Genomic DNA, 118,695 nt, shown 5'->3' with positions numbered 1-118,695 from the left:
GTTTATTAATTTAAATCAAAATGGTACATGAAGGGAGGTTTGGACCTTGGTCTGACCTCTAGAATACAATAAGAAACTAAGAAAGGGCCGAGGTTTGGACCTTGGTCTGACCTCCAGAATACAATAAAAATGTACAATTATAAAAAATTAAGAAATCTTACTAATCATCAGTGATTCAGTGAATCAGTATTCACTCTTCAGTCTTCAGTAGTGTTTGTATCATCATCATCATAGGATGTTGTATTATGTCCACCTTTATCTTGAAGTCTTGCCTCAGCATCCAGCCAATCCTTGAAGCAGAGAAGCATCTCCACCGTTTCGCCCGTCATCCTACTTCTCTTTTCGTCAAGAACACGCCGACCTGCACTAAAAGCGGATTCCGATGCTACCGTGGACATCGGCACAGCTAAAATATCGCGTGCAATTGCAGACATAACAGGATATTGATTTCTAACACTCTTCCACCAAGATAATACATCTAGATTCTCTATTTGATTTTCATCATATGCAGAATGAAGATCATTTCGTAAATAAAATTCTAGTTCACTACTTAAAGATGAAGAAGATGAAGAGGAACTTGAAGCATGTGTGTGTCTTCTCTGTGCAATGAATGAAAAAATAGATGACGAACGAGAACTACTAGAAGGAGAAATAGAGGTTTGTATTTGTGTTCTAGATCCACAAATTTTTTCATCATATATAGCATAAATATCATAAAGAAGTTTTTTTACCTCATCTTTAGCAGATTCAGCATCTTGATTCATATTTTCAGAGTATGCATCAAGTAAAATTAGCACGCCATTTAATTTAACTCTAGGATCAAATACAGCAGCTAAGTTATGCATAGGACATATCCTGTCCCAATACTCATTCCATTTAGATTCCATTAGGTCAATAATAGGCATTAAAACATCATCATATCTATGTTCTGCAAATTTTTGACTAATTATATATGCTTGTTGTAAAAATGAACATGAAGTAGGGTAATAAATACCAGAAAGAACATTGGTAGCATTATAAAAACTAAGCAAAAAATCTTCCAAAATTTTTCCTTTATTCCAATCAGTTTCAGTCAATGTAAATCCTAATCCACGATCATTAATATATGCACTTAATAAATTTTTATATGGGTATGCATCATGTATCATGCTATATGTGGAGTTCCAACGAGTAATTACATCAAGTTTAAATTTTTTAAAACGTTTACCATGATTTATGCATAATTCCTTAAATTCTTGAAGTCTTGATCTAGAAGTATGAATAAAAGAAACTGCATTTCTAATTTTTGAAATCACATCTTGAATCATGCCCATGCCAGCTTGAACAGAAAGATTTAAGATATGACATGCACATCTAATATGCAGTAAATTTCCATCTAATATGGGATGCAATGAGTCTTTTAATAATACAACAGCAGAATTATTATTAGATGCATTATCAAAAGTAATAGACATAATTTTATCATTAATATTATATGAACATGCAGTTTGATAAATTATATTTGAAATTTGTTGCCCAGAATGTGGAAAATCAAAAGCACGAAAAGCAAGAATACGTTTATTTAATTGCCAATCATTATCAATATAATGAGCAGTAATGGCAATAAAACAATTACTACCTACAGATGCTGACCAAATATCAGAAGTTAATGAAATTTTTACATTTAAAGTAGAAAGTGTTTCAATTAAATTTTGTTTCATTGCTAAAAAATTGGTCATAGCTACTCTTCTAAATGTACGCCTACTAGTTCTTTTGTAAGCAGGTTGTAGGTTTAATTGAACATATTCTTCAAAATTAAAAGATTCACATAAACTAAAAGGTAATTCATCCTTAACTATCCATTTTACAAGTGCTTTTCTTTGATTTTCATGATTATATGCAAAATTACCTACAAGTAATCCCCCTTGTATATTAAGGGTACTTTGAGTTTGAGCATGAGAATCATGCATCCTATGACTCTCTTGATGTCTTTTTAAATGCCCTGTTCCCCCACTACTACTACAACTATAAAGTTTGGCACATTTTTTACATTTAGCTTTCCAGACTCCCTCAACCATAACTCTATCAAATTCATTCCATACAGTACTAGTCCTCTTACGAGAAGAGGTTTGACCTTCACTCGGTTCACCAGTTCTAGAGGAACTAGGAACAGGGGGTTGGGGATTAGTTTCTTCTCCCTCAGAAACAGGAATGCCAAACTGACTTTCCTCAAAAGATGACATATCTATGATTAATTCAAAAAATAAAAACTAACCGCAAGGAGGAATTGAGTAGAGGGTCGGAGGGCAGAGGCAGAGCCGAGATTCCGAGCTTCCTCTTGTGCTCTCAACAGAAGCGACCTTCTCTTCTCAACAGGAACATCCTCTTGTGTAGCACTTGAACAAACTAAAAATTAAATTGCTAGAAGAGCACTTTGAAGAGAGAAATAATAGCAGTAGAGAAGGAGAGAATGAGAGGTTTGGTGTGGTGAGAATGAGGGAGGAATGGGCTATTTATAGAAGCCCAAAAAAATTTTTTCCCAAAATACCCCTCAATTCAGCCGTTATTGGACTGTTGGGAGGGGTAAAAGGGTCATTTTCACGAAAATAGCCGTTGGAAACGGCTATTTTCCTCCCCTCTATTGGTGGGTCGGGCCGGGCACGACACGCCACGGGCCGTGCCTGCTGGAGACGTTGCGGGCCGTGCCTGGCACGGCCCGTTTGCGCCCGTTACGGGCCGTGCCTGGCACGGCCCGTGGCGTGTCGTGCCCGGCCCGGCCCACCAATAGAGGGGCCTGGGGCCGGGCCGGGCTGGCCTTCCGTGCTGGACGGGCCGTGCCAGGCACGGCCCGTTTAGTCTTTGGGCCCGAGGGGCCTGGGCCGGGCCGGCCCGGCACGGCCCGTTGCCCACCTCTACCTCCAATACATAAAACCTTGGCTCAAAAAATTGGGAAGGCTCTTTCTAATGAACAAATGCGCAACCATATCTACATTTAATTAAAAATCATGTATAATACCCCCATTTTCTATAGAAACGCGTTCTTTTACGTACACGAGTATGTATATATATATGTGTGTGTGTGTGTGTGTGTTGCGCCATATAGCTCATGTGAAAGCTAGAGTGAATCCAACAAGGTTTTGTTAACAAATGTTACATAAAAATTATTTGTGCATGCCCTAAAGTTTTGTTTGATAGCTCAGCCTCCCAACCAAACGACGATACGTGTCTCGCAATATTAATAGTCAATCAAATTTCCAAATAATCAGCTCAATCGGTTACAACTAGGGGTGATCTTAACATGCACCAAAAAGAAATATCATAACCAACCATATCAACAAATAAAGAAAGTGTCTCATCTCACCCTCAACTACTCGTCTACAAATCGCATGATCTTAACTATGCATATTCACACCCTTTCCTCTATAAATATCAGGCACGGGGACCCTTTAAGCATGAGAAAATATAAACACCACACTATAATACTTCAATATCTCTTTTATCTTTTCTATTTTCTCCCAAAACTCTGTGCATCTGGGGATTTCCAACCGAATATATCCTAAGGGCCCTCTAATTGTTTTCTATAACTGTAGGCCAACTCTAGCATTGTATTATGCTCTTCCATCCTAATCGAGCATAGCAGCGCTACTTGTCTGCTCGTCCATCGTCGAGTCAGGTTTGGAGCGGCAATATATATATATATATATATATATATATATATATATATATATATATATATATATATATATATATATATATATATATAGATATATAGATATATATATATATACACATATATATATATATATATATATATATATATATATATGTATGTATACACATATATATATGTATATATATATGTATGTATACACATATATATATGTATATATATATATGTATGTATACACATATATATATGTATATATATATATGTATGTATACACATATATATATGTATATATATATATGTATGTATACACATATATATATGTATATATATATATGTATGTATACACATATATATATGTATATATATATATGTATGTATACACATATATATATGTATATATATATATGTATGTATACACATATATATATGTATGTATATATGTATGTATACACATATATATGTATATATATATGTATGTATACACATATATATGTATATATATATGTATGTATGTATGTGTTATGGGGGAATTGAGCCGCCATGCCCCACGTGATCGGCACGCGTATCCAGGAAAGCTACTGTCACTCCGACCCCGAGTCGGACCTCCTCGGCTCCGCAGCCCGACCCCGGGTCGGCTGCCCTATGATCCAGCACTCCGACCCCGAGTCGGACCTCCTCGGCTCCGCAGCCCGACCCCGGGTCGGCTGCCCTATGATCCAGCACTCCGACCCCGAGTCGGACCTCCCCGGCTTCGCAGCCCGACCCCGGGTCGGCTGCCCTATGATCCAGCATTCCGACCCCGAGTCGGAGATCTTTTGATAACGACAGGCTATTCTCCAGAGGCACGCCGCGGCCTCCTGCTCCACTACTCCCTGCAACGGCTGTACCCGATGCTGCCCACGATCTCCTGTATCGACCGTACAAAGCGGAGCTCCACTACGCCCTGCCATGACCGTACCCGGCGCTGCTCCACGACGCCCCGTAACGGCCATGTCAGTGGCCATTCTATCGTGCCCCACGACGACAAACCCCCCTGAGAGACCTCCCAGCCAGGTATATATGCGACTGGGGGGAGAAGGGGGGGGGTAAGCAATACCTCCCAGAGCACTCTCTCCCACTTGGGATTATCATCTCTCCTCCTCCAATCTCCTCTGACTTGACCGTCGGAGGGCCATCACCACCCTGGTGGTGGTGCAAGGCTTGTTTGCAGGTTCCTTGGCGGAAGGTGGAGCGCAACCAGCACCAACCAAGACAACTCAGGCGGAACCCCGTTCACACCGTCGTGTCAATCGTTCTCGGTTTGGACCACCAGCAACAGTTGGCGCTAGAGGAAGGGCACCGAATCTCAGAACGATCGTAATGGCACGGCGAGGTGGTCGCGGAGCTTCCAATGCTTCCGGTCGCGGAGCCTCTCGCGCCTCTGGCCGGGAGGCTGCTGCGTCCCCAACACACTCTCAGCAGCATTCCACCGCTTCTCCTCCCATTCAGACGGTCGAACCTGCTCAGTTCGACCAGCTAGCCCAGCAGGTTCGCACCCTCGCGGAGGCAGTGCAGAATCTGCAGGGTGTGATCTCTCGGGTGCCGCAGCGGGCTCAGGAGCCGCTGCTCCCCGAGCACTCGCCTCTTCCTCACAACCCGCGCTCCTTCCTCTCCCATGGAGAGGAGCGCCGGCGCGGGGAGGATTCTCGAGTGCGGTCCATTCTGCCAGGACCTTCTCATCGGAGCTGCGCGGGGTACGAGAGGCGGACCCGGGCGCGTTCTCAGACACCCCAGTCCTCGAGGGGCCCGCACTCCAGTCGGTCCCCCTCGCGCCGCTCCTTGTCTCCCACCCACCGGTCGCGCTCCCTGGACCGGCGGGTGGACGATCTCCACAGACAGCTCCAGGTCCTGAAGGGCCACTCCAAAGATCCCTTCGCCGACTTGGAAATCTCCTCCCAGCCGGCGCTTGCCTCAAGGATCCTGCGAACCCTAAACCCGCCGGGGTTCAAAATGCCGGCGATCGAACCCTACGACGGGGCGGCGGACCCACGGGACCACGTGGAGAGTTTCAGGACTCTTATGCTCCTCCATGGAGCATCGGATCCTCTCCTCTGCAAGGCCTTCCCGGCGACCCTCCGCGGCCCGGCAAGGGCGTGGTTCGCCGGCCTGGAGGCTAATTCCATCCAGTCCTTCCACCAGTTCACCCGTCTCTTCATCAGCCATTTCGCCGTCAGTAGCCGGCGAAGACTGGTCTCCGACTCCCTCTTCGATGTCCGGCAGAACGAGGGAGAGAGCCTGCGGGATTATCTCACCCGCTTCAACAAGGCAACACTGGAGGTCCGGAATTTGAGCCAGGAGGTGGCTCTCTCAGCCCTGAAGCGAGGCTTCCGGAAGGGCAGACTCACCTTCTCCCTGGACAAACGTCTGCCGCGGAGCTTCCCGGAGCTGTTGTCTCGGGCAAACCAGTATGCAGACGCCGAGGAGGCAGCCTCCCACCGGAACAAGGAGGCCGCCGAAGCCCCTCTAAAGCCCGGGAAGAAAAGGCGAAAAGAGGCACCCCAGAGGAGGAGCCCGACGCCTCAACGCCGGCGCAGAAGCCCGTCACCAGCAAGGAACCACGGCGCCACACGCCCTCGTTCTCCGCACCGACGCTTCAACCGGTACACCCCACTCCTGGCCCCCCGGGCCCAGATCCTCATGGAGGTCAAGGGGCGGGAGGACCTCCCGGTCCCGAGGCAGATGAAGAAGATCCCTGGGAGGAAGCCTTCTCGGGCGTACTGTGAGTACCACCGAGACCACGGCCACGATACCGAAGACTGCTTCCAGCTTCGGGACGAGATCGAGGCTCTCATTCGCCGAGGACGTCTCGGTCGATATGTAAACGACCGACGTCCCCCCGCAGACCCGCGTCCAGCCGACCCGGCCCCTCAGGAGCCTCGGGAGCAGAATCGACCCGTTGCGGGAGTGATCCACACCATCACTGGGGGCTGCTCTCGGCCCGTGAGGAACGCAGGGGGCTCGGCGGAAGTATCAGGAGTGGCCGTCGCAAAGAGGCAGCGGGTCGGAAATGTAATCACTTTTTGTGATGAAGATGTAAAGGGGGTTCAGACTCCCCACGATGACGCCATGGTGATCTCTCTCACTATGGCGGACTATGATGTAAGGCGCGTTCTTGTGGATAGTGGAAGCTCAGCTGATATTTTGTATTACGAGGCCTTCCAAAAGATGGGCTTTTCCCGACAATTGTTACACAAAACATCCACCCCCCTCATAGGATTCACTGGAGACGCTATCTCGGCCGAAGGTGTCATCGAGCTGCCTGTGACTGCGGGCATTGCACCCGCAGAAGCCACGGTGCGGCTCGGGTTCTTGGTCGTCCGTGTCCCCTCGGCCTACAACGCTATCCTCGGACGACCCGGACTGAACGCCCTTCGCGCGGTGGTTTCTACCTACCATTTGCTCATGCGGTTCCCCACAGCGGCCGGGATTGGAGAGGTCCGAGGTGACCAGCCGACCGCACGGCAGTGTTTCCTAGCAACTCTCAAAGGGAAGAAGCCCATGGAGGCCCTAAGCGTCGAGTCACTTGACGCCAGAGACGAAGTGGCCTTGCGGCACGGGGAGCCGGCCGAGGGCGTAATCGAAGTTCCCCTCGAAGAAGGCCGCCCGGACCGCACGGTCCGGGTCGGTGCCAACCTCGACTTGGAAGCTCGGCTCCGGTTAGTGGAATTCCTCCGAGCCAATGCAGATGTGTTTGCCTGGTCGGCGGCCGATGTACCTGGGATCGACCCGGAGGTCGTTTCTCACGCCCTCAACGTCGACCCGACCCACCGACCGGTAAAGCAAAAGAAGAGACACTGTGCCCCGGATTGGATCAGGGTGGTCGACCAGGAGGTAGACAAACTCTTGGAGGCAGGTTTCATAAGAGAGGTGAGCTACCCCGAGTGGCTGGCAAACGTCGTACTTGTCCGGAAGGCGAGCGGGAAGTGGAGGATGTGCGTCGACTACACCGACCTGAACAAGGCGTGCCCCAAGGATAGCTTTCCGCTTCCACGGATAGACCAACTGGTCGACGCGACTTCCGGATATCAGCTACTGTCTTTTATGGACGCCTTCTCCGGCTACAACCAAATAATGATGGCTCCACAGGACGAGGAGAAAACTGCCTTCATAACAGACCGGGGGCTGTACTGTTACAAGGTAATGCCCTTCGGTCTGAAGAACGCTGGCGCCACTTACCAGCGCCTCGTCAATAAAATCTTCAAGGAGCAGATCGGCCGGAATATGGAGGTGTACGTGGACGATATGCTGGTAAAAAGCCGCCATGCAGACCAGCACATTGCAGATCTGGAGGAGACTTTCACCACCTTGCGAAAGTTTCGCATGAAGCTAAACCCAGCGAAGTGCGCTTTTGGTGCTTCGGCCGGGAGGTTCCTCGGTTTCATTGTCAACCAGCGCGGGATCGAGGCCAACCCGGACAAGATCAAAGCCATCCAAGATATGTCCCCTCCGACCAAAGTGAAGGAGGTTCAGGAGCTCGCTGGAAGGGTCGCCGCGCTCGGACGATTTGTGGCAAAGTCGGCCGAACGCTGCCAACCATTCTTCAAGGTGTTGAAGCGCCCAAAAGACTTCCTCTGGACGGCCGAATGCCATGCGGCGTTCGACCAGCTCAAGGAGTACATGGCGTCTCCTCCCCTGCTGTCCAAGCCGCAAGAAGGGGAGATGCTCTACCTTTACCTGGCGGTCTCCCCAACCGCAGTCAGCGCAGTACTGGTTCGGGAAGAGGCAAGACTTCAGAAGCCTGTATACTACATCAGCCGAGTCCTCCGGGATGCCGAGACGCGGTACACGAAGGCTGAGAAGATCGCCTTCGCGCTGCTGACTGCGACCAGGAGGCTTCGCCCCTATTTTCAGGCTCATTCTGTCACTCTTTTGACCGATCAACCACTGCGGCAGATTCTCAGCAATCCAGAGAATGCGGGACGGCTGGTGAAGTGGGCAGTAGAACTTGGTGAGTTCGACATCCGCTACCAGCCCCGACCAGCCATCAAGGCCCAGGTACTCGCGGACTTTCTCGCTGAGTGCACTGTGCAGGAGGCGGAACCTAAGCCGCCGGAGACACCCAGCCTCGATCTCCCGATCTGGACGCTCCACATTGACGGGTCGTCGAACCCTGAAGGTGGAGGGGCTGGGCTGGTCCTCACCAATCCCGATGGAGTGATAGCCGAGTATGCCTTGAGGTTCGGATTTCCAGTGACCGACAATGAGGCGGAGTACGAGGCCCTAGTCGCGGGACTCAAACTCGCCAAGGAGCTCGGCATCCGGCGTCTGAAAGTCTTCACCGACTCCCAGCTGGTGGTCGGGCAGGTTCGAGGGGAGTTCGAGGCGCGGAGCCCGACCATGCAGAGCTACGTCCGGAAGGTGCAAACACTCATTCCCGACCTCGGCAGTGTTGACATTCAGCAGGTCCCGAGGAGCGAAAATGCCAGGGCCGACAGGTTGTCCCGCCTAGTGGACGCAGACGCGCACAACTTGTCGAGGGCAATCTACCTGGAGACCCTGGATGCCCCGAGCATTGACGGGGCTGGAGCGGTGATGGCAATTGATCCGGAGCCGTCTTGGATGGACCCGCTCGTCGCCTACCTCGCCGAAGGAATCCTCCCTGAAGACGAAGATCAGGCCCGGCGGCTTGTAAAGAAGTCCGCCCACTACGTACTTTATGAAGGGAGGCTGTATCGGACCTCGTTTACCGCCCCCCTCTTAAGGTGCCTCCGCCCCGCGGAAGCGGCCTACGCCCTCGGCGAAGTCCACGAAGGCATCTGCGGATCGCACTTGGGGGCTAGGTCCTTGGCGCATAAGATCATGAGGCAAGGCTACTATTGGCCGACCTTGATGGAGGACTCGAAGGACCACGTGCGGAAATGCGACGCCTGCCAGCACCACGCCAACGTCCAGAGAGTCCCCTCTGTCCCCTTGGCGCCAATCACCGCGCCCTGGCCCTTCGCACAATGGGGAATGGATATCCTCGGACCATTCCCCGTCGCTTCGGCCCAGCGGAAATTTTTGATTGTCGCCATCGACTACTTCACCAAGTGGGTGGAGGCAGAGCCACTGGCCACCATCACGGAGGCACAAGTCCGGAAGTTCGTGAAGAAGAACATCATTGTCCGATTTGGAGTACCTCGGGTCCTCATCTCGGATAACGGTCGACAGTTTGATAACAAGCACTTCCGGGACTTCTGCGAGGAATTTGGGATCGAGCATCGGTTCACATCCGTGTCGCATCCCCAAACCAACGGCGAGGCCGAGGTCACAAATCGGACAATCCTCCAAGGTATCAAAGCGCGGATCGGCCGGACGGGGCAAGCTTGGGTCGAGGAACTCGAGAATGTCCTTTGGGCGTATCGGACCACACAACGGACTCCTACTGGAGAGACGCCTTTCAGCCTAACCTATGGCACGGAAGCCGTTGCCCCCGTGGAGCTCGGACTCCCCTCGCCTCGGGTGGCCGCGCACCGACCCGAGGCCAATTCAGAGCAACTCCGAGGGAACTTGGATCTCTTGGAAGAGGCAAGGAAAATGGCTCAGGTACGGATGGCAATGTATCAGCAGAGGGTGGCCCGATATTACAACTCCAAAGTCCGACCGAAGCTTTTCAGAATTGGAGATCTGGTGCTGAGGCGAGCTAAGGCATCTCAACCTACGGAAGGTGGGAAGCTAGCGCCAAATTGGGAAGGCCCGTATAAAGTTCGTTGGGTAAACCGACCTGGCTCCTACCAGTTGGAAGCCCTAGATGGCCGAGAAATTCCAAGGGGCTGGAATTCCGCTAACCTGCGGATGTATTACCAGTAGAACAACAAGGCCAGAAAGACAATTTAAAAAGGTGCAATACTTTTCATTTCAATAATTTCTGGTTACAGTGGCGTGCTCGTGTGATTACAAGGAATTCCCAGAGGGGAATTAGGGAGTAAAGAAAGTAAAGAAGAGGTGGGGACCCAAACCCTCAACCCAGGGCGGCTGCAGTCCCACCAAAAGTGGGTGCTTCTAACCGGAGGCGCCATCCAGCACCTCACCAAAAAGAGGAGGAGCCGCCGCAGAAGAAGCTCCCGCTGCCCCCAGGGGAACGCCGCCTCCAAAGGATATTCCCATCTTCCCCAGTGGTAGGGAAGAGAAGGGATTCGAGGGGGAAGAGTATATGGAGGCGCGGTCCCGGATTGAGCGTCCGGCGCAGAGCTCAACCGGGAGGCTGAACTTCAAGGAGGGGAGATGTGATCCCGGATGAAACGCCTAGAGCGGAGTTCCGCCGGGGAGACCCTCCTTGTTGATCCCAGATGAAACGGCTAGTTGGCTGAAGTTGTAAGGGGAGCGCCTCCCCTTTCCTTCGACAGGAGTCTCTCAGTCATATGCCAAGGAGGAGGTCCGCGATCCATGGCAACCTGCAGCTCCGGCTTAGCAAATTCCATCGTACCTGCACCTGTATTTGTAGCCAAGCTGCGGCCCCCTGGTAGTTCCGATACGGGTGGCTCCAATAAATGCAGGCGCACTGAATCCGGAGCCGTACCGGCTCCCGAGGCGTATCTCCCCGCGATTTCCTAAGCGTCATTCTCCTTGAATCGCATTCTTTGTGCAGGACGATCCGGGTGACGTATACCCCTAGGTCCACGTGTCTCCGCTCGCGCCCAGGCCGCATCCTCCTCGAAGAACCCGCGTATCGCGGCCGCTCAACTAACACTCCTCACCAGCAGCAACTGGCGATCCGATTTCCCAGGTAACGTATTAATTAGCGTTTAATACCCTTCTCGTGTTCCCCCCAGGCAACGCTTGGAGGAGAGGAGAAACACGGTCGCGGCTGGGCACAGAGAAACCCCGATGGGCGGCGAGCGACAAGTGGCCGACCAACGAGTGGAATGTCCCGAGGCTCGGCCCTCGGATGCCTGGCTAACCCGATGATCATCCCGGGAGCAGACTAGCCGGAAGCCCCGACCGGTCGCCTCGGCTTGCGCCAGCCTAGGCCGACCAACGAGTGGAATCTCCCGAGGCTCGGCCCTCGGATGCCTGGCTAACCCGATGATCATCCCGGGAGCAGACTAGCCGGAAGCCCCGACCGGTCGCCTCGGCTTGCGCCAGCCTAGGCCGACCAACGAGTGGAATCTCCCGAGGCTCGGCCCTCGGATGCCTGGCTAACCCGATGATCATCCCGGGAGCAGACTAGCCGGAAGCCCCGACCGGTCGCCTCGGCTTGCGCCAGCCTTGGCCGACCAACGAGCGGAATTTCCCTGAGGCTTGACAACCCTCAGATGCCTGGCTAACCCGATGATCATCCCGGGAGCAGACTAGCCGGAAGCCCCGACCGGTCGCCTCGGCTTGCGCCAGCCTAGGCCGACCAACGAGTGGAATCTCCCGAGGCTCGGCCCTCGGATGCCTGGCTAACCCGATGATCATCCCGGGAGCAGACTAGCCGGAAGCCCCGACCGGTCGCCTCGGCTTGCGCCAGCCTTGGCCGACCAACGAGCGGAATTTCCCTGAGGCTTGACAACCCTCAGATGCCTGGCTAACCCGATGATCATCCCGGGAGCAGACTAGCCGGAAGCCCCGACCGGTCGCCTCGGCTTGCGCCAGCCTTGGCCGACCAACGAGCGGAATTTTCCTGAGGCTTGACAACCCTCAGATGCCTGGCTAACCCGATGATCATCCCGGGAGCAGACTAGCCGGAAGCCCCGACCGGTCGCCTCGGCTTGCGCCAGCCTTGGCCGACCAACGAGCGGAATTTCCCTGAGGCTTGACAACCCTCAGATGCCTGGCTAACCCGATGATCATCCCGGGAGCAGACTAGCCGGAAGCCCCGACCGGTCGCCTCGGCTTGCGCCAGCCTAGGCCGACCAACGAGTGGAATCTCCCGAGGCTCGGCCCTCGGATGCCTGGCTAACCCGATGATCATCCCGGGAGCAGACTAGCCGGAAGCCCCGACCGGTCGCCTCGGCTTGCGCCAGCCTTGGCCGACCAACGAGCGGAATTTCCCTGAGGCTTGACGACCCTCAGATGCCTGGCTAACCCGATGATCATCCCGGGAGCAGACTAGCCGGAAGCCCCGACCGGTCGCCTCGGCTTGCGCCAGCCTAGGCCGACCAACGAGTGGAATCTCCCGAGGCTCGGGCCTCGGATGCCTGGCTCAGCGCCGGAAGAGTTTCCTGAGGCCTAACCCTCGGATGCCTGGCTTAGCGCCGGAAGAGTTTCCTGAGGCCTAACCCTCGGATGCCTGGCTCAGCGCCGGAAGAGTTTCCTGAGGCCTAACCCTCGGATGCCTGGCTTAGCGCCGGAAGAGTTTCCTGAGGCCTAACCCTCGGATGCCTGGCTCAGCGCCGGAAGAGTTTCCTGAGGCCTAACCCTCGGATGCCTGGCTTAGCGCCGGAAGAATTTCCTGAGGCCTAACCCTCGGATGCCTGGCTCAGCGCCGGAAGAGTTTCCTGAGGCCTAACCCTCGGATGCCTGGCTCAGCGCCGGAAGAGTTTCCTGAGGCCTAACCCTCGGATGCCTGGCTGAGCGCCGGAAGAGTTTCCTGAGGCCTAACCCTCGGATGCCTGGCTCAGCGCCGGAAGAGTTTCCTGAGGCCTAACCCTCGGATGCCTGGCTCAGCGCCGGAAGAGTTTTCTGAGGCCTAACCCTCGGATGCCTGGCTTAGCGCCGGAAGAATTTCCTGAGGCCTAACCCTCGGATGCCTGGCTTAGCGCCGGAAGAATTTCCTGAGGCCTAACCCTCGGATGCCTGGCTTAGCGCCGGAAGAATTTCCTGAGGCCTAACCCTCGGATGCCTGGCTTAGCGCCGGAAGAATTTCCTGAGGCCTAACCCTCGGATGCCTGGCTTAACGCCGGAAGAGTTTCCTGAGGTTTAACCCTCGGATGCCTGGCCTAGCGCCGGAAGAACTTCGGGAATCAAAAGTCAGCAAGAAGCAACCAAGAGCTAAAAAAAAAAAAAAAAGAGGACGAGGGCGAGATGAAGAAATATTCAACGTGCATTAATTTTCAGGGCCGAGGCCCATACAATTGGGCAAAACGCCGACATACAAAAATAAAAAAGACAATGGAAGGTACAAGAGGTCAGCTTGGAGGAACTCCCGGGTCGGGAACGCCGGGCTCGTCCGCGGGAGGTAGGGAAGCAGCAGGAGAACCAGCAGGCGATGGCGCCGGAGAGGAGTCCAGGAGGGAGATCTCGCTCAGGTCAACTTCGGGATACTTAGCCGACACCCTTGCCAGGCCCTCCTCGAAGCCCAAGGTGAAGGCTTCGGCCCCCGCGTCCGACGCGTCATGGACAAACTCGTCAGACTGGCGATAGGTCCGCACTGCCTCCGACATATCATGGGCGAACTCGGCGGACTGGCGATAAGCCTCTACCGCCTGACGCCCGATTTCCGCCCTCTTCTCGGCCAGCTCCGCCTCAGCTCGCTCCATAATCTGAGCCTTGGCCTCCAAGACCTTCGCCACAATCCGGCCTTCGGCCTCAGAGGAGACCCTCAGCAGATCAGCCTGAGCCTCTTTATGCTTCGCCTCGGTAGCAACCCGAGCGGCCTCGGCTTCCTTCAGGCGCGAACGGAGCTCTTGGACGTCCGTGCATGACTTCTCCAGGGCCGACTCCAGTTCGCCTAGTTTGGCTTCAAAAGAGCGGATTCGGTCGCAGGCGTTGTCGGCAGACCGCTGGGCCTTCTCCCACCGCTCTCGATAGTCCGCGATCTTCCGGGACTGCTTTTCAGCCCGTTCCTCCGCCTTCTTGACCCTGCTTTCGAGGCCCGAGGCGGCTTTGAGTTGCTCCCGAGCCTCTGACAGTTGCTCCTCCAGGGCGGCGAAGCCGAGTGCCCGCTCTTCGGCCTCCCGGAGCCTCGCCTCGAGGTCCCCGGTCGTCCTGCCTGCCGCAGCCCGGCCTCCCTCTTCCATTGCTTTCAGCCGGTCCTCGGCCTTCGCCAAAAGCCCCGCCTGTTCCTTGTAGCACTCCTCCAGACGGATCATGTACTGGGCGAGCTAAGAAATAGGAAAAATAAGGGAGTCAGGCGGAGAACAACAGAGCCAATAAATGGTGAAAGACGGCCAGAAGAACACTCACCGACATGAGACAGACGCAGCTGGCGGCCCCGACGTCAGAGACATCCAACTCCCGGACCCGCCGACGGTCCTTCTCCAGCAACACTGTTTCGATGAGATTTCGGGCGCCATCGGTAGTGAAGGCAGACCCCGATTTCTCCCCGGAGCCGGATGGTGGTTCTGCAGCCTTACCCTTATCCATCGCCTGGGGAAGAGTCCGGCTGATCACGCTCGGGGCGGGGGTCGCCCCAGGAATTGATAGGGTCCCGCTCGGCCGGGGCCTCGGCGCGTCCCTCCTCGAGTCATCAGGAGCCGACCGAGTCGAAGGCCGGGTTGGGGACCGATCACGTCCGACCCGTCCGTCTTGAGCAGGCTCAGGTGGCACCTCCGGAGTAGCGGCAACCTTACCACCGGAGGGCTGGTACAGCGTCAGCTGCCGGTCGGTGCCCACGACATCTCCCTGACCGGTGGGCCCGGACTCGTCGGTCGGCATCGGAGGTATCTCCTTACGGGACTTCTTCGCCGGTGGGGCCCCGCTCGGAAGAGCTCGTTTCCTCCTCCGGACTGCTTCCAGCAGGGACGCCCTACCAACAGCCTTCGACTTCACCGACCGCATGACGTCGTCGACCTCTGCAAGAAGGACGGGATGGTCAGGGACTGAGAAACCGAAAGGAAGAAGGAACGAAAGAGAAGAAAAGAGCTAAAGAAACGATGGCGGACTCACGGTCGGTGGGGACCGAGCTCAAACCGACGTTCACCAAGGTATCCTCAGAAATAAGGCGGCCCACCGGGGGAAGCTGGCCCTCGGCGACCAACCCCTTCAAGGCGGCGACGCCCTCGGATTCCTCCCTCGACAACTTCGACAGGCCAATTGGGGACTTCACCGGCGTCCCCCAGATTGCCCTGATTTCCCAGGAGGGGTCTGCATCAACGAAAAAGAAGCGCTCCTTCCAGTGGTGAATGGAGGTAGGACCCTCCTTGACAAGGCCGCACCCTCGCCGCGCTGCGAAGCACCACCACCCTTTGTCCTGGGGGTGGCCGCTCAGGCCGTAGAGCTCCCAGAAAACGTTCAAGGTGGCGGGAATCGCATGCAAGCGACAGAGAACCTGGAAGACCGTCAGAGCACGCCACGAGTTCGGCACCAGTTGCGTCGGTGCCATTCCTAAACCCCGGAGCACCTGTAAGACTAGGTCTGAAGGGGGAAAGCGGAACCCGGCTTGGAGGATGCCCTCATTGATGGCGATCTTCCCTCGGGGAGGATGAGACATCCTCTCCTCAGGCCCTGGGAGCGTGACATTGCAGGCCTCGGGAAGGTGGTACCGAGCCACAAATCCGTCTAAGTCCTCGGCGACCAGTTTTGACTTGATGCTATCTGCTCCCACTTCGCCCATCCCTAATGGCCAATCTACGGTCAGGACGGGGTCAAGAAGGAGGGAAAGGCCGGAACGACTGGGGTGCACTAGTACAAAAAGAAAAAGTATGAAGAGCTCAAAGTAGAAGAGTGGGAAACTCACTTGAAGAGGAGGAAGAACGGCTCCGAGAGCGTCAAAGGAAAAGCAAGCGAACGTTTCGGCGGCAACAATGGTAGCGCAAAGGAGAAACTCAAAAATGTCCGTAAAGAAGAAGACGGACGGGGGAGGGCCCCCGATTAAATAGGCGAAAGGGCAAGTGACACCTCGATGACGCCAGAAGACGCCTGGCCGCCGAAGGGTCGCTCGCACCCCAAAGGCGAATCGACACCATTAAGGAAGGATGTCCGCCGAAATCCTCAGGTTGCCAGGTCAGCAGCAACCGCCATACGCCATAAAGAAGGCGGGAAGCTTGAAGCGCGCGCGCCTCTCCGAAGGATGGCGGCAATCTCGAAACATCACTCCCTTCACCTGTTCCCCTTCTGGTTCCAGGCTCGGAAGCGGGGGGCTACTGTTATGGGGGAATTGAGCCGCCATGCCCCACGTGATCGGCACGCGTATCCAGGAAAGCTACTGTCACTCCGACCCCGAGTCGGACCTCCTCGGCTCCGCAGCCCGACCCCGGGTCGGCTGCCCTATGATCCAGCACTCCGACCCCGAGTCGGACCTCCTCGGCTCCGCAGCCCGACCCCGGGTCGGCTGCCCTATGATCCAGCACTCCGACCCCGAGTCGGACCTCCCCGGCTTCGCAGCCCGACCCCGGGTCGGCTGCCCTATGATCCAGCATTCCGACCCCGAGTCGGAGATCTTTTGATAACGACAGGCTATTCTCCAGAGGCACGCCGCGGCCTCCTGCTCCACTACTCCCTGCAACGGCTGTACCCGATGCTGCCCACGATCTCCTGTATCGACCGTACAAAGCGGAGCTCCACTACGCCCTGCCATGACCGTACCCGGCGCTGCTCCACGACGCCCCGTAACGGCCATGTCAGTGGCCATTCTATCGTGCCCCACGACGACAAACCCCCCTGAGAGACCTCCCAGCCAGGTATATATGCGACTGGGGGGAGAAGGGGGGGGGTAAGCAATACCTCCCAGAGCACTCTCTCCCACTTGGGATTATCATCTCTCCTCCTCCAATCTCTTCTGACTTGACCGTCGGAGGGCCATCACCACCCTGGTGGTGGTGCAAGGCTTGTTTGCAGGTTCCTTGGCGGAAGGTGGAGCGCAACCAGCACCAACCAAGACAACTCAGGCGGAACCCCGTTCACACCGTCGTGTCAATCGTTCTCGGTTTGGACCACCAGCAACAGTATGTATATTTGTTTCCTTCTAATTCTGATTAATATGTAGATGCTTGAAGTTCAAAGATCATAAGCAGTTTTTTCAGTCAACTCCATGACTAATTTGATATGCCTTGCATAATAATCATAAATTGGACGAGAGGGAAGTATTTATGGATCCTTATATTGTTTTACCCTCCAATCTATTATTTTTCATGACAAAAAACCTTTTCTTTTAAACTTATAAGTAAACGTTGACCTTTGCGTGCACCTTGCACTTTCCAAAATTCCTATTGCATTAGCAGAAACAGAACGGTTTGATTAAATGGAGTAAAAGACGAATTAATAAATGGATGAGGATTCAAGATGTGCATTGCCTGCTATCCTCAAGTAAAATTAACTTACACCAACATCCGTACATAGACTTCAATTCTTGCAATACGTGATATAAAATGTTAGTAGAGTATTAGATGCTCAAGCATATACATGAGTGCTTGTAATCTTATGATCCTATACAATTTAGTTAAGCACAAAGCAACAGAACGGATAATGAAACACTTTCATGTTAAAATTTAAGATACATGACAATACTAAATTGCTAGCAAACTATTTTGTGCACACTCATGTACATTTAGCACTCTTTACAATAGAGGACCTAGGTTGAAGTGGGTACATTGCGTATTTAAAATGGAGACTCAACTTGTGTTGCATTCTCCATTTTCCATTTGGATACTAATAATGAAATCGGTACTAATATTCTTGGCCTTTATTAAAGACTATTGTCTAATATGCAACATATATTAATAATACCAATACTAATATGCTCGGATATTATTAAAGTTTGCTGCTCAATATGCAACAAAATTTTGGCTGTTCAAACTTTTTTTTATTATAATTTGTTACGTCGTCATATTGTATTGAAAGAGCAGTTAGAAAAATGCGAAAAAGATTGTACTCATGCATCAAGTATTAATAATGCTGGTATTGCCGGTGAAAATTTCTGATTGAGGCTCTTGAAACTCTTGTACAGAATTTTCTATTAGCTATGCGGATGCTAGTATTAATGACATCACAAGAGTTTCTACTTAGTATTAAAAATCATTACTTAATATGCAACATAAACTTAGCTAGCCTTATATATATTATAATTTATTACATTCTTATATTGTATTTCAAAAATATCTAAAAATGAAAAAAAAACTATACACCACCAATCATGAAAGGCTAGTATTAATGACATTATTATTAATGATAGGAGCATGGGAGGTTTAGCTTATACATTTATCTATTTTCCATGTGGATGCCAGTATGTTTGATTAGTTAAAATTTATCCTTTAATGTGCAGCAAAAAATTAGGTTTAAATTTTTTTATTTATTATAATTATTACATTGCTATATTATATATCAATAATATAAAGAGAAAAGACTATCTCACAAGCATCACATAGGTTTTGTGCTAGTTATATCTCCAACCTTGAACATAGTTTGGATGGTAGAGACTCCAGGGACATAAGCAAGTAGCAATATATTTTTGTTGTATCTTTTTAAACTGGATGAACAACACATGACAGGCCTGATGAGAAGGTCACATGTCACTAAACTAGAAGGTGACATGACAGGCCTGATGAGAAGGTCACATGGCCACAAGGTAAAATTCACTGAGAGAAAGAAATTCCGTATTACAGCTGTCCTGAAAAAAAAGGTTTAACTCGCCCAGCGTGTGGTTTAACCCAAACCCATTTGAAGGGGAGCGGGCAGTGCCGCTAGTGCGCTATGCTCAATGATATATTATTTTTTTTACATAAATCTTTTTTTAAATATTAAATTTTATATAATATTTTTTAAAATAGATATTTATATGTATATTTTCATAAAATACTTATTTTATTATTCTATTTTTTTAATCCTTATTGTTGTATATGTATACACGTCATCTAATGCTGTTAAAAAAATTAACGGTTTCAAATTAAAATAACCAAAATATTGTTAATGGGTAGATATATGAAAAACAAAAAATAATTTAAAAATTCTATTTAATTTTTAATTAAAATAAATATGGTTTTATAAATGGTACTAAAACGGCTATATTAAAGGTATTTATGTAAAAACAATATTTTATGAAGATCAAAAAATAAATATAAATTTTTAATAAAAATTATGTAAATTTAAATTTTTAGAAGGATGGTGATGAAAAAAAATCCTATAATAAATTTATCCAGTGCATTAATAAATAGCATCATACCACCGTTGATAGATCAACGGACGATATACATTTAATTTAAAACCTATAACGCCGTGCAATCACACTCCTCCTAAATCCGAATCCATTTTTTTCCTTGGCAACCATCGCATAATCGTCGTGCTTTTGCGTCAAGACTGCCAACCAAGAGACCAACGCGGTTATTTCTCGGCTGTTCGTCTTCCCTGAGATTTTGAAATGGACGGTTAGAATCCATGGACCATCGGTGTTCCCATGTGAGTGTTTTAATAACTTCTTCCGAGCAAAGCCCCATGGCTGCTACGTGGCTCCTGGACTTCCTATTTCCCGCTCTCGCTCTCTCTCACTCTAGCCAGTTTTAGAAGCCAAGGAGTCTCTCTCGTCGTTTTTCTGAAAATCCAGGCAAGGCCTAGAGTTTTTACTCTCTTTCCCACTTTGGAGAAACCCCGATCTTTCGCTGGTATTTCGTAGCTCGATCTTTGTTAGGTTGCACTTTTGATACCCTTTAGGGATTTAGGTACCGGATCCTGCTCCTCGGACGGTTATTGTGGTTTTTTTTTTTCTTGAGGCGCCGCATTTCTAGTCTAACGCCATTGTTCTTCTTGAACTTTTTTTTTTGTACTCGATTTAAATCACTTTTTACATGTTTTATCTTGCGTTTATGGGACTTTTTTAGGTTTTTCTTTTCTTTTTCCCTTCGAGCTATCGTAGTTTCCGGACATTTTTTTGGTGCCTTTTCTCCTCGTTTCCTATGAGATTTAAGAACTAGAAGCTGAGCTTCTTTCTGAAATTTTCTTGAAAATTCTATCAATTTTAGTTTCTCTGCAGTAGTTATGGTTTATCTACTCCAAATCCATATTTTTGAAACATGACCACGGTTCTCTCCAAAAGAAGGCGAAAAAAAAAGAAACAAGAGTTTGATTGACGAAGATTTGTTTTACGAAAGTCGGAGTATAATCATGTTGAAGTTATTTAGAGGTTTGATTCTTGTTGCATTCCTCGATCATCTTTTCTGATTTCTTGTTTATCCACGTTAGGTTTTCCGGGTAATCATGTCATTTTCAGAAGTTGAAGATGAGATCGTGCCACAGTTCATCAGAGACTATCGCTTTGTCGATGAAAACAAGACGCCGATCTCGTTCTCGGTTCTGCCTTCCTGGTGGCATGGAGCAGAGAGACCCAACACCAGTAGAGGTCGAGTTTTCTTGCGTGGCATTGCCGACGGCCACCAGGTGGTCTATAAACAAGTGACTTCCTGGAAGCTTGGGCTTGAAGGGGGTAAGCCTGAGATTTCGGTGCTGACGAAGGAAAATGAGTGGATAAGGCTTCTCAAACCAAGGGAGAGCTACTTGGAGACTGCGAGGACGATAATGATCACTATACATTGGCTTCACTTTTTAAGAAGGAATCCGGGAGCTTGTGCAAAGAGTGTTTGGGAACATCTATCCAAACTTTTCCGGTGGGGTACAATTTGAGGGTTCTTTTTTTTAGTATTAATTTATTTTAGTGCTCTTCTCTGAGATTGTTGATGGATGGCTTGGAATATGCAGTTCGTTTGAGGTCAGACCTTCTGAGAATGACCTCAGGGATCACACCTCGTTGATCAAGCTGGTTGCAGAGAGAGACAACATATTATCAAACTCTCAGGTTTGGATTCCAGTTGCAACATATGTATGATTTTATATATGGGATGAAACTACTGCGTTATATTGTATCAACAGTTTATTATGAGGAAAATTAGGCTGTTAGTCATGCCAATGGTGACTAATGAGTGGCTATTAATTTCTAGCATCTTGTCAAAATGGCCAGGTTTTGAATTGGATCTCGGATTAGTGAGAGTTAATAGCTCTTTTAAACACATGTAAAATGTGATACCGAGTAAATAAATTCATATGAGGTCCAAATCATCTTGACAGGCTTGTCTTTCTGATGTTTTTTTAGGAAATTGAGACCAGTGAGTTGTTTATAATCAGAGCTTTAGTTATCTGGGATGTTATTGCTTATACAGAACCAGCAAATGGGTTACACAATCTGATATTATAAATCTATATGCTATTCAGTGGTATCTGCGTTGAATTTGTAAGTTATAAGCACAATTTTGTTTCTCTGCGGAAATAGTATATAGGTGATAGAACTGGAATGCTCAACAAGCATGAGGAGTGAGACGAGTTAAGTGAATGGGCTAGTTCTCAATCACGCTTCTTACACTTGAAGTTTATTCAGATTTATCTGCAAAAGGTTAGATATATCTTGCTCAACATGCTTTCACTGTTGCAAAGATCGCCCTCTATTTTCTTAAAGAATGCCAAGAAAAGTTGACGATGAAAACCTTTTGCCAGTGAACACCACTTTGTCCTGACACACACCTCTGTCTGTCTCTTGACTGTCTCTCTTCTTGTTTTATAAATTTTATACTGCTCAACAAGCATGAGGAGTGAGACGAATTAAGTGAATGGGCTAGTTATCGATCACACTTCTTACCCTTGAAGTTAATTCAGATTTTATCTGGAAAAGGTTAGATATATCTTGCTCAACATGCTTTCACTGTTGAGAACATCGCCCTCTATTTTTCAAAGAATGCCAAGAAATGTTGACGGTGAAAACCTTTTGGATGTATCCACCAGTTAACACCACTTTGTCCTGACAAACACCTCTGTCTCTCTTGACTGACTCTCTTCTCGTTTTATAAATTTTATATTGCAGTTTCTGATGTGCTAAACGCATGAAATCATCTCGTTGATCATGTTTTAGGTTGTGTCAGACACATGAGGACTGACTTATATTTAGAAAATATGCACTTTTAAGCTTTCGAGTTTCTTGAATTTTAAAATGCATGCAGCCAAGCACACTGCTGAGGTTTATTCTAGTCATGTACCTGGATGTAACTACTGCACCTTCCTAATTTGACTTTTGCTAATAGAATTAGTTTTCTTGACACTATATGATATGTATTAATTGCTATGATTCATGCTTATGTAATCATTACATTGTCATATGTATTTCTAATGAAGATTTTTTTTGGATAGCTAGTGGTGGCTCTGAAGGAGAAGCTAGGGAAGAGACTAATTTCTGCTGTGGTCAGTTATTTTATTTAGTTTTTCCATGTCACCTTAATTATTTCTTCTAACATCCTTCTAAGATATTGCATAAAAAAAATGATGATATCATATTTATAGTATAAAATTGGACATGAACATGACTGAAGTGCTGTTTTAATAGGCTGTTCAAAGCGATCTAGATGACAAAAAAGAATTTATTGCCAATGATGTTGAAGTGGACGAGGGCATAGGAGATGCTGATAGCGAGGAATCCAATGAACAGAGAGGGTTATTTGATTCAATATGTGCCATTTGTGACAATGGTGGCGAAATTTTGTGGTTTGTATTTTCTTACTGCTCTAGCAAGTTAAGACTCGTGCCTAATAAGGCATATCTTTATGTTCATTTATAAAATTCTTTTTCATCTTGTGTTGGTTCTTCTACTCTGGTGAAAGAAATATCTATGAGATTTAACACATACATATTTTACAATAAAATGTAAAAGAAAAAAATCTTGAAAGGATCCTAAAAGAAGAAAGGCAATGTATACTAGAAAAACAAGTGAATGAGAAATATTTCCACATTTTCCATACAAATCTGCTCTCTCAAGATCGTATTACCAATGACTGCATCCTATGAAAGAATGTCCATGCCTTCTTTGTGCCCCTAAATGCAGAAAATCCATACCATGACCATAGACATGAAGTCAGTTTGAATGTCCTGCTCCGTAAATCCTTATCATTGCATTCTTACCAAATCTGCATCTTACATTATTGGAAGCCTTTTCAGATTTCTTTTCATGCTTTCCAAGTTCCATCCTTGCCTTTATATAGTACTTTTTGTTATCATTCAACAATAATTTGATCACAACCCTCTCTTCAAGCTTATATGCTGATCTTTCTTTCCCATCATACCATCAAAAGTGGTTTTCCCATTATAAACTCTTTTATTCCTGTCATTTCCTGATTTCTAAATCCATAATAGAATAAATTTATCACATTAAACTCATCATTTTTTTCCTGGGCGTCCATTGTATTTACTTGGTCTTTCTTTGTTTTCCAGCACTATTATGATCCATTTTGCAAAAAATTACATGGTTGTAACTCTTTTAGGTTATCTCTCTTCTTTGCAAAAATTATTTCTAGGTCCTTGACTGTGACTGCACTTTAGCAATTAGTCGCTAGCCATGTTGTGTTTGCTTCTTAGTCCCTGGTGTATACATGCCTATATTATACATATTAATGCCTACTTGTGCCTGTTTTGTATGACTTGTTTCGCACATATGCTAGGAAATAAAAGTTAAATGGCAGTCAAAACAAGGGACTAGGGAGTAAAGTTTTGAACAATATGCTCTATTTGTCAAATTGCAATTGAAGTAGGGGCAACAATGTAATTTCCCCATTTTCTTATCAGCGTCCTTTGTCTCCTTTGTATTTCCAATCAAATTGTTTTCTGGATATTTTGTTTTATTCAAATTGAATTTTTGATTCTTTACATATTTCCTTTATAACTCCAATTCCACCCAGCCTTTAGTTGTTTTTTGCTGCATCAATTAAAATGAGTGCCATTGGCAATAAATATATACTGTGGCTCAAACAACTAAAAGTTAGCAAGCAATAAGATATATGGTCTCAGGATTAATACTTGGTGATCGTTGACTATTAGAAAACCCTTGCCACAAGTACTTAAACACAAGTCACAGCCAATGGTTAAAGAATCTCATATCATGTTTGTGTTGGTTAAAGGATGGCATACTACATGTGCTGTGCTGCATTGCACGGATGCTTGCTACGTACTATCATGGAAGGAAATGCAAGTTGTTGAAGAGATTTGCAATTGGCATGCTTAGTTATGCTATTCTGATAGTTTTTGAATATTGATTATTTTCAAATGCCTATGGAATGTTAAGCATAAAGACAGGTTTTAGTTCAGCGTACAGAAATCTGGGATCATAAGCCTGTGCTAACTATTGTTTACTATTTGCGTATCCCTTTGTTTCAGGTAACCTCTTATATAGGCAATATGATGTAATTATGTTTTAAATAGCAAAACAATGTTAAAATTCATGATTAAACTGCATGGAGATTTGTAACTGTGCTTAGAAAACTGTCATGGTATTCTGAACATACTGCAAGTATTTGGGAAACTGATTTAAGGAAGTATTATCAGAGAAGTTTCAAACCATATTGAGTTGGAAGAGAATTATTTAAGATGGCCAGGAGGAGATGAGCATTTGCTGCTTCTTACAGGTCTATACCCTTGAGTACAGGCTTGATAGGCCTTGATACGTGTCAATATGTAATGATGTGGCCTGATTAGGACGGTACATAGGTATGCATTCCTCTATTGTGGCAATGACCTGCTGGCACAATAAAATACTGTTAAAACAGTATATTGTGGATAAGGATTTGATTTCCTGATCATCACAAGTACACAGTATAGAGATGGCCATCAAGGTTATGCAAATTTTAAATATTTGCTTGTTTTATCATTGTATAACATTCTCTTTAACTAAACTTTCAAGCATTATTAAACGTATAAGCTGCTTAATTTTCTGCTTCTGTTTGATGCTGGGCATGATCACTGTGGAATTGATGCGTGGTTATTTACTAATACTTATTGATGCTCTCCCTTCTATTTTCTGTAATATAAGAGAAATTTGTGATATACCTATTGCAGCTGTGAAGGCAGGTGCCTGAGGTCCTTTCATGCCACTAGAGATGCAGGCATTGATACAGATTGTAGATCCCTTGGCTACTCCAGGGCTCAAGTAGAGGTACCTCTTCATGAAATGTGCAATTTTACTCCTGTTTTAAGCTTCTTCTGAGGTTACTGGTTTGCTTGCCCAAATATGCACTTATCTTTTTAATAATCTTTGGTCCTGTGCAGGCAATGCAGATATTTCTATGCAAGAATTGCCAGTATAAGCAACATCAATGCTTTGCCTGTGGAAAGTTGGGTTCCTCGGATGAAACAGCTGGTGCTAAGGTTTGAAATCTTCAACTGGAAATTAGTCCCCTTACACCTCATTATTGTATTTCAGGTGATAGATTTGTTAAAATTGATCTGTCAGAATTTTTGGAAAATCCAATTGTGCACTTTACATTTATTAGTTTATGCATAAAGTTGTTCTCTTTTGTAGTTTCAAAGATGGTTCAGGTCAATAGCATAACCTTTTAAGTGTACATGTTTTAACCATTTAGGCTTCTCTTACTCAACAAAACACCAGGCATGTTTTGGTCTTGCATTAGATTCTTGTACTGTGATGAATAGTATTTGTTACAGCACTGCACTAAAGGCCATGCAAGCATGTCATAATAGTTTTCATTTACATGCCTTTCTTATCTATGTTTGCATTTGTGTTCATATGTGTGTGCTACTGAAGATAATATCACCACGATCACAACCGCCAAGCATTAACCCATTTATCTGGTCTTTACTTCAAGAATCATATATCAATACTTTATCTTTCTGTGCCACTTCCTTCCTGGTTGGACCTTTGTGAATTTTCCCTGAAATGCCTGTTTAGGTTAAGCCTTAACTTTTCTACTGTTGGAGCATCATCACATATCAGGGCCCTTCAGCATATCATGGCTTTTTTTGAGTTTTGACTTCCAATTTACAATTTTACATAGACAAAAGCCTTAACCATCTCTAAAAGCTATGAATGCATGAAATTTGTGTTTGTTCTGATTTTTATTTTAGTGATCACAGCATATGCTTTATGTTTTTTGAACTTACTCTATTTGAGCTGATTACTCTGTCTTCTTTTGGTTCTGATTGGCTTAGTAACTTATGGCTAGGCTTAGCTGGACATTGAGATATTAACTCATGCATCAAGGGCGAGTCATGAATTCTATGACTTGTGATGCAAAAGACCAATGACTGTTATAGTGAATTTTGAAATATCACTTGCATAAACTTTTGCATTATTAAGCATGGTTGACTCTTTGTTACCTTGGTTCTCTATTTTAAGCTGTCTGGGAGTGTGGACACTTTTTGGACACTTGGATATGGCACAACTTGGTTGGACATTCCACTTTGAAATGACCAATGCTTGGTGCTTTTTTTGGAGTGTCATGTAGGGGACTTTTAGTTTTTATTGATGGACATTTTAAGTGAAATGCTCTTATGTTTTAGTATTAAATTATCAAGGTTTTGTTGGCTTATCGAGTGAAATGTCCTTATAGTTTTAATATAAAATTATCAAGATACATAAGCACATTGTGTGTTTAATATAAAGTTCTTATGATTATATGGATGCTTTAAGCAAAATGTCATAATGTTTCAAATATAAATGTACCATGATAAATGATGAATATAACTATCTTACCACATCTTTAGTAACTTTGAAGGAACCTAGCGAATAAATGAAACAACTTGCAAACTCATGACTATGCTATTAATTTATTTGTTAGATTTCATTTATAACTATACTTTTCTTTTTAACTTTGAAGTTTCTTTTCTTTTCTTTTTCTGAATAAGCATCAAAACAGACGAACATGTGTGCGAGGTGTCAAATACTAGTGGACCTCATATCAGTTTTTCGCTGAAATTGTATGATACCGAATGCTGGCAGATGGTGTGGGATTGCATCCCGTACTGCCTCACTATGCACAGTTGCTGGAAACCTACTAGAATGGTATAGTATTGTTGTATCATCTCATTTTGGTGGTATTCGAAACATTTTTGACATTCTAGTAGGCTTTTTGACATTTTTGACATTCGCGTGTGTATATTGTGTCCCTGTGCCTGGATTTTTGTAGGCTGCCATTTTTGACACCCGAGGACATTTAGATACTTGTGATATGGCTGCTTTCATGATTAGTTTATCTCCTACTGTTACTATCACTTGTATTATTGTTGCATGAATGGGGTGAATTGATCGGGGTTAGAGCACTTAGGTAGTCAATTATTGGACTAGTGGTGGTAATATTGCAATTATTGTTTATGTCACATATTTAAAATGAGTTGCCTTGTTTAATACATTCCTTAAAACATTTTTCAGCTATTTTGAGCTTCAATGCTTTTCACTGTTTGATGTTTAAACATTATTCAGAAGTTGAAAATTGTTGTCATGAGCTTGGGGAGATGCATATATTTTATCTTCTGCTGTGGTTGCGGGAAACTAACAATATGATGGATGATAAAGTGGAGTAAGAAAATCAAAGGTGGTTAATATTAATGGCTTTATAGGCTTTGCATTGCAGAGAATGATATTTTGTGGGCAGATAATCGGGTATTGGATCATATGCCTGTTCTGCAACTTTCAATTTTCAAAGATTTAGAGTGAGCAAAAAAGACTGCTAGATAATGGATTTATTTGTTATGTGGCGAGTTCTCCTTTTTGAGTTTCTTTCCATGAATGGCACTTATGGCATCTAAGCAACTTCAAAGAGAAGTTGGTGGTCACCTTTTTGAGGAAAGAGTGGAGTAAATATGCAAGTTTGTTTTATGAGGTAAGACGATACTTTGTGGAGAGTGGACTGAAGGTCAACAGAAATGAGACTCACATTTTGCATTTTTTTCCTTTTCCTTCTGTTCTTCTGATGGTCCTGAGGACCTCGATTGTGTTGCATAGGTCGAATATTTATGGTGTCTCTGAAAAACATAATTAGCTTGGACCAATTGCAAGTCAGAGTTCCACTCTTGAATAATATGTGTGCTGTATGCTTGAAAACTGGGTAGCATAAGTTAGACATTTGCTGAGATCTTACAAATGAAATGGGGTGTGCCTCCATGCTACTTCTCCAATTTTTCATTTTATTCGTGTTGCTTAAAAAGATAAATGGTTTCTAGTCTCTACTAGTTTGCATTCCATTCTAAAAATAAGGTTTTGCTCTGACTTATGGTTGCCTTTTTTTGTGTAGTTCTCTTAATCTGAATTGCAGACATTCTCCTCTTCATTTGTCATATTTAAAACTGTTTTAGTTTTTGAAATGTAGGACTCAACACACGGGAGTAAAAACAAGTCCCCTTTTATTGCTTAAGGATGCCTCTTGTTGTTTACACTGACAAAATCCATAAAAAGAAACATGTGAAATTAAATTACCTTACAACAATGTATTTGTCATCCTGATTTTATTTTTGATCTTGTCTTATTCTTACTGTTTATTTTAAGAAATTTACTTCTTGAAAAACATTGAATAGCAATCACTACATTCTTGTCCAACCATAGAATATTTGCTGACTAATATTTATGTAGATCTCAGTTTCTATTAAGGTTCATGTCACAATAATATTTGTCATCGTCATCATCATCATCTTCTTCTTCTTTTTGTTTCCCCATTTCCAAAATACTATCTAGTGTACATTCAAATCACTGTATTATGTAGCTTTCTTCTTCTTTCCCATTCCAAAATACTGCTTGGTGTGCACTCAAATTTCAACCCTTCACTGTGGTTCTAACATATTATGGATTTGTAGCTCAACCTTCTTTGTCAATTTTCTGCTTTATATTTGTTATAAAATGTGTGCTTTCTGTCTGTTTTTAGGTGTTTCAATGTGTTTCTGCAACTTGTGGTCACTTCTACCATCCAAAATGTGTTGCGCGATTACTTTTTCCTGAAAATCAAGAAGAAGCAACCGAATGTGAAAGAAAAGTTGCGAACAGGGAATCCTTTACATGCCCTATTCATAAGTGCATCGTTTGTAAACAAGCAGAAAACAAAGAGATCTGGGAGCTGCAGTTTGCACTGTGTAGACGCTGTCCGAAGTCATACCATAGAAAGTGTTTGCCAAGGTACTCACAAATTCTTCTCCAATTTTCAATTGTTCTGTAGCCGTGAAGCATTTGATAAGTAAAACTGTTATGTTCTTCTGTTGATCATATTCTTACTGCATTAATCAGGAAAATTTCTTTTGAAGGTTCAGAGAAAAAAGGTGTCATGCTGAGGGCTTGGGATGGTCTTCTCCCAAATCGTATCTTGATTTACTGCCTGTATGTTCTCATTTCTGGGGTTGCTTGTTGCTTTTGTGCTTGTGCATTGCAAATGTTATTGTTGTTTGGGATCTTATACATGCTACAATCAGGTACTATTGTTTCTCACTGGTTTTGTATGAACGTTTGAATGCTAATACTACTGTTATCTTTGTTTTGGCCAGGAGGCATGAGCTTGATAAAGATCTTGGAACACCCATACGAGACCATATCATATTTCCTGAAGTCATGGAAAAGAGAAAAACAGCGGATGAACCAAAAAAACTTGAGATTTCGTTGAAGAAAAGGAAGCTCTCTGATGACTTGCCTGAAAAGCTGCCTTCTGAAAATTCAGTGAAATTATTTGAAAAGCTTTCTTGTGCAGAAGATAGTTATGCTGCAGGTAAAGCTGGGAGAATTGATGCAAAGCAAATGGTAGGCCACAAGAAAAAAGTTGATATTTTTAGAAACACAGAATTGGACTCAAGTAAGGCATTGAAAGTGAAGGGGAAAGCTCCAGCGTCAGATATTTCTCCAATCTTGACTGGAGAGAAGTTTCATAGCTCATTTCCTGTGATAGATGGTGTAACGAAAAGAAAGTAAGGTTCTACCATATTAAATTGTAACTTTTGTACCTTGTGAATTTCCTAGCCCCATATAGGGATGACTTAAAATAGTCTTCAACTTGATATTAAGTGAATTTTATGCTTGAATTCAACAACTTGGTGAATTTGTTGCTTGATAGTACTTCAGTCTGTAGTATCTAGTCAGGTTGCAATGAAATTGGGTAAACTTTTTCATTTGATAAATATAATTTGATCATCCCGTGTTTGCAGCCCTTTACCCTGTTTCAGAAGGCTATAAACTTTCATAGAAGTATATTTATTGAAAAATGAACTATATGTAGAAAAATGAACTATATGGCTATGTACATCATTAGTTTGTTAAGTATTTCCATCAGTTGTAATTGGAGAAAAAAATTTGTATATACTTTGGATTTATCTTCTAAATCTACCTTCTTACTAGGCCGCTAAATCAAGCCATGAGCAAGCAGTGCTGTTGCTGCTTTCCAACAGTTCAGTTATGTGATGTTCTTTCTTAATGCTAAATTTGATTCCTTATTTTATTTTTAGAGCATGTGTCTTTCAATTTAAGCTCCTGGTGTATTTCATCACATATGTTCAAATGCAGGCTTGTTTCTTTAATGGAGGAGGTATCATCCACATTAACACTTGAAGATGTTGTAAAAAAGCACTTGACACCATCAACTCATTCATACTCTGCAAGGCACATTGACAAGAGCATTACTCTGGGAAAGGTGGAGGGTTCTGTTGTGGTAATCATCCATTACAAATCTGAAAAATTGATATTTGAACTTTTCAACCTGGTGCTTCATGATTGTGACTATCTTTTAGTTGCTTTATTTTCAGGCTATTCGAACAGCTTTACAAAAACTAGAAGATGGTGCGAGCATGGAAGATGCCAAAGCTGTATGTGAACCTGATGTAGTCAGTCAGATAATTAAGTGGAGGGTATGTGTAGATATTTCTCGGCAAACCTTGTTTTTGAAGCATTATTGCTACTGAACTTCACAATTAGCTCTTTGTTTATTCTTAGAAAAGCTCTTGTTGAGCCTTTTTGTTGTCAACAACTATACAATTATTTCCACATTGTGTTGGAAAAAGCTCTTGTTTTTGCATCACCACCTGTTGCTTAATAAATTAAGCAACTTCTTTGTTAACAATTCAAAACCATTAGGCTCTCTGTACCCCAGTTGCATTTACATCTTTCATGTTTGTTGCCAAATTTGTTTCTCTATTTAAAGCTGGTGTATGCACAACAACCATATGGTGGAGATTTGTGTATGGGATCATCACTCAGAATCCTTTTATGGTAGAAAACTATATGTACTTAATTTCAAATTATTATTTTTCCTGCTGTTGAAGTTTGAAACAGGATCACTATTAATGGGAGCTTTATATTGATTCTAAGAATCTAATATTTACTTCTCAGTCTCTGCTATGGGTGGTACAATAAGAGGATTTCAGTGAAGAACATGTGAATGTGTCAGTAAGCCACAGATTAGAAGGAAGGCTTGCAAAATTCTGCTTGAGCAATTGGGGTTGAATGTTTTGATGCCAACCTTTCTGAGGTTAAGGTCAGTATGTGAGCACGACACTTGGAATTTTGCTAGATGACATTTCTGAGGTTAAAGTTTGGGCAGGGCCTGAAGTGTCCTCAGTAATCCTCTTGATGTGGAAGGTGATATTCTTTTCATTGAGGATGCCATATATCGCAGGAGAGTTTAGTTTTGTTGGCTAGGATGTGGCATGCATCTGGAGGTAAATGACCAAGTAGCTGAGTGATCTTGCATGAGCTGACCTGCATGTTGCTCTTCATCCTACAAGCGCAAAAGATTTAACAAGTTGACGAATGAACTTTTTCGTAACAGGTAATGCATTGCAGGCCATGGAGCTGTTGGGGTTTAGTGTTAACTCATAAGGTTTCATGGTTAACTGACAAGAGAATTCTGCTTTCAGCATTTTAAGGAAGCACTTATTAATGGCAAACTATGGGAGAAGAATTTTTACTTGGAGGCACACTTTCCATGGTTGATTTGAGAAGCACGCTCTTAGATGTCATTAGCCCCATTTGTTAGGCCCAAATAAGTGTATGGGGGTTTTATGGATGCTTCTTTAAATTTTGATAGAATGGCTTAATTAATTGGGTTGGGGTCATGCTTGGGAATTTACCATGTTCCTAATAGACTTGGAAAACTTTTACATGGGATGTTTTCCTCAAAAAGTGATGTTACTTATTATGTATGTCTTCCACATATTTAGATGAGCAGTTATCAAAAAGTGATGTTCCTAAATATGTATCTCTTCCACATATTTAGATGAGCCATTTTCTTCAAAAAGCGATGTTATGTATTAGGTATCTCTTCCGAATATCATTATGTAGCCTTCTCTAATGGTGGTAGTAAAATAGTGTTTTTATGAATTCTTTTCATTTTTTTTTGGTTTGCTTAGTGTGTCTGATGCCCATGGCTCAAACACTCATCATATCCATGTACGTGTTTGCACAGAAAAGGTAAGAGAAAAATGCAAGTAAATCATTTTCTTGTTTTTGAAATTAAAATGGAAAAAGTTAAAGAACTGCGAGAAATATATGCGTCATCATACTTCATGTTTATCCAAGGCTTGGCAGATCGGCTTTTGATTCCTGTTTAGGCTATGCCCACCAAGTTTTGGTTTCAGCAGTTCAATATATCTAGCTCAAGTATGAAAAATTAGAAATATTAGATAATATGAAACAAGAGGAAAATAGAATACTTGCTGTCAGTAACCATTTATTGTTCAACTTCAACTTCTTTGCTTTTTTTGGTTAATTAACTCTGTGCTTTGATTTATGCACCGTGGAAGACTTTAAGGCATATTTAGGTGTCATAATTCACTTAATCAATGCAATCTCGGGCTTAAATTTGCCTTACATTTGCTCTTTGTTTTTGATTTTTATACTTTTTTTTCATGTCTATTCTTCTCGTGAGATTCCTTTGTTGACTCAAACTTTGATTCCTAGTTTTGTCCTATTGTGGTTGGAACCATCATCAAAGAAACAAGTAAAATAGTTCACCTTTGGGAGTGTGTCTCTTGGCAAGTAGTTCAGTAATGAAATTTCATGCATTTTCTGTCTTACTTGGCGTTGATTGTATTTTTAAGAGTTTTGCTGGTTAGATCTCCAAAGCCCTTCCAGATAGTCCAATTTCAGCTTTTTGGTTAGTAGTTTTCTATTTCTGCATTTCTTGCTCTTCAATCTTTTTTCCCTATTCCATGCTTTTACATCTCTTTCTATCCAGAATGTGGTAATAATTTCAGGATGTGGCATTTTTGGGTGTACGTGTAATTACCATATCTGCAAAATAATTTTTGATATGTTTTATATTGGAAATTGTTGTTTCCCTGTAGAATCACCTCGGAGTTTATCTCGCACCATTTCTCCATGGTATGCGCTACACGTCTTTCGGACGCCATTTCACAAAAGTGGAGAAACTTAAGGAGGTCTGTGCACAAATTATAAATAAGCAACCAGCTAGTTAATCTTTTTTTTTTCTGTCTGAAAATATTCACTTTAAGTAAGGTGGTCTATGCATTTACTTTGGGTACTGATACTGGCTGCTTTTGAAGTTATATTTCGTTTTATCTGGTTTTTCTATGCTAAACAAGGGTACCTCCTCTTTCCCAAAATTTAATATAATTCCTGAGGACCTTTCTTGTTGAAAAAACTCTTCATTCTATCATGTCGGTCAATTTTTCTAGAGATATTCTTAAAACTTATGTTTAGTTTGGGAGGTGTCATTTCATTGTATCATTGGATTAGAGACCACATATTTCTTCTTGCAATTTTTCTTTGCCAACTAGCTTGACTAGAAGATTTATTATAGTTTTTTGGAATTTGGAACAGCGTTATAGATTTTTTATAGTTTTCTTATAGATTTATTATTTTCTAGAGTTATTATTGTTCTCATTTCATCTGACATTCTAATGAGGAATGATGTTGTTTCTGGCAAATAAAATATTTTTTACCTTGTTAGGTTTTGCATTCACTCTTTAAAGAGCAGATTGTGTTTTTATTGTTTTTAAGAGTCCAATTAAATTATAAAAAATGAATCTTCCTGGATCAGTACATACTGCCCCATTTAGTACTTACATATTCATGCTGCATGCTCTCAAGTTAGATGCTTTGTGCAATTTGCATAATTTGTAGGCATTCTAATCAATGAAAAGTGCTGATATCTATATACTGTTGTTCTACCTGTTACATTTCATGATTCGGGGACTACTTGTGTAATCATGATTACTGACACTGATAGGATATGTGCTGATATGCAGATTGTGGATATGCTTCAGTGGTACGTAGAAAGCGGTGACATGGTAATAATTTTATTCGATTCTTGCGATCTTGTTTTTGTTCTCAGGTGATAGGACCTGGCTTTGAATTGCCATTGATTTTGAATGCAAAATGTGTAACCGATTAATAACTTTTGGGGTATCAATGCAGGAGAAGAATCTTTCTTGTTGCTATCTTGATATTATTTTATTTGCAGCGCCTAGTTATATTGTTTGATGTTTATTGTTGCATAAATTGGTTGATTCAGAGGGTTATGACTTCTGGTTTTTGTTTACATTTCAGTCTGTAGGAGCCTAAAAAATATCATAGGAAGTTTTTGCAGGAACAGGCTGAAACTGAAGAAAGAATAGAAGGATGTGCGAATTAAATGACAATGAATCCCAAATGCTAAATAGAAAGCATGATTTCCATTTACAGAAAATAGATTTAGGAAGATAGTTTATGGCACCTGTTGAATGTAACTTTGTAATGATCTTTTACATTATGGCCACATAATATCTATATTACTGGTGTTCATTTTGTGGCTTGATCTTCTTTTTTCTAGTGGCTCTCCCATTTTAATTTGCACTTGGGACTTGAATTGGGTGAGCATGGTTGTATGGTGGCATAACACTGTACTTGTAAATGGCAATGACATGCTTAAGCACTGTAATTGCTAATCTAACAATCAATAATTTTGTACCTAACAATGTTGAATTGTTAAAATTATATGCCACTATTTTTTGGATGAAATTAAGCTTGCTTGATTTGAAGACCCTATATTGGCGAAGTGTCAATGCTTTTGCAATCAATCGTTGCTGTAGGTTGACCTGCCAAATATTGGATGTTAGCCTATATTCAATTTGAATCCAATCCAGTTAAGCTATATTGCATCAACAATATCAAATGGAGCAGTTAGATGATGACTTGAACTGATGACCTGGTATGGTCCACGGATTAAGCCTAATAGTTGAAAAAGGTTCAGTCTAGTACTAAACGAACCTTGTGTGTTGTATAAATTATTTTGCTCGTTAAATACATTTATGCTTTATATTATCAATATAATATTACTTGTTATTTTTATCTTTAAACCCCATCCTCTGCCTTTTCCTCTTATCTACTTGTTTCTTTGCTCTCTCCTCTTTGCATTTCCTCGAGCACAGCCTTTATGCTACTTTGTTTGAGACCATCACCTACCAGCAGTCTTAAACTAGGACGGTGCTTCTCTTCCTCCCTTTTGCTGACACTTTGCTTCGCTTGCCAGCTTCTCTCCCATTAGCCCTCTCTTTGCCCTCACCACTTTCCTTTAACTTGTGCCATCACCCTTACTGGAACACCAACCATCTCTGCCCTTTCTTTGCCCTTGCTGCTAGCTTCACCCAAGCTGTGCCTACTGCCATTACTCCTCTTCATTGACGTCTGCTGCCTCCTTTGTCTCATCTTTATCCTAACTTTATCTCAACTTTAACATATTTGGGATGGAATTAGATATCAATCTCGTTCGAGGTGAGCTCTGGATTAAAATGGTGGCTTATTCGATCAGGTAGGTAAGGCCTAAAATATTTTGTATTGAGTTTGACTTGGCCATGATCAAATCTGAACCAACATGTTGACATTTTTAGCAAGAAGGTTTTAAGTCCTGATGAAATGGAGGCCATCCTGGCTGTCAAGAATGGGATAGGGATGAGGTTGGGACTCCGAAACCTATCCACACAGGGAGAGAGGGAAAAAAAGGAAAGGAATGAATGCATGAAATGTGAAGCAAATGAAAAAGTGAAAGAAAAGAAGAAGAAGAAAAAGGAAAGAAAGTCAAGTAGGAAGAAATGAAAGAGAAAGAAGATGATAAATGAAAAAAGAAAGGAAGGGATAAGAAAAAAAAGAAGAAGAAAAAAGAAAGAGAGGAAGGCCGAAGAAAAAGAAAGAAAGGAAGGAATGAAAGATGAAAAGGAAAGCGAGAGAAAGAATAGGGGAAGAGAGATGGAGGGTATCTACCAAGATGTTTGATCGGGACAAGCCCGTCTCATAGTATTTAAAACCTTGCCTAGTGGGAGGGATGAAAATGAATTTTTTTTTCTCGTAAGTATGCTGAATTTGGAAAGGAGAGAGAGAATATATTTCATTGTGAGACAAGGAAGTGACATAGAACATGTATAAGCACAAGTTAGTGCTAAACAACATATTTGGGATTGAGTTTTCTATGCAAATGAATTCAATATTTACTACAATTATAATTAAATAGGATGATTGAATAATTGAGTGGTGTAAATGTTAAATATCTCATGAAAAATGGAGACTAAGGCTTCATTTGGCATTGATACAGGTAGTAGAGCTTTTTTCTATAGAGCTTTCATTAATAGAGTTTTTAATAAAAGCTAACTGCTATTTGTTAACGTTGTTTCTGAAGTCTGTGGAAGATTAATGTATGTCTGGTAACCACTGAGAAAATGCTTTTAGGCCTTGTTCGAGCTTACTTTTTGGAGGGGCCAAAAGTGCTTTTTGGAGCCGAAATACTTCTGGGCGTTATATAGGTGTTTGGTAAAGAACTTAAAATAGCTTTCTAGCTCTTAGAAGTTGAAAAATCTCATTTGGCAAAAGCTCCAATTTGGAGCTTCTCTCCAAGAGCACTTTCTGAAGCCCATTGGAAAGCTATGTATTGTCAAAATATCCCTAAACTTTACATTATATTATATTAATATGCAAATAATATTGTAATATAATTCTATTCTAATATTATACTAAATAATACATCACATTCATATATTATAATAATATTATACTATGTAATAATAATTGTGATACTTTATATCAATATATTATGTCATAATTATATAGATATGTTACATTGCATTATATTATATTATTGCAATATATTATTATATTATGTGATGTTAGATTAATATAAAGTTCGGCCACTACTAGTTGCTTACCCTTTTTGAAGTGTCCAATCAACTCCTAGATTCAGTTGGAAGAAAATAAATACTCAGACTAGAATAAATGCTAAGCCGTTAAACAACTATGGGGAACCAAGTTTCTCCTTCAATGTGCCAGTAGGGTAGATGTGAATGAAGTGCACTATCATACATTGAGGGTATTCTGATTTTATCCCTACATTGCTTTGCTTAACATTTCCTCCTTTGGTGCACGCTGAGTGATCTTCAACAATTGCTCCATTGGGAATATAAAGCCATAGTTGTAGATTAAAGCTAATATTTGGGCACTTTTAAAGATGTAGGAGTACTATAGGGAGGTAATGAAGCCAGTGTTGTGTCTTCTGGTAATTTTTACATCAAGCTAGATAGAAAATATGGTCAGAAATGATTTTTATTAAATAGATTTATTGGAATAAGAGAGGTTGGGCTTGGTATTTTAAAGAATGACGACTTGTGGATGATAACTGATATTAGGGAAAGATGGAAGGGATTCGTTGAAACATGAGATGTGATGCACACATCTGGTTAGAGATTACATGATTGAAACATCATATCATTAGAAAGAACTTGCAAGAAGGAATCTCTTGGCCTTCATATGAATATGCAGGACATGGTCGAAGAGCGACATCATATCATATGCTTATTGGCCTTCCCAGTATCATGGCATATCTGCATTAAATGGGAACATATATTTGTACTGTTTTTTGGTAATTCTTGTAGATGTGATGGTCTAGGGTTAGAAAAGTTGAGGAATTTAAATTTTAAGCTTATATTTTTGTGTTAGTTTTTCACTTTTCTGTCTTAGTGATGCTTGTAATAGTCCTAAGGGTCATTTTTTTTTTTTAAAAAAAAAATTCCTTTGCTTTCTGGTTCAGTTTAAGTTGTTAGGGGTTTTTTTCCCATTTGTTGAGATAATGAATAGATTATGGTCTGTTTTGGTAGAGATGGTCCAAGCTCTGAGATGATCGGGCACGACTTATCCATTTTGGCCATATAGGCAACAGATGTGGTTGCAGAGCTAAAATATCAAGTAAAAATATGAGCCCTTTGACCTCCGGCTCACTTTGTGGCCATAGGGGAGGCTACACAGGAAGCTATGGGAACAATGGAAGAAAAGAGAAGAAACAATAAAATAAAGAAGAAAAGGAAGAAAGAAATGCAAAAAGGATAAGGAAGAAGAGAAACAGATGCGATGTTGACTAACCCTGCCTCTCAGTTTTTCACTACTTCCTTTCTCATCATCAAAACACAGCTGTACTGCATTATACAGTTTCTGTGATCTGTTGAACTTATAATACAACTTGCTTAGTAATAAGAGGGTGTGTTAAAATGATGCATTGGAAATGTTTTGAGAAATTGATTTGTTGGTTTTTTTTTCCTTCTTTTCTTCTGTTTCGGGCTTGAGGAGTCGCCCTTGGATGGAGGATTTAATTCCATGCACAGATTTTGTTTCAAAATTTGGAACATAAATTAAAATTTACCAATTACTTCATGTATGAGTTGATCTTGAGATCATAACCTTCTGTGGGTACAGTTAATCAAAATTGGATCTACATGTATAAAACTAGGGACGAGTGAATGCCAAATTGGACTATGAAAGAAAGCATTGGCAAGTAGATGGGGATTCTGGTTTTCAAGACAAACTGCTTGGATGACGTTTGATTACGTGACAAAATGATTCAGGTAGATGAGGATGTTCCTGTAAGATAGAGTGAATGAAATAAATATGTAGCCTTTGCATTTTAATATTGTTATTGAATACCATTTGGAAAAAGTAAACAATTATATGACAGATTATTGATATAGGTAAATTTTTGAGTAGTGAGATGGGCCATGAGGTCCAAGACATACGGTGAAGATTGTGCACGTGTAATATTAAGGTAATTGTATGGAAAAAGTGAGAGGCTGAGGGTTTTAAGAGTTAGCGCCAATTTAAATGTGGTGCTGTGTTTGAGATGGTTGCAATTCTGAACAAGTGGAGCTTTGGATAATTTAGGCCTCGGTGAGGTGGGGTTCTAGAGTGCAGCTTGAAGCATGGGAAAGAAATAGAGAGGACCATAAGATTTGTATGAAGTTTGCTAGAAATAGTTGAAGATAGTCTGTGATTTGGTGGATTGGCTTTGGATGCAAGTCATCAAGGAAGTAGGTCCATAGCTGACTTTGGTGGATAACTCTTGTTGTTTGTTCGTTTGCTTGCTTTTGTTCCTTTTAGTGGTAACATTAGAAAACTCCTGAGACTGCATGTTAACACTGCTGATGCTCAGTTGAATATGTTTCATCAGAACTCATGTAAATATTATTTCTTTGTTTGGAATATTTATTTATTCTTTAGGAAATAAGGTAAAGTCAATGTTAATAATTTCTTCATTGAATTTTGATGTGCGCATTTTCAATCTATGAGCTTTTTGTGGATACTGTGCACAGCCCTCTGTATTGATTGACTAGTTTTCCGGCATTTTGGTTCTCTTTCGTTTTTGTAGTACAACTCAGCGGTCGTGTGGTGGATGGGCAACTTAATGATTAACAAATACAATTTGCATGCGAGATCTGATGCAACTCTGTTCATAGAGAGCATTAGTGCAATTCATATTATTTTCTTTCTTGTTTGATTCTTGATTTTCTTATTTTTCTTTCACTGCAGATAGTTGACTTCTGCTGTGGTGCCAATGACTTTAGTATACTAATGAAAGACAAGCTGGATGCTGTTGGGAAGAAATGCTCATTTAAAAATTATGATATCATGTCACCAAAGGTAGTGAATGCCTTTTGTTCAAGCTGCTTTACTTCAAATATTCTTCTGTGGATCAATTATTTCATGTAACTTAAAGATAGAATATATTTAGGTGTTTATTTGCTTATACTATTGATTTTGTACTTGGTGCTTGTGCACTTGTGCTAATGTATGAATGCAAATACTAAGTGCGTATCGAAGATCAGGAGCAACTCAGTACGAAAAAATTGTTTATGGAACTCTTTGCACTTGAAGGTACTCTTGTCTGAGTGCAAAATGAATTTGCTTGTAAGACTACTAGTTATGGAAAATGTGGTTTTATGGGACATTATGGTTGCAATTTGATCCGTGCCTTACTGAAGATCTATCTATTTTTTTGAGGACCTTGTAAGGAACAAATGGCAATGTAGGGTCCCTACAGCTTAATCCAAATTGATCGGACAACCTTGGAATTGACAGTGAAAAGTAATCCATGTAGCCAGCCCCCAAATTGATAGAGTTTCCATGATCTTGTCTACTATTAAATTAGATTGATGGCTATGGTAGATATAACACTCTTAGTGTAAGTATGCTGGACATAGTATGCTCATCTTTGTAGTAATATGTACATTATAAGGCTTGTTCAATGACCTGTTGCTGCTGGCGCTAAACCTACATATTTTTCATCTGTCTCATCTCCAATGTTCAGATGTTTCTGTGCCTTTATTTTTTTCTATATACTTCAAAAATTTCATACCTTTTCTTTCTGCTTGAAAGTTGTCAAAGGGCTGGGCAGGTCCAATCAGCTTAAACAGCTTGCCTGAAAAAAAAATAAAGTGCTCAGAACTCAACCAACTGGCTGGATCCATAAGTCGAAGTTTTAAGCTCTAGTTAATTCTAGTTATGCCAAGTGATATTAATGGACAATTGCTTGACCTGTTTCTGAGCCCAGCCCAGAAACAAAGAGCGAATGTCTTGGTTGGGTTTGGTCCTGGTATGTTTAGGCTGATTCAGACAATGCTGAGCTTAGTGCTTTCATCCCAGAAAAAGGCTTGGGGAATCCTTGGCCTGGGCCTTGCTGGTGCAGAGTGCAGACTTTTGACACCGACTCCTGCATTTGTCTGTTGAGTTTTCTTTTTCTTCTTTCGCCTTGTATTTCTAGTAGGATATGGTGATATTTATTCTTCGAGACTAGAAAGGGGATAAATGGACTGTTGTTTCTCTAGAACTTTTCTTTTTACAATTTCCCCCTTTAGCATGTTGTACTAAAATTTGTTTGAATTATTTTTTTAGGTTGTTCTTTCACGTGGTAGTGTCAGACACTTCCTTATACCATATGCAGGAAGTTTTACGTTCTTCTGTGGTATATCAGATGCAGGAACAACATTTTTTACATGTTACCTTAGTTACATTGCATATTGTTGAGTTGAAGTCATTTTTAATGGTTTATGTTCCCTGTCTGCTCGTCATTTCATTGATATATGGAATGTAGATAGTTGAAAAGAATTGGTTGTTTACATTACCTTAGTTACATTGCATAGTATTGAGTTGAAGTCAACTTGAATGGTTTATGTTCCATCTGGTCGTCATTTCATTGATATATGGTGTTGTGGTTCAAATTTGGCCTGAGGGTGACTATGCCGGAGGAGTCGAGGGAGCAGCTGGTTGTTGGAAGAAGAAGATGGAGGCCACCTTCTGCACGACGGCGGCGGACCTACACAAAGCCTCATTGGTGTTTCCGGTGAGAGCCCTCCGACGATCAAGTTAGAGGGGTAAATTTGGTCTAGCCAAAAGTTCCTTAGAAGTTACCTGACCGAGCTATTTATAGTCCCCGTGGAGAGGCTCAGGTGGCAGAGGTACTGCTCGCCCTCATCATGAGGGGGCGTCTCTGAGCCGAACGGCGCGCAACTTAGACTGGTTGGTGGCGTGTGGTGCTGTCCGTTCTCGAGAACGGTAAGATGTTGGCAGTCACAACAGGATATGGCCGGAGTAGTCATGGTGCCGTCCTTTGACTGTCGAGGGCTAGCTATCGAAGCGTGGTACGGTGGTTCTGTAATGTACGGCCCCGTAGAAGGGTGTAGGCGCGCACATGGGTACGGTTGTTGGCGAGGCCGAGCCCATTGAGAGGTCGCATCATGCATTTGGTGAGGTCGGCCAGACAGGTGCTGGGGGTTGCTCGGCTCCCCGGGTTCGGAGGTGTGTTTGGTGGAGCGCCCCGAGCTCGAGGGTCGAGGCGCACTGTTGAAGTAGGCGCCCCGAGCTTGGTCGGGGCGGGTTGGCGAATATTGGAGGCATCCCGAACTTAGTCGGGGGAGTTGGCGAATATCTGAAGCCAATGGAGCTTTCAGCAGAGTTCGAAGCCGAGCTGGCTCTGGGCCGGACCAAGGATTCAATCGGTAGGTGTTGGCATTTATTGGGCCAAGACTAGGCGGCCTTTTAGCCGTGGGCTGGACGATCCATTTCGCCCCCCATCATTTGCCCTCCACTTTTGAGGTCGAGTAACCCTTCAGCTCGGCTGTACTTTGAGGTGGTGGGCCATCACCTCGGGGTCTATTCCTGGCATGTCGGTAGACGACCAGGCGAACATGTCCGTGTTGGCCTGGAGAAACTCAATCATATGGGCTCGAGTCTCCAGGCTTAAGCCAGATCCGATCTACACAGTCTGCTCGGGTCTGTCATCCCTCAAGGGGATGCGAAGGAGAGGCTCGCCCGGCTCGCACTTTCAGCCCCTCAATGGGCAGTGCTTGAGAAGGGAGCTCGGCTGGCCGCTTGCCTTTGAGCGCAGTCATATAACATTGTTTTGCAGCTGCTTGATCCCCCCGGACCTCGCCGACCCCTTGGCTTGTGGAAAATCGCATCAAGAGGTGATAGGTTGATACCACCGCTCGGAAGGCATTCAGCCTTGGTCGACCGAGGATGGCATTGTAGGTCGAAGCGATCTGGACCACAAGAAAGTTTAACTTCACAGTACTTTCGCGGGGCGCACTTCCAACCGTGACTGGTAAGCTGATAACCCCTTCGAAGGGTACAGAGTCTCCTATAAACCCAACCAGGAGAGTGTTCATTTTTTCAAGCTGCTCTCTGGCCATTCCCATCCTTCGAAAGGCATCATAAAATAAGACATCTGCAGAGCTTCCATTATCTACCAGAACTCTTTTTTACATCATAGTTCGCGATGGTAAGGAAAATCACTACAGCGTCATCATAGGGGATTTCGACACCCTTTAGGTCCTTGTCGGAGAAGGAGATAACCTCCGTGGTGCGCTGATGTTTTGAAGGGGTTCCTTCTCTTCGGCCCGACACCTTAGGCACTTTGGATTATCCTCCGCCAATGGTGTGAATAACACCTGCAACAAGGCATCTATTTCTTTGCCCCTCGGGTGGTTTGCGGTTCTGCTCCTCGGGTGCCCTTCTTTCAGGTTGGCCGATAACAAAACGACTCAGCCGTCCCCGGCGGATGAGCGCTTCAATTTCGTCACGGAGCTGGTAACAGTCCTCCGTGTCATGGCCATAGTCTTTATGGAAGCGGCAGTACTTGGCTGAGCGCTTCCGCGGTGCTGAAGACCACATCTTCGGTGGGGGTCGGAGGTAGCCTCGACCCTCAATCTCCAGGAGGATCTCAACTCGGGTGGAAGTAAGGAGGGTGTACCTCCCGAACTTCGGAAGGAGAGCATACTTGTTAAACTTTTGAGCAGGAGACCTCGGGTTAACCAGGCTCTTGGACCGAAGAGGATTCATCTCATGCCGAGGAGATCGGCTCCTTGGGCGGGAGCGCTCCTCGAGGCACTTTTTCTGCATTTTGGCTGGCTGCTCGGCCGCCTTATGCCGAGAGGCCATGGCTTCTTCAGCCTTGGCATACTTTCGGGCTCGGGCCAACATTTCTGCAAAGTTGGCATGGAATTTTTTCTCGATGGAGAAGACATGGCGATAGACTGATTAAGATCGCGAACCTCCCATGTAGCTGAGGTTAAGTGATCGATGTAGTCTTTCAGAGGCTCCCCTTCCCTCTACTTGATAGCAAAAAGGGAGTCTGAGGTCCGGCGCTGATGCCGGCTGGCAGTAAAGTGGGTAGCGAGTTGCCTTCCCAATTGTTCGAAGGAGAGAATCGAGCTGAGTTTCAACCCGGAGAACTAGAGGCGAGCTACTTTGCGGAAGGTTGCTGGAAAGGCCCTGCAAAGCAGGGTATCTGTGGCTCCTTGGAGAGCCATGAGAGCCTTGTAGCTCTCCAGGTGGTCCAAAGAATCGGACGAACCGTCATATGGCTCCATTTGTGGCATCTTGAATCTCTGGGGGATCGGCTCGTCTGCGACCGATCGAGGGAATGGAGACTCGGTCGTGAAGTCGACGTCCGCGTCGCGCCTGGGAGCCTGGTCTTGGAACGTTTGGATCTGTCGCTCTAGCTCCTCGACTTTTCTGTTGAGTCCCGACGTGGATACCATCGCCTGTGGTCGGCGGGGCCTCTTCGGCTCTTGGTCAACGTTGCAGGCGCCTCGACATGGGGCAGACCCTGCCTCCAACGATTGCTCCCGCGACCGGAGGGTTAGACTTCGGCGCTGGCTTCTAGGATGATGACGGCGCGGGGAGCTCTCCCGGCTTGGGGACCGAGCTCGATGGAGGCTTCAATGACGGCGGGGCTCCCTTTCGCCCGTCGTACGCTGCCTAGTAGGGGAGCGAAGCCGCGGGTGGCATCCCGTGGACTCACACCCACGAAGAGGGGGCGCAGATTGGGCCCCACTTCGTTGTAGACCCTGGACGGCTGCGGTTAGTGTTTGAACTTGCTGAAAGAGCAGGTCAAATCGCTCTGGCTGGACTTGTGGGACCTGGTCCGCTGCTGCAGGTACTGCGGGGAGTGGATTTTGACGAGAGCGGCCAGGTGGCGAGATCCGGCTGCTCGATGCACTCGGAGCTCCGTGACTCCTTAGCCTCATGATCACGACTTAGATCCTTCCTCTAGCGCCAGAAATGTTGTGGTTCAAATTTGGCTTGAGGGTGACCACGCCGGAGGAGTCAAGGGAGCTGCTGGTTGTTGGAAGAAGAAAATGGGGGGCCACCTCCTGCACGACGGCGACGGACCTGCACAAAGCCTCACCGGTGTTTCCGGTGAGGGCTCTTCGACGATCAAGTTAGAGTGGGATAAATTTGGTCCAGCCAAAAGTTTCTTAGAAGTTACCAGACCGGACTATTTATAGTCCCGATGGAGAGGCCCAGGTGGCAGAGGCACTGTTCGCACTCATTATGAGGGGGCGTAGCTCTGAGCCGAATGGCGCGCAGCCTAGGCTGGTTGATGGCGTGTGGTGCTGTCCGTTCTCGAGAACGGTAAGGTGTTGACAGTCACAGCAGGGTATGGCCGAAGTAGTCATGGTGCCGTCCTTTGACTATCGAGGGCCAGCTATCGAAGCGTGGCACGGTGGTGCTGTAATGTACGGCTACGTATAAGGGTGTAGGCGCGCATATGAGTGCGGTTATTGGCGAGGCCGAGCCCGTTGAGAGGTCGCATCATGCATTTGGCGAGGTCGGCCAGACAGGTGCTGGGGGTAGCTCGGCTCTCCGGGTTCCGAGGTGTGCTTGGTGGAGCGCCTCAAGCTCGAGGGTCGAGGCACACTTTTGAAGTAGGTGCCCCAAGCTTGGTCGGGGCGGATCGGCGAATATTGGAGGCACCCCGAACTTGGTCGGGAGAGTGGGCGAATATCTGAAGCCGATGGAGCTTTCGGCGGAGTTCGAAGCCGAGCTGGCTTTGAGCTGGACCAAGGATTCAATTAGTCGGTGTTGGCATTTATTGGGCCAAGACTGGGCGGCCTTTTAGCTGTGGGCTGGACGATCCATTTCGCCCCCCATCATATGGAATGTAGGGAATTGAAAAGAATTGGTTGTTTACTTGTTAGGCATACAGTGAAGCTAGACTTTACATGATTTAAATGTTCAGTTCAGACTGGTTAACTGCATTGAATATTGAGTCAAATTCCTGCAAAATTAGCAATTTTACTCTCTTTCATCATTGAGCTGGTTTGAGGTGATTACTGTAGTATTATTTTTGCTTTCGAGTATTTGTGTAAATTGAATAAATATGAAGTGGACGAGTTTATGCCGCTTTAATATTTTCTCATAGTGAAAATTGAAATTGAGACTTATAAATGTTATCTGCAGAATGATTTCAATTTTGAGAAGAGGGATTGGTTTACAGTGCAGCTAAATGAGTTACCTGCTGGGTCTAAATTGGTATGAAAATATAAGCTTTTCATGTATGTTGTTATTTAACTTTTTTAGTGAACTGCCTATGTAATTAAATAGTTTTATAACCAAAGATTTTATATTCTCATTTCATTTATTTCTGACAGATCATGGGGCTCAATCCTCCCTTTGGGGTCAAAGCATCACTTGCCAACAAGTTCATTGACAAAGCCCTGACATTCAGACCAAAGCTCCTCATTCTGATTGTCCCCAGGGAGACTAGAAGGTATTCAACTTCTGGCTGCCTTCTGTCCTGCTTTTACTAGTTGGAATGACAATAAATGGTCAAGTCTGTGGTTGATATGAAATACTTTGATGCTTTTTAATCTGGACAGAGTCGATAAGAGAGATCCAAGATATGACCTAATCTGGGAGGACTCTTTTAAACTTTCAGGGAAGGTACACTCGAAATCAGTAGTTGATCCTGTATACTCATTTAAGTTTACCTGGGTCTTCTGGGAAGAGCCTCCATTGGCGAGTAACTTGTATTTTCTGTTGCGCAGTCCTTCTACCTACCTGGTTCTGTTGATGACGATGAACAACAGATTGAACAGTGGAACTTGAGACCACCTCCCCTCTATCTATGGAGCCGCAGTGGCTGGACAGAGAGGCACAGGGATATAGCTATAAGGCATGGCCACATGTCCAAGGAACATGCTGGGTCTTCTGATGAAGAAAGTCAAAAAGATAGACCAGTAGATGCTCCTCCCGCAGAGCAAAATGAAGAGAGAGATTCTGCTCCAAAAGAGAGAGAGCATGAGGTTAAGAAAGATTGCGATAGTTCTTCAATAAACCCCGTGGATAGGTCCCAAAGAAGAGAATCAAACTGTAATGACGAGGTATTGAAGGGAATAGAGAAAGATGATCTGTCAGATATGGGCATTTCACCTCCTGATAGGAATGATTACCCATTCCCATTTGAAAACCAACTTCCATCCATTTCTTCTGGAACTCTTTTAGATAGGGCGCCTTCTGGCTTGTTCGACTTCGCACTTTGTCCAGAACCCCCGTCATTCGACCAGCGTTCTTGTGGTTGGCTTGATGACTGATGGTACATTTAGATCGTTTTTTGTAGACTCGGCATGAATTATAACCATCTATGGTCACACGGTTTTGGAGTTTGTTACACATTGCACAAACACTTGTAAATTCTTAATGAACTTCTTTTTTGATATTGTTATAGTTATGAGGCTTATTTGCAGGTTGGTTTGTTGTAATGCGTTCGTGCTGTCGGTTGGGACTGCAATGCTAATTTTGTGATGGCGCAAAAGTCTGGCACGCTGGGTGTCGATCATCTATAATCCCCAAGACCCCAAGGATATATTTTTCTTTTCTTTTTTTTCTTTCCAAATCTTAAAACCAGTGTTACGCACCAAAAAGAAAACCACATCCTTCGGAAGGTTTTTTTTCTGTTCATATTTTTCCTTTTTTTTTAAAAAAAAAATTGTGGTTTACTAGCTGGTTGCCAGTTGTTGCAGCACTGGCGTTTCAGGTATCCATGGCTGAGATGGCATCCTTCGAGAAAAGTCTTTTGGGCAGATTTCTGGACTATGAAAGGTCAAATAGATCAGGCTGATGGCAGGTATGGTCCATAATTTGCTACGGTTCCTGTCTTGTTAGTATGTGCTATGTCTACTTATGCCTGACTAAATTCTGATTTATATCTACACTTGGGTTTAAAAGACCACTTAAATTTTTTCATGTTTTCGTATTCATCTTCTTCCAAAAGACCAGATGAAAAAAAGAGAACCAAGTTCAGATGAATGAGGATATAGATATCGAAAGTTGTTGGCAAAAGCCAGCTTCAAGAATGATATAGACGACGTTATTCTACGCATCCTGATAATATCCATATGGTGCCTCGCGTTCCATGTTATGTCTGCTTCTTCAGGTACTTCATCAAGTAGTCACCTGATGTTTTATCAGACGGTCCCCATATACGTATTCAAGTATATTATCAGTAAACCGTAAGCATTGAGCAACATTTGAGTGTATGATTGGAAAGGAATTTTCCTCTTGTATTTTCTTAGAACAATAAAGAAAAAAAGGATTATAATTCTCTTCCGTCTTTCAAAACTTGCCACACCATCACTTCTAGAAGCTTGGAAGTATTATCTCTAAGGATGCAAATGGGTTGGGTCGGATCCTGGGTGACCCTGATCCGATCCGATTTTTTGTTCGGATCTTAATTTTGGACCTAGATCCGACCCGGTTGAAGATTGGATCGGGTCGGGCCAATTTTTTTATGCTCTTGGGAAAGTATTTGGACAAATCTAATTTGGTCATATCATAATTATGAGGTGCTGGGCGACCCATGACTCGAAAGACTTGCAATTGACCTCCAGCCAGAACAGATGACCCCTGACTTACTAAGTAAGTCGGTCTGCAAGCCAAATTTCATATCACACTAATTTTTGTCCATATGACTGATCGGACAGAACTTGGTGTCTCCCAGCTCCCCTCTCACGAGGACTAAAAAAAATCCCAGACCTTCCAAAATCCAATTCCATTGCAGAAAACTGGCACATGACCCATATTCAGTTGAGTGTTCCCTCACTTCCTCCCTTCAAAAGTTAAAAAAAAAACAAAAACAAAAAAACAAAAAAAAAAAAAGCCAGCTACCGAGACACCAGAGGTATTAACAGTGTAATTGATCGAGAGAGGATCCTGACGGACCAATAGTGCCATGACCCACAAAAAAAAGAAAAAAAAAACTCTCTTTTGCTTTTTCCCCCTCCTTTTCTCTCTTCGGGTCTATTCGAGTCGGGGCGGATCCTTTCGGTAAACCCAGACCCGACCCATAAAATGATTCGGATCCAATTTTAGGACCCGATCCGGACCCGCGGGTCCTAAAATTCGGATCGAGTCGGGTCTATGCGGGTCGGGCCGAGTCGGGTCTCGGGTTGACCCGACCCATTTGTAGCCTTAATTATCTCTATCCTGTCATACATTCGTATTCCTTCTTCTCTGCAGTTTCGGGTAAGCTTGATAGTAACGAGACAACATGCATGATGCTTATGTACTAATGCGCGCAACTTTGTAGGAGGGTGAAAATAGTAGAAGTTCTATACTTATATGTGTCAATTTAAACTCAAACAACTCTTATGCAGGAAGACCCTTCAAATTGGCAATAGATGCTCTCTCCTTTTTTTTTTTCAAGACTAAAATTGGATACTAGTATATCCATATCTATATTTATTTTATTTAACAAATATAGATATAAATATAAATATTAGTTGGATGTCAAATTTTATATCCATATTTGTTTTAAATGAACAAAGATATAAATTAGATAGTGGAAGCATGAATATAAATACAGATATAATTAGAATAATTAATTTTATGATCACATAATCAAAAATATTATTAAGTAGGTTATCAAGTTAATAGTATATTAATATGACCACTTATTTCTCTTAACAATTTATAAGTGCTAGATAAAAATATTTAGGATTACAAATAGAATCGAATATTCGAATTTGGATCAGATAGTTGTCTATCTATATCTATAACTATTTTTTTTGACGGATATGAATATGGATATAGTTATTAGTTGGGTGTTCGAAATTTTATCCATATTCAGATAGATTCAAATACATAATTAGATCCGGATAAATATTATTCCATTCACTTTCACTCCTATTTCCTTTTCAATTATATTCTTAACTTTTCACAATTGATTTCAGTTTTTAGCTAAATTGCAATATGGTAATTCATATTTAAATAAAAGGAATGATCCATGTAAATGTGGGATGAGAATCATGGAGGTAAATTGAGTTCCAATACTCTTCTAAAAGCGCTTTTCTCCATCTCTAGCTCAAAGGGTCCCTAGATGATGGTGCACAATTAACAAAAGCCATTTCGAGGTACTCCTAGTACCCATATGTACTGTCGACAGCTCAACAGGCAGGCCCGTCTTAGCCCGGGATCCCATTTAGTTTAGTCAGGCCCAGGCCTGGCTCGGCCTTTGGGCCTACTTTCGCCTCGGGCTCCCTCTCCTCTGATGCCCTCCGTCTCCTCCCCGCATGCCACCGAGCCCTCCAAATTATCCCCATCAAAGAAGAAGAAGAAGCCAAAAGATCCGACCATTCTGCCACCACCATCCATCTTTGGACCCTCCCAATGTTCCCCGCAAAAAGGCTGGAGCTTACCTAGGGGGTATCGCTGCTGCCGGCGGCACCAACATCTGCCTCTGCCGTTTCGTCGCCGCCGCAATCTATGCGGCCCTCGCTGCCCATCACGTCCCCGAGTGTGCGACGTCCCCATCATCCTCCATGTTGGACTCCGCAAGAAAACGGCTCCTCGGTCCAATCCAAATCCTCGCATTCGGCGCGCCCAAGGGGTGGTAGATGATGGACGGGTGCTCGCTCACCTATGATAGCCGACGCGGGAGACAAAGATGCCATCGGAGCCAAGGGTTTGGAAGGGAAAACCCTAGGATTCGAGGAGATGATGGACAGAATGGAGCAAGCCTCGGTGACGAAGCTCTTTCTAACCTCTACTTGCTTGCTCCTCCTCTCGCTCTGCCTTTGGCTCTGGGTATGTGGATAAGAGAGCAAAGGAGCGAAGCGAACCGAGTTGCCACAAGGTTCTGACTTGATGAGCACCGCCGGGGAAGGATTTGGAGAGGGTAAGGAGGCAGGGAGGGAAGGATTGGGGAGAAGATGGGAGTGATGAGCGGGCAGGGCATAAGGAGGAGATAGCCATTGGCTTGGCCAGGGCCCAGGCTGATGCAAACCCAAGTTCGGTCTGTTTGACGGGCGGGCAAATAGTTTAGGCCCGAGTCAGTCCACAAGGCTTCAAATCCAAGCCCGGGCTTGCTTGAAACTTTTTGGGCTTGAACGGACCAGGCGGGCTATCCAGTATTGGAACAGAGCCATGTATTGAAAAGTTACTTAAATCAATTTTTGAAGTCATCAGTCACAAATTTGACATATAGAATTAAATAGATCAGGAATATAGATTTGTGAGTGAAAAATAAAAAAAACAAAGATTGCTAAAATTTGGGAAAGGATTCATTTAACTATAAATTACAAAAAAGAAAGAAAATAGTTTTCTTAAAATTTTTAATATTTGTTCATATGAGAATACTCGTAGGAGGCACCAAAGCTATAGAGTATAACACTTTAGCAACTAAAACAATTAAATAATTTAGAGAATTGTTTGACCTTGGGAGAACATGTTGAATAGTTCAAGAAGTTTTCTGCCATTTCTTTTCTTTAGTCGACACGTGATGTGCTGGATTAAAGTAAGTAAGCCGAATTCGTCAAATAATTGGACGATTTCTTAATCACTCTGATGTCGGCGTTCGCCTTGATCGCATGAGTCGCAAAGCCGAGTTCTACCGAAATCTATAAAATCACAGCCGACCATCAGGTACATCGTCGCATCGCCCAGTCACGTCGAAAGCACGTGCAGGACGCCGGTATATTAAAAAACACGGCAAAATAGAGTGCCGAGTTATCGTTGACACCTCCCTCCCTCTCTCCCCACCCCGCCCCCCTTCCATCCCTCGCTTCGCTCTCCCTCTCAAATCTCCCTCCAATCTCCCTCATCTCTTGCGGGCGCTCTCCTTCTCTCTCTCGCACTTAGAGAGACTCAGCTGCCGACCCTCGCTACTTTTTCCCGCCTTCGATATTGCCATCAGCAACTTCCTAACCCTAGCCTTTCTCTTGTCTCAAGAATCAACTATTTTTCGCTTAAGATTTGCATCACGAGGTATGATCGCTTTCTATCATCCTTTGTTTCTCTTTTTTCCATTCAATTTTTACTTCTAATTGACTGATACGCGATTTAAATCACACTGTGTATGTCCTTTTTTTTGAAGGTTGAAATACTGTGTTCTTGCTCTGTTGTCAATAGTTGCTGATGTCTGGTGACGGGATTTAGTTGTTTGGTTGCTTTTATTTGTTACTTGGTTTCAGGACATTATAAATAGTGTTCTATTACGGGTTCTTGCTTATGGGTTCCTTGTGGGTTCTTGCCCTGTTGTTTTCTTCCTTGTGGGTTCTTGCTCTGTTATTGGTGCTGCCACATGTCTGCTGATGAGATCTATTTGTTTGTTTGTTTGTGTCCTTATTACATTCCAGGACACTAGAAACTTGTTACATGTAATCTGGCAGTGCAAGTTGTGAGATAGCTGTTGTTCAAGAACTTGTCTTGACGTGCTAATTTCAAAAAAAAAATTAAATGCGTGCATACAGATACATACACCTATGCATGCTTGCAGTTTATTTTAAAAAGATAGGCGGATTTCATTATCGTTTTGGTGATTATTAATTTCCTTTGCTTGAAGATGTGCCCACATATGTATTTCTCTTGGCTTTGGCAGTGTTTTGATGTTTGTTTATTAGATGATAGTGTTTATTAGTCAAAGTTTTAGTTTTGGATTTATTGATGAGGCTAATAACTTATTATCTGAAAGAAGCCACGGAGGAATTCGGAAAACACGAGAGATTAAACAAAGAAAAGGAATATACAGTAGAATGCTGGAGATATCTTCATATGAGATCAAGATATAAGGAAATATTTTTGAAGCTTGCACAATTTGTTTTGCATTCTTCAAAAGATATGTTAATTAAGGAAAATTTTTTCTTTGGATCATTTTAGTTAGGGAGGGGTTTGTTATCCTCATTTGCACGTTCTTATTTGATCATAGATATTGTAGAGTCATTGTTCATTTTGTGTGTTAGGTATTTATGATATATATTTAACATTCCATGTTTATAAATTTTGTAATATGCCTATAATATTATAATTTCTGCACCGATGTATGTTGTATTTTCAACATTACCTTCTAAGTTTTCTATTCCCAATTTAAGATTTTTTATATTCCTATTTTCCAGATGGCAAATCGTTTACAGCCTGGTCCAGTTGATAAATCTGTACTCACGGATCAGGCGCGCCACAGATCAACAATTATTGAATCTGGACAGGTAAAATCTGATCTATGGAGTTATTTTTTGTTATTTCATTTATTTATATCATATTTTGATACATATACTGTCTTGCAGGCTTTGAAACCTATTAGATTTGTTGAGCATGGTCGCAAATTGAATATGTGGAATGTGGAGCATGAAGGAGTTCTAGAACTCCTTAAGAGAGCTGGCTTTTATTACTTATCCCGCTTAAAGCGGATACACTTGGATCATGCACTACTGAATGCATTGATTGAGAGATGGCGGAGGGAAACACAGACCTTCCATCTGCGACATGGAGAGATGACTATATTATTGAAAGATGTGGCTATACTGACAGGCCTCCTTGTAGATGGACTTCCAGTCACTGGCAAGACCAGCTATGACTGGGAGCAGCTTTGCATGGAATTATTAGGTCAAGCCCCTGATCAGGTAAAGGGTGGATGTGTCAAAATTGACTGGCTTTATCAACAATTCCATGCAATACCAATTGATGCAGAGCAAGCTCAGATTGAGTTTACTGCTCGAGCATACATCATGTATCAGATAGGATGCAGTTTATTCCCAGACCCTAGTGGGAACCGAGTGCACCTAAAATATTTGGCATTACTTAGAGATTTTGACATGTGTGGTCAAATGGCATGGGGTGCTGCAGCACTTGCATATCTATATAGAGAGTTGGGGAAGGCCAGTTTGGTTGGAAAGGCTGAGTGCTGTGGTTTTTTGACACTGCTTCAGGTAACATAGATTTCTTTCGATAATTATATGAAATAATATATATGCTGCCTCATATTTTGTGACATTTCGTGCATGAATTATTTTTAGATATGGGCATGGGAGCACCTTCATGTAGGTTGCCCTCTACGCTTAGAGCATTCACAGGGTGATGGCAACCTAGATGACAAACCACTGGGATCTAGGTAATAATCTCTTATGTTTTATTGAATCAATAGGTTCTCTAGATGTTTACTAACAAATGAATGTATTTAGGTGGAATGTCCCATTACGATGCTTTGAGAATGTTAGAACCTCAGATATTAAGTTTTATCGCAAGGAGCTTGATACCCAGATGGAGTCTCAGGTATACTTGAGCTATATTATGATGCATTTCAGATCACATCTACATGTGAAAATCAGGCAAGTAATGCTAATATATTGAGTGCTCAAACATTTGTCACTGTAGGTCATATGGGATCCGTATACACCAGAATTGATGGCAAGGGTACCAGCTCATTGCATTGCTGGATCAGAGGTGTGGTGCTCTAGAATACCTTTGATCTGTTATGAGATTGTGGAGATGCATGTTCCAGACCGTGTGTTAAGACAATTTGGGATGCTACAACACATCCCAGAGACTGTGGAGGCTGTGGACCGATTGACGAGGCAGGGTAGATCTGATGAGGATTGGTCTGTGTATCATGAGCAGTATATTACGCGATGGACTGACAGGTTATCTTCTGTGGTAACAGAACATGAGTTTGCAGATCCAGACCCCGTCAAAGTATTAGAGAGTTACGTGCAATGGTATTGGAGCATTACTCGTCGGTGGATCTCTACACCTGTTGATCGTCCAACTATATCTGACCAGCCACGAGTGAACATTGAGAAAGTATTGGTATGTTATCTTTACATGGAAGCATATGCTTAATTTATATTATATAGCTGCCTTATTTTTACTTCTCTGAATCATCTTGTAGGTCGATCTAGTAATTGATGTACGAGAACAAATAAGAAAGATGTCAGCCAATAAGGCAGTGGTTAAGAGTGTCGCTGAGGCTCTTACTCAGATTGAGAACCGCATCACCACAGTCCTAGATACCCTCCCGTTTGATGTTCCTCTTCCAGCACAACAACATGATGATGTCCACCCTACTGCTTCCCACCGCCGTCCTGCCATACGACGTCGTATGCATCATCATAGTCAGCCATCTGCTTCCACAGATACTGCCACAGACACAGAGCTTGTGCCATCTACTACAGCATCCACTGAGCCTGTGCTACCAATCTGCGTTGCTGTCGCCACTGAGCTAGCTTCATCCAGTCCTGTCTCCTCCACTCTGGAGTTGTTGCCATCAACTTCAACTTCCACTGAGCCTTTGCAGCAGATCCCCACTCCTGTTGTTGTAGAGCCTGCTTCATCCTCTCTTGCTCCCCACAATATGGAGTTGACTCCATCCACTCCAACCTGCACTGGTCATGCACCACCCACCATCACTTCCATTGAGCCTATTTCATCCAGTCCTGCCCCAGCCCTTCTGGAGATGGAGCCATCCATTTCAACCTCCATTGAGCATGCCATGCTCATACATGCTCCTGCCACTGCAGAGACTACTTTGCCTGCTCCTGCGCCAACCATTATAGAGCTGGAGCCATCAGTCTCAGCCTCCGTTGAGCATGTTGCACCTGCCCTTTCTCTAGCTGCTGCAGAGGCTGCTTCATCCACTCCTGCCTCTGTCATTACTGAGACAGCAACTTCCACTCTACACTCTGCCGGGCCTGTGCCACCCAACCCTACTTCTTCTCCAGAGACTTCTTCATCCACTCCTACCACTGTCATTATTGAGCCAGCACCATCTACTCTGGCCTCAGCTGAGCCTGTGCCACCCGCTCCTGCTCCTGTTGTTATGGAGCCTGCGTCATCCCCTTTTGCCCCCGCCGTCACTACTCAACCTATTTCCACCCCAATTATCACATATTCTACTTCACCCACTCCTGACCGTGTTATCAAGGAGCCAGCACCATCCACACTTGCCACCTCTATGATGGACGCAGCACCATCAGTCCCCGCCCATATTGAGGCTCCAAGTGCTTTTTCTATCCTTACTCAGGCTGTTCAGTCCCTTATCCAGCAGGATTCTCAGAATGGTGAGGCTTCTATGACTGCTAAATGCATGGAGGAGACCCATGAAGTTAAGGCTATTATTGACCCTGTGAAAACAGAGGCTCATGAAGCTAATGCTCATATAGAGGGAGCGGAGGTGCAAAAGACAATGGATGTTAAGGTGCAGGAGGTTACAGATATCAAGTTCCAAGAGGCTCATCATCACATGGAGGCCAATGTGCAAGGAACCAAAGAGGGTCGTGAGGCTATCCATGGCCATGGTCGTGTTAGAAGTTTTGTGAGGAAGAGGAAGAGGAGGGTCTATCAACAAACCTCTTCTGCCCCAAACTGAATTCCTGACCTTCGAACGGTTTCATCTCTTGGATGCCTCTGGTGGGTTCTTTAGGAACCTCTGGCCCTTTAATCTGCCCCTCATCATTTTGGTCCTCGTCCTCCAGCACCCTGTATATTTGCCTCCGAAGTTCTTCATGAGGAGTCCAGCCACAATCTTACTGGAGGATGTCAGGTTTCCTTTGGAATGCAGGCTATGTTTAGTGGTTTGAATTATTCTTGTAGGCTAATGAAAAAAAAGTTTAATGCAATGGTTGCATTAAACTTCGGAGGAAGACCACTCAGCCGAAGGAAGACCGTGCCGTTAATAATGTTGGTTGCTGAACTACATATTCAACTCTGGTGGAGTTATATGATAGAATTTAAAACTATAATAAGTTTAAGAGGTCCACTTATGTTATTAATTTTGTGTATCCATAGTGTATGAACGCTACAAAGGTAGTTGAAGATCAAAGGTGCACAGAATGTTGCCTCCTTCTAAGGTAAATATGACAATTCTACTAATTGTTCAATTTATCTTGTATGGAATGTGGATGACTAGCAATTTACTAGTAAAAAATATTTGTGAAGTTTCCATTGTAGCTACAATTAAATCTGGTCTGAGTATAATACATCCAGCTTAAATTTTTTTATGAAAAACTTTGGACTGTGGAGTTCAGGATAATTGCTATAATTAATGGCATGCAGTTTGATCTGTGTTTATCTGAAGCTCTGCCTACCTAAGCATGCTTGGCCTTAAATAGGTCTAGTGACTATATAGGATCCTATCACTTGCCACAAATTGATCAGGTGGCCTTGGATAGGACCTACACTGAATTTGAGTCTGCATGACCATTGCAAAACTAGTTGAAATAAGCCTTTTCCATGTTTACTTTTTCTTTGTTGCTGTAGATTGATGCCTGCAGTAGATATATCACTATTTGGATTAGCATGTTACATGTGCATACGTAACCATCGTATCTGTGAAATATATTCTGCCAGAAAATTTTATTGCCTGACATCTCTTGTTTGTAAATGATATCCTGGTAGCAAGGAAACAGATTGATGTCAATATGTTGAGATAATTCTACATTTGGACTTCAAGATGATTTAGATATTATGTGCTTTGTTGGTATCACAATACAATCAATTTAGCAGCTTTTCTGTGGGATCGCCCTCGTGTTCTGATATCCTTTCGATTTGCATGACTGCTTTCCGATTAAGGTATTTCTTGAGTTGTGCACATGTTTTGTACTTAATCGAACCTATTAATACAATATGAACATTGACTATATCAATGTTTTGAGTCTCAGTACCAGAATCCGTCAGTAACTTATTGATATCGGTCAGATCGGTGCAGTGTGCCTCCCTTACCAACATGTGGTATGCTGCCGAAGTTGGCACAACAGCTGTACTATGTGTCGGTCCAGCTGCGTACTGAGTCCTTGTACGTACTGATGGCATTCCAGGTCAGTTTGTTACACCTTGAACTGGCCGATACAAGTTGGTACTTAAAACCATGGGATTTATATTTTCCAATTTTGGCAGGTTAGGATTGATTTCCTTTTTTCCCACTTCAACCAATGCATTTTCAGTGCATGCCTATTGTAAATGCTACCACCTTGCATGAATATGGTAGTTATGACTTATGATTGGAATCTTTGAATTGAGAAGTTGAATTTGACAGTTACGTGCCAGCAGATTCTCCTAGGATTATGTCCAATTTTTTAGAAGACAAGATCAAAGAAAGGTTTGGGCTACATAGAATATGAGTATGATTTATATGCTTGCCTATTAAAATTTTTTAGCAGTTGATTTTGAGACTGACATGATCTCCACAAAAAGCAAAGATCAAATCACAGATTTTGTTTATTGAAGAGCAAGACAACTGGGTAATCAGATCAATTTTTTCTTGTTATGGCAAATATGATTGCTTGCTTGACTTTTACCTGTTGATGCCAAACGCACATAGGATCTTGCATCTGCTTGCAGCCCAGCATCTAGATGTTTATATATCTTCTTTTGCTTCTATGATATTTTTGAAATCTCACACATGCTTCTGTGAGCTTTCCTTTTCTCTCATCACAATGTATCATCATGGTACATTGACATATTCATTCTTCATATAGATATGAAAAGAATAAATACAATTCAAGTCTTTATGATCTGGGCTGGAAAATGATTGCTTGCTAATAGTCCCTTTGATTTTTTAAAGGAAAACTTTAGTGATTTACTTGATTCTTCCCCCTTACATGTGTATGTATGGAATGGTCTAGTCAGCTGTGGGGCTAAAAAGAGATTGCTTGCTAATAGTCTCTTTGATTTTTTTTTTTAAGGAAATCTTCAGTGATTTGCTTGATTCTTGTCCTTACAGATTTAGGATAATTAAAACATTAATTATATTAGTGACAACTTAGGGCCTATTCGGATAATCCTGTGGGATTGGGAATAGGATTTCTGATGCTAAAGTTAGCAAGCCCGGCCCATATCGACATGAAGATCACATAGCAAATATTCAATGGACTAGTTCGAGATTGACCAAGACAGTGATCTAATTTCTTCTCGCTAGATGTCTAAATTAGACACCAAAGGTACAATTAAACCAGAAAACTTAACTTCAAATTCCTGTCCTATTTTATTCTAGAATTTGTAAATTTTGAAATTTAAATAGTTCTTTCTGTTATCACAGCATACACATGTTGGGCACCTAGGCAGCCCCCACCTAGGTGCTTGGGCGACCTGGATGCTAAGGTTTTGGCTATTGCATAGGTGCTTACGCTGACACATAAAGACTGTTTGGTGCTCTGGCCAGTTTTTAACATATATATTTATGACTTAGTAGCTTAATCAGTAAGTTTGCTTGTAGTTTAATTTATGTTAGTCCGCGACTTTTGCTGTAATATTAGTGTTGTATTTTTTTAATAGTCAACCTGAAATAGTTGGGAGAAGGTTTCATTAAGGTTATATCTTTCAATAAGTTTAGAGAAACTATAAGTGCATTCTCCTATTTGAACAAATGAACTTACCTTAATCATGGCATGTACAAAACTTAAAACATGTAGCTTCTGTACCTTTATCAATGTATGATGCTTTTAATAAGTTTACCTTATCTGTATTAAACATACATTCATGTTCTTAAAATATCTACGTATATGTGAAACTATAAGTTATAATATACAAATTTAAAGAATTATTAGGTTTATCTACTTCCAGTTACCCACTTGACAACATGGCATCCTGCTCAAGTGGTTTGCCAATTTAATGCATTATAATTGCTATTGTGTGAAAACCTTCTAGTGTTGTTTTATGGCCACAAGTTGCTGCAGATGTCATGTGCTGAATAATTATGTTCGCTGCATGTGCCAGTATCCGGTTATTGTAACCACCAAGCCTAATCACAACTATTTGTATTTATCTGTTTAAAAATATCACAACCTTTGTGGTGTAATTTTTTCAACTTCCGTTTTCCCCTTTGGTGAGCAATTGGCCATATTATAATAGATAGTTCTCAGAAGCCTCACTTAGGAATTAGGACACAAGTTGGGGTAATGTCGATCTGAGCTGTGGACATAGCCCCACTTGTATTGGTTTACATCCACATTTGGTGTGACAAGTGGAGGAATTGCCATGTCAGATATGTATTCATGTGTATACAGCATTGCTTGTGACTGGGAAGTAGATGACTTTGTTCTACTATTGGCAATTGCAATCAGTTTCTTCATGTAAGATTTGATGATTACCAAAGCTTTACAGATTCAATGCCAGATTTGCGTAATATACTGACACAGTAGGAAAGGATGAAAGGGCGATTTGATCGTCGAGATTAATAACACACAAATAGAAGCATACTAGAGTGAAGAATCCTTCATTTGGTGAAGGAAATTCTTCCAAAGAAATTTTACTATAGTGTATTAGACGCATATATAGGACATGACCTCTAACCCTAATTCGGGCATTAAATTCGGTACATAATCATACTCGACATAGGAGTCAAAAATAAGGAAATATGTCGGAACTATTCTACTACAAATATAGAAGCCCGACTAAAATTCGATATCCAATGAAAAATTTATAGGAAATAAATTAAATGGTTGCTTGTTAAAGCCTTCGCCCATGAATCTGTTGGTTCCTGTGAAGGTTGGCATGGTCCCGTTGGTCATAGTACCTATTGGCTGCATCTAGTGCTACATCATATATTGATTGGATTATAATTAAAATGGAGCTAATCTGTTTATACGATTTAGTTGTTTGTGATGAAACGTTGATTTTCTGCCTCAGATATTAAACTGCATAACTGTAATGGAAGTTGTGAGATTAGACCTTTTAAAATAGTCATTTACTGAGAATCATAGCTGCATGCTTAAAAATGCTGGTTGCTGAATGTTTCAATTTTGAAAAGGGAGACTAGATTAAAGTGCAGCTGAAGGGATTACCTACTGGGTCTCAATTGAATGAAAGCTAAACCTTCTCATGCATGTTATTTATTTTACTGACTTACCATGAAATCACGATACATACCTATATCATCATAGCTTTTAAGTTTCTTATTTTATTTTTCTGTCAGACCAGTTCTCATTTTATTTATCTCGGACATTATAATGGGGATCAAGACTCCTTTTGGGATGAGGGCATCTTTTGCCAAGAAGTTCATCCCCATAACTTTAAGCCAATGCACTTATTCTTATCAATATGAAGAAGAGATGGTGTTGACTTTTGGCTGCCTCCTGTTAACATAGTTTGAAAGGCACCACTGAGGATTCATGTGTTATTGATCTGAAACAAGTTATTGTGATTGTGCTTTTAAGTTCATTTTGTAGTTTTCTTTAGACTAGTTGCAAAGATCCACCATATGAGCTAGTCTCTAGAACTGCTGAAAACTTTCAGCAGATGCATGTTAAGAAGTTAGATAATGTTCCTACAGGATCTGCAACTTTTGCATTCTGTCGAACAGTTCTGTTCCCTGGATTTGTTGATGTCAGTGATAAACAAATGAAGACTGGAATTTTGAATTTGAAAGCAGCGTCGCTATCTGGAACCTTCACAACTGGACAGCAAGGGACAGTTAGCATGAGGCATGATCACGAGTCCTAGGAGCATGCAGAGTCTTCTGATGAAGGAACTAAAAAGATGGATCTACAGATGCTCCTCCAGCAAAATAATATTTTGATGATGAATATGAAAGGGTTAGGTAAGAGGGACACGAGATCTTCAAAAACTTTCCTATGTAATTCTTTTGAGGAGAATCAAAGTGTAGGGATGATGCACCCAAAAATAGAGAGAATGGTGGTCAGACATAAGCATTTCATCTCCTCATAGAAGTGAGTACTAAAACAGCTCTGAAAGTTTTTTAAGTCCAGCAGGTCGCATTGGAGCTCCCCTGGAGAAATTTGTTAAGGTGGTGTGCTAGTTCATGATTTGAGTTTGGAGATAGCGCCTAAAGTATCAGAAATCTGACCGACAGTATTGACCTGGTACTCATAGTGCTAATGGTACTCTTCAAACAAGAAGAGCTCGCTGATGGAACCGGCAGGCAGTGCTCGATATGGTATCCAAACTCTGTAGTTCTTATGGTGTACAACAAAAGGCAGAACCATCAATGGATCATAATCTGCATGGAAGACGATCATAATCGGATGCATGCTGCTGGTATTGCACAGAACAGAAGGCCAAGATGAGCCAGTCGGTGAGGAGCAGCTGCATAGATGATAAATGAAGCATTTGATTGTTTCATGATGCAGCTAAAACTGCGTATCCCTTTTGCCGCATATGCTACCTGGTGAGCTGTAGTCATCTGGACTAGCTTGGATTCCTGAAGGACTCTTCTACTGGTTCACTGTGATCTTGCTTTTGGTTGACAGCCCTCATTCAGGCATGCTTTTATGGTCAGCTTAAAAACTGCGATTGCACTATATGTTTATTATCTTTGCAGTTGAATCAAAGAAGCTGTTATTACGTACATGTAACTCAAAGAAGCTGACATTCTGTGGGAAAAGTTGGCTCTATTGTTCAGTAGCCTTGAAGGCTGAAGCTGTAGGTTTCTGTTGAACTTATCTAGATTTATACCCCGTTATGCCTCAGACCATTTTTCAGCATATTTCGAGGCCCTACATCTTCACTTGTATCTTGTGCCAAATGCTTTGATGCTTTCACATTCATCTTGGAAATTTTGAAACCTCTCTGCCGGCAGAAGGGCCGAGGAGAGAAGGTGCCAATTGGAACCTCTTCTGTGTGTTGGATATTTCTGCTGCAGTCAATTTGGATCGGACGATGCTAATTTGGTGCTGGTTTCAGTAGCCATACACTTGACTTGCTAGAATCTGTAGCATCTGTGAAGCTTTTTCTCGTATCTTAATATGAATTAGTTCTGCAGGGGAGAAGAGCCTGCTATCTAATGCAGCATTATGAATAAATGCTTGCCCTAGACTGTAAATATGGAGCACATGAAACAATATACATAAGAGTAATACATAGTACACCTACTCTTACTTGATTTATGCAACACCAGCCTACATTTACCCAAGTCGTCACCTTAGCTTTATGAGTTTGACTACGAAAGGGTGTTGAATTGGAGGTTTTGTAAAGAACGGTATTACTAATACCAACACTAACAAGCATCGATCCTAGTTAAGCATTTTGATTCCATGAATTGGGGTTCTCTAAGTATTTTCTTAGGTGTAATTGTGCATATCCACTTTTTTTTCGGTAAATACGAATACAAATGTATTTATATTTATTTTTGTACCACTTGATTTGGAGAGTTATAGTATTTGTTTGTTATCGACTGCAATACAATAAAATTTTGTTTGTGAGAATAAGGGAAAAGACTACCAGATGCTTGCTTGGATTATATCGCCTCTTGCATGGCAAGGGGATGGGGATTTGATTTTGGTTTCGTGTTATGTCCCCATAGATGGGGTCGATATAAAGTTGGGCCGGCCCCTCTTAGTCTCACATGAGAGAGAGAGATCCAAGGTAAATTATTTCAATCTATAGATATTTGGGGATGTACTATATCTAAGACTAGAACTGAGAACCTCCTCCAAAAGATAGCTAATGAGGCACAGCTCAATTAGCATAGAGTTTGTTTTCTTATAAAATCAATATAATTTGTCATGTATTTAGTGAATGCCCCACCTATTGTCATTAATATAATTTGAGCTACAAAATATCAATGTCATTATGGTCTCCTCATAGGAATGTTAGACTCTTGTTTTTATTTTTTATTTTTTCCATTTTGTGCATAAGAGACTAGTAGACAATAGACTATCCAATCAAGGTAGCCCTCTCCCCAGTATTCTTAAACTTTCCAATAATAGTGAGAGCAAGATTTAAGCCTAGAAGTAGCTTACCAGCAAGATAAATTAACATTGTTATGCAATCATGATTTACGTTCCTCTCACTCTATATAATTTTGTATTTGTTAGTTGTAATGATATCATGTTTTGGCAATCTTATTACTATATTTAAACGTGAGACACAAGACCTATTCACCGGCTAAACTTTTTAATCATGTGAGATCACAACCATCTAAACTACTTCCTTGCTTTCGTCGGATGCAAAGAATGGAGGCTACTAACCTAATTCGAAACTGATCCAAGTATATTGCTTGGATATAAAAATAAACCAAATAAATCATGAGGCATGGATTTAGGTGGATCTATACCCAAAAATTCAAAACATGACTCGACTATATAAATATATATAGATATACGCTTATATGCATATATATTCTGGAACAAATAAATAAATGAGTATATATATATTAAAAGGGAAAAACAAATCAAGTGGAGAGTAGTAAAACTATAACCCATCTTGCTCTGCAAATTTTTGTCCATCTTATTTGCGGTAGTCCCCTTACGATTTATTTTTTATGATTTAATATTTGTAGCCAGGTTAATTATTGTAGGATATTTTTTATATTTTTAATATGCAGACATTTTGGTAACAAAGCAATAGTTGAACAGATATCTTCTTTTAAATATGATTTTTTTTTTATATCATTACTTTTTGTGTTTCACTATTCATGAGGTTGCACTGTGGATGCATCAAATAATTGAAAACATAGTCTGAAAATATAACAAATAATTTGTTAAAATATTCAATTTCCACTCCAAACTTTTTTGTCTATCCAATATTGAATATGGGCATAGAGTTTTAATTGGATTTGGATATGGATAATAGCCAAATGCTACCCAAACCCGACCCGTTAACAGCCATCATTTCCCATGTGCCAAGTCATCGACTATGTGCGCTGGGGATCGAAAGGGGGAAGGTTCTGGTTTCGCACACCGATCCGGTTGGGACTTTGCCTTCCACGGCGACATTTCTAGGGCTTTGAGATCGAAACTTGAGGTCCGAGAGGATGGAGACACCGAGGAAGAGAAGACCCGGAGGAGAAGGAGAAGAAGGTATCATCTCGGACCCGAAGAGGCAACGGCTCTCATCCGAGAATGAAGTAGAAGAAAGGGTTGGAGTGGATTCTGCGAGCAACAATGGCTCTCTCCTCGTTCTCGCCGATTACCCAGACGACGACGATGAAGAGGAGGACGAGGAGAGGGGGAAGGCCCGAGTGAACGGGCGTACGGAAGAGGGACAGGAGGAGGAGGAGGAGGAGGAGGAGGAGGAGGAGGTGCGACGGCCGGTGCCTGGGAAACGGCAGCGGCAGGTGGAGGTCCGGAGAGACTGCCCTTATCTTGATACTGTCAACCGCCAGGTGATCCCAGTGGTCCAATTTCTTTTATTCCATGCCAAAGCTGTCGTCTTTTCCGTAATATATTGGTTTGTGAGCTTGCGATGTTGTTTTAGTTCCAAATTTGATGTTTTGAAGTAGGTTAATGTTATTTCTTTAACTCATGATGGAGTCTTTTAATTGACAATTGGGGAATATTGTGCTAAATTTTGTATACTTTATTTCTGATTGCTTCGATTTGATTTGGGTGCTTTTGATTTATTCATCCAAAACGTCTTGAATTTTTCACTTTGTATACTGCTTTTCCAACTGACGTGACTCACGTTGGAGCTTAATGTTCAGCATTCTTTACTGGATGGTCTGTAGGTGAGTTCGGAAGTGATTCAGTGGTGGTTGTTTAAATCTACTTTTTGTTTCACGTTTTTATTGATTAGTTTTTTTTTTATGGTTTTTTATTTTCATGGTTCATTGTTGAACTTGGCGGACTTGGCGAGTGATGATATTGGATGCTTACTTAGGATTATTGAGAAAGGGATGCCATGCTATAGATGTGAGATTGCCATGCAGCATGTATGTATGCTTTCTGGTGTATCTAAGTTGGGAAAATTCTTGGTGCTCCTTACTGCTTTCTTTTATGATTTTGTTGCATTGATATGGCTTTAAGCAATTATTGGATTACTCGACTCCAATTTCTGGACATTGTATAGCCTAGTAGATTATCTATGACCAAAGTTATTTGGTTCAAAATCACAAGTTAATCTTATGTTGATGGTAGAACCTTCTCTGCCGTTGGAGTTGCATATAATTTATGACTTAATACACAACAATCTCAATAAGGAGATAGAAAGAGATAAATTGATATGCCATGATCTTCTATGCTGGATCATGGTTTGGTCAAGTAATGGAAGGAAAAGTGAAACCAGTGAATGCAGTTACTAGAATCCTTTTTCCTATCTCAATTGCCCCACCATGACAGCATTTTCTTTGCCATTGCAATTACCTTTTCAATTGCTTTCTTTTTTACAACATAACATTGGATATTTCTTCTTAATGACTTGCAGAGCTACAATATCACTTTCCCATTCATAGCACTTGTTGACTCTGCCAAAAAACAGAATGACTACTAACATGACATATACTAATCTGTGCATTCACGTTAGGCAGTGATTGTACCGATCGTCAGAACATGAAATGCAGATACTGAGCATAACAGGACATTAGTGGTCATTTTCTTCCTGACATGCTTGAAATGCAACATGCTTGTAATATGCAATTGTTGGTTGTCAAGCATGACAATCCTGATTGTAAGTCAATCGTAGTTTGTGTTTGGATTCCCCTCATTATGTTTCCTTTTTATCTGTTTGGGTCAGTATCAGCATAAGCTTTATCATCAGCCGAACCTGGCACATGCCTAGAACATGTCTTTTAAAAATTTATGAAGAATTATTTTCTATAAATTAGCAGATGTCAACATTTTGGAAGGATTTGGAGCATATGTTTTCTGAGTAATGATTACTATGTCAGTCATGTGTTCAACCTTTGTGATTTCCATAGTCACGTGCCACAGTTAGCTGAGTACATTTGATATATGTCAAGAGGAGTGATTTCTATTGACCACTTCCTTGTTAACCAGTCAGCCAGCAGCATGCTTACTTTTTTCTCTGGTGTAGTTATTCTCTTCAATATCATTTGAAAAACATTTGTCCATGCTAATAGAAAATTTAGTTCAAGTCTGTCCAGTGCTAAGTATAGTAATTTTCTTGTGAATGCCAGATTGATGTGAAGTGTGACTTCCAAGCATGGGCATTCATTTGACATATCAGCAGATCAGTTGTGGGTTTTACCTTCATTTTAAATATCAGACATTTATATCCATATTGGTGTTATCCTTTTAATTTTTTTTTATAGATATCGCCATTGTTGAACTGAGCTGCTAAACCATTCTGTTTCCTTTGTTTGGTTGATGTTTGATATGAACACTATGTACTTTCATAAGATGAGTTCAACTGGCCTTGTATATTTGCATTCTATAAATTATTATTGGAAAATCAATGATGCAAGGAAATGATTGTTTTTCATAAAAATGAAAAAAAAGCAAGATTTAGCATCTGATTATGAATCTCTAAAATCATGTTCACGGGCTGCTAAACTGATGGTTGGTTGCAGTTTACTGATTTCTCTCATCTGCTTGTGCAGGTTTTGGACTTTGATTTTGAAAAGGCGTGCTCTATTTCTCTGTCAAATTTGAATGTATATGCATGCTTGGTCTGTGGGAAGTATTACCAAGGAAGAGGTCTGAATTCTCATGCATATACTCACAGTCTTGAAGCTGGGCACCATGTGTATATCAATCTTCAAACAGAAAAAGTTTATTGCCTTCCTGATGGTTATGAAATAAATGATCCATCGTTGGATGACATCCGGCATGTTCTAAACCCAAGGTATCATTGTTCAGTAGTTTATTGCTTTCCATGCATCTTTTCTTTGCTTTGTAATTACATACATGAATTGCTATGTGAAGTATACCAGATTGTTACTAGTCCTTCATCCACCAAATACATGTTATGATATCTCACAGATGGTTGATGCATATGCATGCTTTTTCTTATTTTTCTTCTACTTAGCTTTGCGGTGGGCCCTTCTTTTTTTCTTGCCTTTTCTGGGGTAAGAGGAGGGGGGGGGGGTGTTTGTCTGCTGGGCATCACACATATTAGGAGAAGAGACAGAAACAAACCTATTTTCAAGCCATATTGGATGTGTGCAGTTCTAATACATGGAGAACAGATTAATAGCATGGATGTGGCTAAATATGTGTAGTCGTCTATGATTCTTTTTCGAACAGCACTCTCAAACTCAAGATGGAATATATACTAGAACTTACCATGGTAGTTTTGATGGTCGTACAAGTTAAAGTAATTTTATTGATGTGGAATGTGTCTAAGAGAGAGCATAACCACATTTGTATGACCACAATTGGATATGGATCAGCTGAAATTTTGAGTTTGTAGAATGAGCCAAGATAGAGCTAGGGGCCAATGTAGTTAATGAGTTGAAGCCATGGAGGTCTATGCTAGTGTCTAGTGACACGGCAAATGTGCTAACATGCTTACATGATGACTTAAATGAAGCTGGAATAGCAAGTGTAGATGCACAAAGAATTGGAGATAAGTTCATAGATATGCGGAGGACAGAAGACTCGGTCTAATCTTTGTAAAAAAAAGCTCAAGATTTAGTTTCCGAAGGATGAGAAAACTTGGAATGGTTGCTAGTGTAAACTGACAAATTTCTGACGATGGTAAGGCAAAGTAGGCTGATTACTGAAATCAACTAGGAAAAATGTAGCTGGCTAGTTGAAGTATGGAGTGGCAGTGTAATGCTGCTGGAGCCTGGCAGATGATTCCAAGTGTACGAGGATGCAAAGCGAAGGAGATCTCTGCTCCAGTAGAGTCCAAGCATAGCAAGGATGGCAAATTGAGGATTAGACCAAGAATATAGAGATTGTATGGCGGCACAATGTAGCATGGATACAAATAATTATGACGATTCTGGTACAATAAGAAGAAAAATAAAAGGACATGGAGACATGGTTAAAATTCCATATTGCTTTATATTAATATATTTTATTATAGTTATAAGTTAGTATAAGTTAGTAAGAGGGCATCAATAGTTTATAAGAATATGTTTTATTGTTCAAATAAGATCATGTAGGACTCATATATTTACAAGTGTATAACCTTTTTCTGAAGGTTCATCTTAATGACTTTGGAGGATCGTAACGACAATATAATCATTAACCTTGGCGTGTTCATGTTTAGTTGAATGGTCAATTGCTTAGCTTAAGATGTTCTAACCAATTTTTATGGATTATGATTAACCATAAGAATAAAAGAAGGGAAGAAAAGTAGAAGTGAAAGCAACAACAAGTACACATTTTGTCACCTCTGGTGCTGCAAGTCAGGAGTAGAAAGAACCTGCATGGTTTGTTATATGGATTATCTCACTAAAGATGATTGTATGGGATCACTAGTCTAAGTATCTGATAGAAATTTGCTTCAAACGAGGATTATGATCAGGGAGTTTTAAATTAAGTTTTACTGAAGGCAATGAAGGAAGCAGCCAATTTGTGGTTTGCTGTGTTTTTCTACGAATCTGAATCTGGTTGGAGAATGACTATGGTCCTAAAGATGGAGGTAACCTAGATCGTTAGATTCCAGGGATAGATACTAGGTTTTCTGTAAAGTTTTGAAGGGACTAATGAGTATATCGAATTGATAGTGATAGGGCAACTAAGATCAAGTCCTCGCCACTATGCAAATCTTGGGAATCCACATCTGGGATTTCAGAGGCATCATCACCTTGAGGCACGAGGTCATTGTCATGGAAGATTATGCAAATTTTTTTAAAAAGATTGAACTTTAAAGTAGACTGACTATCATTTTATAGCAAGGTTTTTCACTGCTTTAAGATCATAAAACAACAAAAAGTAAAGAAATTACTCCTCTTTAGGAATTGAAATAAATGTTTATAGAAGAAGAACAAACATAGATCTTGAAGTTAGGATCTATATGAAGCATTAAATATAAATATGTTTGTGCCACTCTAACTCACAACTAATGGTAATAGGACTTCCTGAATCCTTCTTACAAGCAAAATGGACCTTTAGGCAATAATCCTATATCAATTGGTTTTCCAAATGAAATATTTAGTTGCACTGCAAATTGCTGAGGTTCTAATAGGCACTTGAGGGACGCCTCATTTGTTCACTTATTCTACCTTTTGGTATTTTTTTTAAAAAATTAGGCAGGTTTTAACTTGTTCTGGATTAATAGATTCTAGTTTTTCTGGGGCTATAATCCTAGTTGAGCCTCCCGTCCATTTCAGTTCCCATTTAATTATTTTACTTGGATCAACTTGACAATTACTTTTTATTTGCCTCTATAGGTTTGCGAGGGAACAAGTTCAACATCTTGATGAAAATAGGCAATGGTCCAGGGCCCTCGATGGTTCCAACTATCTTCCTGGAATGGTAAGTTCACATTTATAACATTCATTATGTGTGTGAGAAAGAGAGAGAGAGTATTATCAATTTTATGGTTTGAAAGTGTGCTTATCCTTTATTGACATCACAAAGTCTGCCCTGTTGAACCATACTGGTAAGGTACCGATGTTCTATTCGGTATATGAGCAGCTGGTCCAAACCGCTCCAACCAAGTGGAACTTCCCCATACCGCTCGTCTCTATGTTCTGCTGACCTGTACTGCGGGTTTTAGACTGTACCATGGCCAGGCATGGGAAAATACTGTGTTGGCATAGTATGTACCAATTGTACCATACAAGTACTATCATGGTGGCCAGTATTGGTACAGCAAACCTTGCCTCTCTGTTTGCCAGTATATATAATGTGAATTTAGGAACAATTTCTGTGACAAGAAATAGAAACTGGATGCTTACATACTTCTTCAATGTCATAAATACTGCTGTCGCTACAATTTCACCCAACCACTCAGACTTTCACTCAAATAGTTTGATTAGCTTTAGATATTAAAATTCAGATATTTGTTACTAATTGTTACTTTGTGCCTTTTTGCAGGTGGGTCTCAATAACATTAAGGAGACTGATTTTGTTAATGTCACAATTCAGTCATTGATGCGGGTGACTCCTTTGAGGAATTTCTTTCTTATTCCTGAAAATTATCAACACAGCAAGTCTCCACTTGTTCATAGGTTTGGTGAACTTACACGAAAAATTTGGCATGCACGGAACTTCAAGGGACAGGTGGGCTTCTTAGTGAATCATCTGTTAAAATTTTGCTATAATGCATTGTGTAGTATTTCTCAAACTTCATTTCTTCTCAGGTTAGCCCACATGAGTTTCTACAGGCAGTTATGAAAGCTAGTAATAAGCGGTTCCAAATAGGTGTACAATCAGATCCTGTTGAATTTATGTCCTGGCTATTGAATACACTGCATGCAGAACTTAAATCAAAGAAAACAAAAAGGAGCATTATTCATGATTGCTTTCAGGTTTTTAACTTTATCATAAACACTATATTTCTTTTATTTTTTTGTCATGTTGTTTTATTCATTTTCTGTGGGTGGCAGGGGGAATTGGAGGTTGTGAAGGAGATCCATAAGAAGGTTCTTACGGAAAAGAAAGAAAACAGTGATGAACACAACAATGCAGTTGTTGCAGAGGGTGGAGCAGCAAATGACGATGTTGTGAGAGAAACATCTAAAGTGAAATTCTTAATGCTTGGTCTTGACTTGCCTCCTCCCCCTCTTTTTAAAGATGCAATGGAGAAAAATATTATACCTCAGGTTCGTCTATTTGTTATGTTGGACTGTTTAGCATCTGCTAAATAAATGCTATTATATGATTGTATAAAGTGAAAGTATCTTTCCCTAGTCTTAAGTTATGAGTAAGATTTTATTGATACTGTAGTTATAGTATGGTCCAATTCATCTCTACTGTCACGATGCATATTTTGCTAAGCCTTTCAGCTTTGCTTGTTTATCTCGTAGCCAGGAGTTTCAAATTCTGCTTGTACCTACCAGAAGCCGCAAGGGCAGTGGTGGTTTAAGGGTTTTAGTGCTTGTTCTCGACTATTTCAAGTTGAGAACAAGCTTAGGGAGAAGCCTACAGTTCTTTAAATGCAATTTCCATGCTACTGAAGAAAAAAACATCGAATTTTGGTCTAGAAAAGCTTTCTAGCTTGCTAAATCACTCTCTCCACCCTTCTTTTTATTATTTTGAAAAGATTGAGAATTATTTAAACATTAATTGAAAAAATAATGTGGGTATTTTTTGTTGATGGATAGCATAAATGCAGGATCAAATTGGACGAAAATTGATATTAGGTTACAAGTTATGTTCCAGATGTGTCTTGGATGTGTTTTCGGATTTGATGAATTTATAGAAAATTAATCCTATAAAATCAGTGCAATTGTTAATGTTATTCAATGATTTCCATGAAATATAAACTAGCATGGTTCATCAAATTGTGAACAGTCATAATTCAATGAGTGTTATGTGTTCCTAACAATGATTTCTTGTGGTTGATAAAACACAGCATCAATCAATTTAATGATTGCTATGTGTTCCAGGAAAGTAATTTCCTATTATTTGTTAATTGAAAACACAAATTCACTAATTCAATCATTTCTATTAAGTTAATTGTATTTCAATGGTTAATCCAAACACATGCTTTCAATATATTTAAATATCAAGATATATGATGTCACGCTGTAAACTGAAAATGCAGAATTCAGGGTACATGACAAACCATGACTAGAAAACTTAGAGCGATCCTCCTACCAATGATATAACATTAAGGAAATAAAACATAAAATAAATGTAAAAAAAAAAACTGGAAGCCAATATAGTCTGTACCAGGGATGTATCGGGCATCTCAAATTGTATGATTCTTACCCTCTGTCAACATGGCATGCAGTAGAGTGCATACTGTACCCAACCTTAGTTGCGATGGGGTTGGTAAGTGGTATTTTGAACCTTGTCCATAGGCACTTCACTACCTCTAAAGGATTATATTGATCAACAAAATGCCATGTCCAAGTGGTCTGAACTCCCAAATGATCTCCTATTCTGTATCCAAGTGGCTCTCCACCATCAGTTACATCAATTTCTGCTTGTTTTGCAGACACCATTGGTAATTTGTTTCCGCAGTCTTCTTCCATGTATCAATCTTGCTGCTAATTGCTCTCTCTACCTCTGAAAGCAGGCTCTGGGAAAGTAGCGCTGCAGAATATATTACTGATGGATGATTATTGTTGTTCTTTTTTTAAGTGGAGATTTTATTTTTTTCTGCCAAGTTTGTATCCTCTCTGTTGGGTTTCAGATATTCTTATTATAACACTATTTTACCTGACACATTAATTTCGTCTAGAATTTTTGAGGACTTGAGATATGAGTTTTGACATATTGAAGTTCTGCCTTAGTTCATAAGTTGTTTCCTCATCCTTGGTCATACTCCCAATTATTTTAGTTCAGCACTTGTGATATGTCTTGTAAACCATTTCGATGTGTAAGAAAGGAGCTGAGGTCAGTGCCACTTGTGGCAACACTAATCAATGTAGTGAGGACTTTAGAACCAACTAAAAGAATGATTACTCAATCAAAGTAGTGAGGACTCTAGAAGCAACTAAAAGAATGATTACTCAATATACAGGTGATGATTATCATTTTCAGTTCTTTTGTAGGTTGACAGTTGTTTCATGTGATTCATAATTATGGTGCTGCCTGTTTATATTGTTACGTGACGCCGACTTTCCTATGTTAAAGATTCAGTTCTGAGATGCCTTGCTTTTTTTTCCAGTGGTTTATTTTTGAAATTCAATATTTTGTTCTTTTCTTTAGGTTCCACTTTTTAATATATTGAAGAAATTTGATGGTGAGACTGTCACTGAGGTTGTGCGGCCTTGCATAGCAAGGATGAGATATCGTGTTACTAGACTACCTAAGTACCTGATTCTCCACATGCGGCGTTTTACGAAAAATAACTTCTTCATTGAGAAGAATCCTACTCTTGGTATTGACACTGTTACATGAGTCAGTTGTGCTACATCTTATTCTATGGTATATTAAATTGTGTGTATTTTTCTTTACCAGTTAACTTTCCGGTGAAGAATCTCGAGTTGAAGGATTATATTCCATTACCTACACCAAGGGAGAATAAGAAACTGCGGTCAAAGTATGATCTTATTGCTAACATCGTTCATGATGGCAAGCCAGGCGAAGGATGTTATAGAGTTTTCGTGCAGCGTAAATCAGAAGAGCTATGGTATTCTATCGGCTAGTCTGAAACTTGAGATGTTATTTTTATATTGAAAAATTTGATAGCGTTCTGAACTTTCTGTACTGTCAGGTATGAGATGCAGGACCTTCATGTAACTGAAACTCTTCCACAAATGGTTGCTCTCTCAGAGGCTTATATGCAGATTTATGAGCAGCAAGGGTGACTGAAAGATGCTAGTTCTTGCTTTAGCTGCTAGAAATGTGTAATCCCCAATATAGAATGGTAAGTCACCGTAAAAGAAACTCCTATAAAGTTCCCTAAAAATTTTCAAGCTACCAAATTGTCCATTTTTCTTCTCAGTTATGTTATATGTGTATTTTTTTTTAAGGATTACGGATTTTACTAATTTGGTTACACACCTGAAAAAACTAATTGTTGATGATAATTTCTGAAGTATTGAATTTTTGTCTATCACTCCTCAGGACTGTGATCTACTGCATCGTTGTTTCAATAAAGACTGAACCCTTATTTCTTTGTTAAATTTTTCTATTAACTTGATCGCAGTGATCAAACCATGATGTATACTTGTATTCATAAAAGTCATGATAAAGATTATTAAATCCGTGTTGATTAGATCACATTGAAAACCTTTTCTAGTTGTCAGTTCTGAGTGCAGCATCCAGCTGATCGGACCAAAAGCTCTTCTACTTGCAGTAAGACTTAAAATGAGATTGTTTCTCGCAGTTTGTATAAGCTGATTGGGAAGCTGATGGAGTAGGTAACTGAAGGGCAATATGCAGCTTCTTGCCAAAAAAGGGGTAATATGTAGCTAACTTTGACCCCTTGTACTCTGAAGCCTGTGATAGAACTGCAGGCGGATCCTCTCAAGTTCAACATTGTGTTTGCTCTGTGGCCTTTGGGATGATAAACTGTAAGCGAACTTCTCAATTTTTGATGTTATATTCAATCCTGTAATATGCTATCTTTCTGTGGTTGTAGTTTTAAACAAGTGTTTGGTGGTTTTTAAAAGGTTCTGCACCACGTGAAGGTAAAATATCAGTTGTTTTTGCTATGGCACACGCAGTGATGAATCTATTTTAATATCTGATGCATCTTTAATGACCAAATATATTTTTATGCCCGTCCTACCTGGGAATGGTTTTTTTCCTGCTTTCTAAGAGGATGTGCAACTCTTCTTAATTTTCTTCTATTAAAACTATGGCTCCAGGGGACTGGAGTTCATCACATTTCTAGATCCAATGTAGCTACTTTCCTTTTGGAGTTGAGTTGGGGTTTTGTTCTTAGCATGGTACGCTGAACTGGCCCGTACCGGTCCATTTAGCACGTATCGGTCTGGTCTGGTCTCTAACTGATGTGGCATGGAAGTGAAAAATGGTATAGGGCCTGTATCGGGAAAACCCAGTTGAAGCTAGGGAAGAAGAAGAGAAGGAGAAAGCAACCGGGGGTGTGAGGAAAAAAGATTGGCCTTCGTTGCCTGTGGAGGGTTATTTTTCTTTTGACTTTAGAGTACAAAGGAGACGCGGCCTCGGCCTTCACCAGGCCTCTACGACGCACATCCCCTGCCCGCCTAGCCCTCTGTGGGTGGCGGCGGAGGTCTCTCCTTTTTTCTCGTTTCTTCGCTCGCTTTCTCTCTTCTTTTCTTCTTCCTCGACTTCGGTTGGGTTCTTTTGGTACGGGCTTGGTACCGAGCATGCTAAATTTGTACCATACCGGTTCGGCAAGCGATTGGTATGTCTACCGTCATCGGTACAGCAGGCGATCTGTATGCCTACTGGTATGGCATATCTTGGTTCTTAGTGATCTAAACTAATTCTTAAACTGCATTTGACTTAGGTATAAGCTAGTTATAAAAGTCTAGATTAAGCTTTATAAAACCAAGGTATGGTTTACAAGTCAAAACCTGTTTCACCACGGGCATGACTATTTTAAAGTGAAAGATATATGTTATCTTTTGTTAGAGAGGAAAACATTTGAACTAATTTTAGTAGAATATGATCGGCTCATTGGTTTCATCGGGGGTGGATTCAAATATGCGGGACCTCCACGTCACGCAAATGGAGTTCAGATTGTACGTACTTTTAAATAGCTGATGCCAATCTGGCCTTCTTTAATTGGTCTACTTCAGTCTTCCTCAGCGGTTCACCCGCCTGAACTGCTGCTTTCAAGAGCAACCATTGCGTCAGCCACAACTACTCGTAAATTAGAAACAGCAATATCAAGTACTTTGTTATGGCTCGCTTAACCAAGGAAATGGGAAACATGGGTTTCTGGCTGTTTCTAAAGAGCTGGGATCGTCCCAAATCTGTCTTCAAGTTTACCAAGAAGACGACAGAGAAAAACAAAAACAAAAACAACTCAAATCTAATAGCATATTGGTTAAAACATATATAGGTTGAACAAATAGGTTTCTGGGTTTTGTTTTAGATATAGGTTTTCGTTTTTGACTACAATCAAGCTAAAAACATATAGGTTTTAGCTTGATTAAACTCAAATCTAGACCATATTACCTCGTTGGCCGGGATGTACATGTGGCTAAATTTTAGATGATCTTAAAAGAACCAAATAAAAACAAAAATTTATAGTCAAATATGCCGTACTGGCCCAAACAGGTCCAGTATGGTAGTATGCTAAAAAATTTCGTACTGTACCAACACTGTGCTAGTATGACGGCAGTATATAGTCTGATACCGAGACGACGAATCTTGCTTATGGTAATTTTTGGTTTATAGAATCTAGTTCATATACAATGTCTATTTTTTTTCCCCCTCAACTATAAATTTGAAAATGCTCAATGCCGTGCCCTTTTGGTAGATAGATTAAATATAGATGTAAACCCGACACTAGAAGCCATGTCAAGTATAAAAACTTCCAGTTAGACCTTCAGCTGCCTCTTGAGTTGGGATTCCTAGAGCCACCCTCTTAATTGCAATATATAATGCACACTATTATATATTTTTTTTAAGGACGGTGATTTTTAAGTGTCATTATTTTATATTGTCGAAGATGATGGGAGAGGGTTGCGGCGTTTTGCCCAACAACTCCTTCAAACCGGCGTTGGCCCACTGCTGTCGGGTTGCATTCCAAAATCTCCAACCGCAGCTTCCAGATTCGAGACCTGTACGTGGGATGCAAAAAAAAATCACCCAATTGATTGACTATGTTAACCCTACCTCCATGTTATTTAATATCCTGATTCCTGACCTTGGTGGGATGGTTAAGTGTGCACAAGTTTCAAATTCTATATTTTAGGACGGTAAGATTTGTAAAATGGCACGATCGGGTCGGATTAAGATTTAGAACAAACATCAAAGACAAAAAAATATTTACAGGGAATTGCAAAAAAAAAAAAAATAGTAGTAGAAAAAAATTGGTAGAGAGAATAAATTTATTCAAAACTAAACTTACATCAATTAAATGAACTGCAACTAGATTAGGTGGCAAAACTGCAATAGAAGATATAGTGTCACTAGGCATAATGGAGGGCTTACTAGTCTTATAGACCTTTATCATGGGGTTAGTAGTGTTATATATTGCTGTTGCTGACTTGTCCAGTATTGTGATTTTTATACAAATGCTCTCAGCCTTCCCAAAAATCACCTTCAATACTTTTTAGTTGCTAAGGGTTATTTTTATTGTATTTTATATCATTTCTGGTGAGTATTAAACATTGTGTCCAACAAACCCTCAGGTTGGGGGGGGGGGGGAGGTGGTGGCGAACAAGCCATGCCAAGCTCTATATGGAAGGGTTGATTGAGTATGAGTCGAGCTCGAGCTAGGCTTAATGGAAGGTGTTCAAACTCTAATCCAAGCTCTGCACCAAGCTTTCATATGTTTTGTAAGCCTTTAATATCCGGGCTTTGCAGATTTATGAGCCAAGCTTTTGGAATATGTTTGAGCTCAACTCATTTTCTAGCAATCTACAGCCAAATGAGCTAATTATCAAGCGAACACCGAGCTAGTTTCATCAGCTTTAAGTCTTTGTAGCTGCACCCTAAAGACTTGTTGGACAGGCTTCTAATGTTTTATGCTGGCATATGTTATAAGTAGTTACAATTTATCAAAAAAGCGAACTTTAAATTTTGTTGAATTAATATAGAAAAGATTCCATCCTCCCCGTCTACATGTTGATCAGAATATAAGAATTCCATTGTCAGATTTGAACTCAAGAACCTCTTCCTAATTAGACAGATATCTGCCAACTTGAAAACGTTGCCCATTCACTATTTGCATTAAAATTGACTATATTATAATATTAAAATTTATAATATATAATTAGTTTGTAAACAATTATTAGTTTAGCTGTGATGGGAGGCAAAATGGATCATCCTACCTCAGTATGGAACCACCCAATTTCAGCCAAATAGACCTCAGCACCGAGCAGGCTAGACCTCGGTCTTGCTGAGCGTTAGTTCGACCCCGGACCTCGCCAAAGGCCAAGTATCTCCGCTGCCATGAGCCTGCATGATCGGCTAAGAGCCGAAGAGGCTCCGTCGACTGCCTGTAATATAATGACGTTCGGGGCCCAAACTCGGGGCGCCCTGTAGGATCGACCAAGAGCTGAAGAGGTCCCATCAACCGCAGGTATCCACAATGATGCTTCGGCCCGAGCACGGGGTGCCCTACTGAGTTGACCTCTGAACCGAGAAGGCTAGGCTGACCTCTGAGTCTGCCGAGCCGACCTCACCGAATATATGTTGCGACTTCCAAGTTGGCTCGACCTCAATGCTCACAACGCTGACTTCACCAAGTGAGCCCAATCTCGCCCACAGCCACGTCCACGTGCGCACCTACGCGCGTCCCTACGCTCGCATACGTGGCCATACATTACAACCTTACCGTGCCATGCTTTGCTTGCTAGCCACTTCACGACATGACGACCAAGGGTCATACCCTATCAACACCCTCAATTCCATACTATGTGCAGGGATAGTTCGAAACCATGTGTCCCAAGCAAGCCATGGCCACGCACCACTTGGCCTACGCCATTTCCTCCAATGATGAGGACAGGCCATACCTCTGCCACCTGGGCACCTTCGCGTGGACTATGAATAGCCCCATCTGGTAACGCCTAAGAACCTTTTAGGGAAGGCTGAACCAGCTAAGATCCACTCTAACTTAATCATTGGAGGGTTCTCACCGAAACTCTACTGGTAAGACTTTGTGCAGGTCCGCCAGCGCGCAGCAAACGATGTCCTTTCTCCACCCCGACCGGTAGCTCCCTCGGCTCCTCCGTCGTGGTCACTCTCGGGCCAAATTTGAACCACAACAAGTTGGTTGGCAACGCCCAAGGCTGGTTGATTAGATTTGAGCCAGATCATTAAACATTCGCACTAAGACGTTATGCACAAATAATTAAAACTGCAAGGGGCAAAGTAGAAAGCCCACATTTTTCTTATCGATCTGAGAGCAAAGTAGCCATGCGAGTGGTAGTAAAAATTGTTTCACCGCGTGAAGGCGAAGAGGCCAACAAGAAAACACACGAAGCCGGAAACAAAAGGGCCTGCTTTTCTTTTGGGAGCCTCCTTGTCCGGCAAAAACAAAAATCAAACTCTCGTCATCTTCTTGGGAACAACCTTCTTCCCTTCTCTCTCCAACTTCTTTGTTTAATAGTTAATACTGCCATAATTTTTTTTTTTGTCAATGTGTCTGCTATCTTTATTTATATATATATAAACAACAACAATCTCATTTATATCGAGTGCCATAGATGTCTCTCCTTGTCTTCCTTCCTCCTCTTCCCTCTCTTTTCACCTTGCATTGTCTTCCAAAACAACATGAAGGTGGAGGTGGACGCCATAGCTTGCAAGAGACTTCCCCTTGAGGTGTCATTTTGGCTTCAGCAGTTTGCTCGAGGGCTTCGATGGACCCTTTCGGCGATCTCTCTTCAGCTCTCCACAAGAAATTCACCTTCAAGAAGTATGGGTTTTAGGTGAGGAATTCTTCAGTCAATGGCGTACATGGGAAAGCCAGGCAATTTTCTTCTGCTCCTGCTCCAACTTGTTTCATCTTTCTTCTTACTTGCTTTTGTTAAGAGATAAAGGTCAGAAAGAAATTAATGTTACAGAGCAATATCTATATATGATCCTGCCCATAGGAGATTAAAGACAGACGGAAAGAAATGTAACAAGATTTGACTGGTTTCCTTTGTCTCTCTTTGATCTTTTGTTTCCTTCTGGCTATGCGTCGTAGTTGGTGGAGTTGCAAGTAGGCTTATACAGTCTTCTTCACAAGTAACATTTCAAGAACTGAGACAAAACAAAAGCTTGAATATTGAGAATATTATAAAAACTTTCTACCTGGATATTCTACTTTGTTAAGACACTAATGAGATAATAATTTATTTGAAATAATTTGGCAGTTATTACCTCTTCTCTTTGCTTGGACTTCATCATTTTAACTTGATAATAGTTTATAGTATATATTTTTGCTCAAAAGATAATGTATTGCAAGCCTCTCCAATTCATCTACAATGTTTTCCTTGTACCAATTGATGTATAAAGTTGCTATTCTGGAGGCCCAATCACCATGATGTCACAAAATTATTCTTAATATCTTTTCCTTGTTTGTGTAACATGATAAATATGATTTTTTTTTTTTTTTTGAGAAAAGATAATATGATTCAAACCTCCTACCAAACTGGCATGTCATCTCCTTAAACCCTCCAGTCGCATTCAGATGTGTGTCGAGATGGTGAAGCCACATCGTCCAAGCAACGTTGTAGCTTGTGATGAGGCCGGCGGCAAACATTGAATCAGTCCCTCGTTATACAAGTCTTGCCACTTAAAAAATTCTCACACTAGATATCACAGTACTCGGTTATTGTTAAAAACTATAACTATGTTTTTGAGCTGTTGGTTTTGACTTCAGGAAATCTCAAAGAGCTGCATTTAGATGCCTTGGAATCGGTATATATACATCCTAGGGTTTGAAAATGGTAGGTGAGCTTTGTAAACTTTAGGGTTTGGTGGTTGTGTTTACATCTATTTTTTGTTTAGTTTTATATGATCTTGTGTGCTAATAACGAGTTGTTGTTTTTTAAATCCATCTTTCAAAACTATGCGGCTTGCATTGCGCCCAAGGAGTGGGGCTCGGAAATGTCACCTGTTGACTTTGTGGGGCTCTTGGTCTAAAAATGCATATGCCTCATTACTAAAAAGCCACCAGTCCTTTTTACTATTGCAACAAAGTCCTCGACTTCGATGAATGATGGATCCTATACCTAGGTAGCAAAAAAATCCTAAAGAACATGGTAGGAGGCCCAACCAAATAAAGAATAAAAAAAAATAAGCATGCCACATGGCACAAGAGCATTGGTGCATACGCTATAAACCTCTCAAGAGTCATGCCAATCCTATGAATTGCACCAATTTATATGTAGCATTACTCGCTGCGAAGTCTCTTTCTTGTAAGTAAATATTGGTCGACTAATAGGTTGAACACAAGCAATCATATGGCCATGGACAAACCTATTAGAGTTAACTTGCTAAGACAATGAAATATGGTATGATGATATATGGGCGTCATGCTCACAAAACATTGACTTTTGTTCAACACTTCAATATTAAAATGAAACAAAATTTACAAACATACCATGATTAGTAAGTATATGAGGATGAAAACTAAAGAACAATGGTGGCTTGATTGATGGTTTGCCGTGTCAAGGTAAGGCATTTTATTGGATTATAGTAGTTGATTTTAGTAGAGGTGATGAGGATGACATATTTTAGAAGTCATTGAGCTAAGGCAGCAGATGAGTCGAGCCAGTTTATGCTTTGTCTTACGTGTTAACCTTGTTTGACTTGAAAACTCGGTTCAAGGCCGGATATGAGATTTATCATTAGAATCATTATTAGTGTATTGGTTGAAATTAAGGATGTGATTTAGGTCTGCTGCTTAGCTGAATAAAGAGAAAATTAGAGGTCTATTTTGGGTTTACAGTAGAGAGTTAACCAACCCAACAACCATAGATCTAGCTTGCATTAGAGAACTTTGGATGCATATTTATTTTGTATCTTTAAATAAAACCAATCATATAAGATCAACAGAAACATTTAGTTCAAGCTTACTTCAACCAAAAAGAAATTACACGTGTGCTAGATTTTTTGAGCATGCGGATTTTTGTAAAATTTATGCAGGATACCACTTGCCAAATATTCCTGGTCACGTGATTGACATGTTTGTAGGCTTGGAGCCATTGAATGCTTATTTAATACAAGGAAAGCTTTAAATATCTCATTAAATGAGTCATAATTACAGTTATTACTGGTGAGCTGGACCTCATTATGAACCTCGTAATCTCACCCTCAGCATTAATGAAGTCCCAGTTTAGCTTAATTAGTTAGAGGCCTTTGTGCCTCACCAATTACCCACTTCAACAATAAATGTCTTTAGGGCAAAAGTGTTTTGATCAATGGGCAAAAGCACCGTATAGAATTTCTTAACATATATTAAAGTTCTTTTGGTATAGCTTTTAGTTAGCTAGCAAGTACTTTTTAACTCTTCAAAAATATTTTTTGGATAGTATAATAACATTTAGTAAAAATTCGGAAAGCTATTTTGACTTTAAGCTGAAAATGTCTAGTTGGAAAAAACTCTATTTTGGAGCTTTTTTTCCAAGTACTTTTTGGCCGATATCGAAAAGCTGTTTTGATTTCAATAAAATTTTTCTAATGACTAAAATGCCCACCAACAATTCTGATGATTATGTCTTATATTATATCATATCATATCACAATATATTATTATACTACAAATATAATATAATATAATAATAAATTAATAAAGATATTGTATTACATTATATTTTTTTACTACATTATAATATAATAATATATTATATTATTGTAGTAATACATAATTATAACATAATATATTCTTATATTACAAGCATAATATAACATATTATTGCAATGATAATATAATATTATTCTAATAATAATAGTTATATTATGATAATATAATATAATATTATTATAATATAATATTAATAATATAACAAGATAATATATTATATAACATTATATTACATGATTATATTATAATAATGTTATATTATTACAATATAAACATATAGTATAATATAATATTGTTATATTACAATAATGCAATCTAATAGAATAATATTTAATAATAATATAATATTGTTATGCTATAATATAATATAATTTCTTATATTATAATCTATTATTAAATTAAATTCTAATCCATTATATTATATTGTTATATTATATCATAATAATATTATATAATCTAATATTATATTATGTCATTATAATAATAATATCATATTACATTATATTACATTATAGTAATATTGTACTATTAATAATATATTATTATATCATATCATATCATATTATGTTAAATTGTTATACTATAGTATTCAATATTATATTATACTATATTATAATAATATTATACAAAATAATCATATTTTATTATGTAATAATATGTAATATTATATTGTCTTTTTTTGGTACAACGAGGATCACACACTACATGTGTAGGTATAGCCCATGAAATCAAAAAAAAAGTATAGAATGCAAGGAAGAAGGAACAGATACGTGGTTCTTCCATACAAAACTGTCGAAGTGATGGGCCGCATAAGATGTCATCCAGTCCGCAACACTATTTACCTCTCTGTAGATGTATGTAGCCCGATAGAAAGCGCACTCGCTCAGAATACGATAGATGTTGTGGAGCAGCCGCATCCTACTAGCTGCATGCCCCCAACCCTGAATCCACCCAATCACCGTGGCAGAGTCTTCCTCAAGCAGAATGCGGTCCGCACCCAATATCCGTTTCGCATATGTGAGACCCTTCCATGCTGCTCTGAGCTCAGCGCCCACGACCAACTGATCAAATTCCACCGACCGCCGGCCGCCACGAATCTGGCCTTCTGGTCCAGGATGACAAACCCCGCACCTCTGCTACTCCCTCCCATGCCAACACTGCCATCAAAGTTTACCTTAAGAAAGTCAGGGGTGGGGGCTTCCAGAAGACGAACACTATCTTGGGTGCTACAGGAGCTAAATGAGAACCCCAAATTTCTCCGGTTGCCTCAAGGGACTACGATGCAGTACTTCCAATGGCCTCCGTCGCATGAAGCATAGCTTGGTCCACCACCACCTTCAACTGTGTTGCTCTATCCTCAAAGATCTGGGCATTCCTATCAAGCTAACAATGATAAGCGAGGTAGGCCCCCTTGATCCCCAGCTCCACGAAGTCGGGCCCTCTAAGTAGGCCCAACAGCCTTGGGGAATGCACACCCCATGTCTAGCTAGTATGCCCCTAGTAGGTAAGCAATCCCTTGCCACCTTCTAGACAAACATGGCCACTCAGGAGTGGACACGCAGCCTTCAAATCCACCACCCTCAATCCGCCATGCCGAAGCCCTCTCAACCAATTCGAGCAAGTCCCTGGCCCTCACCTCTGGCCTGCCAGTCCCGCTCTAGACACTCCTGTCCTCCAGTGCCCCAATGGGGATCGATAATGCCATAACCCGTTCTGCCAACTGCTCGCCAAAGGCTTGCCTGACAAGGTCCACATCCCATCCCCGTCTACCAAGTGCAAACAAGTCGCAAACCCTATGCCCCTGCAGCCAGCTGGGGTCAACCAAGATGGGCCATCTATATAGTGGCAACTCGGCCAACCAACTATCCCCCAAGATATTAATGGCCCGCCCGTTGCCAATCTCCCATCCGATCCCCGGAACTACCAGAGGGGCACGGTCACAGATCCCCCTCCAGATAAAGGAGCTGCACTTGCCCACCCAAAAAATAGCTGGGTCTACCAAATCTCCGTACTTGGCCCTCATCAGGAAGTTCCAAAGGCTGCTTGGCTCCAGTAGAAACTGGACTGCCAGCCTGATCGTGAGGACCTCCCACCGCTCGATTAGAGAGTGGATCCCCAGCCCGCCGCTACTGGTCGGCTGGAAAATCATGTCCCATGCTAGCAAATGGACGCCATTGCTGCTCCCATGATGACCCCACATAAAACTCTTGAATTGGCTCTCCAAACACCGTAACACTGCAATGGGCACCAAGGTGTTGGATAAAAGATAAATAGGGATCGATCTTAGAACTGACCGTGCTAGTTTAACCTTGCCCGCTATAGACAGGGCACTCGCTTGCCAGCCCTCTAGCCTCCACCTGACCCCCAACTCCAAAGATGAGCAGTCCCTTCTGCGAAGATGCCGGCCTGTAATCGACACCCCGAGGTAACTCAAGGTACCCACCTAGTCCCCGATCCCCAAGATCCCAATAATAGACGCCTTCACATCAGAATGTACTTTCGGATTGAAGTAGATGGCTGACTTTGTCAAATTGACATGATGTCCAGAAGCTGCACAATAATCCCCCAGAAGCCTCCGAAGTACCAAGGTCGACTTACTCATCGCCCGTGCCAATAGCATGCAGTCATCTGCGAAAAGTAGGTGAAAAATCTGAGCTGAGTCCTGTGCTGGCCTGTAGACCTTCACCTACTGCCCCACCACAGTAGACCGGAGCGCTCTAGATAGGGCATCTGCACAGATGATGAACAGGAGTGGAGGCAAAGGGCAACCCTGTCTCAGTCCCATTGTGACACGAAAAACTACGATAGGGAGCCATTCACCAGTAAAGCAAAGGACGAGGCCTGAACACAACCCTAAATCCACTTGACCGTAGCGAGTGAAACCCAAACCCCTTTAGAGACTGGACCACAAAGTCCCACCTTATCTTGTCGTAGGCTCTCTCGATATCTAACTTGATGCCCATCAGGCTCCCCCACAAAAATGCCCAAAAGAAAAACCGCCTGGAAGTCCGAGGACCCCACCTCGACGTCCTTTGAAAGTCGGACATAAATTTCTGAGCAATGAGAACATTATCGAAGATAGACCAGCCTTCGATAAATGCCCCCTGCTTAGGGCAGATCAGTCTAGGCAGGATGCCTCTCATCCTCCAGACCAAAATCTTCACCACCACCTTGTAGAGAGTACACAGGATGATAGGTCGAAAGTGGGCCGCCTCCGTGGGATTCTGCTTTTTCAGGATCAGAGTGATGAAGATCCGCTTCCAATCATCGGGCATCGTCTCCGATAAGGAGAAAGCCTAGATTTGATCAATTAACTCAATTAGTCCATGAATGATTCTAATTTTAGGTCTAACCCAATTATAGAACTTGACTTGAACTAACCTAAAACCCAAGGCTGCATGCATTTATTTTCAAAAAATTACAGCAGAAGCATTTAAAAATTAAACTATTTAATTTTTTTGCATGCTAGAGATCAGATCTCTATTACAAAAATAAGAACCATGATTTAAATGTTTATGTAAAGCATAAAATAATGATTATATATCTAACATACAATTCTGAAATTTTAGCAACCCTGAAATTTCAGCAACCATGTTTAAGATCTAATCTTAACATTAATGAGATCAAATCTCATACCTGATTCCTTGGAGGTCCTGGATGACTCCTTGATCACGCTTTGCAGCCGCACACGTATTCGGCCTCGATAGATTATCAATTTGAAGCCCTAGGTAGATCGTCTTCCGTAGGAGTGCAAGCTTGCGCAGGAACGCTGCAATGGCTAAAGCTTTCTCCTTCGAAATACTCGACCTTTGATTGTTCTTCAAGAAGATGGAGAATGGATGTGAGGAAGAAGGAGAAGAAGGGATGGCGGCCTTCAAAAAAAATTTTCAGAATTTTTTGAAATCTCTAAATATTGTATATATTGAACCCTAGGCATAGGGGTCTTTTACAGCTAAAAGACTCCCATGCCTCATACCTAATTTAACTAATTAATTTGGCTGATAAAATCTCCAAAATATTCTGGTGGTTCGGCAGCTAAGTGGAGATAAACATATCTTAATTTTGTGCATTTTGGATTCTTAAAAGATAGGAATTCATGCGTCCAAAGTTCAGACGCAGACTACCCTATTTCATGCGCCATGCAATCCCTACAAATTAGAAATTTCATTTTAATCATTTTAGGAAGATTTGAGGTGCCATTTTTATAGAAAATATAGCGCCACTCCTCCTCTTTTCTCATGCCAATTTTTGGCCAAAAATAAAGAGGATAGGCATGGAAAATTTTGAGGATAAATCAAGGTATCATTCTTCTCCAAGAAAGATAAGGATAGGTTCCCTAAAATTTAGGAATTCTTCTTCTTATCCAATTCTGATTATTTGGACTCATAATCCTCATCAAATAAGGTCTTCTAATTAATTTGGGTCAAGCCCAATCCAATTGGATCAAGTCCCATCCATTGGGTCAAGCTCAATCTACTTAGGTTGAACCCAATCCAATTAGGTCAAATCCTGATATAGCCGATTCAATTTGGCTCAACCTAAATCCAATTACTCAATCAAATTGAGTTTATTAGCAATCTAATTGCTAATTAATTCTCTAATAATTCAATAATTATTTTACTGCAACTTTCGCTTAGGATAATTTATCAATCGAATTGACCAAATTACCTCTGAATGATTCTTAATCATCAATCAGCCATTTGATCAATCTAGAAACTTCTATGCATGTGACCCCATAGGTTCGAACCTAAGCTGGTAGCACAAGAATAACTTTCTGTACTAATCGAAATGATCATCTAGCAATGATACCCGACGTTCGGATAGGCCGAATGATTGCAAAGTAACATTCAAGAACCCTTGGACTATGGTTACCGGATAATTCATCCCTATGATTCCAAATGCTCAGGACGACTTCAGATTTCACTGTCAACTCTTTAATCAGTTCATCCATAATATGTTTCAACTTTACAAATCCTGTGACTTCTCACAAGGATTATCCTGCCCAAGATTTTGCTAAATTGAACACAAAGGCATTATCTCCTATCACCAGGAGGGGTCAATTCTATCTTGACTCACACACCGACTTCGCAAGTACTTGACTGCACCCAGTAACCTTTCGTCACTGAATTAGAAACTCAGATAGTCCGATACCAAAGTACAGTGAGTTGCTTGCTGGTCACCGTGGTGATCTCAGATCAGAGGGACACATATATCCATATCCACTCGGAACATCTCTTGACAGCAGAGCATTCCAAAACTGGTCACATTCAGCGAAATGTACTACTACACTTCACCTATGTGGCATATCAGTGTCTCTACACTTCTTGGTTAAGAGGACAACCAACGATATGACACACCACGATCTATTCTTGATAATGCTATTGTCCGAGTAATAGCATGTCGTTTGGTCGCGAACTGGTTTAAGGACTCATATACAAATCTTTTTTTATCTCTTAAAAGAGTTCTAAGGACTTCATCACATCTCAAGAGTTCAAAAAGATATACAGAATATATGCGATGAATAATGCCAAATAATCTTTTATTAATTCATTAATTCATATACAATTCAAACATCAACAAGCCGACGATTGACTTTTAGGACACAATTCCCAACAACTTTCACTTGGACTAAAGCCAATGGGTACAATATCGTATACCCATCTTCGACTTATAATCATAGAACTCCTTGATACCGAGGACTTTAGTAAATGGATCAGCCAGATTTTGCTTTCCGTTGATCTTCTGAAGATCTATGTTACCTCGTTCTACTATCTTACGAACCAGGTGATATCAACGCAGAATGTGCTTGGTCCGCTGATGTGCTCTTGGTTTCTTCGCTTGAGCTATGACTTCACTATTATCACAGAATAATGGAACTGGACCATCAATGGAGGGTGATGTTCCTAGCTCGGTGATGAACTTTCGCATCCATACAGCTTTTTTGGCGGCATCGGATGCAGCAATATACTCTGCCTCGCACACTGAATCAGCCACAGTATGCTGTTTGGAACTTTTCCGACAGACAACACCACCTTTTAGCGTAAAGACATAACCCGACACACTTTTGCTGTCATCCTGATCTGATTGAAAACTGGAATCTGGAATCAGTATATCCAACTAATTTCAAGTCAGTATCTCCATAGACAAGCCACTAGTCCTTAGTATTTCTTAAATATTTGGAGCGATTGATTATAACCCTATTTGATTTTGATGAGCTCAAAGCATTTGAGTATATCTTATGTTATACTAATAAATTCAATCTAATGTTTCAGCCAAATATTTGTGAATTTATGTTTAATTATCTCTAGCCTTGGTTCAATACATTTTGGCTAAGTATGGAACTCAGTTTGAACCAAAGTCTGGAACGCGAGTCGACTCCGGAAGATTACGAGTCGACTCCAAGTGTTTCAGAAGCTCTGGCACAGACTCGAGTCGACTCCGACACACTACGAGTCGACTCCGACTGAGAACTGACAACAAGACAGAAGGATGAATCTCAGACCCTGTCACCGAGTCGACTCCTGAAGAATTTGAGTCGACTCCGATGCTTGCCGAGTCGACCCCCGATAGTTCCGAGTCGACTCCAAGGAGTAACAGATAGAAAGACAGAGAAGTTGTTTTTGGACTCTGAGAACCGAGTCGACTCCAGAAGAACTCGAGTCGACTCCAACTGTTGGCGAGTCGACTCCAAAGAAAGCAAGAGTCGACTCTCAAAGGAATGCAAGACTAAAAGTCAGAGAGCCAACTTCGGTCTCTGAGAGCCGAGTCGACTCCCGCAAAGTCCGAGTCGACTCCGAGGCAGTTCAACTCCAAAGACAGAAGACCAGTTTTCAGGCTCTGAGAGCCGAGTCGACTCCAAGAGAATCCGAGTCGACTCGAGGAAGTAAACCCGAAAGAAAGATCTTTGGATCCCTGAAAACGAGTCGTCTCCAGAAGGCAGAGTCGTCTCCGAATATTGGCGAGTCGACTCCAAGTTTGGCCGAGTCAACTCCAGAACGGGACGACACTTTAATTCAAATCCTGAACAGTGGGCGAGTCGTCTCCAGTAAAGCATGAGTCGACTCCAGCAACAGCCGAGTCGACTCCAGATCGAGCGAGTCGACTCCGATCCCAACGGACACTGTGTCAGGAGTTGCAGATTGTGCAGAACGGCCCTAAAAGTGAGTCTAATGGCTAGTTTTCAATGGGGATTGCTTAAATAGCCAGATTGAACAGTAATAGACACTAAGAAAGCTATTCCATTCAAACAAAAAGGGATTTTCACCTACCAAAGGCTCTCAAGAGTAAATACAAGAGAAAGAAGAAAAAAGCGCATTCAACTCCATCCAACCAACGTTCTCCTTCGCATTCAAAGCTCCCCTTCTGACAGCAAATCTTGAGCACATTCAAGAGGAGTTGAAGAGTTTGAGAAGCCCCTTTCTCTACCTCCAAAAATCTGTTTGAGGGCTTCTAACTCTTCTTTGTTTATATTGTTTAAATACGCTTTTCAAGAAGCTATCTTTTTACTTGTTTCAAACTGTTTTTTCTTACTTGATTCAATCAGGGGATTGAATCAAGGGTGTTAGGTTGGTTGGTTAGCCTAGGGTAAAACCAACGTGTAAGGGTTCGATTGTGATCTCGGAAAAACAATCGGGTGGTTCTAGTCGGTGAGCCTGTGAAAACCGACTGAGTTCGTTGTGATCTCGTAAAACAACAAGTTGGGTTGTAAGCTTGTAAAACAACCGGCTGTAATCCGAGGGATTATAGTGAACTCCCAAGTGAAGCTTGGGGAGTGGACGTAGGAGCAAGAGTTAGCTCCGAACCACTATAAAATCTTTTGTGTTTGTGATTGTTTCATTGTCTCTTCCATTCCCTTCATTCACTGCATATAGTAACTAATTAATCCACTTGAAATAAGTTTTAATTAGTTACTCACAAGGTTTTTTAATTGCAATAATTACTTAAAACCCAATTCACCCCCCTCTTGGGTTGTCTTTTTGGGCAACACTTAAGGATGATTTTTACAACCTTCCAGTGGTTGTTATCTGGATCAGACTAGTATCTACTCACTACTCCTAGTGAGTATGCCACATGTGGTCTGGTACATGTCATGGTATACATAATAGATCCTACTGCAGAAGCATATGGAATCCTATTCATACACTCTCTCTCTTGAGGAGTTGGCGGACAATCTTTTTTAGAAAGATGGATTTCATGGCCCATCGGAAGATAACCTTTTTTGGAATTCAACATGCTGAACCTCTTTAGCACGGTATCTATGTACGTTGATTGGGATAACCCAAGCAACCTTTTAGATCTATCTCTATAGATCTTCATCCCTAGGACATATGATGCTTCTCCCAAATCTTTCATGGAGAATTGTGATGAAAGCCAAACTTTTATTCCTTGTAATGCAGGGATATTATTCCCGATTAAGAGAATGTCATCTATATACAAAACAAGAAATACAATTACTAAACCGTTAGCCTATTTATATATACAAGCTTCTTCTTCATTCTTAATGAAGCCATACGTTCTGATCACCTTATCAAAATGTATGTTCCAACTTCGTGAAGCTTGCTTTAATCCATATATAGATTTCTGAAGCTTGCACACTTTAGATTCATCTGCAGATGTAAAATCTTCTGATTGTATCATATACATCTCTTCTTCCAAATCTCCATTTAGGAAGGCAGTTTTCACATCCATTTGCTAGATTTCATAATCTAAATGTGCTGCTATAGCAAGCATAATCCGAATGGATTTGAGCATTGCCACAGAAGAAAACGTTTCTTCATAGTCGATACCATAACGTTGATGGTATCCCTTGGCAACCAGAGGGAAATTGTAGGTCTTCAACTTTCCGTCTGCGCCCCTTTTTCTTTTAAAAATCCATGTACGCCCTATGGATTTTATTCCTTCGGGTGGGTCAACCAATGTCCACACATTGTTGACTTTCATGGACTCCATTTCGAAATTCATGGCTTCCAGCCATTTATCGGAGTCGTACCTCTGCATTGCATCCATATAGGTGATCGGATCCTCATCACTTTCATCAAGCTCAACAGGATCCCCATCCCAGACCAAGAAACCGTAGTATCTATCCGGGTGACGTGGTACCCTACCAGATTGCCTCAAGGATGGCCCTATAATGGGTTCTGGATTTGATTTAATCACTTCAGACTATAAAGGTTTAGTGGGTGGTGTCGGTCCTTCTACATGTTGAATTTTTTCAAGTTCAACATTAGAGCCATTAGTTCCTTCTCTAAGAAATTTTTCTCCAAGAAGACAACTCTATTTCTGACGAACAACTTTTATTCATCAGCAAGGTAGAAATAATAACCCTTAGTTTCTTTTGGATAGCCGACAAAGAAATATCTGTCAGACCTAGATTCGAGTTTGTCTGCTTTTAAACATTTGACGTAGGCTGGACACCCCCAAACCCTAAGGTGAGTGAGCACCGGTTTACGCCCTGTTCACATCTCATGTGGTGTTTTAGTCATAGACTTCCTCGAAACCTTATTAAAAACATAACAAGCCGTTTTGAGTACATATCTCCAGAAGGATATTGGCAGACTAGCATTGCCCATCATGGATCGAACCATGTCTAACAAAGTTCGATTCCTCCTTTCTGACACACCATTGTACTGTGGTGTTCCAGGAGGAGTCCACTGAGAGAGAATTCCATTCTCTCCTAGATATGTCATGAACTCATTAGTGAGGTATTCACCTCCTCGGTATGACCGAAGAGTTTTAATACTCTTTCTAGTTTGTTTCTCTACTTCATTACGAAATAGTTTGAACATTTCAAACGATTCAGACTTATGTCTCATAAGATAGACATACCCATACCTAGATAGGTCGTCGGTAAACGTAATGAAATAGGAATATCCACCTCTGGCTTTTGTGCTCATTGGACCACATAATCAGAATGTACAAGGTTCAATATATCATTGGCTCGTTCACCTTTTTCAGTAAAAGGTGACTTGGTCATCTTTCCAAGAAGAAAGGATGCGTAGGTAGTCAATGATTCACAATCATGAACTTTGAGGATACCCTCTTGAGCTAACCTATTTATTCTTTTCTTGTTATTGTGACCTAGCCTACAGTGCCAAAGGTAAACATCAGAGACACTATCTATTCTAGGATGCTTACTTGATGTGTACATTACATTAACAAGTTGTGATAATAAGTAGATGCCATTGCTCAATCGTTCATTCATTACAGTAACACCATTTATAATGATATCACAAAAACATTTCTTTATTAAAATTTTATAACCGTTCATGGCCAAAAGGCCTACAGAAATTACATTCAGTAAGAACGATGGACAATAGTGACAATCACTGAAGACAATAATATGAGAATTGAAAACAAGTTTAAGACTTTCTATTTTTGTAGAGGGTGTTACTATACCAAAACTTGAAAAAGATTGGGATGACAATGATATTAGGAAGGCACAACTAAACGCCAAAGCAATGAATGTGCTTTATTGTGCCTTAGAGCGTAATAAATTCAATAGAGTCTCAACTTGTAATTCTACAAAAGAAATATGGGATAGGCTTGAAGTGACCCACGAAGGCACGAATCAAGTAAAAGAATCTAAAATAAACATACTAGTTCATAAATATGAACTATTTAAGATGGAATCTAATGAAACTATCACTTGCATGTTTACTAGATTTATTGATATTGTCAATGGCCTAAAAAGCCTTGGCAAAAATTATACTAACAGTGACCTTGTCAGAAAGATTCTTCAATGTTTGCCAAGATCATGGGAGGCCAAGGTAACGGCAATTCAAGAAGCCAAGGACTTGAACAAGCTTCCACTTGAGGAGCTTCTTGGATCCCTAATGACGCACGAGCTCACAATGAAACAACACAGCGAAGAAGAATCCTCTCATAAGAAAAAGGTAATAGCTCTCAAATCTACTTCTTCTAATAAGGATTTATCTTGCAGTAGCAGCAGTGAAGAAGAAGATCATGAGGGAGATGATGATGACGCTCTTCTCGTGTGAAAGTTCAGAAAATTCATCAACCGAAAGAAGTCCTTTCATCAGAGGAGAGGTCCCTCAAGTTCCTACTACAAGGATAAAGGTAAGGAAAGGAAAAATGAAGGAATCGGATGCTATGAATGCAAGAAGCCGGGACATTTCAGAGCTGACTGTCCTTTGCTCAAGAAGGCCAGCAAATATAAGAAAAAGAAAGTCCTCATCTCCACCTTATCGGATTCCGATTCATCATCATCATCATCGGATGAGGAACAAGAGGAAAAGGCCAACTTCTGTTTTATGGCGAACGAAAATGAGGAAACATCTGAAACGCATTTAGATTTTACCTTTGATGAATTGTGTGATGCATTTAATGAATTAATGGATGAATATAAGATAATAAATCTTAAGAATAAAGAGCTAAAACTAACCAATCAATCTCACTTCCATAAATATGATAAATTAGTTAAGGATAAGGATTTTATCAGTAAAGAAAATTTAGAACTTAAAACAAGCAAGCAAATGTTAATTCAAAAAACTAATACCTTAATTAAAGATAACGAAAAACTAACCAAGAAAATTTCAGAACTTAAAAACGATAAACAAACTATAAGAGATAATCTCACAAAAGACTTAAACATACTAAAAACAGAAATACAAAAGTTGGCACAAGAACTTGAAAAATACAAACCTTTTGTAGAAAAGTTTACGTATAGTTCTGAAAAATTGGAAATGATACTTAATAATCAACGAGCTGTGTTCAATAGAGCTGGTTTAGGGTATAAACCTAAGAATAAGCAAAAGCTCCTTAGTAATTTTTTTGCGAAAGCAGGGGAAAGCAAAATTAAGAATATAACCTATTTTTGCTGCGGAAAAATAGGACATAAAGCTAATGTGTGTGACCATAGAAAAGGAAAAGCTAAAAGAAAAATTAAAAAGATTTGGATTCCAAAAGAAATCAACATTACTAACCATGAAGGACCCAAGAAAACTTGGGTACCTAAAATTGTATGATTTCCTTGTGTAGGAGTGTCTTGCAGCCAAGGTCGACAAAAACTGTTGGTACTTGGATAGTGGCTGCTCAAGACACATGACGGGTGACAAAGACCAATTCTTCACCCTTGAGCCTAAAAAGGGAGGTGCAGTGACATTTGGAGACAATAACCAAGGTCACATCGTTGGTATAGGTAAAGTACAAATCACCTCCTCAACCCTGTTGATAATGTACGATTTGTAGATGGTCTTAAGCATAACTTACTTAGCATAAGTCAATTATGTGATAGGGGTTTTGATGTTCTGTTTAAGCCAACCCTATGCATCATAACCAACTCAATTGACAATAGCTTTGTTAGATGTATGCCCTAGAAGCCAATTTGGCTGACACATTGTTGATTCTAGGGACATAATTTTGTACTTGACTATTTATTATTGAATAAATAAAAGGCATCTTTTCATTCATATTATTTATGTGTCTATGAATCGTCCAAGGAATTAATAAGATGATGATACATATTCTCAAGAGTTGAGAATTTGAGCCATGTATCATTGGTGATTAATTTCTAAATGCTCCTGATCAATGGATCATCACGAGGACGGTGATCGATCCGATCAGTGCACAGATCACTTTCCTTCTGGATGGACGAGACTTGAGTCCACAGTGTAGGGACACTGAAGTGATAGTGCAGGTGCTTGTTAGAGAACAAGGGTACTGAGCGTGACCAAGACAAGAAGTCACTTGGATGTCTATCCACTCGTCAGTGACTTGCTTGATGTTGCAGTAGTGTGACTGGTCCTTTGACCTGCGGTGTTTCGGCTACTCACAGTGAGGTTATTGTAGTTTGACTGCACACATACATGGTCTCTAGCCATATGGGTCCATGCAGTGTAGATTGGCTGCAGTAAGTTCACTGTAGGAGTAGGGTATGCACCTATAAGGAATCTATCGACCTTGATAGAAGAGGAGTGATCCTATGTGATTTGTTAGACTGAGTTCTAAGACCTTGGCCAGGGCAGTAATATAAAGTGGAAAAAGAGTTTTCCACTATCGAACTCAAGTCGAATAAATCTTGACATATGACAGACGATGGGGTTTGACGAGTTGTCCATGACCTCCGTCCTGTAGGGATCCACGATAGTAGGACTGTATCACACGTTAACTGCACCTAGAGGTTCATCATTCCATTCTGCTGGGTAGCCACTACATGCTGCTAGGTGTCACTGGTGGATGGTGGGACTCATAGGGATTATCTTGATGATCGATAAACCCTAATGAGTTGAGTTGGAATCGTTCCAACCCATTGAAAGGAGTTTTCAATGATATTGAGATAGAGATCACAATATATCTCACTACCAGTCAGAATAGAACCTATGGGGTCACACACACTAGAAGTATTGACCGATCCGATGGTTGAAATCGTGATTAGGAATCACAAGAAATCAATTTGATTGATAAGAAGTTGAAGGAACAAAGGGAATTAATTAATTGGACTTGAAACAAGAGTCCTACTTCGGGTAGGATTCCTAGAGTCCTAATTGGATTAGGACTGGGAATCCTAGTTGGAGTAGGACTGGGATTCCTACTTGGAATAGGATTCCTCAATCCTAATGAGATTAGGAGTTTTGAATCAAAATTGGATTCCTACTTGGAGTAGGATTCCTAGAGTCCTAATCGGATTAGGACTTTGGATTCAAATAGAGTCCTAATTGGATTAGGACTAAAATTAAATACATCCTAATTAGATTAGGATTCCTTAAGTCTAAATTAATTAATAATCTAATGAATCAACATGACTCCTAATTGGATTAGGATTGAAGAGTTCAATTGAGTCATGGTTCATTCAAGTCCTAATTGGATTAGGACTAACATAGATTGAACCCAATTGGCTAATCCTAATTAGATTAGGACTTAACCATAAGAGAGGCACCCAATCCTCTTTGGAAGAGGATTAGGGCAACACAAGAAGGAGGGATCACGCCCCTCCTCCTCTCCTTGTGTGCGGCATGAAGAGAGGGGCCGGCGCCCCCCTTCCCTCTTTGGAAGATTGTCTTGGAGCTCCTAATTGTTAGGAGCTCCACTCCTTATAAAAGGAGGACTAGGGCCGGCCCCAAGGTAGATGAGCCCTCTTCCTCCAAGCCGTGGCCACCCTCTCCCTCTCCACCCTTGGTTCAGCCGCCATCAGCAAAGGAAAAGAAGAGGAGGCGTCTCCCTCCTCTTGGTCTTCTTCCTTGGCTTCAGCGCGTGTGAAGAGAAGAAGGCTGCGAAGGGATTTGATCTTCTTCTTCTTCTTCAAGATCCTTCTTCTTCCTCCTCTCTAGTGCAATCAAGAGTTGATTGAAAGAGAGGACATCAGCCATCAAAGCTATCTCTGCAAGGGAGCTAGCACCTCGGTGAGATAGAGAGTTTGGATCGGATCCTGCTTCGTGTGGATACCCGTAGAGGCCGGACGTTTGAACGGCTTCAAGCGAACCTTCTTCCAAAACCACGAATTCAGATTTGCGGTGATCATCTACCCGCGCAAGGTGAAGATTTGATCTTCCTATTAGTTTTAAAAGTTTTAATTCTTACCTAATTATGAAAGGTCTCGAAACAACATTCATGCGATGAACGTCGAACCCGTGCATGCCGATTCCGCTGCCACCTGATTTAATTTTTGAAATATCAGCGGCATGGGCGGGTTCCCAACAGTGGTATCAGAGCCTAGGCTTCGTAGATTAAGGTAAGAATTAAATATCTAAAGGCTTATTAGATCTGAAAATTGAATGATCATGCATGCTGAAAAATTCTGTATGCAGATTTTTCAGGGGTGCTGATTTTTTACATGCTGATTTTTATGTGATAAAAAGATGATTCTAATTGCATTGTTAATGGGATTACAAAGTTTAGAATCATGATTAGCATGATCAGCGACCTATGTCATGATATAATCAGTTAGTTTTCAGATCTGAAAATTATAATTGTTGCATACGGTGATGATCATAGGATTCAAACCCTTTTGGTATCAAATGTAATGACCTGCGATGTGATCTGCGATGTCATGTAATTTTTCAGATGCTTGCATGCATCTTATTTGATGTTTTGAGAGGCCTGCGTGCCTCCTAAAAGGAGATGTAATTTATTTTTATTTTTATTTTACATCTGGTTGTATTTCTGTGATGTGATGTACATCAACGATCAAGTTGAAGCAAAGGCATGAGATGAAAGGTGATCCAAGCGGTTGATGGCGATGGGATCAAGGGTTGATCAAGGATCGAATCAAGGAGGCTTGGAACCAATTCAAGAGTTGAAGACCACTTGATCGATTGATGTGCATGTGCTTGTAATACGACCTAATTAGAATCCATGATCATCACCTAGTTAAAGTTTAGCTTTAATTTGATGCTGCGATTATAACTGCCTGTGATGTGCCGTTTGCATGTGATGTAAATGCGAGTCGGGTAGATAGGTTTACATGTGATGTAGCAAACCCAATTGAGACCTAAATCAAAACCTCCTCAATCAAGTCGAGAGTGAACCGACATGAGCAAGTCATATTAGATTAATTGATCTAATTGGTGTCTAGGAAAGCATGAAAGGTGGTTACTTAATTAGGACCTTACTCTCTGAGTAAGGGGAGCCTCCCACCTGCTTACCTGGCCAATTGTTCGATTACCTCTTATGAAGGGCTCAAGTTGCAAACACTAAGACCTGATTAACCAATATTAAGTCAATAGGTCTTCCACTGTAGTAGAGCTGCTAAGGCCTTTCTGATGTTGATTTGTCTCGGCTGGACACAGTGGTCAAGTTGCATCGGGGGGCTGGACCTCTCTATAGACATGAGATGTTGTAGGGTAAAGGTGGGGTTGGGCACCAATAACTGTTAGGTGAGGACCCAATGACGACTTTATTCCTACGGTTATATGGTGGGTCTGACTTAACTAAGAAATGGGACCAATAACTGTTAGGTGAGGTCTTCATGGCTTAGAGACCAAGTTGCACTGCAACATGCTTGAGAAGCATTGTACAAGAGTTGTATACTCATCCATCTATGTGTCACCAATAACTGTTAGGTGAGGTGGCATGTAAATCGGTGGGACCGCAGTACCCACTAGAAACCCTAGTCGTGTGGGATTTCCGTTTCCCTACCAGGGGAGTGTGAGGGATTCGAGAAAATAGTGGGAGTTACATTTGTTCTAAAAGACCTTAGAACAGATTAGGATCAAGTACAAAAGTCTAACTAGAATCTTTACTCTCTGCAGATACAATGTCAGCTTCAAACCCTTTGACCCGTATTCTTGAGACCAACCGACTGATCGGAACCAATTACAAAGACTGGCTTAGAAATCTCAAAATAGTTTTGGACTGTGAGAAGATAGGCTACATACTCGATTCAGATATCCCCACACTACCAGCACGTCCTACTGATGTTCAGCGTGAAATGCATAAAAAGTGGTTGGATGATGACATTAGAGTAAAATGCTATATGATGGCATCCATGTCTAATGAACTCCAATGCCAGCATGAAAATATAAAGACTGCTAGGGACATACTGGCACACCTGCAAGAGTTGTATGGTGAGCAGAGTCGCACAGCTCGTTTTGAAGTGTCCAAGAGGCTCTTCAAGACGAAGATGCGCGAAGGGCAGTCTGTCCATGATCACGGTCTGACTATGATCAAGGATCTAGAGGAGCTTCAGAAGCTCGGTATGGACATGCACAAGGAATTACAAGTGGATTTGATCCTACAGTCACTTCCTGATTCATTTGGTCAGTTTATAGTAAACTACCACATGAATAAGATTGAATGCACTAAGACTGAACTAATCAACATGTTGGTAACTGCTGAGGGAGCCTTGAAAGGTTCAAGGGGCAATGTCCTTGCTGCTGAGTTGACTTCTGGTTCCAAGAGAAAGTCTGCTTGGAAGAAAAAGAAGCCTGTTAAGAAGCAGAAGAAAGACAAGAAGCCAAAGAAGGAAGTTCAAAAGAAAAAGGCTAACGACAAAGGAAAATGTTTCCACTGCAATGTCGAAGGCCACTGGAAGAGAAACTGTCCTTCATACCTCGAGAGCCTGAAGAACAAGAAAGGTGACACACCTTCAGAAGGTATAGACTTGCTCATAATTGAAACTAATCTAACGGTTTCTTCTACTTCTAGTTGGGTTATAGATTCTGGTTCTAGTGCTCATCTGTGCACTACCATGCAGGGTCTAAAGGAAAGTAGAAGGCTGGCGGAAGGTGCGGTAACCCTTAGGGTTGGCAACGGGGCAAAAGTTGCTGCTGTGGCTGTGGGCACCTACCATCTGCGACTACCGTCTGGATCTAGTTTAATACTTAGAGACTGCTATTATGTACCTGTTGCTAGCAGAAATTTGATTTCTGTTTCATGTCTAGCACAGGAAGGTCATGTTTTTACATTTGACAAAGACTGCTATTCTATTTATTTGAGAAATAAAATAGTCGCACGTGGTTTCATGATTGACAGTCTCTATCATTTACATATGGATGTATCTGTGAATGTTACCGAGCAAGATGTGAGTGCCAAAGGATCCAAAAGATCCAGAGATGAGATAAACCAAAGATATTTGTGGCACCTCAGACTTGGCCATATTGGAGAGGATAGGATGAACAAAATGGATAAAGATGGGCTTCTCGGCGCATTGACTTCCGAGTCATATCCAGTTTGCGAGTCCTGTCTTCAAGGAAAAATGGCTAGACTGCCCTTTGTAGGACATGGGGAGAGGACCACTGAATTACTTGCTCTAGTACATATAGATGTATGTGGCCCGTTCGATGTGCTAGCCAGGGGACGTTATTCTTACTTCATTACCTTTACCGATGATTATTCACGGTATGGGTATGTGTATCTTATGAGACACAAGTCTGACTCTTTTGAAAAGTTCAAAGAGTTCAAGAATGAAGTAGAAAAACAAACTGGAAAACCTCTTAAGGCTCTTCGATCAGATCGAGGAGGAGAATACCTTAGTGGGGAATTTCGGGACTATCTCAAAGAAAATGGCATAGTCTCACAATGGATACCTCCGGGTACACCTCAACTCAACGGAGTGTCAGAAAGGAGGAATCGGACCCTATTGGATATGGTCAGGTCCATGATGAGCTTCACTGATTTACCTATGTTCCTTTGGGGAGATGCCTTACTCACAGCGATTTATTTATTGAATAGAGTTCCCTCTAAATCCGTTCCTACCACACCGTATGAGATATGGCATGGTAAGAAACCAAGTCTGGGTCATCTCAAGATTTGGGGATGTCCAGCCCACGTCAAGCGACTACAGGCGGACAAGTTAGAGGCTAGGACCATAAGTGCTCGTTTTATAGGATATCCTAAAGAGCCATTAGGATACAATTTCTACATCTCAGAGGATCACAATGTGTTTGTGAGCCGTCATGCTATCTTCTTGGAAAATCAGTTTATCCTTGATAGAGGCAGTGGGAGGAAAATTGAGCTTGAAGAGAAAGTCTCTGAAAAGCAACGAGTCATGGATCCTATAGAACCCATTCATAAAGAGCCAGTACACGATGTCCCTCAACCACCTCGTAGATCTAGTAGGGTCTCCCATCCTCCCGATAGATACTTAGGTATACTAGAAGAGGATACCGAGGAAATGTTCCTAGTGGGAGATAGGGATCACATACAGGATCCCAAAACCTACAACGAGGCGATATCTGATATCGATTCCGAGAAATGGCTGGAAGCTATGAAGTCAGAGTTAGACTCCATGCATTCCAACCAAGTCTGGACCTTAGTAGATCCACCAGAAGGTATTGTACCTATTGGATGCAAATGGATCTACAAAAGGAAGATAGGTTCGGATGGAGAGGTAGAGACCTATAAGGCAAGGCTTGTGGCGAAAGGGTATAGTCAACGCGAAGGCATTGACTATCAGGAGACCTTTTTACCTGTAGCCATGCTAAAATCCATCCAAACATTGCTTGCCATTGCAGCATTTCATGATTATGAAATCTGGCAGATGGATGTGAAAACTGCTTTCCTGAATGGATATCTTGATGAAGATATCTATATGGAACAGCCTTTGGGTTTCACTTCCAGTGATGGAGATCACAAGGTCTGCAAGCTGCAAAGGTCCATCTATGGACTAAAGCAAGCATCTCGGAGTTGGAACACTCGTTTCGATGACGCAATCAAAACGTTTGATTTCATCAAAAACGAAGAGGAACCGTGTGTTTACAAAAAGGTTAGTGGGAGTGCTGTCGTTTTTCTCGTACTGTACGTAGATGACATTCTCCTGATTGGGAATGATATTCCCATGCTAACCTCGGTCAAGGTCTGGTTGTCAAAAGAATTCTCCATGAAAGACCTTGGGGAAGCATCCTATATTTTGGGAATAAAGGTCTATAGAGATAGATCTAAAAGGATGCTTGGCCTTTCACAGAAGATGTACATAGAGGAGGTGCTGAAGAGGTTCAGCATGGAAAACTCCAAGAGGGGTCTCTTACCCCTAAGGCATGGAATTCATCTCTCCAAGAAGATGTGCCCCAACACATCTGAAGAGATTCAACGCATGAGCAAGATTCCTTATGCATCGGCAATAGGAAGCCTCATGTATGCCATGCTATGTACACGACCTGATATAGCTCTTGCTGTGAGTGTCACAAGCAGATATCAGTCGAATCCAGGTGAAGAACACTGGACAGCTGTGAAGAATATTCTTAAGTACTTGAGAAGAACTAAAGATTTATTCTTGGTTTTTGGAGGATCATCAGAGTTAAAGGTAGAAGGGTACACAGATTCAGACTTCATGACTGATGTCGATGACAGGAAGTCAACATCTGGATATGTGTTCTTGTGCAATGGTGGTGCGGTGAATTGGAAGAGTTCTAAACAACTGATCATTGCTGATTCTACTATGGAAGCTGAATACATCGCCGCCTCTGAAGCTGCTAAGGAAGGCTTCTGGTTCAAGAAATTCATTGCAGAGTTGGATGTGATGACATCAGATGCCATGACACTCTACTGCGATAATAATGGCGCCATAGCCCTTGCTAAGGAGCCAAGGTCTCATCAGAAGTCTAAGCATATAGAGCGGCGCTTTCACCTCATACGCGACTATGTGGAGAAGAAATATGTAGAGGTGCAGAGAGTAGACTCCGCGGATAACGTGGCAGACCCGTTCACTAAGCAGCTGAGTCAGCAAAAGACTGAAGCCCACCTTGAGAAGATGGGCCTAAGATATATGACCAATTGGCTTTAGTGCAAGTGGGAGATTGTTAGATGTATGCCCTAGAAGCCAATTTGGCTGACACATTGTTGATTCTAGGGACATAATTTTGTACTTGACTATTTATTATTGAATAAATAAAAGGCATCTTTTCATTCATATTATTTATGTGTCTATGAATCGTCCAAGGAATTAATAAGATGATGATACATATTCTCAAGAGTTGAGAATTTGAGCCATGTATCATTGGTGATTAATTTCTAAATGCTCCTGATCAATGGATCATCACGAGGACGGTGATCGATCCGATCAGTGCACAGATCACTTTCCTTCTGGATGGACGAGACTTGAGTCCACAGTGTAGGGACACTGAAGTGATAGTGCAGGTGCTTGTTAGAGAACAAGGGTACTGAGCGTGACCAAGACAAGAAGTCACTTGGATGTCTATCCACTCGTCAGTGACTTGCTTGATGTTGCAGTAGTGTGACTGGTCCTTTGACCTGCGGTGCTTCGGCTACTCACAGTGAGGTTATTGTAGTTTGACTGCACACATACATGGTCTCTAGCCATATGGGTCCATGCAGTGTAGATTGGCTGCAGTAAGTTCACTGTAGGAGTAGGGTATGCACCTATAAGGAATCTATCGACCTTGATAGAAGAGGAGTGATCCTATGTGATTTGTTAGACTGAGTTCTAAGACCTTGGCCAGGGCAGTAATATAAAGTGGAAAAAGAGTTTTCCACTATCGAACTCAAGTCGAATAAATCTTGACATATGACAGACGATGGGGTTTGACGAGTTATCCATGACCTCCGTCCTGTAGGGATCCACGATAGTAGGACTGTATCACACGTTAACTGCACCTAGAGGTTCATCATTCCATTCTGCTGGGTAGCCACTACATGCTGCTAGGTGTCACTGGTGGATGGTGGGACTCATAGGGATTATCTTGATGATCGATAAACCCTAATGAGTTGAGTTGGAATCGTTCCAACCCATTGAAAGGAGTTTTCAATGATATTGAGATAGAGATCACAATATATCTCACTACCAGTCAGAATAGAACCTATGGGGTCACAGACACTAGAAGTATTGACCGATCCGATGGTTGAAATCGTGATTAGGAATCACAAGAAATCAATTTGATTGATAAGAAGTTAAAGGAACAAAGGGAATTAATTAATTGGACTTGAAACAAGAGTCCTACTTCGGGTAGGATTCCTAGAGTCCTAATTGGATTAGGACTGGGAATCCTAGTTGGAGTAGGACTGGGATTCCTACTTGGAATAGGATTCCTCAATCCTAATGAGATTAGGAGTTTTGAATCAAAATTGGATTCCTACTTGGAGTAGGATTCCTAGAGTCCTAATCGGATTAGGACTTTGGATTCAAATAGAGTCCTAATTGGATTAGGACTAAAATTAAATACATCCTAATTAGATTAGGATTCCTTAAGTCTAAATTAATTAATAATCTAATGAATCAACATGACTCCTAATTGGATTAGGATTGAAGAGTTCAATTGAGTCATGGTTCATTCAAGTCCTAATTGGATTAGGACTAACATAGATTGAACCCAATTGGCTAATCCTAATTAGATTAGGACTTAACCATAAGAGAGGCACCCAATCCTCTTTGGAAGAGGATTAGGGCAACACAAGAAGGAGGGATCACGCCCCTCCTCCTCTCCTTGTGTGCGGCATGAAGAGAGGGGCCGGCGCCCCCCTTCCCTCTTTGGAAGATTGTCTTGGAGCTCCTAATTGTTAGGAGCTCCACTCCTTATAAAAGGAGGACTAGGGCCGGCCCCAAGGTAGATGAGCCCTCTTCCTCCAAGCCGTGGCCACCCTCTCCCTCTCCACCCTTGGTTCAGCCGCCATCAGTAAAGGAAAAGAAGAGGAGGCGTCTCCCTCCTCTTGGTCTTCTTCCTTGGCTTCAGCGCGTGTGAAGAGAAGAAGGCTGCGAAGGGATTTGATCTTCTTCTTCTTCTTCAAGATCCTTCTTCTTCCTCCTCTCTAGTGCAATCAAGAGTTGATTGAAAGAGAGGACATCAGCCATCAAAGCTATCTCTGCAAGGGAGCTAGCACCTCGGTGAGATAGAGAGTTTGGATCGGATCCTGCTTCGTGTGGATACCCGTAGAGGCCGGACGTTTGAATGGCTTCAAGCGAACCTTCTTCCAAAATCACGAATTCAGATTTGCGGTGATCATCTACCCGCGCAAGGTGAAGATTTGATCTTCCTATTAGTTTTAAAAGTTTTAATTCTTACCTAATTATGAAAGGTCTCGAAACAACATTCATGCGATGAACGTCGAACCCGTGCATGCCGATTCCGCTGCCACCTGATTTAATTTTTGAAATATCAGCGGCATGGGCGGGTTCCCAACAAGCTTAGTATTCAAAGGAATAAGACGTGGAAATGTGTACGTAGTAGATCTTGAAGATCTTGCCAAAAATAAACCTTGCTTAGTAGCTAGTGATACTAAGGCTAATGATATAAGTTGGCTATGGCACCGTAAATTAGGTCATGCAAGTATGGATACAATATCAAAACTAGTTAAAAGAGATTCTGTAATAGGTTTGCCAAAACTAAAATTTGAGAAAAATAAAATTTGTGAAGCGTGTCAATATGGCAAACAATCTAGGAGCTCTTTTAAATCCATAAATTGTGTCACTACAACTAGACCCCTTGAACTACTACACATGGATCTATTTGGACCAACTAGAACTACAAGTCTTGGTGGAAACAAGTATGGCCTTGTCATTGTAGATAATTTTTCTAGATACACATGGGTCATGTGTTAGATGTATGCCCTAGAAGCCAATTTTGGCTGACACATTATTAATTATAGGGACATAATTTTGTACTTGACTATTTATTATTGAATAAATAAAAGGCATCTTTCTATTCATATTGTTTATGTGTCTATGAATCGTCCAAGAATTAATACGATGATGATGCGTATTCTTAAGAGTTAAGAATTTGAGCCATGCATCATTGGTGATTAATTTCTGAATGCTCCTGATCAATGGATCATCACAAGGACGGTGATCGATCCGATCAGTGCACACATTACTTTCCTTATGGATGGACGAGACTCGAGTCCACAGTGTGGCGACACTAAAGTAATAGTGCAAGTGCTTGTGAGAGAACAAGGGTACTGAGCGTGACCAACACAAGAAGTCACTTGGATGTCTATCCACTCGTCAGTGACTTGCTTGATGTTGCAGTAGTATGACTAGTCCTTTGACCTGCGATGCTTCGGCTACTCACAGTGAGGTTATTGTAGTTTGACTGCACAAATGCATGGTCTCTAGCCATATGGGTCCATGCAGTGTAGATTGGCTGCAGTGAGGATGATAGTGTTATTTTGATGATTAACAAACAATTATCCAAAGCATGCTATAAGTTAAATTGATACTTCATTTATAAGTTCATTACTCTCAGTACATATGCTTAATTGAAAATATATATATGATCTTGTTCATTTGGATGGATCTAATCTTGAGAATGCAGCAAAGTGTGGATTGAGTCGACCCAAAGATTGTTTGAGTCGACCCCGGCACATCAAGAAATCATTTGACACACTCCTGCAAAAATGGCACAGATGAACAGTTGGTTGGGTCGACCCAAGGTAAGCATGAGTCGACCCAAACTTCAAGAACCTCAAAACATGAAGGAAAAATGGTTCTCTGGATTTACTGAGAGGGTCGACCCAAGATGAAGTTGAGTCGACCCAAGCTTGAGTCGACCCAAGTGAAGAAAGGCTGAAATTCAAGGCTCTGAATTTTCTGAAGCTGACCTTGGGTCGACCCAAGAAAAATGTTGAGCTGACCCAAGGTTTGAGTCGACCCAAAGAAAGGTTGGGTCGACCCAAGGCAACAGAAGGCTGAATTTCAAGTTTCTGTGTTTTCTGAGAGGGTCGACCCAAGGAATGTTTGAGTCGACCCAAGTGAAGGTTGGGTCGACCCAAGGACAGGTTGAGCCGACCCAAACACGGGCTGAACATAACGGCTAGTTGTGCAGAAATGCTTTTTGGACTCCCAACGGCTATAAACGGCTAGTTTCTTCAATCCAACGGTCAGAAAGGACTATTTGGAGGTTGGAGAAGTATTTAAGAAGGAGTATTCATTAGAGGAAGCAAGCTTTGGGGAAAATACATCAAGTGCATTCAAGAGAGAACCCTAGCAAGACAAGCTTCATCAAGAGCTTCATTCAAGAATCAAAGAAAGGGATTGAGCAGATTCAAAGAGGCATTAAGAGCTCCTTCCCCCATTGAAGAGTGAAGCTTCCTTGACCAAGAAGAGCAAAGCGACTTCAAAGCGATAATTTCTTTCTAACTCTTCTTGTTGTTCATATTGCTTTATATGCTCATCTAGGAGTTTAAATCTTTTCTTTTCATTTGTTTAAACACTTTGTAAAGGTTCGTTGGTAAGCCCGCAAAACCAACAAAGGTTCGTTGGTGAGCCCGCAAAACCAACAAAGGTTTTTGGTGAACCCGGAAAACCAAAGTTGTATAGGTTCGTTGGTGAGCCCGCAAAACCAACAAGGTTCTTGGTGAGCCCGGAAAACCAAGTGTATAGGTTCGTTGGTGAGCCCGTAAAACCAACAAGGTTTTTGGATTGTGAGCCCGGAAAATAATCCAACTGTAATCCGCAAGATTATAGTGAATTCCCAAGAGTACGCTTGGGGAGTGGACGTAGGTGCTAAGGAGAGCACCGAACCACTATATATTGGTGTGTTTGCATTGTGTTTGTGCTTTCATTTTCTCTTGCTTTATCTTCTCTTCTTGCATTAGATTAACTCACTTAAATAACCTAAGAGAGCATCCATCGCACTTAATTAAGAAAGTTTTAAAAGTACCAAAAATTTAGAAGAAACCAATTCACCCCCCCCTCTTGGATTGTCACCTTGGGCAACAAGTGGTATCAGAGCAAGGTGCTCTAATAGTACCCATTGATCTCACAATCAAGAGTTAAAGATCATGACAATCCAAGTGGGATGTTCTACAGGAGAGGGACAATTAATTGATAGACCACCTCTATTTAATGGCACAAACTACACTTATTGGAAAGCTAGAATGAGGATATTCATTCAAGCTTCAAACTATGAATTATGGTACATCATTACTAGAGGCCCTCACTCACTCTCTCACACTATTAATGAAAAAGACTTAGCACAATTGAATGCTAATGCTATGAACATACTATATTGTGCTATCCATGAAACTGAATTTAATAAAATCTCTGCATGTTTATCTGCTAAGGAAATCTGGGATACTTTAGAAAATATTTATGACAATATTCTGTTTAGCTCACATATGCTTCAATTACATACTAACAGTGAGCCTGCAGAAAACGATGTTGAATCTCCCAATCCGGAAGAAAGAACAACAAATGAAGAATTCGGTGATGAAAACAAGGATCCATACCCAAACACCGAAAAATTCAAAAGCTTCCTAAAGACAAAGAAGAAGAGGAAGCAAGAAGAAAGTAAGAAAGAGATAAAAAGGAAGAAAGCCTTGACCAAGGAAGAGTCAAGCAAGAAAATAAAAGTTAGGAGCAACAATGATGATACTAGCTCCAAAGAAGTACAAGGGGTAACTAACTTGTGCTTTATGGCACAAGAAGATAAGGTACAATCTGAATCTACTCTTACATCAAATGATTTTCAAGAAAAATTTTCTTATGATGAATTATTAAATGCTTTTCATGAATTGTATTGTGAATGTAGAAAACTAGCTATGAAGAATAAAAATTCTAAGAAACTAAATCTAAAAATTTTAAAAGAAAGAAATTCTTTTGCTGAAATACAAGACAAACTAAATTCTGAAAATGAAAGCTTAAGGTTAAATTCAGAACAATTGATTCAGAAAAATCAGAATTTAATTAAAGAAAATCAAAACCTAAATGAAGAAATCAACCAATTAAAATCTTTTATTAACAAATTCACTGTAAGTTCAGAAAAATTAAAAACGATGTTTGAAAGCCAACATGCTGTTTTTGATAAATCAAGACTTGGCTGGATTCCTTTGCTCAATAATAAAACCCTAAAGAAAAAGGTTATCAATTTGCCAAGCAAACCATCAAATAAGATAACTTATTTCAAATATAAAAAGATTGGGCATAAAAACTTTATTTATGGTTCTAATTCGAATAAATCAAATGGTAAAGTTATTACGATTAAACAAATTTGGATTCCAAAAGGAACCATATGCACTAACCCTCAAGGACCCAAGCAAGCTTGGGTACCCAAAATGAAAAATATGAGGGTATAGATGTAGGTGTGCTAAGCTACCCATGGAACAAATGAAATTTTCATACAAATGGGTGCATTGACACATAATTAAAGATAAGTCTCATTTTATTCATTAAATTTAGTATAAGGTTTAACATTCTACTTCGTGTATTGAAATTATCTTTTTTATGAAATTACGATACTCTCTGCATCAAAGTTTTTAAATGCCTCATATGTTAAATTTTATCTCAACGAGTTTAGCATGAAACTTTCTAGTGCTTGCATCATGATAAGAAAACAATGAATGGATATATATATAACCTTCTTCTTCAAGTTTACAAAAATCTAAATTTCCTCTCTAGTATAAACACTTGATGCTGATTTCATACCTTCATGTTAAAACTTTATTGAGCATAATACTTATGAAATCTTATTTCATTATTTGTGAAGGTATGAGTATAATTTATCATAATATCACTCATTCCTTATGTGATTATTTGAAATATATTATGATTTACTCTATAAGTCGCATGTATGCATCATATGTTTCAATCATAAATGATTAATGTGTCGTGATCATAATGAAAATTCTACTAAAAAGTTTTATAACAATGATTTTTTTTGTAATTCTCAAGACTATTCAAAAAATCTAAGATTAATAAATCTGATCTTTAAAGTGTCTCATTTAGTATAATCACTGTATCCTTGATTGAATGATTAATATCCTTACATAAAATTATCTCGAATTCTATTGATTAATGTTAACACGTCATGTTTAATCTGAGCATAAAAATATTCTAAAAGTATGAATATTAATTCCTTTGAACCATCTCCCATAAGTCAAATATAAAATCTTAATTAATCTAAAAGAAAATTGCCTATCTCTCTAAAACAAGATTATTTGTATTGAAAGCCGAATCATAACCAGAATTTTGATAGAAACAACTATTTAAAATAACTTGATTAAAACTTAACTGGTATATCTTATTGATAATTATTTTAAGCAAATAGAATCTAAGCTAAATTGCTTCTGAAAATAAAAAAAAAATTGGTTTGACTTTGATAAATCTTCCTATTGCCTCACATGGGTGTAAGAGTTTATTAATGATACAGGATTTATGAGCAAGAAATTTCAACTTGAAGGACACCTTGATGAAAGATACAATAAACATTCCTTTGCAAACAAAAAAAGGAGAGAGATTTTCTTCAGCCAAGGGTGTAAAGAATCTAAAAGGTATTTGGCTTGAAGAATGCTAAATACACTGGTAATCTAAACTCTTCTCTTGTGAGTTAGTTGAGCAAAATCAATAATCTGAAATTATATGGTAGCATGATTAAACCTTTAATTGCTGATCATCTTGATATCATGCTTCATTCTCATGCTAGTGATGATTGTTTCATGGTGTGATTAAATTGAAGTTTACTTTTTCCTATATAATGCATAACCATGAAATACACAAGTTTATGCCTCAAATCTCTAATTCAAAATAACTTGTGATAAGCTATGAATCATTGGGCATAATGAAAATGTTGTTTGCATGATATATATTTATATGCAGCATATTAGATTAATTCTTTATTCTGCTCTTTCATGTAACTACTTGAAAATAACAAAAAGAGAGAGAGATAAAGAAAAAGAAAATGAACATTGCTCAGAAGAAGTAAAAGCTAAGTAAATACTCCAATCTTAAGTAAAAGCAGCACAAGCATAATATATTCAGCATATTTGTGAGACTTGTGTGAACATTCTTTTGGAAGGGATAAAATCCGTAATTAATTATATTTAAATAGGGAGAGTTTGGAGTGAATATCTTGTTGCTAAAGAGAATAGTTTAACATTTCTACATTGCTCATTATAGGGATGGTGCCAATGGAGAGGCTAGTGGTAGTACCCGGCACTATTTGACCCAACTATTCGGTGCAGGGCATATTAGGGACGGCACAAGAGGGAGGCTAGTGGTAGTACCTCGTGCCCCTTCCAACTCCACCGGATAGGGAGCAAATAGAATATAGAGCATAGAAAAGTAAAACCGAAAAATAAATGAAGATAATCAAAATGTTCATTGAATGGTTAAAGAAAGAAATTAAAAATTTGGGGAATGAATGATAAATAAATAAAAATATATAAGAAGGTTGTGAAAAATCAAATGAAGTTTGAATCACTTGAAAACACACCTTAAGGATAAAATCAGTGCTAAATTGTATTTAAATAAAGAAAATTTTATTTGAAAAGAATTGATTTTGATCCATGACATGCTTGTTATGTTTTGCATATTTTGAATTATGTGTTTTCAATATTCAAATAGCAAAGATCTTTCCTAGATATAACTTGTAATGCTTTATGCCTATAAATTTTGATTGAAACATGTTATTACCAACAACAACATCATTTTGTTTTAATGAATATATTTTGGAAAAATAAAAAAAATTTAATTTGAATTTGCAAATTAGGCAAAATGGATTGATTCTGACATATCTTTTATCTTGCCTAACACTAGTACATAATATCCTCCAATTTGCACCAAAATTCAATATGAATTACAAAGATTCTGGATGTGCTCTAATGTTCTTGAAATATGTGTCTTCAATCTTAATAATTTAAGATGAGCTACAATGTAGAAGATGCATATCTCAAATTATAATCCTGAAAGGCTCCTTGAAAATTTTTATGAAATTCAGAATCTGATGTTGTATAAAAGCTTAAACTTAATTTAAAAATGCCTCTATCATTGTATTTTTGTAACCTTCATTATATGCTTCAATGATTGCATCATTTTGGGGAATAACTCAATATGAATTTCTAGATAAAATTACAGCTTAAGAAAAATAGAATAATTCTGATGCCTTGATTGCTTGCCCTGATACGCATCTGAAACATATCATTTCTTATCTTCAAAGTGTACTAATATTGGTCTGAATGATGTGTCTTTTGATGATCTTGATTGCAAACAAATATTTTTTAATATATGATTTTATTTTGATATTGAAAAGATTTATTGTGCTTCATATATACATTGCTGAAAAACCTTGATTAAGAAATTGAGTTCTATAAATACATATACTTCAATGGTCATCTATATATTTTTTTTTCCCTCTCCTACATTGTTAAAGACTTTCATCAAAATATATATGTATATATATTATTAAAAGAGTGAATGATCTCAAGTCTAGAAATATTTCAGCTCACTCAAATGATTCTTAAAAGAAAGAAAATGTAAATGCTCTTGAAAGAATTTGAGCTTCAAATGAATCATTTTCTGATTAATATTTCAGTACATTTTCTCAAAGATTAAGAGGAAGCATAACTTGTTCTTAAAAGATTAAAAGAGTGATTGCTATAAATTTTGAATAACTCTAGATCACTCTATATTCTTGATATCATAAAGTTTCAGTTTTATTCACGTTTATCATTAAAATCTGAAATTCAACAAAAGAAAAGAAAGTTTAAAAGAAAATGCATCTTTTGAGGGGGAGCTTTAAATACTCAATCTTTTTATTGAAAATTATCTTCAAACTCTAAACTCTCAAATGGAATGATTAATTAAGGGAGAGAAAGAAAATTTCAGAGGGAGAGATCATATAGAACTTAATCGTATAAATTCGCATCTAAAGATGAGACAAAGAATACTAAATGTAAAGTGGTATTAAACTATGTGCTTTATTGAATATCTTTTGAAAGTTGGATTTCCATCTGTATTCATCGGTAAATCATTTATTTTTGAAAATTAATTGACAAGGATTCCGTCTGTCTTAGTATCGAAAATTTATCTTGAATCTACTTATGAGTTCTTATTGGCTTGCACCTTAGTGTTTCAATCCTAAGCCAATTCATTTTAATTGATTTTGATGTTATGATCTTTAAAGGAGTAAAAGAAAGTCTTTAAGAGAGCCTTAAAAGAACTTTCAAAGCCCTAAATTTAATGTATCCTACATTGCATAAATTCATGTTTTGGTATCTATGCCCCAATACTTTTATATCATGAAAGAACTTTGAAGTCATTAAGAATTAAGGATTCAACATAATCTTATATTTTTCGAGTATATAAGTTTTGATCTTTATCTACTCTTATATTATACTCTGAAAATTAATTAGATTGCTCTCATTTTGCTATATACTTAATATATTTAAAAAAAAAATGTTGGATTTTCATCCGTGCCTTTCTTTGAATATTATTCTTGATACTTCTTGAAATAACATGAAAAAGATTCCATCTACACTTGATTTCAAAACTATCTTTGGAATCTACATTTAGAGATCACTTCTGGCTTACATTCTAAATATCTCATTCCTAAAGCCAACCACATAGAAATAAGATATCATTTTATTAGGGATCATGTGCAAAATGGAAACATATGAACATATATGCACTGAAAAACAATTAGCCGACATATTCACAAAACCCTTGAGTGAAGATAGATTCTGCACGCTAAGGAGGAAATTAGGCATATGTGATCCGTCTTATTGAAGAGATATAAAAGGAAGCAAGCAATCTCATGATACATTCCTCTCATTTCTAAAAAACCTATGAAACATGAGTCAAACTTGTAATCTATAGATTCCTTACTCATGTATCATTGTCCCATAAAGAGTTTATAAGGATTGGAAGCAAGGAAAACATTTTAGAAGCAAAACGGAAGAGAAAAGAAAAATTCTGCACTTGGGTCAACCCAACCCAGAATAGGGTCGACCCAACGTTGAGTCGACCCAAGAAATTTCTTGAGTCGACCCAACGTCGGGACCCCACTGTTAAAAGGGGGACCCGTGAGCTATCTAGGGCACTGTTTACCCTTTGTCCTCTTCCGAAAACCCTATTTCCCACTCTCAATTAGAGTCTCCCTAGGCTGATCTTAGCATCTATATTTAGAGCCTAGGCTAGAAATCTAGTTCTCGTATGTATCTTGCCTTTTCTCATATATATCTTGCTTTTTCCCTTATGAATCTTGTCTTTCCCTTATATCTTTAAATCTTGATTGTGGAACATTGTACTTTTCATCATTTTGAGCATTAATATATGAAAATGTTCCTATTTTGATCAATGAAGTCTGAAGTTTGTTCTTTATTGCATCTTTTCCCATATATATGTTTTTGATGATAACAAAAAGGGGGAGAAGAGAAGGAAAGAGTATATAAAGGAGAAGAGAAGGAAAGAGTATATAAAAGAGAAGAGAAGAAAAGAGTATATAAAGGGAGAAGAGGAAAGAGTATATAAAGGAGAAGAGAAGGAAAGAGTATATAAAAGAGAAGAGAAGGAAAGAGTATATAAAGGGAGAAGAAAAGAGTATATAAAGGGGGAGACGAAAAGATAGAGTATTCACTCTAAGAAAAGAAAGAGTATTTCATTTGAGAAGAAAGAGTATTACTTTTGTGAGAAAGAGTGAGTAAAGAAGTTATGAAAAGAAAAGAGAAATAAATGGGCAAACAAATTGAAAATCATATAAGAAAGCTTACATATCTAAGGGGGAGCAATTTGTAACAATGAAAATCATCAAATCAAAAATTTCTATCATAATTCAGAATTTGGCACATATAAATTCAGAATTTGGCACGCTCCTCTCGCACCCCGATACATAAGCTGAAACTCATAAATTTTTGAAGTTTCATTGCTAATGAATTATAAATGAAAGGGGGAGCCATTCAAAAAGTCAAATTGGCAACTTTTGGATGATAAAGGGGGAGATTTCACAAGTATATATGAAAAGCTGAAATTCAGAAATTTAATCCCTCTTATAAACTGATTTTAAAGACAAGTATCAATAAGCTTATACTCTTTATTTTGTAATCATCAAAAAGGGGGAGATTGAGGATGATAGTGTTATTTTGATGATTAACAAACAATTATCCAAAGCATGCTATAAGTTAAATTGATACTTCATTTATAAGTTCATTACTCTCAGTACATATGCTTAATTGAAAATATATATATGATCTTGTTCATTTGGATGGATCTAATCTTGAGAATGCAGCAAAGTGTGGATTGAGTCGACCCAAAGATTGTTTGAGTCGACCCCGGCACATCAAGAAATCATTTGGCACACTCCTGCAAAAATGGCACAGATGAACAGTTGGTTGGGTCGACCCAAGGTAAGCATGAGTCGACCCAAACTTCAAGAACCTCAAAACATGAAGGAAAAATGGTTCTCTGGATTTACTGAGAGGGTCGACCCAAGATGAAGTTGAGTCGACCCAAGCTTGAGTCGACCCAAAGAAAGGTTGAGTCGACCCAAGTGAAGAAAGGCTGAAATTCAAGGCTCTGAATTTTCTGAAGCTGACCTTGGGTCGACCCAAGAAAAATGTTGAGCTGACCCAAGGTTTGAGTCGACCCAAAGAAAGGTTGGGTCGACCCAAGGCAACAGAAGGCTGAATTTCAAGTTTCTGTATTTTCTGAGAGGGTCGACCCAAGGAATGTTTGAGTCGACCCAAGTGAAGGTTGGGTCGACCCAAGGACAGGTTGAGCCGACCCAAACACGGGCTGAACATAACGGCTAGTTGTGCAGAAATGCTTTTTGGACTCCCAACGGCTATAAACGGCTAGTTTCTTCAATCCAACGGTCAGAAAGGACTATTTGGAGGTTGGAGAAGTATTTAAGAAGGAGTATTCATTAGAGGAAGCAAGCTTTGGGGAAAATACATCAAGTGCATTCAAGAGAGAACCCTAGCAAGACAAGCTTCATCAAGAGCTTCATTCAAGAATCAAAGAAAGGGATTGAGCAGATTCAAAGAGGCATTAAGAGCTCCTTCCCCCATTGAAGAGTGAAGCTTCCTTGACCAAGAAGAGCAAAGCGACTTCAAAGCGATAATTTCTTTCTAACTCTTCTTGTTGTTCATATTGCTTTATATGCTCATCTAGGAGTTTAAATCTTTTCTTTTCATTTGTTTAAACACTTTGTAAAGGTTCGTTGGTAAGCCCGCAAAACCAACAAAGGTTCGTTGGTAAGCCCGCAAAACCAACAAAGGTTTTTGGTGAACCCGGAAAACCAAAGTTGTATAGGTTCGTTGGTGAGCCCGCAAAACCAACAAGGTTCTTGGTGAGCCCGGAAAACCAAGTGTATAGGTTCGTTGGTGAGCCCGTAAAACCAACAAGGTTTTTGGATTGTGAGCCCGGAAAATAATCCAACTGTAATCCGCAAGATTATAGTGAATTCCCAAGGGTACGCTTGGGGAGTGGACGTAGGTGCTAAGGAGAGCACCGAACCACTATATATTGGTGTGTTTGCATTGTGTTTGTGCTTTCATTTTCTCTTGCTTTATCTTCTCTTCTTGCATTAGATTAACTCACTTAAATAACCTAAGAGAGCATCCATCGCACTTAATTAAGAAAGTTTTAAAAGTACCAAAAATTTAGAAGAAACCAATTCACCCCCCCCCTCTTGGATTGTCACCTTGGGCAACATGCAGTAAGTTCACTGTAGGAGTAGGGTATGCATCTACAAGGAATCTATCGACCTTGATAGATAAGGAGAGATCCTATGTGATTTATGAGACTGAGTTCGTAAGACCTCGGCCAGGGCAGATTGCATAGTGGAGAAAGAGTTTTCCACTCTCGAACTTAAGTCGAATAAATTTTGACATATGACAGACGAAGGGGTTTGACGAGTTATCCATGACCTCCGTCTTGTAGGAATCCACGATAGAAGGACTGTAACACATGACAACTGCACCTAGAGGTTCATCATTCTATTCTGCTGGGTAGCCACTACATGCTGCTAGGTGTCACTGGTGGATGGTGGGACTCATAGGGATTATCTTGATGATCGATAAACCCTAATGAGTTGAGTTGGAATCGTTCCAACCCATTGAAAGGAGTTTTCAATGATACTGAGATGGAGATCTCAATATGTCTCATTACCAGTCAGATTAGAACCTATGAGGTCACACACATTAGAGGTTCTGATTATTAGGATTGTCGATTTGTGATTTGGAATCACAATGTCAATTGTCAATAAGATTGATGTACAAAATAACCCACTAAGAGTTAGTGAGTTAAATGGAAGAATTAAATAATTATAATTAGATTATAATTAAATTTTTTATTGCTGATTAATTAAGTCAAATTATGATGGGTCTGATCCAAAAGAAATTTGACTCAAATCCTAGTCAAGAGTTGGCTAGATCGAGTCCCAAAAATCCTACCTAAATTCAGCCTTTTTCTTTATATGGAGCCTCCCTTTTAATGTCCTATTTTGAGGAGTCAAAAATTGGTAAGAAGGGGCAGCCAAGAGGGCAAGGAGGAGCGTGGCCCCCTCTCCTTCTTTGCTGGGAGCCAGCGCCCCTTGATTCAAGGAATCAAGGGGCCCGCCAATGCAAAAAAAAAAAGGGGGAGGCGCCAAGGAATCCTAGTGGGACTAGGACCCTTGGCGCCTAGGGTTTTGAACCCTATAAATGGGAGCCCCACGTCCCATGCTTTCAGATAAGAACTTCTCCCAGCCGTGGGGCAGCAAGAAGGATTTTTGGGATATTTAAATCAGCAAAAAGGGAGAGAAAAGAATCAAAACAGTGAAGGGTTTTCTTCTTCCTTTTGAAGGCTGCATAAGGTGGGATCCTTGTAATTTCTTCTTCCTTCTTCTTCGACATCCAAGAGAGGCTTTTGCAAGGAGCTAGCACTCCGGTGAAGCCCCATCTCTGATCTTCAGCAACCTCGTGTGGATACTTGTAGAGGCCGGACGTTTGTGCGGCTACAAGGAACCAAACCACGATCATCGGTTGCGGTGTTCTTCTACCCGCACAAAGGTGAAGATGAGATCTTCATTTGAACTTTTATATTTCTGATTTTCTAGTAGTTTAACAATTCATAATTAATTATTAGATCTTAGTTTAGTCCCCATCTTAATTCAAAAGGGTTCTGAATCGTTTTGATTCAGAAAAATTTTGAAATCTACCCGATCCTGTTCCGGCGTATGCGATGCACCGGGCCCGGCATGCGGATTCCGCCGCGAACGTCGCGCCGCTGTGGGGCAATCCAACAGTGGTATCAGAGCCATGGTTTTGGGGATCCAATTAAGATAATAGTTAATTAATTATGAATTAGTTCTGATTTTTTAATTATTATGCATGCTGAAAAATTCTGCGTGCTGAAATTTCGTGATGCTGAAAATTTTCAGCATGCTGATTTTGTTAGATCGATCATGCGATGTTAGTTTTAAAATTATGATATGATTATGATGTTTAAAATTAAGGTATTGCATGATCTGGATCTCAGATGGTTGCATAATAAAATTAAAATCAGATTAGATAAAATCATGCATGAGATGCATGTGGTGATGATCATAGGATTCAAACCCTTTTGGTATCGAATGTAATGACCTGCGATGTGATTTGTAATGTCATGTAATTTTTCAGATGCTTGCATGCATCTTATTTAATGTTTTGAGAGGCCTGCGTGCCTCCTAAAAGGGAGATGTAATTTATTTTTATTTTACTTTATATCTGGTTGTATTTCTGTGATCTGATGTACGTCAACGATCAAGTCAAAGATGATACATGAGATGAGCAGGGGTCTAAGCGGTTGATGGCGATTGGATCAAGAGTTGGTCAAGGATCGAATCAAGGAGGCTTGGAACCAATTCAAGAGTTGAAGACCAGTTGATTGATTGACGTGCATGTGCTTGTAATACGACCTAACTAGAATCCATGATCATCACCTATTTAAAGTTTAGCTTTAATTATTGCTGCGATT

At 40.9% G+C, this 118,695-nt stretch overlaps 5 protein-coding genes and 1 long non-coding RNA gene across 19 annotated transcripts; 4 read left to right on the top strand and 2 right to left on the bottom strand.

Moving 5' to 3' along the window:
- Window positions 1-13,616: 13,616 nt before the first annotated feature.
- On the bottom strand, window positions 13,617-15,346 carry LOC148714639 (uncharacterized). Its single transcript, XM_088715727.1, has 2 exons — window positions 14,717-15,346; window positions 13,617-14,634 (listed from the first exon to the last, which is right to left on the bottom strand). The coding sequence occupies exons 1-2, from the start codon at window positions 15,308-15,310 to the stop codon at window positions 13,720-13,722; spliced, it is 1,509 nt and encodes a 502-aa protein (XP_088571853.1). The 5' UTR covers window positions 15,311-15,346; the 3' UTR covers window positions 13,617-13,719.
- Window positions 15,347-19,903: 4,557 nt separating this feature from the next.
- LOC103719059 (protein ENHANCED DOWNY MILDEW 2) lies at window positions 19,904-47,626 on the top strand. 4 transcript variants are annotated; one of them, XM_089928840.1, is made up of 21 exons: window positions 20,435-20,582; window positions 20,670-21,063; window positions 21,155-21,251; window positions 22,631-22,681; window positions 22,824-22,981; window positions 25,322-25,418; window positions 25,532-25,630; window positions 29,137-29,384; window positions 29,493-29,582; window positions 29,747-30,160; window positions 30,588-30,641; window positions 30,753-30,897; window positions 30,992-31,093; window positions 33,530-33,622; window positions 34,454-34,495; window positions 40,023-40,133; window positions 46,236-46,307; window positions 46,427-46,545; window positions 46,655-46,718; window positions 46,823-47,370; window positions 47,522-47,626. In XM_089928840.1, exons 1-20 carry the CDS (start codon window positions 20,564-20,566, stop codon window positions 47,366-47,368), a joined length of 3,015 nt encoding a protein of 1,004 aa, XP_089784966.1. In that variant the 5' UTR covers window positions 20,435-20,563; the 3' UTR covers window positions 47,369-47,370; window positions 47,522-47,626. The 4 variants fall into 4 exon arrangements, with proteins under 4 accessions (XP_038973287.2, XP_089784966.1, XP_089784965.1 ...); XM_039117359.2 differs by lacking the exons at window positions 20,435-20,582; window positions 47,522-47,626 and adding an exon at window positions 19,904-20,006 and having other exon boundaries at window positions 20,642-21,063; window positions 46,823-47,520; XM_089928839.1 differs by lacking the exon at window positions 47,522-47,626 and having other exon boundaries at window positions 46,823-47,520.
- Window positions 47,627-51,758: 4,132 nt separating this feature from the next.
- Window positions 51,759-56,996, top strand: LOC103719060 (uncharacterized). Of its 3 annotated transcripts, XR_015975219.1 has the most exons (8): window positions 51,777-52,037; window positions 53,165-53,254; window positions 53,333-53,974; window positions 54,062-54,156; window positions 54,227-54,317; window positions 54,420-54,851; window positions 54,934-56,720; window positions 56,829-56,996. XR_015975219.1 is itself a non-coding variant. In XM_008808126.5 (7 exons), exons 2-7 carry the CDS (start codon window positions 53,165-53,167, stop codon window positions 56,407-56,409), a joined length of 2,826 nt encoding a protein of 941 aa, XP_008806348.1. In that variant the 5' UTR covers window positions 51,759-52,037; the 3' UTR covers window positions 56,410-56,996. The 3 variants fall into 3 exon arrangements, 2 of the variants coding, with proteins under 2 accessions (XP_008806348.1, XP_088571851.1); XM_008808126.5 differs by having other exon boundaries at window positions 51,759-52,037; window positions 54,934-56,996; XM_088715725.1 differs by lacking the exon at window positions 51,777-52,037 and adding an exon at window positions 52,564-52,628 and having other exon boundaries at window positions 54,934-56,996.
- Window positions 56,997-57,700: 704 nt separating this feature from the next.
- On the top strand, window positions 57,701-62,492 carry LOC148714638 (uncharacterized). The gene is made up of 2 exons (XR_015975228.1): window positions 57,701-57,856; window positions 61,408-62,492. It is a non-coding gene; the product is annotated as an uncharacterized LOC148714638 (long non-coding RNA).
- A 2,123-nt stretch (window positions 62,493-64,615) lies between these two features.
- LOC103719061 (uncharacterized) lies at window positions 64,616-74,901 on the top strand. 9 transcript variants are annotated; one of them, XR_015975221.1, is made up of 10 exons: window positions 64,616-65,100; window positions 67,273-67,517; window positions 70,018-70,102; window positions 70,667-70,852; window positions 70,933-71,100; window positions 71,179-71,394; window positions 73,451-73,622; window positions 73,703-73,874; window positions 73,959-74,111; window positions 74,574-74,901. XR_015975221.1 is itself a non-coding variant. In XM_088715726.1 (9 exons), exons 1-9 carry the CDS (start codon window positions 64,750-64,752, stop codon window positions 74,050-74,052), a joined length of 1,689 nt encoding a protein of 562 aa, XP_088571852.1. In that variant the 5' UTR covers window positions 64,616-64,749; the 3' UTR covers window positions 74,053-74,169. The 9 variants fall into 9 exon arrangements, 1 of the variants encoding a protein (XP_088571852.1); XR_015975223.1 differs by having other exon boundaries at window positions 74,494-74,901; XR_015975222.1 differs by having other exon boundaries at window positions 74,487-74,901.
- Window positions 74,902-84,300: 9,399 nt separating this feature from the next.
- On the bottom strand, window positions 84,301-85,918 carry LOC149768264 (uncharacterized). The gene is made up of 3 exons (XM_089927920.1): window positions 85,533-85,918; window positions 84,952-85,049; window positions 84,301-84,878 (listed from the first exon to the last, which is right to left on the bottom strand). Exons 1-3 carry the CDS (start codon window positions 85,916-85,918, stop codon window positions 84,301-84,303), a joined length of 1,062 nt encoding a protein of 353 aa, XP_089784046.1.
- Between the last annotated feature and the right edge of the window lie 32,777 nt (window positions 85,919-118,695).

Source organism: Phoenix dactylifera, chromosome 2 (genome assembly GCF_051530095.1).
Source record: "Phoenix dactylifera cultivar Ajwa chromosome 2, Ajwa_hap1_PhDact_Kaust_v1.1, whole genome shotgun sequence".
NCBI classification, from domain to species: domain Eukaryota; kingdom Viridiplantae; phylum Streptophyta; class Magnoliopsida; order Arecales; family Arecaceae; genus Phoenix; species Phoenix dactylifera.
Note: the sequence above shows the minus strand (reverse complement) of the source record. Positions and strands in the feature narration are given on the sequence as shown.

Bases quoted from the DNA above. Each gene is read 5' to 3' on its own strand.
- LOC103719061 (XM_088715726.1), top strand. From the start codon at position 64,750: ATGGAGACACCGAGGAAGAGAAGACCCGGAGGAGAAGGAGAAGAAGGT. The intron at 70,103-70,666 runs GTAAGTTCACAT...GCCTTTTTGCAG, and splicing joins CCAACTATCTTCCTGGAATG to GTGGGTCTCAATAACATTAA. The intron at 71,101-71,178 runs GTTTTTAACTTT...TGTGGGTGGCAG, and splicing joins TTATTCATGATTGCTTTCAG to GGGGAATTGGAGGTTGTGAA.
- LOC148714639 (XM_088715727.1), bottom strand. From the start codon at position 15,310: ATGCGGTCGGTGAAGTCGAAGGCTGTTGGTAGGGCGTCCCTGCTGGAA. The intron at 14,635-14,716 runs GTGAGTGTTCTT...CCTATTTCTTAG, and splicing joins GCTGCGTCTGTCTCATGTCG to CTCGCCCAGTACATGATCCG.
- LOC103719060 (XM_008808126.5), top strand. From the start codon at position 53,165: ATGGCAAATCGTTTACAGCCTGGTCCAGTTGATAAATCTGTACTCACG. The intron at 53,975-54,061 runs GTAACATAGATT...AATTATTTTTAG, and splicing joins GTTTTTTGACACTGCTTCAG to ATATGGGCATGGGAGCACCT. The intron at 54,157-54,226 runs GTAATAATCTCT...GAATGTATTTAG, and splicing joins GACAAACCACTGGGATCTAG to GTGGAATGTCCCATTACGAT.
- LOC103719059 (XM_089928840.1), top strand. The intron at 25,631-29,136 runs GTTTGAAATCTT...GTCTGTTTTTAG, and splicing joins ATGAAACAGCTGGTGCTAAG to GTGTTTCAATGTGTTTCTGC. The intron at 30,898-30,991 runs GTAATCATCCAT...CTTTATTTTCAG, and splicing joins AGGTGGAGGGTTCTGTTGTG to GCTATTCGAACAGCTTTACA.
- LOC149768264 (XM_089927920.1), bottom strand. From the start codon at position 85,918: ATGCCCGATGATTGGAAGCGGATCTTCATCACTCTGATCCTGAAAAAG. The intron at 85,050-85,532 runs GTTTGGGTTTCA...TGTCGATTACAG, and splicing joins GTGGTCCAGTCTCTAAAGGG to GCCGGCATCTTCGCAGAAGG. The intron at 84,879-84,951 runs GTTAAACTAGCA...TGCCCATTGCAG, and splicing joins CCCTGTCTATAGCGGGCAAG to TGTTACGGTGTTTGGAGAGC.